Here is a 136617-nt window from a genome sequence, read left to right as displayed (position 1 = left end):
GATTAGTTCTGCCTGTTCTAGAATCTCCTCTACTTGGATTCATACAGTAGGTGCTCTTTGGGGTCTGGCTTCTCTCAGTGCCCCGTGTTATGACTCATATCGTGGCTCATTCCCTTTTTATTGCTGAGTAGTATTCCATTGTGTGAATACACTGCCCCCTTTCCTATCCGTTCACCTGTTGAAGGATATTTGGGTTGTTTCCAGTTTGAAGCTATTATTAATAACCCTGCTCTGAACATCTCTTTGTGTGGACCAGGTTCATTCCTCTTGGATAACTTCCTAAGAAACTGCCAAACTGGTTTCCCAGCAATGTATTAGTACAGGATTACGGTCGTTCACCAACATCTATCATGGTCTTTTAGCCATTCTGGTGAGTGTGCAGTAGTATCTCATAGTGGTTTTAATTTGCATTTCCTTGATCACTTATGATGTTGTGTATCTTTTTATGTGTTTACTGGCCATATGTATACTTTCTTGCGAAGTGTCTATTAAACCCCCCCCCTTTTGGGGGGCTGTCTTCTTATTATTGAGTTGTAAAAGTTCTTTATATATTCTGGATACGGGTCCTTTCTCAGATTTTTGCTTGGCAAATATTCTGGGCTTTCCAAGAATTTCGATAAAGTTCAACTTATCTTTTTCTTTTATGGTTAGTGCTTTTTGTATTCTCTCAAAAGGACTTTTCTTTCTCCATTGGATCACCTTCGTGGTGTCTGTTTTGGCGATCCCACTGATCTGTGTGTATACCCTTAGGAACAGCACGCTGTCCTGAGCTCTGCTCTTGTCTCCTCGCCAGAACGAGACCACTGCAGTCTGCTGGGGCTCCCCTCCCCACGCCACAGACAGGGACCTGGGTGAGGCAGACACTGAGGCGGCCATGTGGTCACCATCCTGTGTGGTGCCTGCTATCAAGTGTCGGTTGCTTATATTCTGCCATGTTTTCTAGCTCTTTGTGGCAGGAAGTCTTGCTTCATTTCTGCACCCACGAGGCCCAGCATACAGGTGCTCCATCCACGCTTGCTGAGGGGGCGAGTCATTGTCAGCACCTCCAAACACGGTCCATCGTAGCCTGTTCTGACTGGGAGAATCTGGAAGTGGTCCATCCCCTTCATTTTACCAGACGGTTCTTCTGAGGGTAGTCAGGGGTCCCTCCCATCCTCAGCACCAGACCACTTGGGTTCCACACTGCCTGTTAAATGGGGAGACTGAGGTCCAGAGAAGGAAAGCTCATGTGACCAGACAGAGGCCAAGCCAGCACACCTGGGCTTCCTCAGCCAGGTTCTTCCTGTTGTCCCCCCTGGCAGGTCGGGCACCGTCCCTTTCGTCACGGTCTGACTCCAGCACCTACCACAGGGTGTGTATGTCGCAGGCTCCCGATACACGCTTCTTAAGTAAATGACCAAGAAGAAATGAAATCATTTCTTTGAATGCTCCGTTCACTTGGCCTCTGCAAATGGTATTAAACCTGTGTGTGCCCGCGGGCACGTGCTTTTGCACGGACACGGGACCGGCCATTCCCATCCAGGCTCAGAGGCCATAATCTATCAGAAAATCTTTTTTTTTTTTTTTCTGGTTTTAATTTTCTCAGCCACCCTCTCAGCTTAATCCCCGCTAGGGGGCATGTGTATCCCACAGAGAGGGTCCGTAATCCCTAGGTATAAGGGCTGGTTTCCAGCTGAAGTCAGCGGGTCCCTCTTGAAGCCACCTCCTTGAAACCGCACACCCTCCCCTGCAAAACAAGCAACAGAGCCTTCCTCCTCAAGCTCCCCCATCTCAGGCTGGGCTGCTGGCTACCATCCTCTCCTACCCCCAGGGCTCTGCAACAGAGCCGTAGTGGCAATGAGTGACAAGCTTGATGATGTCTGTCGTCCTGGCTAGGGGCCACTGCTTTCTCCCTGAGGGCCGTGACAGGTCCTGGAAAGGCAGCTCTCCTCACTCCCCTCAGTCGGCAGGCCAGGACTGGCCTTATGGGGCCCAGAGTCTGGCCCAGCCTCGAATGATGAGTTTCTGCAGAGTGAGCAGTGGGAATATCACTGGACGGGGTCCACAGCTCTCTTTCCCTGTGCCCTGGGGGACAGGTCACACCCAGGACGTCCTCGAGCCCCAGCTCAAGACTTGAGTCAGTGCTCTGTGCCCCAACACCTTCCCAGGCTTTGGCATCACGTTGCCCGGGCACACATCCTGGCTTCACTACTCGCTGTGAGTGACCTTGAGCAAGCTCTGTGAACTTCACTTCCCTTATTGGGTAAATGAGGATGACAACAGTTCCTGCCCCATAAATGAGACAATGCATATAAATAAAGCACTTGGCACAGCGCCTAGCACAGAAGAAGTGTTTGAGACACATTAACCATTATTAATAATATTATTAGTGTCATTATATTACTATAAACCTTGGCCATTTCCCTTCTTTCGGGGCTCACAGAGAAGCATTACTTCCCTCTAGCTCAAGGTCTTGGGCTTCTTCCTAACTGAGGTCCTGTAAAGGGTCCCTGGGAACCCGTGGGACCAGTCCTTATGCCACCGTGCCCGCCTCAGATCAAGTGCCACGCCCACCTTGTCTTGGACCAGGGCCTCTGCTGGATGCCCTTGCCCAGAACCATCCTGCCCGCATCCACACAACCACATGTTTGGGACGGGCGGGGTACTCCCGGTGGCGGCATCTGCCCCCTAGGGTGACACCGGACAGCAGCAACTGATGCAGCTGCTACGTCTGCTTCCCACCCCCGCCGCCTCATTAGCTCTCCGGTCATGTCCCAGTCTCCAGGAGCGACAGGCAGCAGCCCCGAGTCTCAGCCACAAAGGTAGCCGACAACAAACAGCACCTCCCTGCTCCCGCCCTGCCTCGCAGAGCAGCCTTTTCCCTGCCACTCAGGTTCCAACCAGCAGAGAGATTAGAGATTAGCATTCAGATGGAGGGTGGAAAAGCATCAGGGCCATCACCTCCTGTCTTCTCTAGGAGCTGAGATCCATGCGGGGAAGCAGAGCCCGTTGCAGGGAAGGTGTCCGGGTCAGACCTCCCACTGGAGGTTGGGACAGGGTTCCAGGCACCCAGCGGTGCTCCCTGGTCCAGTCTGCCTGGCTGCCAGGTCCCACCGGGTGCCCCTGTGCTGGGCCGGGCTCGAGCTTGTTTCCAGAACTGCCCATGGCCCCGCTGTTGAGTATGGGCAAAGACAGGGCAGGAAGGGCCATGGGGTGAGGAGGCGAAGGACTAGCTGTTCTGAACCTACCACTGTTGCAAAGTGACCTGTTGTTCAGTAGTTAACACCGTTCCCCGGGCTCAGATATATTGAACACTTACTAAGTGCGCTAAGCACTTTAGACACGTCATCTAATTTAACCCTTACAAGAACTCTGAGACAAGTTTACCGTTACCCTCCTCTTAGGAGAAACCCCAGGCAGGGGCGTTCAGCAACCCACCCCAGGCCACAGAACTGAGAAGAGACGGTGGAGTCAGGATTCAAATCTGGTGCTCTGAGTCCGGACTCCTCGCTCTTAGATTCTACATTGATATTTCACGAGAGCCAGCACCCCCCTGGCCAGGGGGGCACCAGCTCTCAGCCTCAGCGCTGTCTCTCCGGTTGCCCTTAATCCCTTCCCTCCTATTGTGGTCAGTCTGCCAAGCCCCTGGGCTTTCCTGCTCCCATTCCCAAGCAGCAGCTCTTTCCAAGGAAATGGGATGGGGGGGGGGAAGGAGGCAGCCTCTTGGGGACACTGGGTCCGCCCCCTGCAACGGGAGATAGTGGGCTGAGGAAGGAGCGCCCCGGGGCCGGGCAGCCTTCTCTAGAGGAGCGCTCGGCTGAGGGTGGCCCCTTCCTGCAGCAGGAAAGGGGCAGCAAATGTGCAAGTTGTGCAGAGAGCCCAGGGGTGGGAGAGCCCTGGGGAATAAGAGGGAGCGTGGGCTGGGCGTGTGGGGAAGGTGTAAACACAATCTGCTCCCACCGAAGCCAGCCTGCTCCTGGGGGAGAGGGCCCCTCCCTCCCAGCCCACATGGCACCCCAGCTGCCAGGGCCCGGGCAGGCGCCAAGGCCAGCCAACACACTCCCCCCATCCCCTCGCCTTCCCTCCCTTCATCTGGGACCCATGCCTGGAGGAGCCACCATCCCCTGAGCAGGCTCCTAGAACAGTGCTGCGAAGGGGTGTCACTTTGTGGAGGTGTGTCTGGGCCGCCAGCCAGCCCCTGTCCAGCCAGGTGACCTTGGCCTGACAATTCCTCAGACTAGTGCAAGGAGACAGGCCACCTGGAAACGGTAGAGAGCAGAGCCGAGGCTGAAGTGACAGGAACATGGCAAATAAGATTAGACAATGAATACACAGGTAGGGCTCAGGGACGCAGACTGGGGCCCCAGGAACGGTGCCCTCTGGCCCTCAACCTGACAGCCCTGTCACCAGGAAGACCGCTGCCTGGAGGAGAAAGACAAGCTGACAGGAGCTGAGACAGGTGGTCACGAACTCCTGGCCCGGGTCAACTGCGCAGTGGGGCTCTGTGGTGGTTCCAGCCCAGAGCTCCTTCCCCTGGTGGGACCCTTCCCCTGCCTCTGCCCCACCCTACTTCTAGAAGCTTCCACAGCACTGCCAGGCTCCCTGCAGGATCAGCAGCCCCTCCCCCATGGCTTCAGCGTGGGTCCCCTCTGTCTGCAGCATCTCACCCTTTCCTTCCCTCCTTCAGATGTGGAGTCACGGCGACAGAGGGGCTTCTGTCTAGAGAACTCCCCATCTCCTGCCTCCTGATGGCAGGGGCCAGCCAGACGGAGACTTCTCTGCCCGCCCACCCGCCTGCCTGCCCGCCCGCCATGGGGGCTGGATGGCAAGGAAGGGGGGTGCACGTGCAGGAGGGGGTGGGGGGGTGCTTTGCAGGATGAATGGCTTCCAGACAGTCGGGAGCAGCTCCCTGCAGGTCTGTGCCTGGATCCCAGGGAGCAGAAGCGGAAATCTGCTTTGATCTCTGCTCTGGATCGGGCAGGATTGTGAAGAGAGAAATGGCAGAGCAGCTGGGGGCAAAGGAGGCCGCTGCGGTGCTGAGCAGTCAGTGGATTGACAAAAACAAGTGTCATGCTTCTTCCCTTCCCACAAGCTACTGGCCCTTTGGAACACACGCACGCATGCACACACGCGTGCCTGGAAGACACATTCGGAGCACAGCTGAGAGATGCCTCGCTCCAGCTGCAGGCAGACATGTCACAGATCCAACTGGCAGTTCTTGCAGATAATTTCAGCAGAGCGGCCGGCGACAGGGTGCGTCCTGGGGACCGGGGAAGGGAAGTGCCACAGGAAGTGCGTGCCAGCCAAGCAAAGTGATGCCATGCAGCCTTGGACCACAAGCGTTGGGGCTGCCAGGCCAGGGGAACCCCTTTTCACAGAACAGTTGCAAACTTCCAGGTGGTTTCAGAGACGACTGGGCCCTGGTGGCTAAGAGCGCGGGTGGCTCTGCAGCCTCCGTATGAGGCTGGGGGGGGTCCCCCATTAACTAGCTAGACGACACTGGACAAGTTCGTTAGCCTCTCTGTGTTTCCTCATTTCCAAAATGTGGACAATAACATGCCCAGGCTCCTTGGGTTATTGCAAGGATTAAGTTAGGGAATGAATGAGAAGCCCTATCAGCGATCCTTTGGCTCTGGAGCTCCCTGCTCCCCATCTGCTCCTCCTCTAGCCGCCCCAGAGTAGACCCCGCCGAGTCCCGCTCTGGGCCGGCCTCAGACGGTCCTCAGGACCTCAGAGGAAGGGAGCCCAACCCAGAGCAATGAGCGTCTCTGCCCCCGCTGCCGGCCCCAGCCAGGCCTTGCCTCAGGAGTCCCACCACCAGCACAGGGGGCAAAGTGAGGACAGGTCCAGGGGCTCAAAGGGAGGGGTCTACCTTCTTGATGGCTGCTTTTTCCCATTCTCCTGCTTCCTGTTGCTGCTTCTACCACAGCGTCCTTTGTGGGTGGGGAGCAAGCCAGGACTTGAACTAATACAGAAAACCAAACCAGATTAGCACTTCTTCCCATGCCAAGGCAGAGGCCTGCATTGCAGAATGGATATTCCAGAGCACCTCCTCTCCCTTAGAAGTCCGCTGGCACTTCTTCACCTCATCCCCAGCCCTAGAAAATGCTGTTGAGATCACACGTCGTTCCCTTAAAGCCCTTGCCTCGTGGTCTGGACCATAACAGGCTCAAGGTAGCAGCTGATGAGAGTCCACCCGCCTTATGCTCACCCTCCGCCGATGACCACAGAGCTGGAGGTGGCCTGCTCTGCTCCCACACGGCCAGACTTGCAGAGTCTTCCTTCCTGGTCCCCAGCCCAGCCCTCTCCCCTCCAAGGCTCGCAGGCCTGCCCTACCTGCTTCTGCCCCTGATCTCAGTCCCTGGGGCCGAGCTCCGCCTGAAGAGGTGACGACTTACTTCAGAGACTCTTTCTCCCTAAACAGAAAAGCATGGGAGTCAGAGGATTGAGGGGGATGTCCTTCCCGTGTTTCCAGACTTCCTCTCCCTTCCGCCCCAGGCCTAGCAAGTCACCCCACTATGGAGGGTTAGGAGCAGCTGGGAAATCAGCTGGAATTTGTGACTGTGGAATTGGAGAGCAGAAATTTCCCTCAGGCCAGCCCTTGAAGGCAGGAGGTGTTAGGTGTTAGGCCGATTTTTCCAGTTAACTGGGTCCCCAGGAGTTAACAGGAAATTGCTTCCTTCTGGCTAGACCACAAGAGGCCAGGCCAGATAGTCCAGATTCAGCTCTCTCCTCCTGACAGGGGGTCTGGGCCTATTTCGTGTGGAAGAGACAGACTGCCTGAAGTCAGGGACCCGTCTGTCCCCATCGGCCACAAATCAGATGGATGACCTTAAGCAAGTAACTTACACCTCCCTGTCCCTCAGTTTCTTCCACTATTAATGAGAGATAGAAACGCTTGTCTTGCCAACCCTCTGGGACTGTTACAACCTCCAAGTGAGTTAATATATGAGAGACCTCAGGGGAAGACTAAAACCCTGATCAAGAGCCAGGTAACAGCAGGAGAATAACCAGCTACTTCATGCCAAGTGCTTTACCATGATCTCAGTTTGAACCTCACAAACACCCCACACCATTCTGTTATTAATCCCAGTTTGTATATAAATAAAAAGGTCACGTAACTTTCCCTGAGTCTCTCAGTCAGTAAGCAGGGAGTCAGGATGTGGACTCTGGCTATACACCTCCAGACCCAAACTCAACTTGGAGGACCAGTCATTTGAGGGCCTGCTCTGTGTGAGGCCCGGGGCTCACCATTTCACCTAGGTCAGCCCATTTCACCAGTAGGGCTACTTGGGCACTTTCGTGACCATCTCAGCTAGCCTAGATGCCAAGGAAGGGCATCACAGAAATGCCTGTTTCCGGCACGTCCCCAGGGCTGCCCAGGGGGCCTTCTGACAGAGCCTGGAGGGATCCCAGCACCGAGGAGGAATTAGGGGCCACACACAGACAGAGACTCCCATTCTTGTGGCTTGCCAGTCTCTGTGTGACTGAGGGGCACTGCAGGTGGGTCCCACACCCCAAAAGAAGGAGACACTGGGGTGCCCCGGCAGGCAGGCATGCTGACTGCTCAGCCATCTGAGCCCTGTGGGGAGACTCCCTCCAGCCAGGGGCCCTGGAGCCCAAGGGCATCCTGTTCTTTGTTTCACTAGGAGTGGGAGAAGGCTCGTAGATCTTTTGCGGAGAGAATGTCACTCCACACAGGACTCCCACACTAGGTGGGCCCACAGGCACGAAAGAACATGCAAAACACTATATTCTTAATAAATATTTGTCGATTTTTCCGGATTTTGTTGGGCACAGGAGCCCCTATCATCTAAGGACCCTGGTCACCCAGGGAAGGAAAAATCCGTAAGTTCTCAAAACTTCACCCCTCGTAAAGGCCACATGGTTTCAGCCTAGGGAAGAGTTAACTTTCTGGCCACTGGAGACAGCGTCCAGCCCGCAGGAGCTGCCCAGCCAATGGCACTCCGTGCTGATGATGTCATGCTCCTCCTGCGCCTCCTATTGGGGACTGGACAGCCAATCCAGCTCGCGGCTTGGGCAGAGGAGCCGCTGAGGCTGAGCGGGGGCAGCCGGGGAGGGGGAGGGGAAGGCGAGCCAAGCCGCCAGAGCTGCTTCTGCCCCATCCCTCTCTCCAGTCCCCCTGCGCCTTCCGATAGGACCCTGGGGACCACCCCACACTCGGACAAACAAGGCAGAGCAGCTTTGGTCCAGAGGAGAGGCTGGGGGCTCCCACTGCCACCTAGAGAAAACATTCAGCCTGCCCACCGGGCACACAGGGAACAGGGTGGCTGGGGCGAGGGGCCAGCCTCCAGCGTGCACGCACACACTCCTACACCTCCCCAAGCACGGACAGGGATAGGGAAAGCGGCAGCTTTCTTGGACGCACCCTCCCTCCTCCACCCCCGACTCTCTTCTGCCTTACCTGCCTGCGGACGGGAGGTCTGTTTCCAATCTGCTGCCCATAACGGCCCCGTCTACTCCTCTGGGCTCTCTGTGGGCAGGAGGAACAGGCAGGAAGAGCTGTGGGCAGCGCCCGGGCCCAGACCCCCACTCTCCTGCAGGACCTAGCCATGGCCAGATTTGTGGCCAGAGCCAAGTTGAAGGTGGGCCCGAGCTACCTGGACCTCCTGGGAGGCTTTGGGGTTGGGGGGTGGATTTGCAGGGAGTCCCTGAGAGGCTTCCCCTCAGAGCAGGGAGAGTTTGCACCTCTTCAAAGACTCTGGCTGAAGCTCCCAGCCCCGCACAGTAGTTCCCCGCCCCCTCCCCACCCAAGCCCGCGGCCCAGTCAGTTTCTCACGGTTGGACCCGGTTGGCGAATCGGCGGCGCCAGAGCATGGCCAAGGTGCTGAGCAGGAAGAGGGTGGTGCACATGGCTCAGCAGCCCCATCCCCTCCCAGACAAGGTCTGTAGAAGAAGGCCAAAATGGCCCTGCCCGCTCTTACAAGCCACTGCTGTCCGTCCTGAGGTTCCTGCCTGCACTGGATTAGGAAGCTCAAGCTGATTATTGGAGTCAGCAGATCCGACCTTGTGCAGACTGATTAACCTCGCTCGGCCCAGGTTGTCTGCCGCAGTGGCAGGGTAAATCAAGCTGTCCGTTCTGGATGTCGATGTGACTGAGACCTGGGCCCAACCCTCAAGGGGCTTCTAGTCTAGACACATGCCCTGGCCAGTTACATAAATGACCACAATAGAGAGACGTAGGTGATGGAAGGCCCCTGCAGAGCTTCAGGGAATGCCCAATTGGAAGAGGAGCTGGGGGCATCAGAATTTGCAGGCTCTCAAGGAAGGTTGGGCCCCCGGCTGGAAGATTCTGCTGGGGGCTGCAGACATGAAAGCACAGGGCATGTTCCAGCAACTGGAAGTTGAGTGTCAGCAGAACAATGATGTCATGGGGAGGCATCGGGAGGGGAGGAAGGGAGAAGAATATTAGATGATGAAGCCAGAAAGACAAGGGAGGCCAGGGAGTGAAGGGCTGGCTAAGCGGTTCAGTTCCCCTCTGGACAATCCTCTCCAAATGTTACTGATGACATACCCCCTTCCTTAAAAGACAGAATTTAAGTATGCATTGTGAAATAGGTATATGTATCCACTTAGACATTATATACTATACTACTGGGCAAATACAGTCCTGCACCACGAACACACATAAGACTTGTAAAGGATGAGATGAAACTAAATAGAAATAAGATTTCTCCTGCTCGCTTTCCCAGTGGAAACCTCCTGGGCAGCTGCCTGGAAGGGCACCACACTGTCATTGGGTGTCCTATCAGAGGGCTTCAGGGAGGTGGCCAGGTGCAGAGTGCTCTGTCCTGGCCTAGGCAGCCTGTGGAGCAGACATGGGTCTGAGCATCCACCCTCTTCCATCCCTTTCCAAAATCCCCAGAAGAAGGCACTAGATTTTCCTTCCCTCAAATGAGATGGAGGCAGCGTCAAAGAGGCTCCTGCCCAGGATTCCAGGGAGGTACCTGAACCCTGAGCTCCAAGGAGGGCCAGAGCTGGGGCTCCAGCTGGGCTCTCTACTTTGAAATATGATTTTCAACATATCTAAACCAAAGCTGAAGAGGAGAGCCAACCTCTTCTAATACTCACAGTGGGACCCAAAGTCTTGAGAAGGGTGGGGTCACCAGGGAGCACGCTTTAGGGGGAACTGGACATTGGCCTCGGGCTGGGGCTGGGAGTCAGAGGTGGGACCCGGCCTTCCCAGTTCTGAACAGTTACTTGCAGGGTGGGGATCCTCTGGCTCTGAGGTCCAGCCCCCACCTCCGGTCCTGTGGCGCTTACACCTCGCAGAGCAGGACCACCAGGACAAGGATTTGTCTCCTCCATTCGCAGAACCGCTGCCTAGTCTCAGCCTTGGCAGCTGAGATGTCTCCAGGGCCTGGGCCTCCCCAAGATTTCTTGAACCTTCCCCCCAGTACCTCCTTGCCCGGCCGGCTGCCTTTCTTGTGGACTTTCCTCCACCAGAGCCGGAATTCGGGGTAGCGCCTGTTTTTTGCTTGCGTGTGTCATTAATAAGCCACCCAGGGACTTTTTTTTCCGACGCCATGTGCACGTACAGGGTGGGCGGGGGGGTGGGGGTAGCTGGCCGGAAGGAAGGGGGACCGCAGGCCTCCCGCGCTGAAGTTCGACAGCCGTCCCCCATCCCCGCAGCGGGGGATTCCAATACGGAATTGGAGCAGGGAAGCGACCCCAGTCCTAAACCCTCCGGAGCCTGGGGTCGGGAGCTCTGGGAGTGGCGCTGCGGCCCCCAGTGGCTGGCTAGGGAGAAGCCCGGAGTGAGCGTGAGCTCAGCTGGGACCCTCGCGCCGCCGGAGGGGCTGCGTCCGCCCCCTCGGGCGGGCGGCCACGCCGCACACGCCTGGGAGTGTTTGACTTTGACTCAGTTCCCCGCCGCGTGAAGGGTGCACACACGCGCACGGCCCGACACCGCCCGCAGCGTGAGCCGGGACACCGTGCCCCCCGACCCGCGCCCGCCCGGGGCGCACTCCTGCGCGGCCGGCACAGCCCGGCGCCGCGTGACCGTCCTCTCCCCCAGAGGCCCCCCCAGCACTCCCACCGCACCTACGCCCCAGCCCCGCCCGGCGGTCAAGGTCCGTGGTGGCCTCGCGGGCGCCAGCCGCGTCGCCCCCCCCCCCCCCCCCCCCCCCCCCCCCGCCCAGCCTTCACCTTGCCGGAATTGGCTCACCGACGCGGGGTTGGGGGTTTGGAGCGGCTTTATTTTTTTAAACATTTTTCCAGCAGACCACATCCCCGCCCCCCGCTCGCGGTCCCCCGCCCCCCGCACATATACCCTGCACACACACACACACACACACACACACACACCCGGCGCGCACAGACACGCTCCCTCCCTCCGGCGCGCTCTACCCCTCACTCGCCAGCCCGCCCGCCGCGCACGCAGCCGGCCCCGGCTCCCCGCGCCCGGCGCCCCGCGCCCCGCCGCCGCCGAGCGAAGCCGGGCTGGGCTTGGAGCTGCTCATGGAGAAAGTGCCGGGCGAGATGGAGATTGAGCGCAGGGAGCGGAGCGAGGAGCTGTCCGAGGCGGAGAGGAAGGCGGTGCAGGCTACGTGGGCCCGGCTCTATGCCAACTGCGAGGACGTGGGGGTGGCCATCCTGGTGAGGTAGGTGTCACTCCGGCCCGGCCGAGGCCGGGGGAGGGAGGGCGGCAGCGGCTCCGGGCAGGGGCGGGTTCGGCCCGGGTCCGAGCTCCGGCGCCACCTCTCCAGCTGAAATTGGGGCCGGGCCTGCCCGGGTGCAGGCAGTGTGGGGCGCCTTGGGGTGGGCGAAGCCCTGGCTGAGCCGGTCCTGGCTCTGGGCGTGGGGCTAGGAACTAAGAGCCAGACGCAGAAGGAGGACACCTCGGTCCCTCTCCTCTACCGGGCCTCAGAACTCCTGGCTGGGCCAGGCATGCCTTCTTCACCAGCGACCCCAACCACCCAACCCAGCTCCCACAGACACACATTTCGATTTGTGTGCTTCAGCTGGGGACTCCCCATTTTAGAGGCAGGAAGACTGAGGCTCAGCCAAGAAGAGGGACAAAGAGGAGCAGACCCCTCTCCAGCTCAGCCCCTTTCTGTGTTCAAAGCCTCTTGGAAGGACAGAGCAAAGAGCCAGAGGATAGAGGTCAGAAGGAGTAGGACACTAGGGTCCGGCTTTCCCAGCTGGCCCCTTCCTGCCCCTAGGGGGTGGGCGGACAGGGAGCTCCCAGGTGAGGCACAGGTGAGTGGAGAAGTGAAGGGTCCCTAGGGTACCGTGCCTGCTGAGCTGAGGAGGGAAAGGAAGAAGTGTCAGGAGTCAGGACCCCACCCTGGAATGACCACTTGAGGAGGAAAGGCCGTGTGTCTTGGGCTCAGGGGTTACTCAGGTACCACAAGCCCCCAAAGTAACACTTATTTGCACACCACACACTGGTGGACACATACCGTTGCTCTATAGTTAATGTCCCCACCCCACACAAGCTAGTAACAGACTATAGCCACGGAATGATGCTCTCTTCCCACACATGCTGGTCCCTGGGGCCCCAGACCCACATTCACCCTCAACCCTCTGTCCGAGGCAGAGGGAAACGGCCAGATCTGGGACAGAGCAGGGCAGCCTTATTCTTTGGAGATGGGGTAAGCCCTTGTTTGTGGAAGGGAGAGTTGAAATGCATGCCTGTCTCCCAGTCCTGGCCCCTGGCTCTGGGTTCTCTGTCTCCCTGACTCTCTCTGCCTTCTGCCTCCCCTAAGCCTGGGACCTACCCAGCTCCATATTGATATGCCCTGATTCCAACTTGGAAACAAATTTTGGAGGAAGAAGAGCAAGAGGCACTCTTGAGTTGGAGGAGAATTCCTGAGGAAGGCAGCTCTTTGGGCAGCCCTGAGACCCAGAAACATGGGGGGGGGGCGATGGTGGGGAGGCTACAAGGGGGTTTCAGATCCCAAAGCCATCAGACATTCTGAGACACAGACCTACACGTGGGAGCACCCACACAAGCACACGGTGGGTAGTGGAGTCACAGATGTGCCAGACTGCTGCCCCGGAGGGCGGCTCTTCGCTGTGTGTGTCGGCACACGCGAGCCCACCAGGCCTTAGGATGCACCCCGGTGTGCACATGGGTCACCAAGAGGAAAGGAGGTGGAGTCCTTAGGGCCTTGGAGATTTGCTGTCCCGACACCCTGCCATTTGCCAGGGAGGACGTGGAGGGGACGTGTCCAAGGTGCAGCTCCTGGGGTACCACCCAGCCTCCCCGGGGAATGGGGTGCAGAGGAAGGAACTGAACACTACGGCCAGGGCTCTTTCTTGAGAGTCTAATATTCTGATAAGATCTTTCTCTCTGTGCCCCTGCAGTTCCCCATTCCTGAATCTTAGGGAGGCTGGGTTTGGGTGGGTGGGGCGGGGTGGGGGGGCATTTACCAATGTGCTTAGTGCTCAGTGAAGGTCCACAATTAATCTGAGAAGGCCTGAGATAGCAGTTAGATCTAGCCTGCTGGTCAGCCCAGGCCAACTCCACCTGACCCTCCTCTGTGTTGATGGGAGCCCAGCGCTGGCTCAGCAACTCCCTGCCAGACCCAGGCCCCACCAGCCTGCCCCTCCTGGGTCTCTTCCTGCTCCCTGCCCCCTGACCTGCCAGGTGGAGGAGGCTTGGTTAAAGGGAGGAAAGGGCAAGATCAATAAGCTTCTCGGGTGTCCCAAAGGCCCCTCCCCAGATCCCGTGCACCTCAGTTCTGTCACACCCCCCTCCCCAATTTCACACATATCCACAGGGACAGACCCCAGTGAGAGCCTGAGACACTAGTCCTCCGGCCCATTGCTCTCGGGTCCTCCCTCCCTGCTGGGCTAAAGCCAGCCGCACCCCCGTGCTCTACTCCCCGCCCCGCCACCCAGGAGTTCGCAGCCAGGAAGGTGGTGGCGGTGGTGGAGAAGCTGTCTTTGGGTCTGAGCCAGACCCCACACCTGCACTCCAACTGAGAGGGAACACCCATGCTCTGGGAAGCCTCCCCTCCCGGTTGTAACTCTGCCGCCTTCCCCTCCTCGCACTCAGACGAGCCTATTTCAGGCTCTGCTGGAAGCCCAGATGCCTCTGGGAGCTGAGAAACTCCCCAAGGCTGGCTGCTGAGGTTTCTCCCCGGCAGACAGCACAGGCCTGGACTGGGAGGGTCGAGAGAGTGCCTGCGGAGGGGCCGGGGATAGAGGCCAGGATGAAGGAGCAGAGCATGCGGCCCCAGACTCCCCTGGTGCAGCAGTGGGGCTCCCTGGGACCGTCACTCCTCAGGGCCTGGCCCCGGGGTGTTGGGGCAGGAGGCTCACTGGGTCCCAGGCCCCTGTCTCCCTGGCATAGCAGTCTCTCCGAGGCAGGATGGGGTGGGTAGAGTCTCTCCTTCCTGGCCCTGCCACCCACTTTGCTGGGCAACCTGGGGCATCGATTCCTACAGCAGAACATGGGGATAAAAACAGTGCCAGCATCAGGAGGCTATTGCAGGATTAATGAAACAATCTAGTAAGTGCTCAGTAAGTCTTCCCTGTTAGCTCCTCATCAGTAAAATGAATATAATGCCTGCTTGGTGGTGGCAATTAAATTAAAGAACAGGTGGAGATGTTTTGCACGTGGCAACGCACCAGGGAAACAGCGATCATTATTTTTATGGCAATGTGAAATGCCCAAAGCCTAAGATACTCATTTAAGTCCAGATTGGGTTCTTCACATTTGTCCTTCATGCAGTGCCTCTCCAGAAAAATCCACTGTCTTTTCAGACTCATTGCCTCGTTTGTCCTCACCAGTGTATCTGTGAAGCATCGGGCAGGAGGAACTCCTCTCACACTTGTGCAGAAAAGAGGTTGTGAAGTGGTTTGCCCAAGGTCACCCTTGGTCTCCACATGGACCGTGTCCTGGTCACTCCCCCTGCCAGCAAGCAGCTTTGTCCCCTGAAGGGATGGCCCCAGCCAGATGCTCTTTCTGCATCTGTTCCAGCTCTCTGGCCAAAGGGCTGATTTGGCAGATTATCAGCTTTCTCTGATCACAAAAGGGGACACTTCAGAGTTGTGACACCACCGGACAAAACAGGTTGTCCCAAGACATTCCGTACACGTTCAGAAGTTCCGATCGAGTCTCCGGGGGTACCTCCCCCAAAGTCCAGCTCTGGCTGGGAGAGGGGATGCAGAGGTCGTCAGCGTCATCCTGCAGACCACAGGGCCCTGGGCTGAGGTGATGGGTCAGAGGGTGTGTGAGAGCCACAGGCCCTGTCCTTGGGTTGTGGGACCCAGTCCAACAGGCAGAAAGGGAAGAAGCCGTAGAAGGTGTCGGGAGAACCCCTAATGGCCTTAAGGGGAAAACGGTCACCCCGGGCAAGCCTGGGCACTTGGGGGAGGCCAGTCCAATGTGAGAAAGAGTGAGGAAGACATCCCACCTACGGTGTGGAAAGGCTGGCCGGCCCAAGGAGTGCTTTACCAGCAGCTGGGGGGGCTGGAGGAAGGTGGCTGAGCTGGGACAGTTTGTCGGAAGCCTGAAATCCCAGGTTAAGGATTTTGACTTTGTCCGGTAGGCAATGGGGAGCCACTGAGTGTTTTTTTTTTTTTTCACTGAATGTTTTTGAGCACAAGAGTGACCTAACAAAAGTGATATTTGGGGCGGGGGGGAATTAGACAATCTCAGGTAAACTGGAGAGGCAGGGAGAGAGCTAAAAAGACGTGGGATCTGCCACAGGATGTGCCAAGGCTTCTTGGAGAAGCATGATGTGCAGATGTAAAGTAATGACGGAACCACACTAGGAGGGTAAGACTAGTCCGTAGCTCTAATTAAATTAGCCAATCAATATGTGCTACAGGCTGAGGAGGAAAGCAGGTCGTGAGGAGGGAACAGACGAGCTGGCAGGAGGACTGAGTCGCATTTCTTCCCTCCGTGGACTGGGTGACCTGAGCTAGGTCACTCGGGCTTTACTTTGTCTGCAAAGAGAGCTCTAACTTGATCGCAATAAAGGCTGGCATTTACTGAGCACCCCGCGTTCACACTGTGCTGAGGACTCCACCCGTGGTTTCTCAGTTCATCCTCATAGCAAGCCAGGAACAACGATGCCCATTGCATGGATGAGGACACTGAGCCTCGGAAAAGTAAAGTCACTTGCCCAAGGTCAGGCTGGCCCGAGATTCCAGAACTAGAGCTCTTACCCTCTCTGCTGGGACTGGAGCCAGCCTTGAAGGGTGTGTCGGGTTTGGAAAGGAGGCCAGAGCAAGAAAGACAGAGGCTTGGGGGACAGAGCTGACAGTATGCAAGTCCGGCGGATGGAAATGGCCAGGACCTGGGGGAGGGGGGTTGGGGGAGGTGCACGTACAGCAGCTCAGCCAGAGGGAGGGTCTGCATCTGAGGGACAGCTGCACAAGGTGGTGAAAACACTTTCGGGTCCTGCCCCTCCTACCCCGCACGCCCATCATCCTGGCCACCTCGGGGTGGGGCCATGGCAGCCCCTACTTCAGCGCTCACCCCCCCTCCTGCCAGGTTCTTTGTGAACTTCCCGTCAGCCAAGCAGTACTTCAGCCAGTTCAAGCACATGACCGAGCCCCTGGAGATGGAGAAGAGCCCCCAGCTGCGGAAACACGCCTGCCGGGTCATGGGGGCCCTCAACACCGTGGTGGAAAACCTGCACGACCCCGAGAAGGTATCCTCTGTGCTCGCCCTTGTGGGCAAAGCCCACGCCCTCAAGCACAAGGTGGAGCCCATGTACTTCAAGGTACGTGGCTAGGTGGGCGTGGCCAGTGCACCACCCAAACTGCTCTGCTCTGGGAGCTCCTGGGGCAACAGCCGGTGACCACTGGACAGCCCAGCCTCTTCCCCCAGCGTGGCTGTGACAGGGAGGGGCGGCAGGATGGGGTCTCAAAGGTGCCTGGCTCCCACGCTGCCAGGCTGTCATGTCGTCAATGATCCCCTTGGCCAAACTCTGGATAGAAGGGGTGCTGGGGTTCCTGGGGGCTTGGGGGGGTGCAGGGCACCCAGGCATTTACTTTCCCCTCCTCCCTTTGCTCCCAGATCCTCTCTGGGGTGATTCTGGAGGTGATCGCCGAGGAATTTGCCAATGACTTCCCACCGGAGACGCAGAGAGCCTGGGCCAAGCTGCGTGGCCTCATCTACAGCCACGTGACCGCTGCCTACAAGGAAGTGGGCTGGGTACAGCAGGTCCCCAACGCCACCACGTGAGGAGGGTTGAGGGTGGGCCGGGCAGCCTCCCTGCCGTGTCCTCCCCTGCCCCCTGATCTCCCATCTCTCCTGGGCACAGGAGCTGACTGCTGGGGCAGGAACACTTCCGGGACGCTGGGTCTGGGGTCTGACACATTTAAGAACAGGCACGATGGGAAAGGGCTCGGCCCCTACTACGGGCTGGTCGGAGCAGTGAGCCCTGAACAAATTCTCCTTCTCTAGGACAAGAGAGCACTCAGAGACCCCCAAGACCAAGGCCGCCCAGGGCAGCTCTAAAAGGTTCCTGGCGGGAAGGCTAGCTCATCGGGCCCAGAGGCAGGCCAGGCTAAGTCCGACCACTTCCTCCCTGGGTACCAATCACATGGGGCTGTTTTTCAGCTCATGCTGACCAGTGCTCCGTCCTGCCTCTGCCTCGATAGGGCTGGAGCCAGGAGAATCACGAGGATGTGTGCACACAGATGCACGTGCCCAAGCCCACAAGGGGCCTGCGTGGGTATCACCACCACGCACACCGTCAGCGGTGTCTACTTCTAGGCTGACCCTGGAGGCCAGGTTCCCAGTTCTGGGGTGAGGGCCGGGGAGATGGGCTTGAGGAGGGTGGCCAGCCTCAGTGACTCCAGCTGACTCGGGGCAGGAGGGGAGGGCTGGCCCCCAGACATGGTGGCTGGGAACACTCCGGCCTGCCTGGGCCCCCAAGGGGCAGGCAGCTCTGGGAGCTCAATGGAGGGGCGGAGGCAGAGCTGGAGTAGGAAGGAGGGAGAGGAGCGTAGGCGGGAATGGGAAGCAGGGGTCAGCCAGCGGCCCAGGACACGCGTTGTAGAGAAACATTCCCAGCAGTTTCCCATGGAAAAGGCGCGTCTCCTCCCTGGGCTCCAAGCTGGCCCACGGAGCCTGCCGGGACCTCCTGCTTGCAAGGCCTCCAGGCCCAGCTCTGGAGGAGGTCCCCTGAGGGCGACCTTGGGAGGCCAGGCCTCCTGACCTTCCTGCTGCTGACCACACCGGCCCCAGCTTGCTCCGGCTCCCTTCCCCCATGGCGGCACCACCCCAGGAGAGTAGAAACCTCAGGAACTTCTGGCTACAGCCAGGCAGCAACTCCAGATGTGCACAGCTGGGCCCTGGCCTGCCCCAGATCCCCGGGGGTGGGGGGGGGGTGGACGGGAAGCCGGCAGAAGATCTTTACCTGCCAGAGGAGGGGCTGGTAGAGCCCGGAGAGCGGCCGGAAGCAGACAGAGGGACCAGGGAGGGTCTGTGGGGGGAAGGGGCTTGCCCTCCCACGCCTCTCCCCAGGCCGGCTCAGCTCCGGCTGCCAGAGATGAGTTTGTTTACAGCCAGGAGACAAGACTTCCTGCTTCTAGAGCAAAGGGCTTTTTTACAGGGGCCTAGAGGGACTGGAGAGGGAGAAGGAGAGAGCTGGCCAGTGTGAGTCCCAGTGAATCAGAAACACATGGACGGCGTTTCCCGACACGAAGCCCTGTCCCCTCCCCTGTCTTGCCCCAGCTAGACCCGTGGGACTTACATCTCACCAAATCCCAAACATTAAGAAACCGCCAGAATCTCAGTCTGCCCATTTCTGCTCCTCATGGAGTGAATGGATGGGCTATTGTGGGGACTGGCTGGAGCCCTGCATCCATCTGGGCCTGGGCACCTCAAATTTGGGTCTCCCCCCACACCCACTAGCCGTGAAGTCGTGGGGATTGTCCCCTCGTCCCTTTGCACTTTCACCCCCCCCACCCTGGTCTCCTGAGGGCACGGGTATGGGCCCCGAGAAGGCGTGTCTCCTTGGGCGTGGGGCCTACAGACCCAACCTACTGCTGAGGTCCAAATGGGTTCGGATGGTGGGAGGGAGTTACAGAGCAGAGTTCTAGAAGGCCTCGGTCCAGCTTCTCTTATCAGGGAAGCAGTGGTGGGCCAGATGCCACTGTTTATTGAACTGTCTCTGCTTAAGGGTGTGTGTGCATTTTTTGTGGTGGGTGGGGGAGTCAGGAGGTTGGGGGGCATGGTGGTGAGTGCAAAGGGGCTGCGTGTGCAGAGAATGCCTATGGGTCGCAAGAAGGGTACCCAGACAGGCCAACCAGAGAGGACACGGGTCTCAGAATTAACAGGAGAAGAGCTGATGTTTGAAAGGTTCTTTGTGGTTTGTGAAATGTGTTCACACAGTTGATGTTACTCCGTTCTCATAGAGGTAAGCACGGCAGACGTTATTCACATGTTGGAGAGAAAGATCTGGGGTTCAGGTGGGCCACCTGATTTGTCTGAGGTCACGCAGCAAGTTTCTGGCCAAAGGGGGCTAGAACTTGGGTCTGGTGGGTTGCTTCCGGCTGCAGCAGGCTGGCTGTCCCGGCAGATCGTGTCCTGCCTTGCCGTCGTCCCCTGACCCCTCTCCCCTGACCCCCTTGTTCCCTGGCCCCACTCCGTGCCCCTTGTAACCTCTTATCTCCATCTCCTATCTCGTCCACAGCCCACCGGCCACGCTGCCCTCTTCGGGGCCATAGGACCCCCTCTTTCCTCCCCCTCCCAGGCAGCACCTTGAGCAGAAGGCCGAGTTCTGAAGACCCTCCTTGACCCTCCACTCCTGGGTGCCAAGGAAGCTGGAGGAATCCCTGACTCATCTTCCCGGAAAGAGGCAGCCTCTGTTGTGGCCACAGTCCCCACTGGAGCCGCCGGGGGGGTGGCGCTGGCTGTGGGGATGCGGACCCCAGCTCAGCGGCCTGTGGGGGTGGGGGAACACTTCCTCCTTGAAGAGCTGGGCCCACTCTTCTTAGCTTTTCTACTTTCTGTCAGAGACCTAGCTGAGCAGCTGACAGGGGTCCGGGGCAGGTCTGAGCCTCTCCGGGAATAAGGCAGCCCCGTTTCTATCTGCCCGACCAGCATGCAGGTCCCCACATCACCTATCTAGAGCATCATGCACACTCATCTACCATATATACAGATATATTCTATATACAATCTCTATATAAAATATATATATATACATACATATCTATACTGTGTATCTACGGGGCCCAGAGGCACATGTGAAGCCTTGGTTTTGCCCATCTGCGTGTGGGGCAGGGAGGGGTCCTGGTCATGCTTCTGGGCAGAGGACAGAATGTTCTGGCAGAGATGGGGGTCCCATCTCAGCACAGAGAGAATCTACGCCTGTGGGCAGCGTGGGAGTGACTCAAGGGCCTGGGTGGGCAGGGCGGGGGTGACCCAGCTGGCCAGCAGAGTCCAGCCCTTTCTCCAACCAGCTCCACACATTCCTGCTTTCCACTTCTAGGTAAAAAGGATTTGGCTTTCCCCCTCTCCCCCCGCCCCAGAAAGGATGTGGCTCCCTGACTTGCTCCAGCATGGGCAAGGGCAGACCGAGGGGCCAGCAGTATGGGACAGGAGGACCCCCCCCACCGGGGGAGGGGCCCTGGTGCAGAAACCTCGAATGCCAGCCCCATCTGCCTTTGCTGCTAGGAGCCCAGTGGGAGTGGGGCTCCACGCTGCTGTCAGTGATGACAGGCCAGATGCCTCCGTCCCATCCTGCAGCTCTGCGGGCCGAGGGCCTTCCCTCCCTGCCCCCTGGCTGCTGGCTGCCCGTCGGTCCTGTCCACCCATCGGGGTCAGAGTTGCTGGGGAACCCCCCCGTGTGTGCCCCTTGGTCACGTGTGCCATCCGCAAGGATGTCTGGTTACTGTGGCTTCTGTGCCGTGTCCCCTCCTGTCCCATCCTCATGCAGCCATGCGTGTAACTGCCTGTCCTTTTGTAGTTTCTGATGTTTGTAACCAGACCCAGCCGTGTCATTAAACAGACTCCCTCTTCCCGCGTCTGCGCCGCTCATTCTGTCTTTTCCTGCCCACTGCCACTCGCCTCTGCCTCCGCTCCTTAGCTCGGGGCTCGGGCCTTTTCTTGAGAGCCACCCAAGCGCCCCCTCCCCTGTGCCTCAGCCGTGGGTCTGCGGAGTTGGGGCTCACGCCCGGGGTGGACGCCCCGAACCGTGTAATCAGAAGCACGGGCTGGAGACTGGAAGCGGGGCTGTGGAGGGCCAGGAAGGGTGTCTGTGCTTGCTTTTAAAAAGTCGAGGGGCTTTTAATCTTTTGTTCTGGAAATCTCCTCCCTGGGAGAGAGCCAAGGATTGGGCCCCCACCTGCCCAAGGTGAGCACTGCGCATCCCACACGGGGGGGGGGGGGGGTGCAGGGAACGAAGTTCCCAGAAGTGCCGGCCGAGGGTGTTTGAGAAAGGAAGTCTGCTTATACCATTGGAAACCTCTAGCACCTTCCCTGAGCTCTCAGCTCCCAGACCCCCTTCCCAAGCCCTGGATCCCACACCCCACAGCCTCAGGCCGGCCTGTCCCGCCCCACGCATGATGGAGGCAACCGCCAGAGCAGCAACTCCCCAAGGAGGGACCAAGAGGTCACCGCCCCTGGGTGGGCTGCAGGAGAAGCAGGAAGCAGCCTCCAGCCGCCCTTGGGAGGGCTCCTGGCTGCCTGGGAAGATTCAGCTGACGTTCAGGAAGTCTTGTCTCCCAGACCGTGAACTCCTCGAATGCAGGCTACGCCTTCATCTTCTGGGCCTGGCACAGCAGAGGTGCTCAATAGAAGTCCAAAGAATAAATGAATACCACTCATAGAAAGCAAGACCAGTGCATGGGGCCAAGAGTGAGCTGTGTGAATGAGGCAGAAGTGTGGGGTGGAGAGGGCAGCAATGGGCAAGGCCTTTCCAGGGAGGCGGTGCTGCCGGGCGGGGTGCTGCACTCTGGAGCCAGACTGCCTCCTAATGCTGTGTGACTTTGGGCAAGTCACTTAGCCTTTCTGAGCTGCGTGGTCACCTCTGATTTAAAATAGGAGTGAAAAATAAAATAAAATAAAATAGGAGTGCACAAGGCAGGTACCTGGAGGAGGAGGATGTAAACCAGCCACAGTACTGGGGACGTGGGCATGCTCAGGACAGGGTGACTTGACTATCAGACCATCGGAAGCAGCAAATGGAAGGAGGAGAGAGGGTGGGCTGGCCAAGACCAGTCTTGAGAGGAAAGGGGAAGGCAGTGAATAAAAGAGGGAAATCGCAGGAAGCAGGGCAAAGGACAGGGAGATCCTGGGCTTGATGGCCCCTGGTGAGCTCAGGCTGAACTGGAGCCAGAGGGCTGGGGACTGCGGGAGCTGTGAGAGGAAAGGGGGCCTCTGTGCACAGGGTGGGGAAGGGCCTCTGGGAAGAAAGACTCCCCTCGTTCACTTCAGTTGGCGTAAGTGGGAAGGAGCCTCTGAACCAGGCAAAACTGGAATCATTCAGGAATGTGGCCCTTGAGAAAGTTTATCTCCTCTCCCCACCCCCTTGACATGGGACACGGGCAATTAGCGACTCACCCTAGACCTGGGCTAGAGATGCTGCTGCGTAGGGGTGGGGTGGGGGAGGGACAAGTCCAACCATGGCCAGCTGGGCAGGGCCCAGGTGTCCCCAGTAGGCTGTCCCCTGGGTAGGGGAGCCAGGTCTGGGCTTTTGTGCTCTACACTCAGGGATAGCTTTGTTGCTTAAGAGCTAAGCAACTGGGCCAGCTCCCCCTGGCTTGCTCGGGCTGTGAGTGATGGGGTGACAGGAAGGGGGGTTGCCCAGGCTGCAGCTCCTTCCCCACCAAGCGGTCCTGGCCACGCAGCCCCACAGCGCCCCCTGCTGGCCGCTGGGCGGGACCCTCACTGGGAGGCCGCGACCTTCCCTTCCTCCTTCCCTTACCTGTGGGCCCACCTTCCTCCCTCGCTTTAAAAGACGTATCCTGAGGCACAAAGGAAAAATGTGAACCCCCATACCTATTTATGCAGATATCCTCCCATATTCTGAGCCAGGTGGAAAAGGTTAATAAATGCTCTATTAAAAAACAGACGAGAGATAAAGCACCCCGGGTGCCCAGATTGTTGGCTCTTCTTTGTCAACACCTACAAACTCACTCATTTCTGGTGGCTCCGGGTGTCCCTCAGCTTGTGGCCACACGGCCTTCTGTGTGTCGGCCTAAACCCAAGATGATCTCATCTCGAGATCTTTAACATCTGCAAAGGCCGTTTCTCCAATAAGGCAGGTTCCCGGGCTCCATGAATCTGGAGGCCTCCACTTAGCCCGCTACACCCGTAAGGGGAGGAAAGAGCAAGGGAACAAGCAGGGACCCACCTGCTCCTCCTCCTATAAGCCAGACAGGTCTGGCCGGGCCCTGCTCCAGGAATTGTCCATCCTGGCGGGGAGGAAGAACTTGGTAATGAATGTGTGAACAGTGGGGTAATTTCAGACCAGTGAGAACAGAGTCTTGGGGGCAGGAGGGAGCTCCTCTAGAAAGGCCTCACCTATTTTCCTCCAACACCCTCAGAAATGCACCTCATAACCCCATTTTATGACCCATTTTATAACTGGATGCAGTTAACAACTTGCCCACAGTCACAGGGCAAAGCAGGAACCCCAGGCTGACCCCAAAGTCTGAGCACCGCCCCCCCCCCCCCACCCCCCACATTAGCAGAGAGATGCAGAGTGAAGCACCCAGAGCAGAAAAAAAAAAAACATCACCCCTGTCCTGGCCTCCTAGCCACTCTCCTGCTTTCATAGTCTGTCTCCACCCAGCACCAGGCAATGCTTTCTCCAGTCTTGTCGGCCCCAGTGCAGACCTTCCAACGGCTGCCAGGTCCCAGATAGCCCTCTGGGGTCTAGAAGGCCCTATGAAAGGAGTAGCTAATAACAGGGGAGGTTAATGAAGTCAAGAAGGGATCTGGGATCTGAGACTGTTGGGAGAGGTGGGACGGCCCCACAGAGCTTCAGAGAGACAATGTGTCCACAGACCTAATGTTCTGTTTCTCACTCCTGAACCAAGATCTGGGCTGATGGTGGGGGCCCAGGTGTTCCAAGCTCGGGAAGAGCGGCGGGATCCAGACTGTGCATTTACTTCTACACCCCCTTGGGTCATGGAAAAGACTTTGGGAGCCTGAGGGAGCAAAGCTCCTCCGAAGAGCTTTTGTGGGGCGCCTGGGTGTCTCAGTCGGTTAAGCGTCTGCCTTTGGTTCAGGCCACGATCCCAGGGTCCTGGGACTGAGCCCCAAGTCAGGCTCCCTGCTAGGTGGGAAGCCTGCTTCTCCTTCTCCTTCTGCCCCTCGCTCGTGCTCTCTCCCATATAAATAAACAAAATCTTAAAAAGAAAAGAAAAGAAAAACAACAGCTTTTGCATTTCTCAAAACAGAGGGAGGGGCCACCATTTCAGACTGGCATCAGGAGACTCTTGCTGGGGGCGCCTGGGTGGCTCAGTCGTTAAGCGTCTGCCTTCAGCTCAGGTCATGATCCCAGGGTCCTGGGATCGAGCCCCACATCGGGCTCCCTGCTCAGCAGGGGAGTCTGCTTCTCCCTCTCCCTCCCTCCCCGCTTCTTCTCTCTCTCTCTCTGTCTCTCAAATAAATAAATAAAATCTTAAAAAAAAAAAAAAAAGAAAGAAATTCAGACATATACAGAAAGCATTTGGAGAATGCCTGGTGTTCATGGGGCATCTTGAAACAATTTGTGCAAATGGAGTCCTAAGAAATAACAGCGGACACATATATGGCATATCTCCTCTGCTCACATACACACTCCATTGTCCCATTGGTTCACTTACAAAATACAAGCTCAAAGATAAGAGTATTAGACAAATAGACAGCAGAGCGTTAAATCTGGTACAGACCCCTTCTGGGGCACCTGGCTGGCTCTGTTGGTTGAACACACAACTCTTGGTCTCAGGGTTGTAAGTTCAAGTCCCACGCCGGGTGTAGAGATGACTTAAAAATTTAAAAATAAAATAAACAAAATAAAAAGAGCCCTTCTGAGCACAGGGCTCTGTGCTGCTGTCCAGGTCACGTGCCCATGAAGCTGGCCCTGCCTCTGGACAACAGCCTCTGGACAATAGCCACTGGGGGACCGAACCCACCAATGAGCTTGGAAGTGGATCATCCCCTAGCCAGGCTTGAGATGCCCACAAGCCCCGCTAACACCTGGATGATAGCCTCACAAGATACCCTGAGCCAAAGAACCCAGCTGAGCCACACCTGGGCTCCTGAGCCACAGCAACTGTGAGATAATAGTGTGTGTTGTTTTAAGCAGCTAAGGTTGGGGGGACTTGCTAGGGCAGCTGATACCTTTCTGTAAAGCAGAGCTTTCCTTCCCCCAAAGTGGGGCTATTTGGTTACTTTGAAACACTGTTCCTACTGAAAAGATAGATGGATAGATGCTTGAGATTTTCCCTTGATTCACTTTTTTTTAAAAGTCATCTCTCCACCCAGCGTGGTGCTTGAACTCACAACCCCGAGACCAAGAGTCACACGTTCTACAGACTGAGCCAGTCAGGCGCCCCAACACCAGTTTTCAAAGTAAGATATTGGTTTAATAAATGCCCCACTGGGGGGTCCCAAGAGTTTCTCTGATTTCTTCTGCTGAAGTTTCTTAGGAACACACAACTTTTCACGATTCCCGTGTATTTCAATCATCTACGATCGTTTTTCTTTTCTTTTTAAAGATCTATTTTTTTAGTTGAGAGAGAGAGAGAGCATGAGCAGAGGAAGGGGCAGAGGGAGAGGGAGAGAGAATTTCCAGCAGACTCCCCACTAAGCTTGGAGTCAGACTCGGGGCTCAATCCCACAACCCCAAGATCATGACCTTAGCCAAAATCAAGAGTCGGATGCCCAACCACCCAGGCACCCCTACAATCATTTTTCTTTTTGATGCTCAGATTGTTTCAGTTTGGCCAGTGGGAGTCCCTTCCAGCTGGTTCCTGGGTCCTTCTTGCATGATGCCATTAATCTTTGAAGGCTTCCTTGCTCTCTGCCACAAACCAGATATCTCAGGCTCCCCAGGCACTTTCTCCTGCCCCAGACCCTCAGCCCGCCGTTTCTCAGGGGAGCCCTGATTCCTTTGGTGGTGCCTTCTATTTAGACACTGAGATCTGGTCGCTAGGGGTCATCATACTTATAATTTGCCTTTCCCCCCAATTATTAGTGGGCTTGGGCATCGGGTATATTCACTGACAATTTTCACTTATTCTTTGAATTACCTGTTCTTATTCTTTATCTAATATTCCTCTTATGTTGTAATTTTTAAAAAGATTTTATTTTTAGGGGCCGCCTCGTGGCTCAGTCCGTTAAGCATCTGCCTTTGGCTCAGGTCATGATCCCAGGGTCCTCGGATCTTAAAAAAAAAAAAAAAAAAATTTTCAAGTAATCTCTACACCAAATATGGGGCTCGAACTCATAACCTGAGATCAAGAGTCGCTCGCTCCCCTGACTGAGCCAGCCAGGTGCCCCTCTTATTTTGTAATTTTAAAATTGATGTGTAGGACCTCTTTTTTAGTTTCTAGATATTGATCCTTTATCAGTTACAACCATCGGAAGTACTTTCTCCCATTGCGTGGCTTCTCACTTTATCAAGGGCGTCTGTTATGGCACAGAAGTCTACAGCTTTTATGTCATCAGATCCATCAATCTTTTTGTTTATGGCTTCTGGGTGGGGCTCCTAAGGGGGGGGAGTCTTCCTAGGGAGGCCTCAGCTCCTCAAGGTTAGCTAAATTGCCTAGTGTAAGTCATCAAACAGCTAGTTAGTGGGTATACTGGAGTATCTGTCACCAAAGCCAGTGTCCCCCCACCCCACGGCCCTCCCAGGGTGACTGCAGCCTCCAAGGTGAGGGAGGGAAGATGCAGCAGCGACCTGGGGTCTGCAGGATGAGCCCAGCCAGGATATGGAAGGTAATGTGGGCTCTGGAATAACATTCAAAGTCCGTTCCCAAAGGCCAGTCAAAATGACCAAGTCTGGGATGAGACTAGGATGCCTCAGAGGAGGGCTGATAAAGGATTGAGAACAGCACGTGCAAGGACCAGACTGCTGGGAGAGAGGCAGAGATTTCAAGGACCAGGGGGGAGGAGACAGCACCCCGAAGAGACAGAGCTGAAAAGCATCTCGGGGCCCCAGGAGTCTGACCACATCAGCCTCTGGACACTGGACGCCCCAGCGTTTCACCTGGGTGGCAGGCAGCTCTTAAAGTACCTGGTGCACCCGAATAGAAAGAGGGTCACTGGTGCCCCTTCCTGGGCATGACCTTCTGAAAGGAGGGCAGGATGGCAGAGAGAAGTTACATAGGCTTTTGCAGCTTACTAACGCCGATAAGCCCTCTGAAGAGCGAGCCTGTGGCCTTAATGCCTGTCGTATTTAGGTGGGGCTGCCAGGTTTTCTGGTGAGAAAGCTGGTGGAGGGAGTAAAGATGAATCATGCCTTCTCCAGGTTCCCTAGACCACGTGGGGCGCCTTGGTGCAGCACCCCTCATCGCCACTAGGTGGCGACTTTGCACCATCAATACTAACGGCCAGGGCCCAGCGAGATACTGGCTCCCTTCTCCGAAAAATCCCTCACCTTCACCCCGCCCAAGCTCTCTTTCTTGACTTTGCCCCCCTAGAGCCCGTGGGTGGGGAGATAAGCCCAGAACATAAATGGAGAGGACATCTGAGGTCCTGGGTCAGCCAAATTCTGGGTAGAGGGGATGCCTTTCTGATCCTCTTCTCCGCTCAGGTCCCCCAGCCTCTTTCCCCATCCCTTTGACCTGGACCTTTTTTTTTTTTTTTTTAAGATTTTATTTATTTATTTGACACAGAGAGAGATAGCGAGAGCAGGAACACAAGCAGGGGGAGTGGGAGAGCGAGAAGCAGGCTTCCTGCCGAGCAGGGAGCCCGATGTGGGACTCGATCCCAGGATCCTGGGATCATGACCTGAACCGAAGGCAGATGCTTAATGACTGAGCCACCCAGGCGCCCTGACCTGGACCTTTGCAGTAGCCTCTTCACTAGCCTTGCTACCTTTGCCAAACCTGTCTGTCCTAAGCACAGCCAGAATGACCCTTCTGAAATACAGGTATGGTCCAGGGTGGCTGGAAACAACATGGGCCTTGGCACCGTACACAGCTCGGCTCTCTACCGGCTGTGTGGCCCTGGGCACAGCCCTAAACCTCTCTGAACCTTGACAAGAAAGTCAGCAGCTCGTCATTCAATAGAGCTTCATTACGTGTTCTACATTTCTTTGAATCTCAGCTAACAAAGAGACCCCTAGTATTTTACTCCCCTGGACAAACACAGGGACTTCCTTCAAAGGTGTATCATCAGAACCTTTCCGAGTTCGCCAACTTATGACTTCAGGTCCCCTTGCCCTTTTCTTCTGGGGGTCACAATGTCTCACCTCCTTGATCTGAATGTCACGAGGGGGTCTCAGGATTGCTCAGACACGAAAGAAAGCCTATATTATTCTCATGTGTCGGGGAGCTGGTGGCTGTTTGCTCCCTTCCCCAGCCTTCCCGCAAATCAGTGCTTACAAGGGACAAAGTGTTCTCATTTTAAAACTCTTGAGTGTGTGGTCTTTATTCCACAAAGCCTGTTTCCTCATCTGTAACGCTTGGTTTGCCTACCCTGCAGGATTGCTGTCAAGATTAAAAATGTAACCATGTCTATGAAAGCAATTTTCAAAGAGTAAAATATTAGATGCAATGTTCCAATTTAAAAACTCCCCACTGCTTACAGAAAAATAAAAGCACCTCTCCTGACCTAGCAGAGCTTCCAGCGTACACCTCCTGCCTCCCCACACTTGTTGCCTGTCAGCCTCCCGGCACGTCCTGGGATGCCAGAACCCCCCCAGCTATAACCAGGGGCCCCTCGCTCCTGTGTCTTTGTTCTTGTTCTTCCCACCAGCAATTCCTTTCCTCATCCTTCCCTGTCAAGATCCTCCTGTCACCTTTAGGCTAATTTTGTTTAAAGATTTTATTTATTTATTTGAGAGAGAGAGGAAGAGAGAGCACAAGGCGGGAGGGTGCAGAGGGAGAAGCAGACTCCTCACTGAGCAGGGAGCCCGATGTGGGACTCGATCCCAGGACCCTGGGATCACGACCTGAGCTGAAGGCAGATGCTTCACCCGACTGAGCCACCCAGGCACCCCCCTTTAGGCTAATTTTAGAAAAAGTTTAGACTGTGTTTTCTGTAAGCAATAAAAGTAATACACGCACATGGTATGCGATGAAAAGCAAGTGTCTGTCCCGCTTCTCTCCACTACCCTCCCACGCAGGGTCACCCCACACATGCACTTCCAGAATGTGTTTGTGGATCTACTGGCAAATACATGGGTGTTCTCTTTAAACGTAGGTAAATGGAGTTACGTTAAACATGCACCTTGCTCTTTTTCGCTTCATGTATCCTGGATGTATTCCTCATCAGCACACAGAGTTGCCTAACTGCTTTTAACAGCTGTGTAACATGACCGCAAACTATACCCTTGGTCTATTTGACGCCCTTCTGCCCTCCGGCTGCACAGGTGTCTGGAGTTGCAGCCAAGGCCCCGCTCAGCGTCCCTGCACCTACATCGCTGGGCGGGGTGCTCTGTTTCTAGGGGACAAATCCCTGACAGCTATCAGCACCATGAGTCCCTCTCCCCCTGGGGGCTCCTACAGTTTTCCTGGCGTTCCTGGGCTGACCCCATGGCTCAGGTATCTGGAGCATTTGCTAGAGTCTGAAGTCAGATTGTGAGACTTGGCTCAAACCCCAGCTTCTCCACTTCATCTCCCTCTGCCTCAGTCTTCTCATCCCTAAAATGGAGAGGATCACAGTGGTACTACTTCTGACTTGTCACAAGAGTTGAGATAACACATTACAGCCCTTCGATCAGGCTGCCCTCATCCTTCCTCTTATAGCCCCTGTTATTTCCACCTCTGTGCTACTGAGCCCCAGCTCTTCGCACACAGGCCCTGGTCTTGTTCCTCTCTGTGCCCACGGCCCCCAGGCATGTGGTGGGTGCACAATAATCTGCCCATGCATTTGCTACTGGGGATCAACCCTCCAGCTTTGGCCCTTTCCCCACCCCCAAGGCTTGGCGGATGGGGACGAGGAAGGATGCCTTCCTCTGGATAATCCCCAGCAGTCAGGAGCCCCTCCTCCTCTTTTCACTTCTTAACCTCCCACCCCCATCCCACTTAGGAGCTCTGTAAGGGGCCAGGCTGTCCCCTGAGACCAACAGGACCACCCGATTCTGGTCCCACAGGTCCAGACCCCTTCCCCCCCAGCAGAGTCTCCCTTCAAACTCTGCTCCTCCAGGCAAAGCTGGTAGGGCAAGATAAGCGCCTCCAGGGCTGAGAAAGGGGCCTGCAGACCTTGGAGTTCCTCCCAGCTCCCCCGGCCACAGTTTTGTCTAGGCCGAAGGAGGAGGCTAGGCCAAGTCCTCTTCCTGCTGAGGAGGAAGAAGCGTCCACGGGGGAAGCCAGACTCGGGCCAAGGGGCCAGGAGGGTAGAAGGACAGAGCGGCCCAGTGCTCGCAGGGTTTAGCGAGCACCACACCCAGCACCCACCCAGCCCGCACCCCACCCTGGAGGGAGTTGGGCGGGTCCTGTCAATGCCTTTAGGAGGGGGGAGGCCAGGAAGGCTTTGCAACTTCGCAAATTAAGAACAGGGTCAGAGGGGCTAGGGCCTGGGCCGAAGCCACCCTGTCCTCGAGGCTGGGCCCACCTAATCTCCAGATCCTGAGCGCTTTCCTCCCCTGCTGCAGGTGCCCGTGTGAGCCAAGGTTCTGCCCCATCAGGAACGTTGTGTGTCGCCGGGCCAGAGACAACGTGAGTTTTCACTGGGTGGCCCTAAAGGAGATTGCTGTGACTCCTCCAGAGACCCCGGCCACCCACGCAGGCACCCAGGGCGGGCTTCTCCCAGGGACCAGCACTCCTGCCCCTGGCGGCGGGCGGATGGGAGCGGGGGGAAATGGAGCAAGACCCGGCCTAGGAGGGCGCCTCCGCCCCCAGGAGAATGAGGAGGGCCGAGATCAGAGGCTTCCCCGAGGCGGGAGCTGCAGCGGGATTTGGAGTAACTGAGATGCTCCAAATGCTTTACAACGAAAAGGTAAAGGGCTAAAGGCTCGAGGAACAGGCCCACTTGGCCTTAGAACGAGGGAGCTGGCGGGAGCGGGTGGGAGGTGGTCGTCGTTGGAGTGACTTTTCTCGCGGGGTGGGGGGGTGACGTGATGGCAGTGCAGACCTAGATCATGCGCTTTGTCCGGGAAGGAGAGGACGGCGCCCGGAAGAGACCAGCTCAGGCGGAAAAGAGGGTTCTGCCCAGACGGGGACCCCCCCCTCCCCAGGGGCGGAGCACCCAGCAACCCGCGCAACTCCAGGGCGCTGCGGGGCTGGCCGCCGCGTCCCGCACCAACCTGAGCCCTGGCCCCGCCCCTCGCCCCGGGCCCGCCCCCGCCCCGGCCGGCCGGCCCCGCTCCGCCCCCTCGGCCCGCGCGCAGGTAGGGAAGAGGCGGAGCGCCGGGACCCCGCCCCCAGGAGCCACCGCCCAGTCGCTGGCCCGCGCCGCTCGGAGCTGCGTCCAGGGGACGTGGGGCCGCAGGGAGGTGAGCGCGGGGCAAAGGGCGGAGCCCGGCACGCGGCGGCCGGGCCGCAGGCGCTATAGGGGTCCGCGGGGTCGGGCTCGAGCCTCGCCCGGGGCGGCGGTGCGCGGCCCGTGAGGGTGCCCGCCCTCCCGGAGCGCTCGGGCCCCACGTGGGGCGCGCCGGAGGCCAGAGGTCGGGGCTGCACCGGGTCTGCCGGTCCCTGGGGCGCGGCTGGGACAAGACGCCGAAGGGGTCCCCTGGCCACGGGTCACCAGATGTGGTTAGGGCACGACGATTGGGCAGAAGTTTAAGGCCCCGGGAGGAAGAGAGGGGACTGGCAGGGGACAGGACCGCGCGGTCCCGCCTTCCTCCCAGAAGCGCCTGGAACGCAGACCCTTCCCTCCCCTTTCAACTCCGAAGCGAAGTTTGTGCTTTCAGCCTCGCCAGGGTGGAAACCGGTGCGAGGGAGTGGAGTCACAGCAAGGCTAGATCGAAGCTCAGAGATTGGACCCAGAAGTCCTGACTTCTGGACTGTGAGGGGCTTGGGAAGGTTGGCCCCCTCTGATGTTCCTCCAGGGCCTTGGGTTAGGTTAGGGTTAGAAAGGGTTGTGTCTGCTAGACGCACCCTCCCATCCCAGGGCAGAGGGGAAGCCGAGGTCTCAGCCCCTGCCTAACCGGGTGAGTCTAAGCGGAGAGAGCCGAAGGGTTGGAGCTCCTGAGAGGGTGTGTCTGAGTGGGGGAAGGCTTGCCCAAGACCCCACATGTGCACTGGCTGCTGGCTCCCAAGTGGCTAGATTTAGGGCCCCGTTGTTGGTGACATTGGCTGTTAAAAAGGCTGAGCCCAGCATCTGTGTTCCTGTTCACTCTTTAGGTAGGGCGGAGGGAAGAGTGGAGAGTGAAGCTTGTTTTAGAGCAGTAGGAGGTTCTCAGGCAGGGCACTGATTTTTGGTGCCAGGAGATATTTGACAATGGAGACATTTTGGTTGTCACAACTCAGGAGAAGGAGGGGAGTGCTGTTGTTATTGGCATCTAGTGGGTCCAGGCCAGGGATGCTGCTAAAACATCTTACAGCGCACAGGACAGCTTCCCACCAGAAAGAATTACGCGGCTCAAAATGTTGGTGCTGTGCTGAGGTTCAAAGACCCTGGAGCCGCATCTGCTCCATCAAGTTACTTCTCATTGACTTCCCCTGCTTGCCTCAGTTTCCCCAGCAGTTAGGGGAGGAACAAAATAAGCTTAAATGAGATAAGAGGTGTGAGGACAGTTATTCCCCTAGCAACAGGCTTCCTTTGGTGCCATAAACCTGCCTCTTCCCTGCTCAAACCACAGTCTCTGCAGAAAGCGGGTCTGGGTGCTGTGGGGGAGGAGCTGAGTCCCAGGGGCTGGGAACAGGGCCCTCTCACAGCTCAGTCCTGGAGTGCCTCACCCCTAAGGCAGCCTCCCATGCAGGGTGAGCCAGGGCAGCCCTGGAGCTCAAATATCCCCCTGGGCGGGGGAGGAAGGGGGGAGCTCTGTTCTCATAGATTTTCCCAAAGCTGGATTGCTGAGACAGGCATGGACGCCTGGCGCCATGTGACCTGCTGGAATTTTCCCTTCTAAACTGACACCTAACTCTTCCAGTTATGTACACCAGGAAAATAACATCCAGGGACTAACAGGCTTCTAATTCCCTGTGGCTCCCCCAATCTGCTTCCCTCCTGCAAAAAAAAAAAAAGAAAGAAAGAAAGAAAGAAAAGAAAAGAAAAGAAAGAAGAAAGAAAGAAAGGTCCTCTGTGGCTGTGGGAACCTGGGTTAGACAAGAGGCCCCAGGGTGGGCCCCGCTGCTGGCAGTGCGAGGCACCCCATGCTCCTGGTGTTAGCCAAGTGCCAGGCCAGGGGGACCCCGGTAGGGACGACTCCGGTTTGAGTTGGGCTCAGGAACGTTGGCCCAGCTCTCGGGGGATGGGGGTGAGGGGGCTGTTCTAGAAAGGTGGGATGGAGTGAAGCAGCTGTCCGTCCCCAGGAGCCCAGGCCACCCGCTGCCCTCCCTTCCTGTTTTCTGACAGTGTCCGATGCTCCCATCCTGTTCATTTCTGGACCCCGGCTTCCTGGCCTGGGAACGATAGCAGGACAGAAGGAGAGCAGGTGGTAGTTTCTGGTTGGTTTTTCTGGTTTTGTTTTTGTTTGCTTTTAACTTTAAAGGGCTGGAGTGACACTCCCGTCTTTTTGTCGAACAGAAAACTGTAATAGTGGCCCGTCTTCAGTGTGTCTGTCATAGCACAGAACAGCAGAGGCTGATACTGAACCTGGGCTGTCACTCCCGGGCCCGTCCCCAAAGCCTCGTGCCTACCTGCTGCTGAGCCACCGGCTGACTCCTATCTGGCTCACTCATGTGCGAGCTACAGCTGTACGTGGTGTAAGATACACACACACACACACAGCCCAGGAGGGGACTTCTGTTCCTCTCGCAGGAGGGATTAGTCACACCACAAATACATCATGGAGGCCCCTGGGGTCTGGGTCTGGCTCTTCCTCAGTGGTAGTGTTTTTACTGGTGGCCAGACTCTTCACAGCGTTCCTGTCAACTTGCAATAAACCATGCTAGATGAGAGAGCAGATAAGGGCAGGAAGACGTCAAGGGGGTGTGTCCGTGCATGCACGTACCTGTTCGAGTCCAGGTGACTTGAACGAGGGTGCCTGGCTGGATCAGGAGGGCATGTGACTCGATCTTGGGGTCATAAGTTTGAGCCCCATATTGGGTATACAGATTACTTAAATAAGACTTAAAAAAAAAAAAAAATCCTGAAACAAAAACAGGTGACTTGAATGAGCCACCTGGCACTTCTGTTTGGTTCGGAATGAGTGGTGGCAGGATTGGGGTGGCCCCAGCCTCCTGCCTGCCCCGTGGTGCAGCATCTGGGGAGATGAACTCTCTGGGCTGCCTCCCCCAGCTCCACACGTCCCCTCGGGTCTGAGCCACCCACTGTGGAGCAGTCTTCAGTGTTGTCCTGGCCACCCCTGGGGATTTCCAGAGTGAGCTCACACAATTGCTCCCAGTTTCCTATGCAGCTGAGCCAGGCTGGGGGAAGACCGGCAGGGTCATCAGCGCCCACTGGGAGTGTGCAGGCTCGCCTCGCGCATGGTGGCTAGGTTGGGGAGGTGCCCAGGCCAGGCCAGCTCTCAGGATAGAGGCCAGGGGGAGTTGCCCCACCTGCCCCATCACTGGGGGAAAACAAGGGCTTCTCCCCCACAGCCCATAAAGTTACTGTTGCTTCTCTATGGGAGTGAGATCTGAGTGTAAAGAAAAATGCATCCTCTCATCTTCGGGGAAGCACGAGAGCCACAGTGTTCACATTCCGTCATTGTGTAAACTTATCCAGGGACCCAGACACAAGTCATTTGTTTGCAGTTCAAAAGCTGCCAGAGGCATGTTGTGGGGGTGGGGTGCCAGGAGAGTGGTTGGAGCTAAGTGGGCAGTGCCAGGCAGGGATGCTGGCCAGGAGGGTGGGAGGGCGGTAGGAGGCTGATGCCCAGCGTGGGGAGCCAAGGAGCGAGGCCCAGAAGCTGGCAGCCACGGTGGCCCGTGAGGTAGTGGTCAGTGGGATGAGGGTCACCTGTGGTCCGGGCTTCAGTCTCCTCAGCTATACTGTGGGGTAGTGCAGTCCACCAGGACTGGCTGCTGTGAGGATTCCAGGGGTGATGCATGGGATGTCTTGGGCCGGGAGTCTGAGGTAGGAGCCATCGGGCCTGGTGTTAGGAGCGTGTCTGTGTGCCCTGGGCGCAGGCTTGTGACGATGACAGGAGCCTTGCCTCGTGGCTGTTGGGAGGGCTAGCTAAGAGCATGTCGGAGAATAACAGTGCTATAACTACTCCACAGAAGTGGCCCAGTCTGGGGTGGGGAGCGCCACTCCGCGGAGGCTGGGGGGACGGAGGGTGGGCTTGGACATGGGAGGGGAGCCTCAGGCCAGGACGTGCTGGCTCCTCCCAGCCAGGGCTTCTCCCTGTCTGCCTGCATGTGGGTCATGATGAGGGGATGAGGGGGTCATGGAGGCGGTGACCCTCAGCTCTGCTCCCTCTGGCCGGGCTCGCAGGGCCAAAAACAGGGTAAGCCTTTCAGAGCGTTGGTCATCATCAGGTGGTCCTGCCCCTGATCCAGCCAGAAGCCTCTCTTCCCTCTCCAGATGGCCCTCCCCAGGTCAGGCCTGCAGGGTGGCCTGCAGAAGGCCCGGAACAGGAGGTGGGGGCCCCACTGTGGGATGGGGCAGGAGCAGGACTTGGCATTGAAATATGGCCTGAGCCCTTGCTCGCGCCTTGTCAGCCACTGGTGATAGATCTGGACAGACAGCGTGAGAGAATGTTTGAGAAAGCCCTTTGATAAGCTGAGAAGGACTACCTAAGTGCCGGGTGATGTCATTTCTGCCTAGGGGACTGGGAGGAGCTCACGAGTCTCAGAGGCCCACACCTAAACTCACCCCCAGCACCTCGGTCACCATCCCAGGCCCATATTTTGGCCACTTTGCCTCTCCAGTTACGGGTTGGCAGAAGGCACCCCCCCCCAACAATGAGACCTGGGACAGGTGACTTTTGACGTGTCTGAGCCTCAATTTTCCCACCTGTCAAATAGAGATCTGTATCTCTGGGGCTCTTGGCTCAGATAGACTAAGTGCACAGTGGTCAACCAGGAATAAAAGAAGCCACCAATTAGTAGCCGTTGATTATGCGCCAGGCCCTGTACATTCATAATCTCATGTCATCTCTGCTGGATCGGCAGGTTTGGGGGGACATCACCCCATTTCACAGCAGAGGAGACCGAGGCTCCGAAGTGGTAACTTGCCCAAAGTCTCCCAGCAGGTAAGTGGCCAAGCCAGGGTTTGAGTCCTCGCAGCCCTCCTTATTCCTCAACGAGAGAATCCGTGCTGCCCCAAAATGAGGCAGGGGGCTGTGGTGAGTAGGGATTTACAAAGCCCTACACCCCCAGTCTTAATGGCCTGGATGGGCCCATGTCCAAATGCCCTGAAGCCCAGTCGTCATTGGCGCCGGGGCCAGCCTCTTCTGGGGAAGCAGCAAGCTCCGGGGCAAGGTTCTGGGAAGTCAGGTTTATTAGCTCCTTAATGACTGTTTACAAGCTGAAAATTGTTTGCCTGGCATGATCCCTCCTAGCTGTGGGGCCAGCCTGGGCCTCCAGAAGTGAGGGGCACCCAGAGCCCCAGCCTGAGTGGATCAAGATGAGGGACTCAGGGCAGCCCAGGGCCTGACTTCTGGCTGAGTGACCCTGACCAGGTGCTTACCTCTCCATAAGCTATGGTAAGGCTTTGTCCCTCAGCTGTGTGTACACCCAGGGTGAGCCCCAGCTAATGGTGACAAAGCCACCCAGATTTTAGACTCCTGGGGGGCTACTTAGCATCCTTTAGCATAAACAGACTAGGGTCAGAGATGTTAAGTGGCTTGCCTAAGAGTTCACAGCTTTTAGGGTTGGGCCCAAGACCCGGTTCCCTCAGCTGGACAGTGTTTTCACTGTCTGGAGCCAGGCCACAAGGAGCCGGGTGGATATTAGGTGGACCCCATCCTTGCAAGCCCGAGACAGAGCCCTGCTCTGTGTACTGAGAGTGGTCATGTCTGGAAACAGCCTGTCACCCCTCGGTGTCAGGGAGCTTCCAGCAGGAGTGAAGTGGGCCTCCCCTGCTCCCCAACCCATGTTGTACCCCATCATTTCCCTAACCACTGAGCATGTGCTAGGCCTCTGCCAGCGCCAAGGACCAGTGAAAAAACCCAGTTCCCAGGGGCTGGCTCAGTTGGAAGAGCATGTGGCTCTTAATCTCAGGGTTGTGAGTTCCAGCCCCACGTTGGGTGCAGAGATTACCAAAAAAAATAAATAAACTTGGGGAAAAAAACCAACAAACAATTCCCAGTACCTCAAGATCTTGAAAGGCAAATCCTCTTGCATGTTTGGAGCAAAGCCCCTGGCGTCAAGCTCAGGTTGACATGGTGTCCAATGGCGCATTCTCCCTCTCCAGGAGCCCTCCTGTGCCCTGGTATCAGACCCAGAAAGGACCAGGGCCTTCTGGACCCCCAGTGCCGCCCCTGACTCCTCCCCTTCACAGCAATGCTCAGGGAGCAGCAGAACTGGGACAGAACATGTCTCCTTCCCAGAGGAGGCTGGGCTGTTGGGCAGGGCCCCCTGGGACCAGCCCCTGTGCTCCATTCCCTCTCTTGTCCCCAAGCTGCAGTTGGCCCCCAGGCTCTGGGAGCTGCTGCTTTCCTGGGGTGTGGGAGGGCACCTGCATCCCTGCTCAGCCTCTATCCCCTTGTGTGCTTCTACGGGCAGTTTCTGGAGTCCAGAAAGTTCCAGAGAGCCCTTGGGGAGGGCACCTAGGAGGGCAGGATCCAGCACTGTGCCCAGCTGGAAACACCTGGTGGCATTTAGTGCTGCCTGCCCCTGCATCCCAGCTCAGCCAGCTTCCCGGACCAAGGGCCCCCTCAGAGGATGGGGCATTCACGTCTCTGCCTGCCCCACTGGCGTGTGGCCCCAAGAAAGCCTGATGGGTGGGACAAAGTGGTGTTGGGGTCTGCACCACTCTAAGAACTTGGCACCCCCCCACCCCCACTCCCACAAGCTCCTACCCTGGGCCTGGAGCCCAGCACCCACTTCCCGTGTCTGTGGTCAGCGTGCCACCCAAGCCACCGTAACTGGGTCACAGGGAGTCCAGAACCTGGGGTCTGGTGGGGAAAAGCCAGTGGGTCATCAAGCCCCTGAACCTGCTCCCCTCTCCCCGTTCTTTATCTTCTGAACTGAGTTTGCGCAAAGCCTTTTAAGGTGTCGGGGGTGGAGAAATAGGGGCTCCCCCCGTGGGAGGGCCGCAAACCCACAGGTGCTTTCAGCTTTTCTCTCCGTTGGGGCCAGCTGGGCTGAAGCGCAGCCTCCCAGCACAGCAGTGCAGGCGTGTCCGTGGACTGGCATCTTTGGGGAAGTGGGCACTCACTGGGAGGGAAGGAGAGGGACGGGGCGACCCGCTGGCTTCTCTAACCCTGACCAGCAAGCGAGTTAGAGTTCGTAGCCTCCGAGGGGGACACCGTGTCCCCTTCCCCTTCTGTCTCTGCATTCTCTCTTCCTAAGTCCTGTCCCCACACCCTCGGTGTCTGCTGGGCACTTCCCAGCCCTTTGCTCTGGCCCCGCTCTTGGCAGAGCAGGGAGGTGTTGGGGTGAGTCACGGGCCATCGGGAGACCAGGTTAGATGACAGCCTTTGCATAAGCTGCCCCTTCCAGGTCTCGAGGGGAGCTGGAGCAACTTCCGCGAGGTCAGCAGAACTCGGGGCTTTGCTGGGGTTCGCACAGTGGGCGAGGGCCAGCTTCCTCTCTGCAGCTTTCTAAAAACGCCCCAGTTCCCAGAAGGCTGTGGGGAGGGACCAGCCAGTTTCAGTTTCTGTGGCAGGGAAGCAGGGGAGAGAGGCCACTTCCTTGTGCCTGGCTGTCACCCCGTCATCCTGTGATTCATCAGGGGACAGACAGGTTCCCAGCAGCCCCGGGCCATCTTCCTTCCCTCTGCACTGCCCACTCACCCACAGCTCCAAGCCCAGGCCAGGGGGCGGTTTATTTCCTCGGTCCAGGGGACCTGTGCGCTCCCCCACCCCCCACCCCGGGAGGTCCCGTTAACTTCCCGAGGGAATCTAGTGGTTGGGAGTGGTCTGCCTCTTTCCTCTGCTGGAGGGGATGCTTGTTACCCCTTGTCCAAGGGTCCCTTCCTTCCTTTTGTCCCCAGTTCTGGCCCCGATGTCCGTAGCCTCCTGTTTCCGTCTGGAGCTGCACCTGCTGCTCACTCCCTGCCCTGGTTCATGAGAGTCCTCAGAGCCTGGGGATTGCGGAGACCCCATCACCACTAGCAAGACCAGGGAAGCCTTCAGAAGCCTGCTGGTGTGCACTGGTGGCCTGCAGGTGGGGAGGGAGAGAAGGGACTGGAGCCAGACCCCTGGGGGCAGGTGGGGAGGGGATAGCCGGCCCATTCAGGCTTGAGGGGAGGGGTGCTCCCCCAGCACCCTGCCTGGCACGCCCAGGTAGAGCTCCGTCAGGGGACCTCTCTGGCCGAGGCCTTGCTTGCCGTGGCTTTGTCTGTCGGGATAGGGCTTAGCTGGCAGTGCCCGGCCCCACCCTTTGTGGGGAAACCAGATTCTCTGGCGGCATCAGTGAGTGCTTTCCGAGTCTGCCTTTCTGTCATGTGTGCCTGATCCAGGCTGCTGTCAGCCAGATTACACCACTGGGGGTGGGGGTACAGAAATGTCAACCCGTAGGATGATTTGAATTCTGCACTTCACGTTTTCTTTGAATCTGCCCCACCCACACCCCATGATGGACCTCACCCTAAGTCCCCTTCCTTTACCCAGGCCCAGCTCCTCTGGGCTGGGCCGGAAGGCCCCACTGAGGCCTTGGGCAGGTGGCATTGGCCTTGCTGGGTGGGGCAGCCTCTCAGACCTTCCACACAAGCCCCCCACCCCTCCCCAGCCCAAAGGGTGGGTGCTGCGGCAGCCCTGGGGTCTTAGAGAGAGCAGCGGATGTGACTGTGGGCAAGGAGGAAGCCTTGTCCCAGGATGTCACAATTTCCTCTGCAATGAGCAAGCATTTCTGGGGCGTGGGAGATATGTGTTGGGCGGGGTGCTCCCAAAGCTCCAGTACTTTTTTCCAACTGGGTTCCTCCATGCCCTAGACTTGGGTTCAGTGCCCCCCCGTACTGCCAACCCTACCCTCTGCCCCCCACCACCCCAAGGAAGGAACTGGGCTTCTGGTACACCTGTCCACCATTTCTGTACAGTTGGGGGCAGTCTCAGGAGCAGGCTGTCCCCTCCTTGGTGGAGAGGGGCTGTGGGAAAGTGGTGTTTTGTGCTGAACTGTGGGCCTCGTGGGTGTCAGAGCTGGGCCATCACCTTGTCCAACTCAATTGCTTAACAGAGAAGGAAACTGAGGCCAGGGGGTAAAGCTAGCTACAGGCCAGCATTGCCCACGAAGATGGTGAAAATAGCTCTCTTGGATACCACGCTCCTCCCCAGGAAGGTGTGCCCCCAGCCCTGCCTCTGCTCTCCAGGGCCCAGCCACTTCTCCCTGTGGCCCCCAGAAGTGCCCTGGGGCCGGTCCAGTCTCCCCAGTGTCAGGATGTTGGCACAGATGGCAGCAACACAGTGGGGGGCTCTGGGCCGGGGGGCCCAGCCCGGGTGCTATGGCTTTGGGATGGAAGGGCAGGCCGGGGGTCTGGGCTGTGCTGTGGGGAGAGGGGAACAGGAGGTCCAGTGGGGGCTCATCCTCGGGATTGCATCTGCCATCCTCGGGCCACAGCAGGGCAGAGGGCACTTCGTGGAGCCTTCCAGAGTGGGCCACTCCCTTCCTGGGCTGAATGTAGGATTGGGGGGATAGTTTTAGTCCAGGGTCCATGTGGACTGACCGTCTGCAACCATGCATATGCCCCCCCCCACCTGCCTCCCATCCTGTTAGCCATTAGTGGGAGCTATCTGTGCCAGACTGGGTGCTCCTCGGGTAGGGGACCCCTACACACAGGCAGGTGTCTGCACTATGCTAGAGGAGGCAGGTGAGAAAGTGGTTGATTCTGTCTGGTGGTGACAGGGCAGACTTCCTGGAGGAGGTGACATTTCACCTGCCGTTGCCCAGGCAGATGAGGTGGAGGCTAGTGTGCCAGGTGCAAGGCCTCCAATGAGGAAGTGGGGGCCAGGGGACCTGCAGGGCATGTATGTCTGCTGGGGGTGGAGTCAGGTTCTGAAGGGCACTGGGTGCTTCCTGTGGGAAAGTGTGATCAGCGCGGAGTTCCAGAAGGAGCCTACGTGCTTGGTGACCTCACCCAAGCTCGGACTCGGCAGCTCTACCCTCCCAGCCTTCCTCCACCGCCTGCCTCCTTCCCTTCTTGGTGCAGGACAGCACCTGCCTGGTGCCCTCTCACTGCACCCTGGCCCCAAAGGAGACCAAACTGGAGAACTTTCCATCCAGGGGCCCCAGGGGAGGCTGTTGTCTTGGAGCTGTCCCCAGAGTAGAGGCAGGCCCATCTGCCCGTGATCTCTGAGGGGCCTTGTCACCCACTGCCGGTCTGCCCTGAGGTGTGAGGTCAGGACTCCCAGCACTTTGGGATAGAAGGAAGGATGCCCGAGTCTGTTGGGCAAACCCTGAAGCAGAAAGCGTCCTGGGCCCCAGCTCTGCCTCAGATCCCCCCTCGGGCGCCCCCTCCCCAGCCAGAGTTCCTCTCTCCTGTGGCTGGAAGACTTTGCCGCCCCTGTGAAATCAGAGGGAGGGCACAGACCTGCCCCACGGCAGCCCCCCAGACCCCTCTGGGTAACCCCAGGCCTCTGAGGAACAGAGTTTGCAAAGTGCTCTTGAGTAAAACTAAGTTTCCCTCCGGACTGGACTCTACTGTGTCACCCTGATAGGGGGCTGTCCAGCCCCCAGTGTGCCCCCTAGCTTTGGTGGGGGGGGGAGGGGTGGCTCCCGTTTCCTGACGAGATCCATCTGCTCCCCTTCCGAGCTGTGTGAGCGTGGGCAAGTTCCTTAACCCCCTGAGCCTCCCTCCATTCCCATCCACAAAATGAAAGCAATGGTAGATGTCTACTGTGAAAGGTGTTTTGAGGACAAAGTAGGATAATGCACGTGAAGGGCCAGGCCTGGCGCACCTGGAGATGTGACCTGCCCTGCCCCGGGTTCTGTTCGAGGAGGGTCTGCTGCAGGGTTCCTCTGTGCAGGACTTCCTAACGAGGAATGCCACAGTTATTCACTCTTAAATGCTTACCTTTATGTTGTGTGGATTTGACCTCAATAAATTATTTAAAGAGCTAATACAACAACAAAGAAACACTTCTAAATCATTTGAATGTTGCCTTAAATATCCGCCTGACTATTCGAAAGGAAATCTTAATCAGAAGACAGCCAACACTTTGTTTTTAAGTTAAATGTTTCTCATGAAGTTAGGTTAACACAGAAAAAAAAAAAGTAGAGACCGTCCTGATTTGGAGTTCCCAGCCCAGGGTGGGGATCTGCAGGTGGTTTTTTAGGTAAATGCTCTGAGGCTAGAGCCCCTGGCTGCCTGGCAGTCTGAGTGCCCAGCCCGTCAACAAGGGGTCCTTACTCCGGGTGGGGAGAACAGATCTCTTAATCCCTCACCCATGGAGCCGGTGGAATTATCCCCATTTTGTAGATGCAGAGACTGAGGTCAGGAAGATTGAAAGGTTCAGCCACGCTGGACCCCACGTCAGAGTTTCAGTCCTGTTTGTGGCTGCCTCGTAATCCCATCATGTGGATGGAACACATTTTGTTTCTCCGTTGGTCTGTCGATGGGCCTTTGGGTTGTTGCCACCTTTTGGTTCTCATGAACATGCTACTGTGAACATTCTAGAACAAGTTTCTGTGTGCACACACTGCCCGAGTGTGCATCACGCATGCTCTCATTTAATGCTCAGGGCACCTCTCTTGGGGGAGGTCTTTCCCCCATTACAAGGTGAGGATGTGGGTGACTTGTCAAGTGCAGGTCAAGGCCAGACCACCCAGCTGCAGTGTGCTTTTGACCATGATCCCTCAGCACCTCCTAGCAGAGCTTAGCAGGTGCTAGACAATGAGGGGCCTAGAGTGGCCGAGTCAGGGGCAAGGAGGACACAAAGCCACTCGGGGCCCAGAGGCCCCAGTGAGAAGCGTGGACATTAAGTGAGAATGGGAAATCCTGGGACAGTGTTGAGCAGAGAGTGACGTGGTGCGATTGGTGCTTTTAAAAGGTGATGTCTTTGTTGCGTGGCAGATGGTCACGAGGCTGGGGGCTCGAGGCGCAGCAGGTGGAGTGGTCAGGAGGCCGCTATGATCCTTCAGTTGAGAGAGGTGGCTCCCGGGGGCCGGGGTGGAGGGGACCGATGGCCTCGGGCCGCAGGCGCCTCCTGTGTCACCCTTCCATCCCACGTTGGTCCCACGCGCCCTTACCTGGAGGGCTCCCGTGTGACTCGCCACAGGTCTATGCATACCCGGGGTCAGCACTGTGTCAGCAGACAGATGCGGAGTCCCTGGCCTTATGCTAGGGGAAGAGAAACCGAACTCACTCCAGCAGCTTTGGGAAGTAGGGAGAGGATTTTAGGCAGAGAAAGAGCAGAGTGAGTGAGGAAGGGAGGAGAATAGAACAGGCAGAGTGTTGATTCTGGTGGAATCAGAGGGGAAGTGGGAGTCGGGGGGGGCGCCGAGCAAGTGTGGACAAGCCCCAGATTTGGGCAGGGGCGGGGAGGGGGGGTAAATTGCCACTTCCTCTTGGCAGGGCCATTTCACAGGATCCATTGAAATCCAAGATGTACTTACTCTTTTTTTTTTTTATTCTTATGTTAATCCTCATACATTACATCATTAGTTTTAGATGAAGTGTTCCATGATTCATTGTTTGTGCATAACACCCAGTGCTCCATGCAGAACGTGCCCTCCTCAATACCCACCACCAGGCTAACCCATCCTCCTACCCCCCCTCCCCTCTAGAACCCTGTTTGTTTTTCAGAGTCCATTGTCTCTCATGGTTCATCTACCCCTCCGATTTCCCCCGCTTCATTCTTCCCCTCCCGCTACCTTCTTCTTCTTTTTTTTTTCCTTAACATATATTGCATTATTTGTTTCAGAGGTACAGATCTGAGATTCAACAGTCTTGCACAATTCACAGCGCTTACCAGAGCACATACCCTCCCCAGTATCTATCACCCAGTCACCCCATCCCTCCCACCCCACCCCCCACTCCAGCAACCCTCAGTTTGTTTCCTGAGATTAAGAATTCCTCATATCAGTGAGGTCATATGATACATGTCTTTCTCTGTTTGACTTATTTCACTCAACATAATACCCTCCAGTTCCATCCACGTCGTTGCAAATGGCAAGATCTCATTCCTTTTGATGGCTGCCTAATATTCCATTGTATATATATACCACATCTTCTTTATCCATTCATCTGTTGATGGACATCTTGGCTCTTTCCACAGTTTGGCTATTGTGGACATTGCTGCTATAAACATCGGGGTGCACGTACCCCTTCGGATCCCTACTTTTGTATCTTTGGGGTAAATACCCAGTAGTGCAATTGCTGGATCATATGGTAGCTCTATTTTCAACTTTGTGAGGAACCTCCATACAGTTTTCCAGAGTGGCTGCACCAGCTTGCATTCCCACCAACAGTGTAGGAGGGTTCCCCTTTCTCCGCATCCCCGCCAACAAGATGTACTTACTCTTCAACCCAGCAGTTCCACTTCTAGAAGTTTGTCTTGGGATAGCGCTGGGACATGCACATGGTCTAGGCAAGGGTGTCAGTTAACACTGGACAGGAGTCCCTGAAAACACCCTAAACAGCCATCAGTCTGGCATTAATTAAATCTTGGTGCATTCCACTCAAGGAAATCTTTGCAGTCATCAAGAAAGATAAGGTAGGGGCGCCTGGGCGGCTCAGTCGGTTGGGCATCCGCCTCTTGATCTCGGCTCAGGTCTTGATCTCAGTCAGGGTCGTGAGTTCAGGCCCCACGTTGGGCTCCACGCTGGATGTGGAGCCTACTTAAAATAAAAAAAGATAAGGTAGATCTGTCTGTAAGCATTGATGTGCACCCTACAGATGAAAAGGTATGGTGTGAGCGTGTAACATTTTAAGTACGTGTATCCTTTTCCAGGTGCAAAGAGGCTCTTACCTGGAAGACAGGGTGACAGGCAGACTTTGAGTTCACTCTCTGCTTTATAATCACTGGAGTCTTTTTGTGTTTTTACAATGAGTATATGCCACTTTTATCATTGGGGTTAACATTTTTCGTCCATGAAAAGAAAAAAGTACCAAACAGGTGGCCGTTTCAGTTACCTTTGAAAAAGGAACCAGGCAGCCCAGGGGACAGGAACCAGCATGGTGGCTTTCCCATCTGTCTGGTAATGAGGCTGAGCTACCAACCGCTTCCTCCCTAGAAACCCAGGGACGGCTACTAGGAGCACCACCTGCTGCCTGCACAACTGTGGACCTCTTGTTTGCGGCTAGGGCACTGGGTTACCCTGGAGCCGCCTTGTCCTCCCCCAAGCCCTGCCCCAAGGTCAAAGAAGCTGCCCTCTGACCCCTGGCCTACCTTGACCAGGCTGACAAGGCGGCCAAGGTCACTGCAGCTCTGTCCTTTGCCCTCCGGCTCCTCTCTGGGTGTGGTCCTTGCCTGAAGCTGAGAGACCACCAATGGAAGGAGGTGGAAAGGTGGGTATTCCCCAGGCCCCTGTGGGCCTGGATTGCAAACAAAGGACAGAACTAGACCTACTTGCCTTACCCCACCCAGTTCAGATTCAGTCTCTGCCGAGTGGTTTGGAACCCAGCGTTAGGCTTGACTGACTTCCTGCAGGTTGTTCTCAGCCCGGGCCGCCCGCCCTGGCACCAGGGCCCCCAGGTCCCTTCCTGTCTTGCCACCTGTCGACACACTCATGCCCCCTCTCCCCGTTCCCATTCCAGCCGCCCTGCCCCTGGCCCACCATGGCCTCCGCTGACAAGAATGGCGAGAGCGTCTCCTCTGTGTCCAGCAGCCGCTTGCAGAGCCGGAAGCCGCCCAACCTGTCCATCACCATCCCGCCACCCGAGACCCTGGCCCCTGGCGAGCAGACCAGCATGCTGCCCCAGGTAAGGGGGCAGCCTGGAGGCTCGCTGGGGAGTGACAGCTGTGCACACAACACCGTTTGGGCGGGGGAGGCCCCCACTGCCTGTGTCACCCCTCACTTGGGCCTGCACCCCCTCTTCCCCGGCCCCAGATGTCACAGGGAGTGGGCCCTGAGCGCAGGAGCCGCGTCTCCCGGTGGTCGGTGGACGGGGAGACCAGAAGCACAGTCCTCGAGAGAGGCTCCCTGGTTCCACCAGGACCGGCTGTTTGCATTTCCCGCCCGGGGCCCCCCGAGGGGCTGTCAGACTTGGGGGAGGGACCCCACGTGCTGGGCATCAGCAGCCTGACCCCTTGATCTGAGTGAAGCGACAGCATTGGAGAATGGGAATGAAGACAGGCTGGACCAGCGCTCCATAAAGAGCTCATTGAGAGTGTCCTGGGGCATAAAAGGGGTCCTGTGTTGGTGCTACCCACTCACCCCGGGGGCTGTTTTGCGTACGGGGGGGGGGGGGGGAGCACTGTGTAGGGAGCTGGGAAATCATGCTAGGGTTCATTGAAGAGTGTGACGGATGGTGACTTTACAGTCGGAAGGAGAGCAGCTCAGGCGTGTACATTAGGGGTGAGGTGTATTCTCAGGGTTCTGGCGCAGGGAGCCAAAGAAGAGCGAGGCCGGGATCTGGGCTCCACCAAGTCCCAGCCCATCCTCCCGCCCTGCCTCCCGCAGAGGCCCAGGAACCCAGCCTATGTGAAGAGCGTCAGCCTCCAGGAGCCACGGGGACGGTGGCAGGAGGGCAGCTCGGAGAAGCGCCTTGGCTTCCGCCGCCAGGCCTCCCTGTCCCAGAGCATTCGCAAGTGAGCACCCTTCCCACCCCCACCCCCCCAGCAGCCCTGGGGACTTCCGCTGGGCCTGGCCCTGTGTCCCCTTCCTAGGAGTAGGCAGGCCTTCGTGAGCAGCACTCCCTGCAGGGCTGGAACATGCATGTTCCGGGGGGTGGGATTTGAGGCCCAAGGGGGACGTGTGCCTTGTAGAAAGTCACAGTGTGGAGGCTGGGGGGTTCAAGGTCAAGGAGCGGGGGCTGCGGAGGAGGCACTGGCCAGCCCAGCTTCAGCCCCAGACTCTGTTCCTCCCCTCTGGTCTGGTCACTGGGTACCGACCCGGGGGCAAAAGGGGGAGCCGATCTGCCCCTTGCTGTGGGTGCACGCATGCGCTGTAACCTCCTGTCCCCTCCCCTGCACACACCTCCCGTCACCCCCACGTGCCCTCCCCTGCACACACCTCCCGTCACCCCCGCGTGCCCTCCCCTGCACACACCTCCCGTCCCCCCCGCCCGAGCGCGCTCCCTGTCCCGCCGCCCCCGCCACCATGGCGGTGGGCGCGTGGCCACGGCTCTGTGTGCGCTCCGCAGGGGCACGGCCCAGTGGTTTGGGGTCAGCGGCGACTGGGAGCTGAAGAGACAGCACTGGCAGCGCAGGACTTTGCATCACTGCAGCGTGCGCTACGGCCGCCTCAAGGCCCCATGCCAGCGCGACCTGGAGCTCCCCAGCCAGGAGGCGCCTTCCTTCCAGGGCACTGAGTCTCCGAAACCCTGCAAGATGCCCAAGGTGGGCTCCCCCGGGGCAGGGGGCGGCAGGTGACTCAGCCCGGCCGGTCGGCTCTGCTCACCCCGCCTTCCCTCCCTCCAGATTGTGGATCCCCTGGCCCGCGGACGGGCGTTCCGCCACCCGGATGAGGTGGACAGGCCCCACGCCCCGCACCCACCCCTGACCCCAGGGGTCCTGTCCCTCACCTCCTTCACCAGCGTCCGCTCCGGCTATTCCCACCTGCCCCGCCGCAAGAGGATGTCTGTGGCCCACATGAGCTTTCAGGCTGCCGCTGCCCTCCTCAAGGTAAAGATGCCTCCCCTCCTCTGCCCGGCCCCCGCCGCCCCTCCCTCCCTCTCTCCAGAGCACCCCTCGAGAGCTCACCCAGGTACGTCCTTCTGTGCCAAGGGCGGTGGATGCACCGGGTTCCCTGGCAGAGAGGGGGGGCCCTGCAGCTCAGGAGCCCGGCCCACGTCCTTCCAGCCCCAGTTCTCCATAGTTTGGGAAGCCGGTTTCTGCACTGACACGAGCTGGGAAAGTAGGACACGTGCAGGCACCACCCTTCACCCGAGTTCACTCAGCCCCTGTGTTGTGTGGGGCCCGGGGACTGCAGAGTGAAACGAACCAGTGTCACTGCTCTGGAAGGGCTCCCAGCCCTGGGCGGGCCGATGTCACTACTCAGCATGATGAGTGCTGGGGCCCACGCAGGAGAGGGGCTGATGTCAGGACAGGCACTTGGGCTGAGCCCAGAAAAATAAGGAAAAGCTTCCCAGGAAAGGAAGGCAAGGAACAGTATTCTTAGCAGAGGGAAGGGCCTATGCAAAGGCCTGGAGGTAGAGGGGGCATGGCACATCAGGGGAAGAGCGCATGGTTTGATGTGGTTTTAGTGAGGGGTGCTTACAGGAGGAGTAGCCGCAGATTGGGGTCAAAGAGGCAGACAGGGGCCTGCTGTGCTGTGCCAGGAAGCTGCGGCTGGGGGACATGGCCCGAGTTTGGGGAGTAAGGGTGCAGAACGAGTGGTGGGAGCTAGCTGCCCCAGCCAGAGGGCAGGAGGTCAGCAGGGTGAGGATAACCGAAAATCTTGAGAAGAGCCATGGGTTCGGGGCTACGGAAGCTTTCTGGCCTTTTTCCGCAGACGCTCCGTGCTCTGGGCAGGGTCCCATCTCCCGAGGTGCTGCCCCGGGAGGAGGGGCTTGACAGTTCCTTTGGAGGGGGCGGGGGGTAGAGGCACCTGACCTGGGCCTGACGCCCGGGCCCTGCCCTGCCCTCTCCAGGGGCGCTCAGTGCTGGATGCCACGGGACAGCGGTGCCGTGTGGTCAAACGTAGCTTCGCCTACCCCAGCTTCCTGGACGAGGATGTGGTGGACGGAGCAGACACATTTGACTCCTCGTTTTTTAGTAAGGCAAGCATGGGGTGTGGGCCTCAGGGACTGGGTACGGGGTGGCCTGGGAATTAGGAGAGGAGACCCGGCCCTGATCATGCTCTGCCAGGAGCCCCTGAGGGATCCAAAGGCCCACTGGTGGGCTGGGATGTGGCACCTCGTGGAACTCCTGGGCTCCTGTCTTCCTGCTGGGGACCTGGCAGGGCAGGGTGCCAGCCGGGAAAGCCACCGTCAGGGCTGACAGACACGTGCCTTCCATTTCCCTCCCGGAGAGCCTGTCTAGCTTTGTTCTGTCCTTGAGTTGAGGTGCTGGGAGCAGTATGGACAGTGACTCCTCACACTGTCTTTTTCTGTGTCCCCCACTCCACCCCACCCCAGGAAGAAATGAGCTCCATGCCCGACGACGTGTTTGAATCTCCCCCACTCTCGGCCAGCTACTTCCGGGGGATCCCGCGCTCAGCCTCCCCGGTCTCCCCCGACGGGACGCAGATCCCTCTGTGAGTTCTGGGCCCCCTTCCTCTGGGTGCGGGGAGGCGCCACGGCGGGGGAGGGCCCCCGGGCCGCCAAGTCCGTCCCGAGCCCCGTCCTGGGGCGCGTGGGGGCGCGGGCAGCGGGCTGAGGGCCGTCCCCCACCAGGAAGGAGCACGGCCGCGCCCCGGTCACGGCGGCCCGGCGCGGCAAGCGCATCGCCGCCAAGGTGAAGCGCTTCGCGTTCGGCCGGCAGAGGCGGCACTACGGCCTGGGCGTGGTGGGCACCTGGCTGAACCGCAGTTACCGCCGCAGCATCAGCAGCACCGTGCAGCGCCAGCTGGAGAGCTTCGACGGCCACCGGTGAGGCTGCCGCGCCTCTCGGGCGCCCCTCGGCTGGAGGCAGAGGGGAGAAGGGCCGGGAACCAGGCCCCAGGCCCCTCTCCTGCGGCACCCCCTTTATTGTGCGGGCGTTTGGTGAGCAGCTCGTGTGGGAGAGGAGAGCGGGGACAAGTCCTCAGGGTGGCCCCACGAGCATGCGTGGCGCCTGGGAAGGGTCCTCGGCGCTTGCTGCCCCTTCACCCTCCCGGCTCTCTCGACCAGCTCCCAACCGCGGTCAACAAGCATTCCTTGAGCGCCAGCACACAGGCCCTGGAACAGCTCCAACAGGAGGGACGGGGCGGGCGGGGTGGGCCCGAGGGACAGTTCGAAGCTCTGTGAGTGACGGGACCGTGGGGGGAACCAGAGGACTGGGGAGGGGCGCTTCTCACAGTGTGCCCCAGGCGGCGACCCGATCGACATCAAACCCAAAATCAAAAAACGAGTAACAAGCGTAGCAAGTGTCCCAGGAGGACAGAGAGTGAGTGGATGGCTGGTGGGGAGGGCTGCGGTCAGCACGAGCAGGAGTTAGCCGGGCAGAGAGAGACGTGAAGAGCGTCTCTGGCAGAGGAAATGCCGTGTGCAAAGGCCCTGGGGCTGCAGGGATCATGGTTTTGTTCTAGGAGCTGTAAGGAGAGAAGGTGGGTGGGCGCATTAAGGCCCCCAGGAGGGGGTGACATTAGACTTGATTGCAAGGGGAGCAGGAAGCTGTCTCAGGGCGTAAGCTGCGAGAGCGATCTGTGAGGGTGCATTTACAAAGTCACTGTGGTGAAGGACGAGTTGGAGGGGAATAGAAGGGGAGGGGAGAGAGCAAGTGAGAGCTGATGGGGGCTGGGCTCAGCAGGTGAGGGTTGGGATGTGGGTTCAGCTGGGCTGACCCAGGGCCTCTGTCCCCAGGCCCTACTTCACCTACTGGCTGACCTTCGTCCACATCATCATCACACTGCTGGTGATTTGCACGTATGGTATCGCACCCGCGGGCTTTGCCCAGCACGTCACCACCCAGCTGGTGAGTCAGGCTAAGGAAGGGGTGCTCCCCTCTGGGGGCCCCAGCCTCTCCTGAGAGGCATCAGCATCGTCGGCCACGGAGTCCCTCCCTTGGCCACAACCTGGCCCATGCGGGAGGTGCTCCGGGCTCACCATAGCTTTACCTCTCAGCCCCACTCTGGGGGCCATACCCTGGGATGGGAAACCCCTGAAACCCCTACCCTCTGCCCCTGCACCAGGTGCTGAGGAACAAAGGTGTGTATGAGAGTGTGAAGTACATCCAGCAAGAGAACTTCTGGATAGGCCCTAGCTCGGTGAGGGGCCCAGGGGGATGGGACAGCATCTCAGCAGGGAACCCTGGGGCCCTGTCGCCCCCAGCTGGGCAGGGGTCAGCTGGCCCGGGAGCCCCTCTTATCAGGGGACCTTCAGGGGAAACTCAACAGAGTGGCCAGCTCTGGACCCAGGCTCGCTCTTTCCCCTCCCCCAGATTGATTTGATCCACCTAGGAGCCAAGTTCTCCCCCTGTATCCGGAAGGACCAGCAGATCGAGCAGCTGGTGCTTCGGGAGCGAGACCTAGAGCGGGACTCGGGCTGCTGTGTCCAAAACGACCACTCGGGCTGCATCCAGACCCAGCGGAAGGACTGCTCGGTGGGGCCAGGCCCCCTAGCCCCTGCCAGCCCCACTCTGGTCCTGTGCACCATCTTCACTTGCCCCAGCACAGGGGAGGGGCCCTCAAGGACAGTGACCGCATCCCCTCCCTCCTTCCTGGCCCCATACAGGGAGAGTGCGAATCTCCGCAGCCCCTGAGAAGGAAGCAAGTGATGTTCCCAGGTGTTGGGAACGTCAGCCAGGGGTGGAGGTCTGGGAGATGAGCCTGAGCCCTGGAGACCAGGGGAAGAGCCCCAGTCCAGAGGGTCCCTTGCCGACTCTAAAGGGGATGGTGTTATCCTAGTCGCAACCAACCCTCCTCTATCCTCCAGGAGACTTTGGCCACTTTTGTCAAGTGGCAGGATGATTCGGGGCCCCCCATGGACAAGTCTGATCTGGGCCAGAAGCGGACATCAGGGGCAGTGTGCCACCAAGACCCCAGGTCCAGTCTCAGGGTGGCCCAGCTGGGCTGTGAGAAGATGGGATTGAGTGTCCTGTCTGTGCTTCCCCCTGGGGATGTCAGCAGGTGGGTGTGGCAGGCTGGGGGGGGCGCACAGCTCCTCATTTTGCCCCCTCTGACCTCTGCCTCCAGAACCTGTGAGGAGCCAGCCTCGAGTGGCGCCCACATCTGGCCTGATGACATCACCAAGTGGCCAGTGAGTGTCTGGGGTGGAGAATGGTCTAGGAAGGGCAGGGAGAGGGTGAGGGTGCCTGCCGCTGCAGGGGCCCAACCCAGTGTGGGCGTGTCGTCCCCCCCGCAGATCTGCACCGAGCAGGCCAAGAGTAACCGAACTGGCTTCCTACACATGGATTGCCAGATCAAGGGCCGCCCCTGCTGCATTGGTACCAAGGGCAGGTAAGCCAGCTCCTTGTTGCCACCTGCCACGCGGGCTAGTGTCCTCCCTCCCCCACTCTGGGGTCGCCCGTGGTGTGAGCAGGATGAAGGGGAGCCTGCCCCAGAGCTCGGTCCCCACAGAGAGGCGCCCCTCCTGCCAGTGGGCAGGGGTACTCGGGGCTCTGATGTATCCCCGTGCCTCCCTGTCCCCCTAGCTGTGAGATCACCACCCGGGAGTACTGTGAATTCATGCATGGCTATTTCCATGAAGAGGCAACACTCTGCTCCCAGGTGAGGCAGGGCCTGCGGGGGCCCTGAGGGTGAGCAGGTGAGCACGGCAGCGTGCTGGAGCCGGCCTCATGCCTCCCCTCCTGCAGCAGGTGTCTGGCTCTGCACACCCCCCCGCCCCGCCACATCGGGGCCAGCTGGGTCACAGGCACTGACTGCCCCGTGCTTGCCCTCAGGTGCACTGCTTGGACAAGGTGTGTGGGCTGCTGCCCTTCCTCAACCCCGAGGTCCCAGATCAGTTCTACAGGCTCTGGCTGTCTCTGTTCCTCCACGCAGGGTAAAAGGCCCCTCGCTGCCCGCCCCTCCCCCCCACGCCGCTGTGCTGCCTGCCCCCCACCCCCCGGGCCCGTGGAGGAGGACTCCTGGCTGGCAGCCGGGGGCAGATATGGGACGGCTGACGCCTGCTGTGCCCCCCTCCCCAGCGTGGTGCACTGCCTCGTGTCCGTGGTCTTCCAGATGACCATCCTTCGGGACCTGGAGAAGCTGGCCGGCTGGCACCGCATCTCCATCATTTTCATCCTCAGTGGCATCACCGGCAACCTCGCCAGCGCCATCTTCCTCCCGTACCGGGCGGAGGTAGGGACTCGGGGGACGGGGCAGGGAGGAGGGCCAGCTCTGCTGCTTCCCGCCCCTTCCCCCCCGGAGCCGCCAGAGGGACACACGGCCCCACCCGGGCCAGGCTCGACAGCAGATGGACAGCTAAGCTGTGGGCTTATTAGCTGATCCCCTAATCCCTGGGAGCAAGGAAACAGCGATGCTTCTGCGTCATGCTCAGGCATCACCTCCAGAAAGACTTCCCCAGACCCTGTCCCTCCCTTTGTTCCCCTTCTCTGCTTCATTTCTCTTCGTGACCGTGACCCTTGCCTGCCTACCTGCAAGTCACATAGCTGTGGGTTGAGCTGCATGAAATCTCCAGGGTGCAAACATTCATGACCCACAGAAACAGTGACAGTTTTTCCATTGATTCGACCCCATGCCCTTGGCTTGTTCGGTGTCTGTCCATCCTGCCGTATGCTGCCTGGCGTAGGCCTGTCTGTCCTGCTTACTGCACAGACTAAACACTGGGCACGTAGTTGGTCCTCAGTGTTTGCAGAAAGGGTGGGTGCCACAGGCCCCACTTTGGTCCAGGAGCCTCAGCTGCCGGCTCCCCACCCCTGGGAGAGCCCGCCCGTAGGAGGACCCGGCTGCGCCCCGGCTTCGCACCTGGCACCCCGGGCTGACGCCGCTCCCCTCCCCGCCCCAGGTGGGCCCGGCAGGTTCACAGTTTGGCCTCCTCGCCTGCCTCTTCGTGGAGCTCTTCCAGAGCTGGCAGCTGCTGGAGCGGCCCTGGAAGGCCTTCCTGAACCTGTCGGCCATCGTGCTGTTCCTGTTCATCTGCGGCCTCCTGCCCTGGATCGACAACATCGCCCACATCTTCGGCTTCCTCAGCGGCCTGCTGCTGGCCTTCGCCTTCCTGCCCTACATCACCTTCGGCACCAGCGACAAGTACCGCAAGCGGGCCCTCATCCTGGTGTCGCTGCTGGTCTTCGCCGGCCTCTTCGCCTCTCTGGTCATCTGGCTGTACGTCTACCCCATCAACTGGCCCTGGATCGAGTACCTCACCTGCTTCCCCTTCACCAGCCGCTTCTGCGAGAAGTACGAGCTGGACCAGGTGCTGCACTGACCCCCGCCAGGCAGGCCTGGACGGGCTGCCTGTCTGCAGAGCACCCCAGCCCGCGCTCCAGAGACCCGCCTCCGGGGGCCCCGGCCCTCCCCCCACCAGCCACACTGACCCCGCGGTGACAGTCACAAAGGCGAGGTCCTTGGGGGAGTGAGGCCCCCCTTCCTCAGTCTGGGGGGCCCTCCGAGCATGTGCTTCTCCCCAGCGCCGGGACTCGGACCCTGCCTTCCTGCTGCTCCCCTGCCGGCAGGACCCCTGCCGAGGGGTGGGCTTCTCTCCTTCCCAAGGTCCCCAGCTTTGCCGATCTCCCCACTCAGCCCCAGCTGGGGCCTGCCCCCCCCCACCCCATTACTGTGGCCATGCCCTTACTGGGACGTGGCCAGGGTTCCCACCAGGTTCCCACCCCTGCCTCACCGAGGCCTCCCCTCCCTGCCCTATGAGCCCGTGCCCCTTATCCAGCAGTGGCCTGGTGAGCATGCCCTTAATGCTCCTGGACCAGACGTGTGGGAAAGGCTTTGCCGTGGCCTGGGGCAGAGAAAGAGCATGGAGACACAGCGAGGCCGGGAAGCTGAGAGCCTCCACTTGATGGTCGCAAACAGAGGCTGTCCCCTCTCTGTCTGTCCTGGCCCTCCCTCTGAGTCAATGTTCTGCCTTGTGGGGCTGGCTCTGAGAAGGCCGGCCCTACCCCACTCTGCCTCGCTCCTGCCCAAGTGGGGGTGGGGGCTGGGCCACCTCAAGGACCTGCTCCCAGGGGTTGCCCAAGGCTCAGCCAGGCCCATTTTTTACTGGCTTATATTATGGTTCTAATTTTTAAAAGTAACGCTAACTTTATATGGATGATGTCTCGAATGTATTAAATGATATTCTCTAAAAGTATCATTTTTTGACCTGAGGGGCTCTGGCAGAGGGAAAGCTGGGACTTTTTTTTTGTTGGTGGGGGGTCAGCCGTGAGCTCAAGGGCAGGGCCTTGGCCCAAAGGGACAGTGGAAAACTTGTGGGGCATTTGGTTGGACCGGAAGCCAGGTTTGGGGTCCCATGGAAAGCCTCAGGGGGTCCCTTGAGAGGGCCGGGTCAAATCCTTGGACCCCAGGGGCAGTGAGGGGCTGGCTTTCCCGGCAGAGACGGCGGCGGGGGGAAGGCACAGACCTCATCCCTTCACTGTGCCTCACCCACAACCCTCACCCCACACAAGAAGCCACAGGAGGTTATGAAGCACAACTATTTTATTAGAGGGAAGAGGACCCAGGGTGTCCGAGGCGAGCGGTGGGGGGCACATGGGGGGAGCTGGGAGGTAGCCCCTGCACTTCCCTGCTCCCAGCTACCCCCCATTCTGGGGCTGAGGACGAGAAGGGAAATCCCTGAGGCTGGGGAGAATAAGGGCCTGAGCACCAGGCACCTCACATGAGGCGAGGAGGCTGCCTGCCCAGAGGGTCCACCATCGGTTCCTGAGAACGACGGGATCACTGAGGCGGGTCGCAGGACACCTCCTGCCGTCCCCAGTTACCAACCCAGCCCCACCTCTGGCACGGTTGGGCATCCAGCCTGGGCTGGGGAGAGAAGGGGACACCGGGGCCGGGGGGCTGTGGGCACCGTGGGGATGGCAGGCATCAGCAGCCGCTGTTCCGGCGCAGGGAGCCGTGGCCTCGCGTGGAGCACTGGAGCTCCATGAAGGTGAGCGAGCCCAGGGTGATGGCGCACGGGCCCGTAAGGCGGAAGCCGAGCCTCTGGTAGAAGGGCACCAGCCCGTCCTCACACATGAGCACGGCCCGGCGCGCCGCTCGCTGACCGCCCACGTGCTGCAGATAACGCCGCATCAGCGTGGAGCCCTTGCCCTGCCTCCGGCAAGCGCGGTGCACGGCCAGCACGTGCAGGTGGACAGTGTGGCCCCCGGGCCGGTGCAGCGTCAGTGACTCCTGGAAACAAGCAGGGCTGTGAGTCCAGGTCCAGCTCGGCCCGTACCTGCCTCCCAAACTGCCCCCACCCGGCCAAGAGCAAGTGTCTCCTGAGTGCCTGCAGGCGGGGCTCCCTTCCCAGCCGTGGAGGGCCCCAGATTGGGAACTCTACCCTCCACCCCATGGAGGACCCTTCATGAAGGCCTTTGAGCCCCGAAGAGGTGAGTCCTTTTGACCCGGGAGAGGACCAGAGGAAGAAACTCCAGCCCCTGGCCTCCTTTGCCTCCATCTGAGCAGGAGAAGCCAGGGCCTGGGGGAGACAGCCCCCCTTCCAGAGGCTTTCCAGCGGCCGAGCGTCCCAGCCCCATCCTGCCCTCACCTGAGTGAGTCTCTCCTGGTCCCAAAGTGAGCCGATGATGAAGGCCACGAGGCAGCCCTCCTGGAACCAGCCCAGGGACAGCTCTGGACACAGGGTCAGGAAGTGCTTGACCTCATCCAGATACAAGGGGCAGATGCCCAAGACGGAGATGAAGGCTGCAGGAGGAGGCACGGCAGGTGACTCAGTGGTCACCACGCCACATGCCGCTGGCCACTGCACACCAAGCATCTGCTCAGAAGCCCAGGTGGGGTCTCCCACCCCGCCCCCCCACACCCGCCCTCGCCCACAAGAAAACGGGATTCAGGGCTGTTCCCATCCCCGCTTTCCTGAACATGCATGCATGCGCACACACAGAAATACACCTCCAATCTGATCCTCTGGGGACCCAGCCACCAAGGACAGGGGCTCCTCCCCACAGGGCAGCTGCGGGGGCCCGCTCACCTTCGCGCTCGATCTCAAACACGCTGGCAGCGTCCTCCGGAGTGAGGCAGCGGAACTCACTGGCGGGAAGCGTGTGGCGCCGCCGCTGCCGGTGGTTTGGGGCCTCTGGGATCCCAGGCTGCAGGTCCAAGGCCTTGGGCTCCAGGTCGTCAGTGCTCTGTGTGGACATCTTGGCTGCTGGTGCTTCCTTGGGATGCCCCAACTTCAGAAGCGGCCTTCGTCGCCTAAAAGGGCCCTCCCAGCACCTATTGGAGAGGAGTGAGGGTCAGGGGTATGGTCCTCAACTCCAATAGGGGCAGGCCGGGGTGACGTGCACCTTGCCTCTTTTGTAAGCGAGTCCCAGTGCGGATTCTGGGGGCTGTAAATGTTGGTGCCGTCTCCCCATCTCTCCCTCTCAGCCAGAAGTACCCGCAGAGCAGCCCTTCCAAACCTCCAGATCCTGGCCTCACTGCCCTCCAGGTACATCTAGGTCCCAGGAGGCAGTGGGAGGGGTGGGCAGGGCCCCATGGAGCCCAAGGCACCCCAACACGGCTTGCCGCCCGAGGTGGGAGGGGTGACCACCGACCACGTCTAGCACAACGATGAGCGGGGTGGGTCGGTCTGACTCACCTGCCCAGAAGGGGACTTGCCAGTTCTTTGGGTGTAGGATGCTAAGGCTCCAGCTTTTTAGGCAGCGTCAGCTGTAGGCCCTGGAGAAAAAGACCCTTAATCAAAGTGGGTCCTCAAGGAGCCTTCACGTTTACTCAGATGGCCTCAGACTGGACCACGCACACATGAGGGCATCGGGAGGATCGGGGGAGTCTGAGGAGGTAGGGAGGAGCGGGCCAGGAGGGCATCTGACTATGTCCCATGGCACTTTGTATCTCCCATGATGCTCTTGCAGATTCTTCCATATTTGCCTTGCCCTCCCTCCTCCACTTTTTCTCCCTATGCCCAGAAGCCCCAAGCAGAGTAGCTCCTGTTCCTAAAGGCCGGGAACCAGGGGTGGGAGGGTGGGATGGGGGGGCCCACGTACCGGGACTCTGAGCAGGGGCCCAACGTTCCCACCGCAGAGCCACTCACGCTGGAGGTAGTCTGCAGGCGCGGGAGCCAGGGAAGCCTGGGACTCAGGGCTGCGTGGCTGTTGCAGTGGGTGTCGCTGGGGGACATGTGATGTGCTCCCAGATTTATAACCCCCGCCCCGCCTCCATGTTACGCCAGCAGGACAAAACCAGCAGGCTGTGACCCTGCCTGCGGAGGGTCAAACATCGGTGTGACACACTGGATGCGCAGGGGATTAAGTGATTGATTGAGGGCCCAGAATCCGGGGGAAGAGCACAGGGCTAAACCTCAGGGGTCCAGCTCTAATCCCTGTTCCGGCTTTGCCTGGCTGGGCTGGGCATTCACCCTTTGTGCTCCGGACGCTTGGACACGCTCAGCTCGGAGTGTCCTTCCAGCCCCTGTAGCCCAAGAGCGCTACCATTTGCAGCACTTGCTATGGGCTGAGCCTCAGGAAAGAATATCCTTTAACCCACATGAGAGCCCAGTGAATATTAACCCCATTTTACAGAGGACACCGAGGCTCAGAGAGGCTGAATTACCTGCCTAGAGCCTCCCAGCAAGTCGTAGGGGGGGCAGGAGAGGCAACCGCATGTATGTCTCCAAGCATCACGCTGTTCCCACCAGGGCTGTTAGGCCCCGTGGATTTTCCAAATGGCCGGGACACGTCTTCACAGTTCTACCAATCATCAGACTGTATCCTCAAGTCAGGGTCTACCAAAGCAGGGGGCAGCCAGTGAGTGACCCATCGGCCTTGGGAGGGGATGCCCAAATCTGGCTCTTAGGATGTGTCGTCTACTGGAGCCAGAGAGACTGGAGAGGCAGGCAGTATTCGGACCTTGCTGTGTAGACGGAGGCAAGCCCCTGATCACCAGACAAACCCCTCTACATCCTGCCCTCATAAATTACCTCCTCCATGGATGCAACCAAGCATACCTCTTTCCAGAGTGCTCTGGAGAAAATCCCCAGATCCAGAAGTGAGAGTCAAATCCTCCTGCGTACCAGCTGGTCCCCTGTAGCAAAAACCAACCCAAACAAGCAAGAGGTCCTTAGCAACTCACACCTTCCTCCCATCCCCCCGGTACCCTGCCTAGTCTCCCACACCTGCCATTACACTGAGGTACTTAAATAACCCCAAGGGGGTGCGGCTGCCCCTTTGGAAGACTTCGAAGCACCCGCTAAAGCTGGACTCATGCCCTGGGACCAGCAATCCCCACTCAAACACCAATAGAGCTAGAAGGTTCCCCAGCTGGAAACAGCCCAAATGACCATCGGCGGTAAGGGATTATGGAATAGACACAAAATGGAGGATCATCCAGCTGTGAGAGCAAACGACCATGAGGACACATGGCACAGGGAATGAAAGAAGCCCCCAGACAAGAGCAGTTCTGAGTCCGTGGATTCTGTTCTATGTGTTGGAGGCAGTGGCTGTCCAAGGGGGGCTTCTGGGGTGCCGGTAATATAACATTCCGTTCTTTTTTTTTTTTTTTAAAGATTTTATTTATTTATTTGACAGAGGGAGACACAGCGAGAGAGGGAACATAAGCAGGGGGAGTGGGGGAGGGAGAAGCAGGCTTCCCGCCGAGCAGGGAGCCCGATGCGGGACTCGATCCCAGGATCCTGGGATCATGACCTGAGCCGAAGGCAGACGCTTAACGACTGAGCCTCCCAGGCGCCCCCGTTCTTTTTTTTTTTTTTAAGGATTTTATTTATTTACTTGAGAGACAGAGAGAGCTTGAGCAGGGGGAGAGGCAGAGGGAGAGGGAGAGGCAGACTCCCCGATGAGCAGGGAGCCCAATGTGGGGCTCGATCCCACGACCCTGAGATCATAACCTGAGCCAAAACCAAGAGTCAGATGTTTAACCAATTGAGCCACCCAGGCACCCCAAAAATACAATCTTAAAAAAAAAAAGTCAAACACCAACAACGAGAGTGACTGCATGTGTTTCTAGTCCCAGCCTTGCTGAGTGATAATCTGCTAAGGCATTTCAGAACACTAACTGGGTCCTGACACCAGGGCATCCTCCCCCAGGGGCTGTCATCAAATTCATCTGACCAACAGGGTGGCCTCAGGAGATGTACCTTGTGAATGAGGTTGCCAGATTTAGCAAATAAAAATGCAGGAAGCCCCGTGAAATTCAAATTTCAGGTAAACAATTTTTTTTTTAAGATTTTATTTTTAAGTAATCCCTACACCCAATGTGGGGCTCAAACTCACCACCCCGAGATCAAGAGTTGCATGCTCCACAGACTGAGACAGCCAGGCAACCCACAAATAATTTTTTAGGTATAAGTCTGTCCCATGTGATATTTGGGGCATACTTTTACTAAAAAATTGTTTATCCAAAATTCTGTTTTCTACCTCAGACTAATGCAACATTATATGTCAACTTTATTTAAATTAAAAGAGAAATTTTTAGGGGCATCTGGCTGGCTCAGTCACTAGAGCATGTGATTCTTGATCTCTGGGTCATGAGTTCGAGTTCCACATTGGTGTGGAGTTTATTTAAAAAAAAAAAGAAGTGCACATTCTCTGAGCTGTAATTTGGTATCCTATTTGTCTTTCTTGTGGGGAAAGAGTGTGCACAGCTAGCCATGTGCATAGAGCAGGGGTTCAAACCTTTGTACCCCTTTGCAAGTGGAGTCTTTGGCGGAACTCTAGCATGTAAAACAGACCAAGAGCCCCCCTCCCCCCACCCCCTCCTACCTCCCACCCCCCGGGCTGGAACTACCTGCCAATGACATGACGACTCTGCCAAGATGAGGTTGGAACAATATCGGTCCCACCAGGGGCCCCTGGAGAGAAATGGACTTCCCTCAGAGGCACAGACTCATCTTAGAGCACCAGTGCCCCGTGTGGCCCTTGGAACACCATCCCCATGGGCAGGTTCTGAGGCTCTGCCAGGCTCAGGGGGGCAGAGAAGAGTACCATCTATCTGAGAGGCATCACAGGGGACATTGCAGACGCTCCCACAGCAGAACCAGAGGTGAGCTGTGTATCTGATAGAGAGTCAGTGTAACCCATTGTCCCTCGTGGGGACCATTGGCTCGGGGTGCTTTTTGTCAGGCCCCCTATTGATACAGTTTTGCTCTTTATGCCAGTCTTCTCCTTCCAGCACCAGCTCCCTGGAAAGGGTCCTGTAATAACCACTGCTCCCCAGCTCTGATTCTGCCCATTGGCCTCCATACCACACTTCTTCTCCCAGCACCGCTCCCCTTAGGGGTGCTACCCTCACTCCCTCCATCCTGGCCTCCCAGTCCACCAGACAGGTCCACGCACGACTGAATGACAGCTGTGGGCTGGGCTCCAGTTCTCTCCCACAAGGCTCTTTGGTCCCAAGCAAACCACAGGCTGTGGCTTGGCTCCTGCTTCAGGGCTCCAGAACATTCTATGATAGTTTGGAGCCAGGTTGTGCAAGGCACACAGAGATCCCCTCCCGAGGGCCGTGTTACCTAACTCCCCACCTGTCCCGGCACAGCCTCACCTCTGAGCCGGCCGAGCCCCTATCCCACTAACGATCTGAAGCAGCAAGGATGACGGGCACAGAGGTGGCTGTCCTCATGATCGAGTAGACAACGGAGGTCTCGGTATAGGAAGAGTGTTCTGAGGGGCTGCATGTCGCCACAGGGAAGCTAAGGGATGTCTATTCTTCGGAGGGGGAGCAGCCTCATGGTGACAGAGCAGAGGTCATCTGTTAAAGATACACTGACCCTTTGGCATGGCTGGGGCAGCCCCCATGTTCTCCCTCCCTCCCCCACTCCCCCACCACCACCACTGGCCCCCAGCCTGCAGCAACTCTGACAAACTGCAGAGCCTGGCCCCGCGTGGCGGTGAGCATCCACCAGGGCCCAGGACCTCCGGGAGCCCCTGCTTCTCTCTCCTCCTTCCCTCAGCGTGACAACTGCCCGGTTCCCACTGCAGGGCCCAGGGGAGTCCACCTGGAGGAGACTGAGAGGTGGGCGCCCTGAGAGACGGGGCCCAGAGACACTCTGATGATGTTTCTGAGACCCCAACTTTCCACACAGAGCCACTGGAAGGCCGTAACGGGCAGGGAAGGCAGCTCTCTGTTACGGCGTCTGCATGACCAGTTGCATTTTGTGGTGGTTTTGAGGGTGGTTTCCTTCTCTCAACTCCTTCCCTGGACCTAAGGTGTGCCCTGTACACCTGGCACTGAGCACATTTTGCCTAATTGTATTTACCTTTTCAACCTTCCTCTCTTACAGGCAGGTTCCCCAGGAAACAGAAAGCGAGATGGAGGACTGCGTGCAGGAGGTTCACCAGGGAGCAGGGGAAGCAGCCTTGGGCAGAGGGAGAAGGCAGTCACGTGGATGTGGTTGCCACAGAGGCCTCAGCCCATCTTGTGAGAGCTCAGGAGCCAAGAAGCCCTTCAGAGACACCCAGCCTGAGGCAGGGGGCAGCCCCTTCCGCCCTGCGTTGACCTTGGTGAGGCAGCTTCCTGAGCAGAGGGCAATCCTGCCAGCCAAGGGGTGGGTGCTCTGGATCACTCTCGCCAAGCTGCAAAGAGCTGCCCTAGCAGAATGCTAGCACCAACTTCCGGGGGCCTTGCCAGGGTGATAAATCCTGTGGCGGGGAAGAGTGTTCCCAGAACAACACTCTTGTCCAACTTAATGTTCTGCCTCTCTCGACCCAGTATCCTTGACTCCAGTCCCACATTCTCCCAGCTCCTGTCGGCACCATTGGCCAGGACCTGCAGTCCCTTCCCGATACAGCCTTTTCCTCCCTTTCGGTGGCCCAGCATGCACTACCAGCCGAGTTAGGTTGTGATTTAGACCCAGCTATTGATCTGGGGCAAAGAGGGGAGATGGCATAGATCATTGGGGTGGGGGCAGGGGGAGGGTTGGCACTTGTCTCACAAGGAAGAGTTTTGTCTTCCAGCAAGGAGAAAGCACTAACCTGTCACAGGCACGAGAGGGCCACATAGGAGGGGGCCACAGCTGTGAGGGTCCAGAAGGCTCAAGGAGAACCTGGCGCTTTGAGATTTTTGAGTCCAGTGACCCAGATCTCCCCGGATATCTCAGAGTTCCCCCTCTTCCCAATTAGGGTCCTCCTTGACATAGCTGACTCACTAAGGTTGGGGATTCAACCTCTTTTAGGGCCCTGCTTCCCCTATTAAGTCCAGAACCTGACTCTATTTTTCTCTGGTCCCTGACTTCAGGAGGTAAGTTTCATTACATGCTGCCAAGGAGACCCTCTGGCTTTTATACTGAGCCTTCGAGTGGTGACCCATCGCCCGCAGCTTTTCGCTGTCTTTCTCCAGTGTGACCGCCCCCAACAATAGTCATGAGGTCCCATGGTCCTTATAATGATTGCTCTCCCATACACCTGAGATTATCCACCACTACCGCAGTTCCTTCCACTGGTTCACTGCCCACAAAAGTTGTAATGATTGCACCACGGTAGTGTGCTAGGGCCCAGAATATTACACCTCCCACTACTGGTGGGGATCCTCATTAACAGGCAGGTGATCCAGCTCTAGAATCCCATTTAGAGTCGGTTCCCTAACACCACACTTAGCACCAATGGTGATGGGTCAGATTCCCCAGGAAATAGACTTAAAGACTCAGATCTGCATGAAGACATTTACTGGAAGTGCCATCAGGGAGCAAGGTCAGCAGAGGTGGGCAGAGGACGTTAAACTGTAAAGAGCCAGTTCCAGTGGAGACCTCAGCTCATCCCAGAAGCTCTGAAGCTGGGGCGCCCCTTCCCAGGTATCCTGAATGGAGGTGAGAGGGCCAGGCTTTGTTCCTCCTTAAGGACAGTCATTGGAGAGGTGAGGCACCTTCTTTCAGCCAAGGGCAATCCCTGGAAAGGTACCAAAGCTGTGAGGCTCAGCAGCCAGTGCCGGGCAGCTGGGGGAAGGGTCCCTGGGATTGGGACGTGGACTCGGGCTGTGCACACAGTATCCACTGATGCCCATCTCCCAAACAGGCTTTATAAACGCCTGGAAAACAGAGACCATATTGAAAGTGGGGCATGTGCCCCCCCTCCCCCCCAGAGTAGCTATCAACTAGGTCTTGATTCTTCTGTTGAGAAGGATGGCATTTAGCTTCTTGACTTCCTGTGGATTTATTTTGAAGCCTCATTTGCGTAAATAGGCTGGCTTCACTGCATGGCTGAGTGGAGCCCTGTCCTTATTTGGGGTTCAATATCTGACATATGACACAGGCTGTTTCCTCAGGAACCTTCCAGACCTTTCTGGAACGAAGGTGTCAAAGGCAGGGAGGGATCGCCACCTCCTGGAGAAAGAAGGGACCTACGGCTCCCGGAGCATCGGGAGCCCTGCGGTCCGAAAGGTCATGTGAGCCTATAATGTGATTTTCGTTTTATAGTAACCACATTAAAAAGAGCCAAAAGAAACAGGTGAACTTGATTTTAATAATATATTTTATTTAACCTAATACATATAAAGTACTGACATTTCAACAAGTAATCAATATAAAATTATTAAGAAGATATTTTAGATTCTTTTTTTTGCAAGCAAGTCTTCAGAATTCAGGGTATATCTTACACTTACAACACATGTCAGTTCAGAGGAGCCACATTTTAAGTGCTCAAGAGCTACGTGTGGTTAGGGGTTAGCCCAACAGGTAGCACAGATCTAGAGGCTAAAGGCCAGAGAGAGAACTAGAGTGTGTGTGTGCGCACGCACACATGTGGCCTATGTGTATACTCCTCTCCATATCTGGGAAACATGGACAGCAGGGGACTTGAGGAAAGACAGAGGCGTCCCGGAGTCTTGCTGGCACATTTCGAACCATTGGGAGAAGTCGGCTGGTTTTGTTCACTCAACAAAAATCTCTGGAGCACGCACTATGGGTCAGACCTGTGCTGGATGCTGGGGTACAAAGATGAAGAAGGGTATCACAGAGGGGAAAAAATACAACCCACAGGTATTACCAGGTAAGTGGGGGAAATAATCAGGGGAACGGGGTGCTTGGAGGACATCATAGATAAGAAGGCCCGATCTGGGTTTTGTGAGATGAAAAGGAGTTCTTTTGGTAAAAACAGGAGTTGAAGTCGAGGCATAAAAACTTAGAGGCAGATGGTGAACAAGGGAAAAGACACCAGGCACCAAAAATTGGGGTCCTGAAGGAAGCGGCCAAGGCTGGAGCATGGAGCATGTGTGCAGGGCGTAGAGTTGGAACACAGGGTTAGAGGTAGGTAGAGAAGATCAATTCCGGAAGGGCTACCGTGTCATTCTCTGCTGGACCAGGAGAGCCCCAGAGACATGGTAAGCCAAGAAGCTGGATGATCCTGTTTGCATTTTCAATGTCCCCGGGAACAAGGTGGTGGATGGATTAGGTGGCGGTGGGGGTAGGGGAAGGAGGCTACGGCCCCGGTGTGCGCGAGAGATGGGGATGAACTCATACCAGCAGGTAATGTTTATCAGGCCCCACTACCTGAAGAGGCCCTACACAAAGCACCATATCTTGACCATGCCAGTTACATTGTCAACAGCCCTAGGAAGTAGGTACTGTTATTACTCCTATTTCACAGAAAGGAAACTGAGTCTCAGGGAAGTGAAATAGCTTACCCAAGGTCACATAGTGAGTCAATGGTATCTATCACAGTCCTCAAACCCAGGTCCATTGATTCTGGAACCCCACTCCTAGCCACAGCACCACGGCACCACGGCACCCCCCTATCTCCCCATGGAGCGGCCCCCAGGGGAGCCGCTCTGGACCTGAGGGGGCTGGAAAGAGGGCAGAGGGGCCATGACCTGGGCTTTGATTGCATGTGGCACTTCAGATCAAGGATTAACCCTCAGGTGGCCAGCTTGGTACCCAGGTAAGTGATGCTGCCATCAACCTGGATGAGGAGTCTGGGAGAAGACACGGGTTTGGGGGAAATGGGTTTGTGACATCTGGGTGGCCATCTAGGAAGCATCCATGAGTTGGTGCTGAGGGGAAGGCCCTGGCGATCTGGGACTTGGTGGTGAAGAGTGGGAATGGTGGAGTGACTGCAGCCCCACTGTTCTTCAAGCTGGCCCCGGGGGATGTGCTGTCCCTGGCCCCTGTATCCGAAGGAAGGAGGGAAACAGAGTACACCTGCCAAACCTGGGCTCTCACTTACTGTTCAACCTTTTCACTGGTGCCCCCAGCACAAACTAGTTTGCCCCGTGGATTGCAACCATTCCTGAGTCAGGAGTGAGAATGGCTCAGGGCCGGCCCATCTGGGTCCTAATCCTGACCGTACTGCAGGGTGATCTTGGGCAAATCCCACGGTTCTCCCAGGGCATCAACACAAAAAGGGGTAAGGCTCCAGGGGCAAGAAGGACCCGTTTATTTCCAAAAGCCCATGATTCTTGAGCAGCCACCAGCTGGAGTCTCAGGCAGGGGCATTTCTCCAAGTAGGCTAGCGACGGCCCCCCAGGGTAGCTCCCCTCCCACTCCACCTTCCTAGCTGAAGACCCCGGTGCTGAAGGCACCCTAGAGCCTGCAAGCAGGCACTTCAGGGTAGAAGGAGTTCTCTGGGCCCATCTGGATTCTCTCGCACAGGGAAGTTTGGAGAAGCCAAGCGGGCTGGGGCTCCCCCATGAGGCAGTGTGAGGCCCTGAGGCCCAAGCACACTTCTTAAACCAGTGGCCGTTTAAGATAGGGATAAGACAGGGCCTGCTTCCCAGCGATCAGCAGCCAGCCCTGCTGCCTCCTGTACCCTGCCAGCCCCTTAGCAAGGGGAGTGGCCACACTGGCTCAGTTTCCGGCAGGCATATCTGTAAATAAGCAAAATTCCCCGGAGAAGAATCTCTATTCTCCAAGGAGGGCTGGGTGTTGGGGCCACGAGAGGAGAGGTTTCTCCACTGGGGAATGAAGGTTTTTTTTTTTCATTCAGCAATTATGAAACTATAAACTGAGCCAATGCTCCCATCCCAGCTCACCCCACTCACCAGCTTGGGTGTGCAGACTGTGGTTGGGGGCTCGGGGACTGGGAAGGGGTCAAACCTTGACTGGAGCATCTCAGGTCTGAGTGAGGTGGGGAGGAACGTACTGAGCCTTCTTCTAAAAGGACTCTGATACAGCTCAAACTGGGGGCGACAAAAAAGGCTGAGAGATAGCAGGGGCAGCTCCTTGGGTGTATAGGGGGAGGACGGGAAACTGACCAAATGGAGGGACAGGAATCTCAGGCCTTTGACCCCCCCCCGCCCCCGGTATGGTACATCACTGAGCAGCCAGTCTGTACCAGGAACTGTACTAGGCACTGGGGCAACACGCATACCTAAGACATGACCCACACGCTCAAAAGGGGTTTCGTTAGTAAGGGAGAGATCAGCATTCGAAACCGAGGGCTCTTACCTACAACCTAGCAGCTTCCTGGGGGAGGGGGGCAGCCCAGCGTGGGCATGAACCTTCACAAAAGGGGGGCTCATACTTGCTCTCTCACAGAGGACTAATCTATGTAAAGGTGGATAATCTATGTAAAGCACTTAGTATAGTACCTGGTATTAAGTTACAGCTCAATAACTGGTAGCTATTATTAGCCATTATTACAAGAAGCCACAGAATAAACATGGCACGTCTTCCTGGAGTGTGCCAATTTTACTCAACGATCAGGGAGGAAGGATATTCCTTTTGTATTAAAACGAACACACGCATAAGCTGGAGTACAGTGCAAAACCCACTTGGATTTTTGACATCAATGATTTGGGGCCCGCATTGCCCTGCCCCTTCACCCTACTTGCTCGCCCCTTCCCCCATCCCCTGATAGACCCAGGGACTAGAAAAGCCCCTGCAGTTGGACTCAGGAAAACTGGATTCCAACTTGCTCTGCAGATTACTATGTTGTGAGCTTAGGCTCTGAATTCCTGGACCCTGTTTCCTCATTGATAAAATGGGGTTACGTACTCCTATATCCAGGGGAGCCTGGCTGGCTCAGGCTCAGTCGGTGTAGCCTGTGACTCCTGATCTCGGGGTCATGAGTTCAAGCCCCAGGCTGGGCCTAGAGCTTACTTCAAAAACAAAAACAAACAAAAAAACGTACACCTATATCCACAATTGGGATAACAAGATAATATATGTGAATGTGTCTGGCACAGCACCTGGTCAGTAATAGGTGCTCAAGAAATGTTAGGTTATCAGGGGACTAAGGAGACAGGGCTAAGGCAACCGAAGCGACTACATTATTGCTGTTAAGCCTGCCAGGTCTTTATGGGGGAGGGAGTGAGGAACGGACTCCTCCCAGCAGTGATTCCAGATGGCCACTCTTCACAGTGGTCTGGGATGGAAAGGCCGAGGTTCGTGAGCCCAGCTTTGCCCCTAAATTGTATCCTAATTCCCCTTCAGGTCATTTAGCCACCGTTTTTTCCTATACCTTAGTATGTGAGTTGTCTAAGATCTGGGTCCATTGACAACCACCCCAACCCCAATATTACATCAGTATTCTCGAAGTGCTTGGCTCAGGACACATTATATACTCGGGCTGCCATCAGTGCTTCATGCATGTTCTTAGGATTTTTCCAGGAGTATAGTTCTATAGCCTTGGCAGTCTGTAAACTACTCAAAGAACAGGGATCCTGCCTTTTAAAAAGAACCCAAATACTGTAATATTGAACCATCCTACCAATCTATCTTTGATGGTCTTGCAGGAAAATGTGGAAAAAAATGATTTGACTGAGAAAGGTTAGGACCATAGCCTAAGTATTCTTAATTGCCTTCTAACAACCCATTACGAATTTGAGGGGTGCCTGGGTGGCTCAGTCGTTGAGCATCTGCCTTTGGCTCTGGTCATGATCCTAGGATCCTGGGATTGAGCCCCGCTTAGGCAGGCTCCCTGCTCAGCGGGAAGCCTGCTTCTCCCTCTCCCACTCCCCGTGCTTGTGTTCCCTTTCTCCCATGTCTCTCTGTGTCAAATAAATCAATAAAATCTTTTTTTAAAAAAACAAACCCATTGGGCGCCTGGGTGGCTCAGATGGTTAAGCGTCTGCCTTTGGCTCAGGTCATGATCCCAGGGTCCTGGGATCGAGTCCCACATCGGGTTCCCTGCTCCTTGGGAGCCTGCTTCTCCCTCTGCCTCTCTCTCTCTCTGTCTCTCATGAATAAATAAATAAAATATTAAAAAAAAAAACCCATTGCGAATCTGTCCTCTGAGAATGTTATCTAAACCTTTTGGAACTTACTTAAGGGATACATTAGTATAATTACTTTGTATATTTTAAAATAGCAATATGGAGCAAACCGTAAGTATAACAGTTCTGTCTGTCTAGAATTTTAGTCTAGGAAGGGAGGGTTGAAATATTACAGTAATGGTTAAGCTTTTTGGAGGGAAATGTATGTCAGGCACTGTTCTGTTTCCTTCAATCCTCCCAGTTGCCATTTGAGATGCCAACGGTATTATCACCCCAATTTTACCGATGAGAAAATTAAGGTGAAAAGAAGTTTATCAGCTTACCTGCCTTTATAAGATTAGTAAGTGGCAGCAACAACCATGGCTCCCACTGCTAACTACCTCACCATCCCACCTCTTGCCATGTATACTAAGCCTCATGGAGCTTTGAGCCCCTCTAGATGGTTTTAAAGCCAAACCATAGAGGCCACTAATGCTTATCTTTCTGATCTTTCTCTGGACCTCCTTCACCAACCCCATGACCCATCCCTGAGGGGTCATGACCTTCCAAGCTTTGCATGTGATTTCCTAATACAATACACTCTAGATACGCTCTTTCTCTGTATCTTTTATAGCCTTGCTGACAAGCTGCCTTGGAGTTGCTTTTTAACTATTTAATATGTATATGTTGGGGCGCCTGGGTGGCTCAGTCGTTAAGCGTCTGCCTTCGGCTCAGGTCATGATCCCAGGGTCCTGGGATCGAGCCCCGCATCAGGCTCCCTGCTCGGCAGGAAACCTGCTTCTCCCTCTCCCACTCCCCCTGCTTGTGTTCCCTCTCTCGCTATGTATCTATCTGTCAAATAAATAAATAAAATCTTAAAAAAAAAATATGTATATGTTTTGTCTCTCCAACTAGGCTGTAAACACCTAGAGGACAGGGACGGTATCTTGCTCTTTCTTACCCCTCCCAGTGCGTAAGACTAGGCTGGAGACGCCAAGGAGGCTCATTAAATGTTGTTGACAGTCTCCGGACCATCCTTCGCCCCACCTCGGCCACTCCTCCTTTCCTCGGTGCCCATTGCACTTCCTCCTCCCGGGTCCCCACCCAGTCCCGCTCCCCTAACTTTTACCCCCTCTGGCCCCGCCCCTCCCTCGCGAAGTCCACCCTCCCCCCCACCCCACCCCCCTGTCCCCGGCAGCATCTCCAGCGTCCCCCAGCGACGAGGCCAGAGCTCCTAGCAACCGCATCTCGGTTCCTTGACGACGGCGGCACGCAGGGCCACGTCAGCGCGCCGTGGCCCCGCCCCCGCGCCGGCTGGCCCCGCCTCCCCGTGCCGCGTTCGCCGCCGCCGCCACCGCCGCCACCGCCAGCACCGCCGCCGCCGCCGCCCGAGACTCGCGCAGAGCAGTTATGGCGGATCCCGCAGCGCCCGCGCCCGCAGCTCCGGCTCCTGCCCAGGCCCCGGACGCGGCCCCGACCCCGGACGCGGCCCCCGCCCTGGCGCCCGCCCCGGACTCGGCCTCCGGGCGGTCCTCGGACTCCGGCCCCGAAGCCGGCTCGCAGCGGCTGCTGTTCTCTCACGACCTGGTGTCGGGCCGTTACCGCGGCTCGGTGCACTTCGGGCTGGTGCGCCTCATCCACGGCGAGGACTCGGACTCGGAGGGCGAGGAGGAGGGCCGCGGGAGCTCGGGCTGCTCCGAGGCGGGGGGCGCGGGCCACGAGGAGGGCCGGGCCAGCCCCCTGCGCCGCGGCTACGTGCGCGTCCAGTGGTACCCGGAGGGAGTCAAGCAGCACGTGAAGGAGACCAAGGTGCGGCGGGCCGGGGCCGGGGCGGGGGCCGGGGCGGGGGCCGGGGCGGGGGCCGACGCAGGGACGGAGTTGCTGCAGGAGCCCTAGGCCGGGGAGGGGAGGCGCGCGAGGCGCTGGCCGGAATGGTGCAACTGCGGTGGGCCGAGGCGAGAGGACGAGCCTCCGCCGAGGGGACGCTCCGGTGCAAAGTCATTGCACCAGCCCCGGGCCACCGGGCCCCGGGCTTCCCCACGCGAAGGGACTTCCAAGCCTTGCGGTGCTGTGGTGTCGGCCTCAAGATTCTGTACGTGGACCCACTACAGTGGGCAACTCCTCAGGCTCCGGGGCACGCTCGGCATTACACCAGTGCGGCGTTTTGCTGACCCCCGAGGAGCTACATACTGCATTGTGCATCCAGGAAGGAAGGCCGTGCCGGGTCCGTGCGGGGAAGGGTTGTGGCCGTTCCAAAACAAAGATAGAGGTGAAAATCTCAGACGGCATAAAAACCCAAGAAGTTCCCTAGATGACAGAATGCGTTATAATGGGTAAAGGAACCCAACCCCCTCCCCCCGCCCTTTTTTTTTTTTTTTTTTTTTTTTTTTTTTACCTTGTTGCCTTGTTTTAATTGCTGCGGGGAACTTTGTGAGTAAAATCATTAACAATCAGAGCCGTGATATTAATAGTACGGGGTGGGGGGGATGTGACAGCTGCGACTGGGATTGATGACTCCCAAGTGCAGTTGGACTTCTTGAAGAAAAAAAAAATACTATGGAACCATGGATGGACAAGAGCCACCCATTTGGAAACCCAAGGTTTTTTCCTGACCTGAGGCTGTCAGGCAAACATCAAACTCCCTTACGCTGTTGGGGTGAGGCTGGTGAATATTGCAGTTTTACAGACAAAGGGGTTTATCATCTTAAACCTGAAACCCTGAACCAAGGTTGGTTTGGTGGCTTCTTCTGTCTTGTTTTCCTGAGTGTGAATTCCTATCAGTGATTCACACACGCTCGCACACACCCCTGTATCTTTCACACCTTCTTCGTCTCCTCCTCCTCCTCCCCTTGAAGAAAACATTTCTAAGCAGGAATCGGGCCTGGGCTGTTGACAGGTCTGATTTCAGGGGAGGGCACTTGAGAAGTTAATCTGGGTTTCTCACACACTGGGAGAAAAGGCCACAGAGGAATAGGGCTTGCCACGCTACAAAGGGGGTTTGTGATAACAGCTCTTGGCAGGGGAAAAGGCCCCACTCCCAGGAAGAGCCTGTGATCCACTTCCTAGTGGCACGAGTGACTTGATACCAGCAGGGTCTTTCTCCTTCCAGTGTGCACACATCCACAGACACAGAAATCCGCATACAGGACCCCTGGCTTCCCCTCAGAGAAATGCAAATCAGGCATTAGCTGCTCTTGACTCGGGAAGAAATTATAAGTTCGTGTGCAAAAGTATGTGGAAAATTGTACTTTTTATAGTGGAATGCTTGTTAAAAATTACCACTGGTGTTGTTACGTCAGAAAGAGAAGATTTTTGCTCTTTATACAGTGTTTCTACATTGTCCTAACTAACGAATGGCTGCTGATGTCTTCCTGTGGGTTTTTGAAAAATGTTTTTCCCTAACCATCTTCTCTAGAGGTTGGTGACTCTTGAAATGCAACTCATTTCAGTGTGTCATGGCCTCCTGCCCTGGGGACTCGGCGGGCAGGCCAAGCTCCACTACCGGGAGCTGCCATGTTTATCAGTTGTTGTTTCTGTTCATCTTGACTTTGGTGGTTAACTTTATTTACAGTTATGTTCTGTCTGCCTCCTCCCGCCGTGTGTAATTATACCAAGTTTGACTTAAAATACCTATCTAGGAATTAAATAGAAAAGAAGTTTAAGGCACCAGCTTGGATACATTTTGAAGCTGCCCTCTTGTGATTTGCTTTGAAGTTGTTGAAATCCATTGTGGCTCCAGTGGTGGTGTTTTCTTTGCCACTGGAGTGTCTGAGCTTCTGAGCTTAGCAAAAGCTAAAGGGCGTAGGAACTCTAGGAAGCGGTGGCGTGTAGTGTCCATTTGTGGATGGCAAGACCTGGTTCTTGTAGGAATTAAGAGTAGGTTTGTTTGGGGGCTTGGGGGGTTGTATACCTGATAGGTAGCTGTAGGTCACCATGAACCCTAGGCACAGATGACCCCAACTAGGGTGCTGGGTGGGACCTTGCAGTCTAGGAAGTGGTAGGAAGATTTTTTTTCTTCTCATCTCTCACCCCTTATAAATCCGTGGAGGTGACAGTGTGCTGTAAAGGAGAGACCGTTAGACTAAGGCTGAGCATTTAGGTTCTGATTCCTACTCCATCACTAATTTGGTTATGAGATTTGAGAACCCAGTTACTGATAGAATAAGGTGGTGACAGTATTGAGAAACGTACTTCTTTTTAAAGCTGCCACCTATTGGAATTTTTTTTAATAGTACCCTTTTAATGTGGAGTGTTTAGTAGGCTGTGGAGTATTTTTGTAGTTTTCAGGTTAATTTGTTGGGCAATGAGTAAAGGCTTAATACTAGTCTCTTAAGTTTTAATGAACAAGTTCATAAAGAGATGAAGAGGCTGGCCAACAAGGTCTACCCCCTCCTGGCCACTTCAATGAAAATTATCAACAGAAACAAAATAAGTAGGGGCGCCTGGGTGGCTCAGTAGGTTAAGCGTCTGCCTTCAGCTCAGGTAATGATCCCAGGTTCGGGATCGAGCCTCGAATCTGGCTCTCTGCTTAGTGGGGAACCTGCTTCTCCCTCTGCCGCTCCCCCCTGCTTGTGCTCTCTCCATGTCTCTCTCTCTCAAATAAATAAATAAAATCTTAAAAAAAAAAAAAAGAAATGAATAGCTCTTCCTTGAAACTGCAGAATTTATGGTCCAGTTCCTGAAGCTTCCAGCAGCCAAAGCCAAGCTTCTTTAGGACTTAAAACAAGCACGTACTTGTGCTCCTTCTTTTCCTCAATCTCCTGTCCCCTTCATCTGACTTACCCACTTGTAACTTTTCCCATTTGCCCAGAGATCTTCTATGTGACTTACCCCTTCCCTCTCAGTGGCCATCCTTGAGTAACATTTTGGAATATAGCCAAATGCCGCCAGTCTCTTTGCCTTCTTGAGCGCTGGCTAGACATGGTGGGTCCTTCCGGTCTCCACCTGTCATGGTTGGACAGAATGGCCCCTGTTAGGAAGAGAACAGACTGCTGTTTGTCAGTCCAAGTTTGGGGGCTTCCTGTTTATGCTTTAGTTTTCCCATCTCTTGTGTGCTGTCTTTTGCTTAAAGTTGCCACAACATCCAGAGTCTCTCCTGATTTGAGATTTAATGTCTTTAAGTTAAAGCTGTGTCTGTGATCACTCTCCTTTTCTAAGGCTCTGTGTGTGTGTGTGTGTGTAGCATCCTTCATGACAGGTCCCTTAGGAATTGGCTTTTCAGTTTATTTTTGGCTTCTACTCAGGCCAACATTTCCCTGGGGAAAACTATTTAGATGTAGCATCATAGCATGTGAAGGTTGCTTGCTTCACTTGTCCAGGTGCTGGACTCATTAAAAGCAATTGTTCTTAGTGATGTAATAGGAAGAAATTATGTAAGGTTAACCAAGATGCAGGACTGAGTGCATCTAATTGCATTTTATTCAGATAGGATCACAGCACTTGCAGACTGGCACAGCTGTTCTGTGACTTTATTCTTTGTCCTTTGGTTCCCCCTTTCTAACTCCTGGGACTCAGTGCCTTGATTATGTCTCTGTCTGACTTGCCGCTTCACTCAAGGGCACTTTCACCAGATGAGGGATGTGTGTTTGTGTCCTGTGATTGGAAGTCAAAACCCCTGGGTGCTCTTCCCAGCCGTCACCTACTCTGAATGACCTTGGCCTAGTCACTGCCTCATTTTTCTCACTGCAATAAAAGACAAGATCTGTCTTTCTAGCCCCTGAAACGAGCCTGAACCAGAAGCGTAGCTGGGTGGTATGGCCACTTGGCTATTAGCAGCCACCATCCTGAGGTCCATCAGACAGAGCCAGCCCCACCCCTTCAGGAGATCACTTCTGTGCATCACTGAGAGCCACACCAGCCCCACCCCTTCGGGAGATCACTTCTGTACATCACAGAGAGCCACGCCAGTCCCACCCCTTCAGGAGATCACTTCTGTGCGTCACAGAGAGCCACGCCTCCAGAGGCAAAAGATGCCCCAGCGGGGTGTGTTTCAGTGGTGGTGGAATTCCTACTAATCAATCACATTGTTGCTCATGACCTGGTGGATATATTAAGCTACTTCTATAAATACTCATGAACTTCCCTCCTCTGAAACTTTATGCACGTTTAAAGTAATACCTGCCAAAGTCCACTAACCTCCTGGCGGGGGGGGGGGGGGGGGGGGGGGGGGGGGGATGTCAGATGACTATATATGTATATGTGTGTATATTTTCTAGAATTTGGAAGACATCTTTTGGAAATTTCCAAAAGAATGAATTACAAGGATGGTAGAGTGTTGCTTTTGTATTTTAAAATAATAATGAGGACAGACATTATGTAGTGTGTGCCAGGCACAGTGCTTTACTGTGTTACTCAGTGCTCCCCACAACCCTGTGAATTAGGTACTATTATTACCCGTGTATTTCAGAGGAGACTGAGGGGGCAAGGTTAAATAACTTGTCTGATGTCACACTGCTAATAAGTGGAGGAACCTGACTACAAATTGAAGTAAATGTAGTTTGCTCTCACCTGAGAATGTTTAAGTTCAGGATTCATAGATCATTACTGTATCAAGCACCCTGATTAAACATGAGTCACAGACCCTGTGGTTGGCATTAATCATCCAGTCTGTAAACACTTGGAAATCTTAGTGGAGAGGATGTAACCACAGGTAAGGAGAGAGAAAGGAACAGGGTGCTGGGATGGGTGGAAAGACAGAGGGAGATCACGCTGGGGAGCAGAATGGGAGAGACACTAGATTGGCACTTGCGGTGTGCTTCTGTTCTGCATCCTTCCTCCCCTGACCCCGAAGTCATTCTCAAAATAATTGTCAGAAAGCACATTTTATTTCTAGAGAACCTGTGAGTACCCCTAGATGTTGAATGAAAGCAGTCTCTATAAGTGTGATTCATTCCAACACTGGTTTATTCCCCCGACCAAAAGTCTGAGGAACTGGCATTTCTGTGTTGTCTTAGAAATGGTGTTAGGAAATCCAGCTGCCCCCCAGAGACCTGTCCCCAGAGACCTGTCCCCTCTCTTGCTGCTGTTGTCACCCTCCCGCTGGGAATGCTGAGTCATGAGACAGGTTCAGAAGGACTCCTTGGAGAGAGGCTGAGTGCCACTCAGTTCCTTCCCATTTAGTTGCCCCGAATTTGTGCTCTCCACCTTGTTTTTGTTCTAGGACATTAAAGGTCCTTTTGCACCCCCTCCATCCCCACTTCATTGTTATTCCTGCTTTTCTTTTCTTTCTTTCTTTTTTTTTTTTAATTTTCCCATTCCATCTAGAGAAATTTTGCTTTTTAACTGTTTTACCCAAGGGCCTCATGGAGTCCAGTGGAACCTCTGTGGGGCCAGTACTTTCAAAAGGGGTGCGGTTGTAGTGGTGTGACCTGAATTACCATCACAACAGTGCTGGGCCCAGGATCGGTTTCAGCTGCCCCTGGTGGTCCCCTCAGAGTTGGATTTGGGGTGATCTCTTTTAAGAGCCATCCTGTAGTTCTAACCGGGAGGACATGATCTGTGCTCTTATTCGACTGACGGAAGTTTTCAGAGTTTCCCTGCCCAGAGCTTAGCCTGCTTCTGCATGGGGGTGGGAGGGTGCTTATTTAAATGGATAATCAAAAGAGGGAAATGTGCCTTTTCATTTACAAGATGCTCTCACTTATATTTACTAGGATTTTGGTGTTTTTAACTATAGCTCCTTCTGAGGCTCCACCTGCCCAGTGGCTGGGCGCCAAGGCTGAGAAGGTTGTGCTTTCAAGGCTGTTGCCTATCCAACATCTTTACCAAAAAAAAAAAAAAAAAAAAAGGTACAAAAAAGTGCTAAAAAAAAAAAAAATAGAAAAAGAAAGAAAGAAAGAAAAAGTCGTCAATCCTATCCAATAATAAAACGAAAACCCCCAGCTAGCAGGAGAGATTTCCTGCAGTCTTAAAAAGAGTGTTCTTGGGGCACCTGGGTGGCTCAGTCGGTTAAACGACTGCCTTCGGCTCGGGTCATGCTCCCAGGGTCCTGGGATCGAGCCCCGCATCGGGCTCCCTGCTCGGTGGAGAGCCTGCTTCTCCCTCTCCCTCTGTCTGCCGCTCTGCCTACTTACGCTCTCTATCTCTGTTAAATAAATAAATTAAAAAAAAAAAAATCTTTAAAAAAAAAAAAAAAAAGAGTGTTCTTCACTTGCATCCTGCAAGTGAGAGCTGGTCTTTCACACTCAGCAGCTCTGATGAGGTTTTTCCACCTTGTTTTAATTTTGATCTTTTTTGCGGGAGCTGCTGCTGTGGTGGCGGTTGGTGACACTGTTGTGACCGGCGTGTTCCACAGGACGACTTGCTGGCCCTCCTAGGTGCAGGTGGGAAGGAGCACACACACGTTTCCAGGAGCATCAGGAGCAGACATACTCCATGCTGAAAGCATCCCCTTATTTGTCTGCTCTGTTTAATTACTTAAGGGAGTTTGAGGGCCCTGAAGGTTGATGATATCATCTTCAAATAGAAGAAAGAGCGTCTCTCCCTAAGCTCAGCATGCTTTGGGGGCACCCCAGCACTCTGCCGCTCGCGAGGGCTGTCGGCTCCATTTCCTCACGACCCACGAGCCCCTTAGCCTCTCCCTGGCCTCTCACCACTGGATGCCAGCGGCTCTCCTGAAGGTCACAGAGGACTAGTGGATTCCCAATTACTGCATTTACCAACAATTCCCTAGTTCTTGTCCTTTGGGTCCGTCAGCCTTGTTGGTTGTGGTCAGTCCTGCCCTCGCACTGGAAACTTTCTTCCGTTGGGTTCCGTATACCAGACTGTACTGAATTTTTCTCTTTAGCCTTTTTCCTCTTCTCTCTGTGAGACTTCTTCCCACATCATGTTCTTACTCCCCTCGCCGCCTTCCTATCTTTTCTTTGGGGCTCTTGTTCCCCACAGGGCTGCAGCCGTCCCTGCGTTCATGTGGCTTCCGCACCCCTTCCCTAACAGCTCCTGTCATCTAGAACTGCAGACATTGTGGCTGTAAAGTCTCATGAGTGTAACTGCCCTTCCCACCCCCAGGTCTGTGGCATTTAAAAAAATTCCTTTTTCCAACTTTTGATGATGAAAAATCTTCAAACATACAGAGAAGTTGAAAGACTAGGCCAGTGAATACTGATTACCAACCATCATGAGTCAGCAGTTAACATTCTGTCATCTGTGCTTTACCTGTATGTGTGAATGTGTGTAAATACATTTTCGCCTGAGCCATTTGGTAAGTTAGAAGCAGACCTGATGGCAGACACCTCTAAATACTTCAGCTTATGTCTTCTAAAATTCCAGAATATTTGGGATCATTTTAAATGTACCTTCTTGGGCCCCCATTCTTTTTTTTTTTTTTAAAGATTTTATTTATTTATTCATGAGAGACAGAGAGAGAGAGAGGCAGAGGGAGAAGCAGGCTCCCAAGGAGCAGGGAGCCCGATGCGGGACTCGATCCCAGGACCCTGAGATCATGACCTGAGCCGAAGGCAGACGCTTAACCATCTGAGCCACCCAGGCGCCCGGGACCCCATTCTAATGTAAGTGTGCGGTTCAGTGGTAGTAATACGTTCATAATGTGCAGCCATTACCATCCTGTTTCCAGACCTCTAGTCGTCTTGTAAAACTGAACCTTGATGCCTGCTAAACAACGCCCTGTTACCCCCCACGGCAGCCCCTGGCCACCACCATTCTACTTTCTGACGTGAAATATTATTTCATTTAGTATAATAGCCTTAAGGTTCATCCATGCTGTAATATAGGTCAGAATTCCCTTCGTTTTAAAGACTGATAGAAAGTCCATTGTATCTGCAGCTTTAGGCTTATCCATCCCGCCGTCAGCGGACACTCAGGTGCTCTCCGGGCTTGGCTGTCGTGAATAGCGCAGCTTATGAACATGGACGTACAAGCGTCTCTTCGAGATCCAACTTTCAGTTCTCTTGGGTATATCCCCAGAAGTGGAATTGCTGGATCATATGGTAATTTTATTTTTACTTTTATTTGAAGAACTGCCATACTGTTTTCCACAGCAGCTGCACCATGTGCCATTCCCACCAGCAGTGTGCAAGGATCCCGGTTTCTCCACATTCTAGCCGACATTTGTTATTTTCTGATTTTTTTATAGTAGTCATCCTAATGGGTGTGAGGTCGTATCTCACCGTGGTTTTGATTTGCGTTTACTTAATGACTAGTAAGGTTGGGCATCTTTTCATGTGCTTCTTGGTCATTTAAGTACCTTCCTTGGAGAAATGTTTAAGTCCTTTTCCCATTTTTAAATGGGGTTGTTCGGGGCTTTTTTTGTTGTTGAGTTGCAGGAGCTCTCTCTAATTCTGGATATTTAATCCCTTATCAGATATATGATTTGCAGATATTTTCTCCCATTCTGTGGTTGCCTTTTTACTAGGTTGATAGTGTCTTTTAGTGCATTATAATGTTGTTTTAATTGTCATGAGTCCAGTTTGTCTGTTTCTTTGTTGCCTGTGCCTTTGGGTCAGGCTTCCATTCTAATTGGTCATCAAATCTTTGTTCGAAATGCCTCTTGCATCCTCTGCATTTCCGTGCTGCAACTCGGGCTCGCTCTCTGATGGTCCCGTGCCTGGACTGATCTCGTCTGGTCTCCCTGTTGCTAGGCCCTCCTTCAGCCCAGCCCGCAGCACCACAGGCTGACCTTCCAGAAGACTGCTTGGATTGTGTCAGGACCCAGCCTCCTGACGTGCCTTAGCTTGTCACTCAAGGCTCCTCACCCATGGCTCACACTTAATCTCCTGCCCCTTCAGCAGACTGCGTCTCATCTGCTTCCCCCATTCACATGTGCTCTTCTCTGCCTCTGATGCTCCACGGCGCTTAAATGACACACTTGAGCTCCCTCTCCCTGGCTTGGAAGCTTCTTGAGAAACCAAGACAGTGACTCTTTATATGCAGTGAAAGCTTGTATTCTGAATGGCTCACATGCATTTTCATGGGAAGCGTTTGAGTTAATGACCAGATCCTTCCCATTCACCTACAAGGAGTATTCATAGCCTTTTCCCAGACACTTTGTGGTCTGTGTTGGAACTGTGTGGGCACCTGGCAGCTGACACTCCCCTTAGGGTAGTAGGTAAGTTGACCATGTAATTTATTGTCCAGCCTGGGCTCTTTTGAGAGAGAATAATTGCTACAGGACTGAGACACGTGGGTGTCCCAACAGTAGGAAGAGCAGATTAATCAAAGTACGCCATGTGGTAGTGGACTGTTTCAGCACCTTCCATCACGAAGCTCCCCAGGCAGAGTAGGAGCCCAGCAGGCGAGGATAAAGCTAGCCAGAGCCGGCGTCAGCTGTGGCTGAAATGCAGTTGTGTCTGGGCTTAAAACCTAGCAGAAATTTAAACACTCTGCTGGCCACAGGCTCCCTAGGAGCCTGGGCTGGGATGAGAACTGAGGCCGTGTCTCGTGAAGCCAGTGAAAAGTCTCCCTGGTTGGTGCCATTCTGGGTTTCCTCCAAGTCCTCGGTGCAAGCTCTGAATAATCTGGAAAAAGCACCCGTTTAACATTTAGAAGCCGTCCGAGTTCTAGCGTCTGTCGTAACTTCAAGACCTTGGTGGAAGCACCCATCCTCTCTGAGCCTCAGTTTCTCAGCTTATAAAGTGGTATAACGCCCATCTCTCGAGGTTGTCACAAGGAGCAGCTCTAACAACCCCGCTGAAAACACTTGCCAGACCTACATTCACACGTGTGAGTTCGTGAATGGAGATGGTTGAGTCTTCAGTGTGAGGCTCCTCTGCCAGAGATGGAATGCCGCCCCAGCTGCACAGTAGCTGGGCACGCAGTTTAGGCTTTGTGCTCTGCCTGCCTCAGCGCTCTGGGGGGGGCGTCCTGCCGACGGGCATAAGCATGCCCGGCCTGTTACTCCGAAGGAATCGGGCACCGTCGACTTGACACTGCTCACCAGGGGTGGCAGGAGGGTGGGGAGAGCACGGATACATGGCGTCTAGACCAGCACTTTGAAAGGCTAATGTGTGTGGCATCACCTGGGGTTCTTGCTAATGCAGGCTTCTGAAACCGGCTGGGGCGGGCCTGAGAACGTGCATGTCTCACATGCTCCCTGGGAGGCTGATTCTGCCGGCTGGGACTGACCTATAGGTCCTTAAAAACCCGTTGATGTCAGTAGGTTCTGTTTGTGTGTGTGTCCCGTTCCCCCCAAATGTTACTGGGTGTAACTGGTTTGAGGTTTTTGTCTCCCCTCTGCCTTAGTCTTCTGGTGGCAGTGTTAATGCCAGAAATTATCAAAAGGGGCACAACAGGAGGGAAGGGACATTAAGTGCCCCTAATAACCAGGTAGTGCTTTCAGATCATAGGGTTCCTGTTAAAAAGACCTGCTTCTCCCTCCCCGCCCCATTGCCTACTGACCAATATTAATACACTGTTGCTGCTGAGAGTTTCATTGGATTTCATTTCTTCTTAGGACGAAAAGTCAGAGTTGTTATGAATATAGTTCCACCGGTCCAAGAGGAAAATGATTGAAATTTGCTATTTTTTATCCATCCAGTATCAGTGGATTCGTGCTGTGTGCCAGGCGGTGTAACACATGCTTTACATTATCTTCTTCTTCCCTAGAGTGGCCAGTGTCCCCATTTTAGAGAGGGAGAGCCTACAACCTGGAGAATGCATGTAACTCTCCCAAAGCCACACGGCTGGCGAGGGGCAGAGCCTAATGTCTGTTCTGCTGGAGCGCAGGCTCTCTCCTCGGGCTGCACAGCCACCCCCTGCCCCCGGTGGGGTGCTGTGGGCCTCCAGAGAGCACCCCCACACAGGCCCTGCACTCTAGATCGGGGCCAGCATTCTTTCTGTAAAGGGCTAGATAGTAAATATTTTAGGCTTAGCAGGCCGTACTGTCTCCTTCACAACCAGTCAACTCGGCCATTGTAGCATGAAAACATTCGGGGACAATAAGTGAATGAACGGGCATGGCTGTGTTCCAGTAAAATCTTATTTAAAACAGGCAGCAGGCTGGATTTGACCTGCAGGCCATAATTTGCCGATCTCTGCTCTGGAAGAGTCCTGCCCAATGGAAATAGGATGTGAGCCACATCTGTAATTTTAAACTTGATAGGAGCCACATTTGAAAAAGTAAATAGAAGCAGGTGAGGTTACATCCAGTAAGTTGTATTCGACCCGTTACATCCAAGGTACCATATCTACATGTGATCAGTATAAAAGTTATTGTTATGTGTAAAGATTTTATTTATTTAATTTATTTTTTAAGTAGGGCTCCATGCCCAATATGGGACTTGAACTTACAACCCCGAGATCAAGAGTCTCATGTTTTACCGACTGAGCCAGCCAGGAGCCCCTAAAAATTATTAATGAAATATTTTACAGTCTTCTTTCTGCAATGGCTCACGTATTCGCTAGCACTGCTTTAGAAACTTAGTCTGGTGGGAGAGAAAACCCTCCCTCCAATCCCTTCCTCACCTTTATTTTCTTCAGAGTATCAGGCATTATTTGAGATCTGATTGCTTCCTTGTTTACTGTCTTCCTGACCAGAAGGTAAGAGGGCAGAACAAGCTGTTCACTGCTGTCCATGCCTGAACAGAGCCTGGCCCAGAGCTGGTGCCCGGGGATCCCTGTTCAGCTGAGCAAATGGGGTACTCATAAGGTAGAAAGTGCTGAGTCCCATCTGGAGGGAACGGACAGCATTTCTGAGTGGGGGGTGGGGGGGGTGGGAGAGCATTAGGAAAAGCTTTCATGCAGGTAGCTTTTGAGCTAGGCCTTGAAAGGTGAGAAGAATTTGGATCAACAGTGGTGGGACGGAAGGGTATCCTGAGAGGGAAGATCAACATGAGCAAAGCCAGATGCGGGAAGTTTGCATGACATTTGGGAGAAATGGTTCACTTAGGCCTTAGAACTCCTTTACCCTTACAAATTATTGACTATCCCGATGAGCTTTTATTTATATGTATCAATATTTACAGGTAAGAAATTGAAACAGAACTTAAAACCCAAGAATAAGCAAGCACTCACTCTGGCCCTCAGAGCATTACACCAGGTAGCCTCTGGAAGTTCCAGTGGAGACTCTGGAGACGATGAGAGCGGGAAAGGCAAATACCGTCCAGTAGGACTGTGGAAAAGCTTGACTTTGGACCTCCTGAAAGCTCTCAGCTTCCTGGACCACACGTCGAGGGCTGCTGAGCTGGCGGGAGGGTGCGAGGAGAAGGCGGGCGACGGCGGGGCCAGCTAGCCGGCCCGGATCTGATCGCGGTGGCAGCGACCGCGGTGCTCGTGCCCTGCTGTGCTCTCGGCGTGTCGTAAGCACGTCACGTGGGTGGGCTCTCGAGGCCTCTCTGGGAGAACCCTGTGCACTAGGTGTTACTATTTCATGTGTCTTACAGATGAGGCTGCCCAAGGTCACGTCCTAAGTGAAGAGTTTGGGTGAAACCCAGGTAGCCGACCCCACAGCCATGTGGTCTGTGGCCCCTCAGACTTCGCATCACGCTGGTTCTGTGGTGGAAAGGAGTTTGGGTTCGTGCTGTTGTTGTTTTTCCACATCATGAGGAGCCATCTCAAAGTTTGCAGTGAATAATCTGGCAGCAGTCCATACGATGGAGGAGGTGGGGTAGCTGGAAGCTTGGGGCCAGTTAGGATGCTTTTTCAGTGCAGGCGAGTTAATGTGCATCTACTTTGTGTGACCACACACACACACACCCACACACACACGGCGCAAGAGTGTTGAAAGTGCTGTGTTTTCATACAAAATGTCCCCTACGTAGGGCGCCTGGGTGGCTCAGTTAGGTGACTACCTTCGGCTCAGGTCATGGTCCCAGGGTCCTGGGATCGAGCCCCGCATCGGGCTCCCTGCTCAGCGGCGAGTCTGCTTCTCCCTCTCCCTCTGTGATCTCTCTCACTCTTACTCTCTCTCAAATAAGTAAATAAATAATCTTTTTAAGGAAAAAAAAAAATGGCTCTTATGTGTGAACCAACAATTCCATCCAGTATTCAGTGGACAGAGCGGCGACCTGTTCCCGTGCCAGAGGGAGAACTGGTGTGTTGGACTTAGTGATAGCTTTAAGGGCCTTTTTAAGGATAATTCTGATGATGCTCGGTTTGACCCTGGGACCAAACTCCCAAGTACAGTTAGGACTATTGAATCAGAGCAGTAATGGCACTTTGAGTTAGAGCAGGAATGGAGGGGTGGTTGTGGAAGGTTTCTCAGACGGGGTGGCATGCCCAAGCCGTGAGGGGCATTTGGTGAGTGGCCGGGAAAGCAGATGTAACACCTACGGGGATGGAGCAGTGGGTGTGAGCACGCCCAGGGCTCTCGATGATCAGGAGGGAGTTAGGGAGCCACTATGTTTGGTTTTTATTGTGGTAAAATATACATAATAAAATTTACCCTTTTGAAGTGTGCAGTTCAGTGGCACGAAGCACCTTCACACTTGTGCAACCATCCCCACCATCCATCTCCAGAACTTTTTCATCTTTCCAAACTGAAGCTCTGTCCCCCTTAAACAATAACCTTTTAGGAAAGTAACCGAGGTTCACTGTAGACATGTGGTCTCCTGACATCCAGGGAGTGGGGTTGGGAAGCTGGGCAGAGACTCAGGCTTCTGGAGTACACGCCCAGGTAATAGTCTGCCAGTAGCTGCATGGACAGAGAAGTGTGAGGGAGGTTCAGGTTTGGAAGCACAGTGTCTTAGATACTTGGAATCTTCCATGGGAAGAGAGATGCCTACCTCGGAAATGTGTGTTCAGTCTGTCCCCCACCTTTTATTCTTATTGTTGTCCTGTTTCATGCCCTCATAATTACATTTTTAAAATAAACACTTTTTAGGGGCGCCTGGGTGGCTCAGTCTGTTAAGCGTCTGCCTTCAGCTCAGGCCATGATCCCAGGGTCCTGGGATCGGGCCCCGCATTGGGCTCCCTGCTCAGCGGGAAGCCTGCTTCTCCCTCTCCCTATGCCTGCTGCTCTGCCTACTTGTGCTCTCTCTCTCTCTGTCAAATAAATAAATAAAATCTTTTAAAAATAAAAAAAAAATAAAATAAACACTTTTTAGATTTACAGAAAAGTTGCAGAAATCCTAGTATACCCTTCACCAGCTTCCTCTAATGTTTTTTTTAATAAAGATTTTATTTATTTATTTGAGAGAGAGCCAGAGCACGAGCAGAAGAGAGGGGGAGAGGGAGAAGCCGACTCCCCACTAAGCAGGGAGCCCAACATGGGGCTCAATGCCAGGACCCTGAGATTATGACCTGAGCCGAAGGCAGATGCTTAACTGAGCCCCCCGGCGCCTCAGCTTCCTAATGTTAGCATCTTATGTAACACAGTATGTTTGTCAAAAGTAAGAAATTAACATTGGTTTTACTCTATAAACTATACTGCACACTTTAATTTGGATTAGTTTTCCACTAAAGTCCTTTTTCTGTTTCAGCATCCAATTCACGATACTACATTGCATTTCGCATAATTGTCTTTTGAATGTTGGAAAAAACCCTTCTGATTGATCTCTCACTTTATCTAGTCCTCAGTTCATCCTCTTCCCTAAGAGTTATCTTCTGGAGAATTTTGTTAACTGCTTTTTTTTTTTTTTTTTAAGATTTTATTTATTTATTAGCACAAGTGGGAGAATCAGGCAGGGGGAGAGGGAGCAGCAGGCTCCCTGCTGAGCAAGGAGCCCGATGGAGGGCTCGATCCCAGGACGCTGGGATCATGACCTGAGCCGAAGGCAGATGCTTAACGACTGAGCCACCCAGGTGCCCTTTTTAGCAGCTTTTAATGCCAGAGAGTAGAGGTCAAGCAAGATGCTCTCTAAAATAAGGCAGCTTGGGGCGCCTGGGTGGCTCAGCTGGTTAAGCAACTGCCTTCGGCTCAGGTCATGATCCTGGAGCCCCGGGATCGAGTCCCGCATCGGGCTCCCTGCTCGGCAGGGAGTCTGCTTCTCCCTCTGACCCTCCCCCCTCTCATGTGCTCTCTCTCATTCTCACTCTCTCAAATAAATAAATAAATCTTTAAAAAAAAAAAAATAAAATAAAATAAGGCAGCTTGGAAGTGACCTGTAACCATGGATAGTACTCAGACTAGAGGGATGGCGGCTGGCAACGAGAACAGCAGGTGGACAGGTGAATGCAGAGCGTGGGAGTGTAGGGCCCTGCGGTCAGGGAAGTAGGGAAAGTCTACAGGCTCAGGGGCCTGTTCAGTCCCTGATGATCTAACACTGAAGAAAAATTCATGGATTATTCTCTTATTTATCTTAGATTTATAGGTTTTTTTTTTTTTTCCCTGATTGCAGGTTATCCAGTCTGTTGCTGTGCAGGTGACCCTCCCCTGACACTTTGCAGGTGTTCCAGGAAGCTCTTCAGGAGCTACTTGACATTTACCCTCACTTTGATGTTACCCTGATTCTCAAGGGCTCAAACCTAAAGAATCATTCCTGGATTGTATTTTAAAAAACAGGTAACACCAGGGGCGCCTGGGTGGCTCAGTCGGTTGAGCGTCCAACTTTTGGTTTCACCTCAGGTTGTGAGATGGAGCCCCAAGTCGGGCCCCACGCTCAGCAGGGAGCGAGCTTGAGATTCTCCCTCTCTCCCTCTCTTTCTTCCTCTCCCCCCTGCTCATGCACGTGCGCACTCTCTTTCAAATAAGTGAATAAGTTGTTAAAAAGAGAGAGAGCACACCGGTAACAAAGACTCACTTGCCCCTCTCCCCTGCTTCGGCGTCAGGATCTTCCTTCTGAGCCTTCTGCCGGTGCAGCAGTCGACTCGGGGTTCAGGCCGCGCCCAGGCCCTTGCAGCCCGGCCAGGGCGCAGCACCTGCTGGCATCTCGCAGAGACTGGCTCAGCCCTTAGGGTCCTTTCTGCCGTCGATCAGCTCATCCCGTGCCCTGTTGACGTGTTCTTCGTGTTCTCCTATCTCTTGATTGTGCTTGTCGTCTGTACCTTGGGGGCCTCCATAATCAGATGGCTTCCCTTAATAGTTTCGATTTGGAGCCACTGCCTTTGCTCCTCTCAGGTGTAACATTTGTGAAACACGCACAGACTGAGTGTGTTAGAAAGGCCAGGTAGGACTGCCCTTTTTCTGGAACGTGGCTTTGGTCCTGTCTGCAGTGTTCTTGAGTCAGATGTTCACAGGTGGAGATGTTTCCGTGTCGTAGCGTTGTCATCCCACTTCAAATTTTGGTAGCATGCTTTTTTTTTTTTTTTAGATTTATTTAATTATTTGAGAGAGAGAGCAGGGGGAGGGTGCAGAGGGCAAGGGAACAGATTCCCTGCAGAGCACGGAGCAAGGTGCAGGGCTCGATCCCAGGACCCTAAGACTATGACCTGAGCCGAAATCAAGAGTCCCCCATCTGAGCCGCCCTGGCTCCCCAAGGGAGAGAGAGTCTTAAGCAGACTGTGCTGAGCACAGAGCTGACGCAGGGCTCAATCTCAAAACGCTGAGATCACCACCTGACCCGAAACCAAGAGTCGGACACTTAACCGACTGCACCACTCAGGTGCCCCTTTGGTAGCATGCTTTTTAATGAATGCCCGTAATTCCAACAGATGAACCCAAGGTTCTTCAATCAGTCTCCTCTTTTGACTAACTAAAATGTTTCCAGATTTTCATAGCTTTAAATAGTGGAACTACCATCTTATACTGGATACTTTTTTATACCTTTGTCTACATTGTTTAAGTTTCTCAGGATAAATTCCTAAAACAGAATTATTGGTCAGGGGATAGGAATATACTCTTAAGACTTTGGATTCATTTTACCAAACTGTCATCCCCAAAAGTAGTACCTATTTACACTTCCATCTTAGAATGCCTGTTTTCCCAGCATGATGGTGAGATTTTTTGGTGACTGAGGCAGGAATCCCAGCTAGTAGGCAGCATCTGGAGGACTAGAACTCAGGTCAGTTGACTAGGCGTTTTTCTGACTGTACTCTGCTCTTGCCAAGAAACAGGCCCTTCTTGTGACCAGAGGTGTCCCTGAGCTCCGCAGGACTGCAGGCCAGTCTCTTGTGCCTTAGCTCAGGCCTGCGTTCCCCGAACAGAGGGCTGGGCTGGGGCATGGTAAGTAAGCCAGGGCGGCGGGGGGCGGGGGGGCGGGGGGGGCAGGGCTGGCTCAGACGCGGGCTGGCAGTTGTAGAGGTCAGACTCTAAGAGGGCCCTCTTCAGGACTCAGAATCCCCGTCTCTTTCACGTGGCTCCACTGAGGCATTTCTCAGATGACGCAACTCATAGTGGGACGATGACTGTGTCCTGTATAGCAATGCCCAAGGTATGTTGGGGTCTCCATCCTCTCCATCTCTCCTGTAGACCCTGACACCTCAAGCTCTCCTCTCCTGTGCTGGTGACATCAGAGGACACGGGCGTTTCTAGTTATCAGGTGCCCAGTGAAGGCAGGGTCTTCAGGAGCCCCGAGATGATTGACATTGGCTGTATGCTCGGTTTGAGGGTGTGTCTGGGCCCTCAGTGGTGGTACTAGAAGGGAGGGTTTGATTTGACTATTTTATAGTCTGGGAACTGAGGCCCCAGTAAACTGAACGGTTCAGGTTAAGGTTGATGGAAGCCACAAATGGACAAAGACACTCCGTCTTAAGGAAAGAAAAGTTCATAGGAGGACAACCATCTGACTTCTAGGAGTAGAAGTAGAGGGTGTTAGCAGTGCTGATTTTAGTTTTCTGGTGATTTAGTTACAGTTGAGATAGGTTCTGGTATTTGACTTAAAAAATAAAATCTGTAATATAGAGGATTTAGAGGATTTACACTGTGAGTCAGGAGACATGCTCAAGAACTTCCTGCTCAAGAGAGGAACCAGGCAGTCACTAATTTCAGCTTAACCTTGGGCTTGCCTTTAAAAAAAAAAAAACACAAAACACACCACCAGCACTTTTGGGATATAATTTACATACCATAAAATTCACCCTTCTAAGTTAAACAATGCAAATGGCTTTTAGTATATTCAGAGGTTTGTGCACCCACTGTGCAAAACTAGAACATTTTCAGTGTCTTCACCCATGAAGCCTCTACCCCTTGGCTGTTGCACTGAATTTCCCCCCACTTCCCAGCCCCTGGTAACCACGTTGTATGCTGGTGTGTTTGGGTTTTTGTCTTTGTGGGTTTGCTGATTCTGTGTATGTTGTATGAAAATGTGGAATGTGCGGCCCTTTGGGTCTGGCTCCTCTCGTAGAGCATGTTTTCAGGTTTCCTTCGGGCTGTGGTGCGGATCTGTACTCCTTTTTGTGGCAACTGCTGTGTGGATCGGCCACTTACCCGCTCATCAGTTGATGGGCACTTGGGTTGTTTCCACTTTGGGGCTATTTTGAATAATGTTGCTGCGAGCATTTCTGTACAAGTTTGTGTGGGGGGTGTATTTTCGGTTCTCCTGGGTATTATGCCCGGGAGTGGAATTGCTGGGTGGTGCAGTGACTCGCTGTTGAACCTTGTGTGCGACTGCAGCGTGTGCGGCTTCCGGTTGCTGCTCATCGTCAGCAACACTCGCTGCGGTCGGTCCCTCCGCATTACAGCCATCCTGGTGGGTGTGGAGTGGGATTTGCACTGTGGTGTGGTGGGCGTTTCCCTAACGACTGATGACCTTGAGAGTCTTTTCACGTGCTTAGTAGCCCTTTGTAAATCTGCTCTGGAGAAATGTCTGTTCCAGAAAAGCATCTACCCACTTGTTAATTGTCTTCTTTGTTGGCTTGCCTAGTAGAGCGTGCCTTTGGGTCTGCTCTCTGTCCTTCAGGGTCGGGCAGGTGGGCCGCTTGCTGTGGTAGGTGCTCTCTGTGTCACTGGGGTCTCTGCCAGGCGTCTAGCCTTATGTTGGGATCTAACTGCCTTTCCTAGTTAAACATACTCTAGAGGATTTGCGATCCTTATAGACTGAAAGGGCTCTTAATTCTAAATCTTTCTAGAACTAAGTTAATTGTTTTACATGTGGGGCTCCACCATCCCCAGGAATAAGAAAGGGGCTGCTAAATAGGGCATCCTCGGCAACGGGGCAGGCCTTCAGACGTTTACCAGTCTCATGAATTATGCACAGACTGCCAGTCACAACCGAAGTCTTTCAGAGGCAGAGCCTGGTCCAGCTAGTCTCCTTTTTGGCCCTCTCGTAGTAAGTATTGTAATATTTCTTGTGCGGCAGGTGATGGAGTGCCCCTTGCTCGACACGGACGTGCCTTGGTAACCGAGTTGTTTCTGTGGCCGTGTGGCAGGTCCGAACACGGTGGGGCCGAGGCGTGCGAGCGGGTGTCCTGCGTGTGACACGCGGCGCCTGGTAACGCAGGTGGCAGCCAGCCCAGCACAGCTTGGCTACTGGCGCTTCAGAGATCCCCCGTCCTCGAGCAGGGCGGCGGTCTGAGGGGCACATGTGCTGCTATTTATGTTTTGTGACTTTCTCAGTGATTGTTTTTAGTTTAGCATTTAAGAATCTAATTTAGTTTTGTAAGTGTGTGAGCTGTCGATTCCCCATGCCTCTCGGGTGACACTGACAATGAGTCTCTTCCACCCAGAGCCCAGCTTTGCCCCGGATTGGGTCTGACTGTCGTGGTTGAATCCCAGCAATCTATGCAGTTTAAAGTTTTTTTGACATTTGCAACAGAAAGCCACATGTCTGCGCAGATAGGTGGCCCCTTGGGGTGACTGGGGGAGTTTCTGATGGAGTTGTGCTTTCTTTTCCCTTCCTACCATTTCGCATTTTAGAATAGCAGTACTGGGAGAGCCCCTCAAAGATGAACTGGTCTCTAAATTAAGTAGGTGGATGTCGGAACTAAGGATTTCTAATTTTTTAAAATTATTTTTTATTTTATTTTTTTGGGAGAGAGCAAGTGCACCCGAGCGGGGGCGGGGGGCAGGGAGAGGGAGAGAGAATCTCAAGCAGGCTCTGCGCTGAACACAGAGCCCGTCGTGGGGCTTGATCTCAGGACCCTGAGATCATGACCCAAGCCGAAATCAAGAGTCAGATGCTTAACTGACTGAGCCACCCAGGCACCCCGGATTTCTAATTTTTGAATTTGTGATTTCTTATTTTTGTTACCTTACCATCTTTCTATCTTCGGTTATGTCCCATGGTTATTTTGAAAAATTAAGGTTAAAGATCTCTGGTTGGGGGCGCCTGGGTGTCTCAGTTGGTTAAGCAACTGCCTTCGGCTCAGGTCATGTTCCCGGGGTCCTGGGATTGAGCCCCGCATCGGGCTCCCTGCTCCTTGGGGAGCCTGCTTCTCCCTCTCCCTCTGCCTGCCACTCCCTCTGCTTGTGCTGTCTTTCTCTCTCTGTGTCAAATAAATAAGATCTTTAAAAAAAAAAAAAAAAATCTTGGTTGGTGAACATGGTAGATTGAACACATTCATTTATTTCCACTTCCTCCAGAATCCCTTCTAAAATGACGTAAATGAATTTTTTAAGTTTCTTTACTTAAGTAATCTCTACACCCAGAGGGGGCCTTGAACTCACAACTCTACCGACTGAGCCAGCCAGGCGCCCCAGTAAATGAATTTTTTAAATGTGTAAACCTGGGGGCGCCTGGGTGGCTCAGTTGGTTAAGCGACTGCCTTCGGCTCAGGTCGTGATCCTGGAGTCCCGGGATCGAGCCCCGCATCGGGCTCCCTGCTGAGCAGGGAGTCTGCTTCTCCCTCTGCCCTCTTCCCTCTCGTGCTCTCTGTCTTTCATTCTCTCTCTCTCAAATAAATAAATAAAATCTTTAAAAAAAAATAAAAATAAAAATAAATGTGTAAACCTGTGAGGACAGAGAATGGGAGGGAAGACAGTAGACAAAGATTTCAAGTTTTAGAAGATGGAAGGGGAACAAAGACTGAGCAGAGCCGAGGAAGCTAAGACGTTAGTGCCCACGGAGACCAAGGAGCAAGCCCCTCAGAATGTCTCAGGAATCGGAGGCACCTGATGTTGCCCCAGGCACAAGTGAGGTTTGGGCCCAAAGACAGAGGGATGGAAGGTACGACTCTGCACCTATACAGACCCCACCCGAGAGAGCAGAGGTGTGTGCTCCGGAGACGTTGAACCAGAGACTCTGGGCTGAGAGAGCTCAGATGTAGCAAAGGGCAGGATAACTCGGAGATGAAACGTGGATTCAGGAAAGTCTGTACACTGGGAGGGGAAGTGTCGGGCTGAGTTCCCTGCCTGCTCCCTGCGTGCTGAAACCAGGCCTGAGGCCTGGGAGTGGAGGATTAGCCCTGTCAGAGACAGACCTGCCATTGGTAGGGTTTGGCCGTCCCTCGGAACAAAAGCGAGATTCTACCCCAGCTCCTGTGATCTGTACGATCCAAAGCCTTGCTTGTGTTTGCAAAGCTCCCATCATCTTATTATTGACGCAGCTTTTTTTATTTTCACTTTTTATCTTGAGATAGTTAGAGATTCACAGGAAGTTGCAAAACAGCACAGAGAGGTCCCATGCACCTTTCATCCAGTTTCCCCACGTGGTTACATCTTACACAGCCACAGACAGTATCAGAACCAGGAAATTGACATTGGCGCACATACGATGTGTGTGCAGTCTCTGCCATTCTGTCACCTGAAGTTTCATGGAGCCGCCATAGCAGTCAGGATACAGGCTGTTGGGGGTGCCTGGGGGGCTCAGTCGGTGAAGCGTCTGCCTTCGGCTCAGGTCATGATCCCAGGGTCCTGGGATCAAGCCCCACATCAGGCTCCCTGCTCAGCGGGGAGCCTGCTTCTCCCTCTCCTCCCTGCTCATTCTGTCTCTCTCTCAAATAAATAAATAAATAAAGATATATTTTTTAAAAAGATACAGAACTGTTCCCACACCATAAAGATCTGTTGACTCATTTCAAATAGGAGTGGACAGCTAAGGGTCACTGAATGGGTTCTAAAAGCTCCCAACATGAAGGGTAGAGGCTAGAACGAGCAAAGAGAAAGGTGTACCCAGAAGAAACCCTCAGAACACGGTTAATATTTGCCAAGAAATAAGAGCCAGTATTTTGTTAATGAAATAAAACAGTGCTATACAACTCAGAACAAGGAAGAGTTCTTGGTATTAAAAACAGGATGTTAGGGAAGAGAAAAGAGTTGACAAAGACTCGCAGGAAATAGAATGGAAACGTCTGACACCTAGGTCTATAAAGAAAGGAAAAATGAAGGACAGAAATGTATCAAAGAAATCAGGAATGTTTCCAGAATTGATGATCACAGGGTTCCAGGATGGTGAATGGAAAAAGGTCTGGTTGGCACATTGTGTAATTCCAGAACACTGGGGATGAAGCTTGCAAAGAGAGAAAACAGGTCACATACAAAAGATTGGGGAATGAAGATACATCCGATTGTTCAACGTCATGGGAGCCAGAAGGCAGTGGACTGGATTTCCAATCTCACATGGTAGATGGAGCTAATGTAGAACCACTCCTACCCACTCACTTAGTAATGCCTTAGCAAATATAATAAAGGTTGTAAATCTGGAACTAAGCTTAGAAGAAAGAAAAGGGATAGCAAGAAACCAAAATCAATGAGGGAATTTAAAACCAGAGCAGAGGAGCCTGCTGAGTTGTGATGTCTCTGGGGGGTGTTTATTGGACCTTAAAACACACCCTCACAATAATAGAGGTTTGGATTTTAATGATCATGTATAGAAATTGAAATAGAAATCCCCCCCAAAGGGCTCTTCCCTGGTAGAAGGAATAAAAGGAATTCAAGAAGATCCCCCCCGTGGGGCTGGAGAAATGGGCAAGGAAATTTGTTTGTATATTTATTTATTTTTAATTTTTTTTAAGTTTTTATTTAAGTAGTCTCTATGCCCAACGTGGGGCTCGAACTCAAGACCCCAAGATCAGGAGTCCTATGCTCTTCCAACCAAGCCAGCCAGGCGCCCCAGCAAGGAAGTTTATCATTGCTTCACACTCTGAGGTATTGGGGGAGGTCTCCTGTGAGCAGTTGAAACATCCAGGTTTCAATTCTATATTTATAATCCCCACGTTTTAGGAATCCCCACGCTAGCACCAGACTGTTGATACCATTGGAGCTCCTTGCAGAAGGAAGAGCAAAACTTGTGTTGAATGACCCCTCCACGATGCAGGCCACTTGAAATCCTACCATCTCCACAAATGATGAGCTCATACCAGGAATTTACTAAATGTGCAGAAATTATAAGCAAGAGGGGCGCCTGGGTGGCTCAGTCGTTAAGCGTCTGCCTTCGGCTCAGGTCGTGATCCCGGGGTTCTGGGATCGAGCCCCGCATTGGGCTCGCTGCTCTGCGGGAAGCCTGCTTTTCCCTCTCCCACTCCCCCTGCTTGTGTTCCCTCTCTCGCTGTCTCTCTCTCTGCCAAATAAATAAAATATTTTAAAGAAAATTATAAGCAAGAGTCAGCTGCTACAACAAACAGGATTTCCAACATTTTAAAACCCCAGGTAGGGCACCTGGGTGGCTCAGTTGGTTAAGCGACTGCCTTCGGCTCAGGTCATGATCCTGGAGTCCCGGGATCGAGTCCCGCATCGGGCTCCCTGCTCAGCGGGGAGTCTGCTTCTCCCTCTGACCCTCCTCCCTCTCAGGCTCTCTGTCTCTCTCTCATTGTCTCTCTCGCAAATAAATAAAATCTTAAAAAAAAAAATTAAAAAATAAAACCCCAGGTAATAGGAGAGATTACAAGATAAATGTTTAAAATGAGTGAAGGGCTGAAGGAAAGCGTAAGACGATACATTTATTTTATTTTTATTTATTTTTTTAAGATTTTATTTATTTGATAGAGAGAGACACAGCGAGAGAGGAAATACAAGCAGGGGGAGTGGGAGAGGGAGAAGCAGGCTTCCCGCCGAGCAGGGAGCCCGATGTGGGGCTCGATCCCAGGACCCTGGGATCATGACCTGAGCCGAAGATAGACACTTAACGACTGAACCACCCAGGCGCCCCAACAATACATTTAAAAGGGCTTTTTTTTTCTTTAAAGAACCTAAAAGACCTCCAGAATGAAAATTCTAATTGAATTTAAAACCCAGTGGAAGTGTTAAAGAGCAAAGTAGACACACCCCAGGAGAGAATTACAGGAACCAGAAAAGAGATCTGCAGAAGTGAAGTAGAATTCAGCTCAGAGAGACAGTATGCAAGGAAGAGAAGTAACCAGCAAGAGCACAGGATGAGAGAGAGCCCAACCTGTGTCTAATGGGAGTTCTCCCAGGGAAAAAGAGCATCTGAAAAGCAGCTTGGGGGGGAAAAATACAGATTACTCCCAGGGCTCAACAGTGAGGCCCAGCAGAGGTCTGAGTAGTAGCTTAGAGGCCAGACCAGAATGGAAAAACCCTTCAGCATGCTAAGGAAAATACGTTGTTAACTTAGTTTTCAGTAACGCCCTTTTATTCAATAGTGAGAACAAAATAAGGCATTTTCACAGAAAGAAAAAACGGAGTTTATTCACTACCAGACCTTCACTGTACTTCAGGAAGAAGGAAACTAAACGCAAGAGAAAGGAGGGGGACAAGAAGGAAAGGTGTGCGAGGACACTGGGGAGTGCAGGGGCGGATCTAAATAAACATTAACTTAGGAAACAGCATTAATGGACACATTCTAAGATCTTTGAACTGTTTGGGAAGAGTAGGAGGGGTATTGATGTGCTTCAGCCTTTCTGAGTCAAGTAGAGGTATTAAAATATTAAGGGTAACCATTTAAAAAGTAGAAATAGGGTGCCTGGGTGGCTCAGTCGGTTAAGCGACTGCCTTCAGCTCAGGTCATGATCCCAGGGTCCTGGGATCGAGTCCCACATCAGGCTCCCTGCTCCGCGGGGAGCCTGCTTCTCCCTCTCCCACTCCCCCTGCTTGTGTTCCCTCTCTCGCTGTGTCTCTCTCTGTCAAATAAATAAAATCTTTAAAAAATAAAATAAAAATAAATAAAAAGTAGAAATAGGCCTGCAAGCTTTCAAACCAATAGAGGCAAAATACTCAGAATTATAAAAACGAGGTCATTCCCCTAGAAAAAAAGAGAGCAAAGAAAAAATATGGTAGGTAGAAGGCCCTAAAGGTAACAGAAATAAATCCACATGATCACAGTGAATATAAACAGAGTAAACATGCCACTTAGGATAGGTCGGAGGACAGTAGAGCAAAGCCCTCAACATTCTGAGGGAATTCCGAATCTAGGCAGATTACCCAGCAGGGAATTTTTTTTTCAGGTGTATGAGGACTGGAAAAAAAAAAATGTGCTTCCCGTGGACCCTTTCTCCGGAAGCTGGTGGGAGGTGTGCTTCACCAAAACAAGGGGGTTTTCTGGGATCTGGGAAACAAGAGATCCCTTGTTTCCTTGCTGCAAAGGGAAGTCCGTGTTGGAGAGGCAGCGTGGAACTCCACAGGAGGACGGTCTCTAAGAAAGGCGCAGCCCAGAAAACCCCTGACGGATTACTTGAGCACGTTTGGAAAAGTTAGGGATAGGTTCTTGGCAGAATCACCGGTAGCCATGCGGGTTGTATGTGTTGGCAGAGTGCCCCTTGGGTCAGCTCCCCGCTCTGGTTCACTCCGATGGCATGTCTGTATTGTCTCAGAGCTGCAGAACTGTTGAAGGGCGGGCCCGAGGTCCGGGGCTGTTGGAGGGAGGGGGAGAGAGAGTGTGCGGGTAATGTCTGCCGTTAACAGGGTAGGAGTTAGAGATGCAAGCATACCATTTATAGATGCGGCTGAATATTCTACCCACCAAAACATAGAAAGTGCTTGCCTCGGGCGCACCACTGAGACAGTGAGACGGGGCTGCTCGCTCTTTTGTGTTGTTATGCCTTTGGTACTCTGTTGTTGCTGCTGCTGCTGTTGTTTTTAAGAATTTACTGGTTTAAACCAACACTGTTCAATAACAATAGAGTAGAAGCCAGGGCACCTGGGGGGCTCTGTGGGTTAAGCATCTGACTCTCAATTTCGGCTCAGGTCATGATCTCAGGGTCATGAGATCAAGCCCCACGTCAGGCTCTGGGTTGGGCGTGGAGCCGGCTTGGGATTCTCTCTCCCTCTCCCTCTGCTCCTTCCCCACTTCTCTAAAAAAAAGAAGAAGAAGAAATACAGTATAAGCCTACATATGTAATTTTAGATTGTTTTTAGTGGCCATGTTAGAATAATCCAAAAAGGAACAGGTGAAATTAATTTTAATGTTTTATTCAAGCTAGTATAGATCCAGGATATCATTTCAGCATGTAAGGGATGTAACCTGTTCATGAGGTGATCTGCGTTCTTCATACTCCGTCTGCGACTCCTGTCTGTGCTCCAGCACATCTTCTCTCAGACTTGGTCACGTTTCAGGTGCTCCGTATCCAAGGGTGGCCAGTGGCTGGCCTGTGGGACAGTGCAGGTCTGACCCAGGAACGATGGAGAAGCCCATTCTGGCGGGTAGCTCCTGACCCTGGTTTCTTTCTTTGACCCAACCATCCCTCCTTCAACTTCTCCACAGACATTTGGAGTCGTTGCGCGTTCTCATGGAAGTTCTAGACTCGAAGACAGAAATAATCCTGGGCTTCCCTTTTCTGTCCTGGAATTTGTTTCCCGCTTTCCTCATAGATCCTGTTCCTAGTGCTGCTCTGAATCTTTTCAAAATTCTCTACGTTCTGTGAGTGTAATAATCAAAACTGGGGTTAAAATACTGTTGACAGGCTGACGGACTCGGCGCAGTGAAGCTGCCTCACCCTTCCAGGTTGTGCGTCTTTTCATGTGGCTCTTGCCTGTTCAGCACGAGTGCTCCTTCTCAGATTGCGGTTACCCATGTAGTGGTTCTTTCTGTGTGGACACCCATCAGAGCTGTCACATTAGACCAGAAGGCTGCTGGTATTGGGGGTTGGGAGCTGAGCCGCTGGGCAGCAGAGGTCCCAGGAAACGGATTCTGGGCTTGCTGTTTGGAAAGCCCAACCTCCCAGAGGCAGCGGGGTTTCTTACTGAGAGCCTCTGGAGTGCAGGTGGCTGGGCTCTCGTTCCTTCGTAGATGCTGTGCTGCTGTAGGCTGCCCCGGTGGGTTCCCTCTCGGGCCTGAATCTTCAGATTCGTCCTCCACCATCTCTCCGGCGGCTCCTCAGGTGCACCTGTCATCCACCATGTGGGTTCCTGGCACCGTGCCGGGGATGCGGTGGTGAGCCGTGCCTGCCCTCGTGGGGTTCACAGTCTAATGAAGCAAACAGGTAGTAACAGATGCAGGGAATGGAGAGTGGCGTGGAGAAGAAGTGGGGGTGTGTAGAGATTGTGTAGAGAATGAGGAGAAATAGGTCCAGATGGGTGGTCAAAGAAGGCCTTTCTGGGTAGGTGACATCTGAGCAAAGACTTGAGTGTAGCCATCTGGATAAATATAAAAGCCATGCTTGTCCTCTGTGGCAACTCCTACTGCCCCCAGCCTGGCACTCCCCAGTATGTAGCTGCTTGTGGAACTACCCGTCCTCCCCGCCCTTCTCTTGGCTCTGCCGGGGCTGAGTCTCTCTAGCTTTCGTGTTTCACTGGCATCAGACGCAGCGTCTGGCTTCCTCGTAGATGTTTCATTGGTCACCCGAGTGGCTGGCTGGCTGGTCTGTAGTCAATCAAGTGAGCAGCATATCCTAACTCTCAAAGGAAGCACTCCCGATGCCAGAGCCCAGACTTCTCTACAGGGCAGGCTCTGTCCCAGCCCGGCCCCTGTGAGAGGAGAGGACTGGAGCTGCAGCCTGAGGAAAGTGGGTTAACGTTAGACGCCCCATCACACCCCTCCCTGCGTAGCTCATCAACAGTTCCTGTATGCCGTCGACTGTTTGGGGATGGTTCAGACTCCTCAGAAATGGTTGGGAAAGCACGGGCAGGCGGCACGAGAGGGAAATCGATTTTGATTACTTACTAGTTGCCCCCCGTGTCCTGGCTCCTCCCGTGGCTTACTCCACGTAGGGATCTCAAGGCCGCCGCCGCCGGCCTGCCTCCACCCTTCTGTGGCTTCTGTGGCCCTATAGCAGGGCCCTTGAGACGTCTTCATCTATCTGTCCCTGTCTTCCTCCACTTAGAATTGGTGGTCCTTGAGAAGGCCTGGGTACAACCTGCTAGAGAGGGAAGGGTTCTTCGGATGCCAGTCTGGTGTTGCCTCTGGTTCTTCTTCAGACTCTCAGTCCCGCAGCCTGTTGGCCAGCTCCCAGGACCCAGGGATTAAGGGAAAACAGCCAGCCCAGATAGGGGAGATAGGAGAGCTGAGATGTTTATTCCACAGAAGCTGTAAGCCGTGCCCCAGAAAGTCTCTAGCCCGTCTAGACCCTTGGCTTCAGCTGTGGGGCACTTGTTGTAGCTGTGATGTTCTCGTTCCCTGGTAGAGGGCCGAAGGGCATGTAGAAGTCTACAGTACCAGTAGGTATTTCATCCTTGCCTCTTTTTCCAGTGCGTGCTGGTGAGTCCTTCCCACTTTCCCAGCCATGCCAATTACAATGAATTCTGCCCAGAACCCAGCTGCTAAGTATTTGTGCTCAATTTTGTTAGAACTCCTTGCTCAGAGGCAGGCTACCTGCTTTTGTCCTGACCTAATTCTGGTAACATGGGGAGCTGAGGAAAGGAAGGCTCAGTTGTCGTGGTTGGCCCTGCAGTGGTGAGGCTGTGTCTGCTGACTCCCGGCAGCCGGGTCTGCCTATCTCTGGGGCCGTCTGTGGCCCTGGCATGGACGGTGTGGATCAGGCCAGTTTGGAAGGCGGGCCGCAGTTTGGGATCATCCGGCTGTCAGGACCATCGCTGACTGATGCAAGCCCCAGCTTGCTTTCCATCCCAGGGTCTTGTGTGTCTTCCTCCTTGGCTTGCTGTGCCTTTACCAAGCTCCTGCTTCCCTGGGGGCGGGGGATGTTTGCATCCCTGTTCGTCTTGGAAAGATGTCGTTTTAGAATTGAGGAAAGCGGAGAACCATTAGTGTTTGGCATAGTCATTCTGGGGAGGACCGAGAAGCCTGCCCGCCCCTCAGGGATGGATTCAGCTTACCTGCTGTGGGATGGCTCAGCTGTGTGTCTGGGGAGAGATGGCCGGGTGGGGGTGGGGGGAGTCTGTACGGTCTTCTTGGCTCTGCGCTCACAGGTATGATAAAAAACAAAAACTCAGTGGGAAGATCGGCCACCCTGAGCCCCACACACTCCACCCCTACTTCAATGAGAACCTGGCCCCTCAGCAAAGAATCGGCCTTGGATCAGGGCCCTGGTGTGTTATTTTTACTGCCTTTTCCTACCATATTTGCATTTTTAAAAATAGCAGTGCTGAGTGGATCCCTTTCAGTCTGAGTCTGCTTCAGAAGGTAGGGTGCATTTTGCAGAGTGTGGCTATTGATTAGCAGCCGATTCTCAGTGTTTGGGAGCGTGGCCCGAAGGAGATGCAGGTGTTGTGGGGGGAGGTAAAGCTGGATGTCACAAGCCACTGTGGAAATGAGGTGTCAGCTCTTTGTTGACTGAAGATTACGTCATCTTCAAGATCACGTCCTATTTCTGTGGGCTCACGGTAGGAAGGTGAAGAAAGAGAGCAGGAGCATCTGTAAGCTGAGGTCCTGGTAGCTGTCTTGGAGCATTTGGACCAGACGGTGATGCACCCTTCACGCCACGGCTCTTCTTTCTCAGATTTGGAGCCACCTTTTATGTACCAGCTCATGCCCATCCAGAAACGTGTCCTAAAAATCAAGTTCTTATGGCTGCCTTCCTTCCTGGAAGTCTTTAAGGTGGCAAAACCGTGTCCTCCAGGTGTCCGAGGATGCATGCTGGCAGAATCTGTTCTTTTTTGCCACCTTGGTAGCAGCTGGCCTGGGTCAGGTCCCTTGTCTCTGGTCAGTGGGGGTTTCGTGCTAAACGCTGTTATAGAGCCTAGGCCTCTCTTCCTGGCGTCTGTGTGGTATCTGGCCTGGACTAGGGTCTGGACCACCTGAGCAGAGGTCGGTCAAAGTGGGGGCTGCGTTGCTTTGATAACCTGGTGCCTGTGTGTCTGTTCAAGGGCTGAACCACAAGTGTGTCAGGGAAAACTGAGGCGAGGAGCGGTAATCAGGCAGAACTCACTTTGTTAATTATTTTAATCACCTTGTTTATGAATCTTGGTCCTCAGACTTATATGTTTAAAATATTGTTTTAAGTAAAAACAGATGTCCCTAAGTCATTGGGGTTCTATTTTGTTGTAGAAGAAAGGGAAACTTACTGGTTGGAGCAGCACTGTTTCAACCATGCTGATTATCAGACTTACCCAGGCAATGTTAAGGAGTACATTCCTGGCTCCACCCAGAGATTTATTCATTAGGTTTTGGGTTAAAAAAAAAAGAGTCTGGGGTGTGTGTGTGTGTTTTATTTAGAGGGGGGCAGAGGCAGATGGAGAGAGAATCCCAAGCAGGCTCCATACCCAGCACAGCCCGACACAGGGCTCGATCTCACAACCTCAAGATCATGACCTGAGCCAAAATCAAGAGTTGGACGCTTAACTGTCTGAACCACCCAGGCGCCCCAGAGTCTATTTTAAAAAAGTGCTGAGGAGGGGCGCCTGGGCGGCTCAGTCATTAAGCGTCTGCCTTCGGCTCAGGTCATGATCCCGGGGTCCTGGGATCGAGCCCCACATCTGGCTCCCTGCTCAGCAGGAAGCCTGCTTCTCCCTCTCCCACTCCCCCTGCTTGTGTTCCCTCTCTCACTGTGTCTCTCTGTCAAAATAAATAAAATCTAAAAAAAAATAATAAAAAGCGCTGAGGATTCTGATGAATACCTGCCTTAGAACTTTAGTTCTCCTCCTGAGAGACCTGCTGAGGCCGCCTCTCTTTCCTCATAATCTTTTGCTGTTTCAACACTGCTAACTTAAATATCTAGACTTCCTCCACTCTATTTTTATGGGGCCATTTGTTGGTTTCCACCAGTTGCCCTTCAAAGACCAGCACGGTAGTGTGTGGTCAGCCCAAACACCACCTTGCAGCTGCTGATTGTAAGGCCTGGCGTCTAAAAGTGGGTGTCCTGTAGTGCAAATAAATTGTGATCTTTTGCTCTCAGGAAACGTGTCCTCCTTCAGGTCTGTGATAATATGAATTCTGACTGAGAGGTCCTTCCTACGTGGAACCTAGAGGGGCCCAGACGAGGGAAAGAAGTTTCATGCCTGACTGTACAGAAAGGGTCACTGGGAGACCTAGGTTCTGTGTGCTGGTGTCTCTCCGCTAGTTACCCTTTCCTGACCCCGCAGGGGCACCCTGGAGCAGCATGGGGTGGGGAGGCTCTTCTGTCCAGGAGGTGGGACAGCTCTGTGACTATCCCTGCACATTTCCTGTCTGAAATGGGGAGAAGCCCTTCCCCCTGAAGCGGCAGTGGGGGGTGAATGAGGTGTGTGACACGCCTAGACATGCCTTCCTCCTCCTCCTCCTCCCCCCCACCCCTCCCCCAGGCCTGAGATGACCTGCCTGCTGGACCCCCTTGGTCCAAGCAGGGCTGTTCCCCCCTGCACGCCAGAGCCTGGGTAGCACTATCTGCCAGTGTTAGGGCGGTCCCCGCAGACCCAGCCGAGAGCACTCTATCCTACTCTGTCTGATTCACGCTCCGTCGGATCTCTTCATCACTGTGGGTGGGTGTGTCCGCACTCATTAAAAGGAGGGGAGAATTTTCACCGTATGAACAAGAACACAGTTATTTGCATACTATACGATTTCCTGTGGGTTTTCTTGAAATCGCTCCCCTGATGTACCTAAAATCCTTCAATTTATAAAAGACATTTTAGTAATGGCATCTAAATCAAAATGCACCTTTACGTTAATTTTTGCATCTTGTTTCAGTCTTGGTAAACACCATTTCGTGTATTTGCTTTTTCCAGCTGAACTGTAAGTTCCTCGGAGGAGAAACTGTCAGGAGCCTGATTTAGGCTGTGCCCTGGCGTGCCTGGCATGGGGCTTCCCCAGACTGGGTGGACGAGGGACATCTTTCCGTTCAGCCTGATTACTTGGGGGTCTGTGGGGATGCACACTCCAGACAGGGCACCCGTGTGGCCCCTCAGCAGTGACAGCTGTGGGCAGGTGGTGGCAGCTGGGCTCCTGGAGATGTTGCAGGAAACAAGCTCAAGCCGGAAGAGGCTGGAGCTTGTCCAGCCCAGGGCTGTCATTCCGGATGCGGCATCTCACGCCCAGGGAGGTAAGAGGACGTCCTCAGTGCACGGGCTGGGGGCATGCTCTCTCGCTGTGACAGTAGGGTGGAGGGATTCTTCCCCCAGTCTCGGCGATTTTCCTGTTCCGTTCGCAAGTATTTTCAGTCCCAGCTCAGTGAAGCATCCTATCCTGACATGAATTGCTGTGGGTGAGCTTTGGGTAATTGGCATCGGAGGGATGGGCAGTCAGGATTCTTCAGACTTAACAACCAAACCGAGAGGTAGCATCAGCCCCCAGGAGCCATTCCATCTGTGCCAGAGTTACCAGGCCGTCTGGTGCCCGGGTGATGTGCAGTAAGTACCCCAGGATAGGTGTTCATTTTGTCTGCCTTGAAATGGTAACTGCAGGTGTTGGAGAAACAAGCAGAGGTTGGTGTGGGTTCAGGGAGGTTATGTTTCTTCTGTGCGGGGTCCCTCGTAGTTGAGTGCCTGCCCCACTGGACTCAGAGACTGTCCCTTTGAGCTACTTCTCCTCCCTTGTTGCCTTTAAGATGCCAGTTAGAATAGCCAGGGTTGGGGTCGTCTTTTTGGAATGCCCTCCTGGGGACAGGGCCCTCCCTCCCTCTATCCTGATATCCTCTCTGTTAAGATCCTCTGTTAAGTGAAGAGAAGGTACGGTGCACACAGGTCCCCCAGAGACCGGAGACTTTGTTCCCCTGTGGATTCCGAGGCAGCAGGGCTGGGGTGGGGCCTGAGAGTCTGCATTCCAGGGAGCTCTGGGAAGATGGTGGGGCTGCCGGCAGGAGCCCCTGTGAGTGTCAGCTGTCATCGCTCCAGGGCTGTGCCCGAGGGCCACGCCGTAGGCCGTGCGCGCCCCATGAGGAAGGACCAGCTAGCAAGAACTGGAGTCCCGGGGCGCCTGGGTGGCTCAGTCGTTAAGCGTCTGCCTTCGGCTCAGGTCATGATCCCGGGGTCCTGGGATCGAGCCCCACATCGGGCTCCCTGCTCAGCGGGAAGCCTGCTTCTCCCTCTCCCACTCCCCCTGCTTGTGTTCCCTCTCTCGCTGTGTCTCTCTCTGTCAAATAAATAAATAAAATCTTTAAAAAAAGAACTGGAGTCCCGTAGCTGGGGTCGCCTTGGGCAGCTCCCTACGTCTGCGAGCCTTTGGGCTCCTCTGTGGGGCGAGAGCCTGGGGAATGGTGGTGCCCCTCGGAGGTTGAGAGGTGTGGCAGAGGGAGTGCACGTCGGCTCCTCCCTATTCCGCGCAAGCTCAGTAAAGGTCTGTCATCGTCCCCTGAGCTGAGCTGACGCCCGGGGGTGTAAGTGGGGTGGAGGTCTGGAAGGCAGTGTTGAGGCCCTGAGCCCTCTCTGCGCCTGGGCAGTCGGCCTGCCGCCTGCTTACTCCCAGGGGTGCCGGGCAGCCGCAGGACAGCAGCCTGGCCTCGGGAGCCGCTCGCAGTCGTGTTTACTGTCTGGTTTTCTGCCTTCTGGTCGTACTTCCTGAGGAGGGAGGTCTCCTACTAAAGCTTCCCATTTGTACCCTCCCCTCCAATCCAGGAGGCCCCGGGCTGTTTTGTCTTTTTGAAAGGTCAACAAGCCTGGGGCCAAGACGAGGGGACAGTGCGGGGTTCTTTCTCCATGAGGCCGTGGAATGCAAGAACCATCCCCCCCAAACACCACGGCATCTGCAGAGACCCAGCTCTGCTGCCCAGGCTCCCGCTGACCTGCCATCAGCCGCAGCTCCGCAGTCCTGCCCCCTCACTTAGCGGCCGTTGGACTCCGTCCCCTGGCTCTGTCCCCTGGGGCAGGCTGTGCCTCCAGGCCATTCCAGCAAGCCGGGAGGCTGCAGCTGCATTTTCCGGGCAATGGTGCAGTCATGCTGCATTGCCCAGCCCCAACTGCAGCTTCTGGTCTGGGGTGTGTGATCAGAGAGGGGGGTCCCCCTGGGGGCGGAGAGTACAGAGGCCTGGAAATTTTCATCTGAAGCCGAGGACGTGGTGGACATCCCTTGCCCTTAGTTCCTGTGTAGCCTGGCCCTTCCCGCCCTCCCCCTACACCATCCAGGGGCAGGAACTTTCGTCTCCCCACCCAGCTAAGCAGTACACGTACTTGTGTATAAATGTTTTCACCTATTTTCATTTTGTCCCCCCATCTAAATGTATGTTCTTTAAATACAAGGCACATTCCTACAGATTTTTATTCTTGTCTCATTCTGAATCCGTAGGAAACACTAAAAAATTATGAAATTAACTGACCTAAGTCTATGGTTTTAGCAGAACTTCTGATGAATGGTTTCTGTAGCACATGATTGACAGAATTTTCTAGTTAGGGGCACTGACCTTTGTCTTTTCTTCCATACTGCCCAGCCAGTTCCAGCTGTCCTCTCTCCGCCCCAGGCATGTGAGGCCCTCTGGCCATTTGTGTTTTGCTGGTAAAACCTTCTGTCCTCAGGTGGGCAGCTTGCTGATTGTTGCCAGAAGTTGTCAGGGGCTAGCCGCATGACGGTCAACTGCTCTGAGAAGGTCCTTACTCCGGCATACGCTAGAATCCCTGACCAGTCATATCCCCAGACCTAGCGTGAACTGGGACCTCGGACTTAGAAAGAAGCCAGGAGAGGAGCCTAGCTTCACCCACAGTGCCACTTCCTGCCCCCTCCAGTTTTCCTGTTCTGAAAGCCACTACACTGACGTCTTTAAGTGATGCCGGAAAGAGTTCAGGGTGCCCCACCCCCACGGTGTCTATATGTGAACATATAGATCCTGGATTTTTTGTTTATTTGCTTATTTTTGGCTCCAGACCAACTTCTGTTGAGAAGAGAAGTCTCTTTCCCCTTGATGTAACTGGCTGGAACCCTAGCCAGAGAGAGAACCAGCAGAGCCGGGCATGGGGACTGGGCAGATAGGTAGGTAGGGTGGGGGCTCTCAGACTTCTTGAAAGTGACCCGCCGTACAATATACATTTTACATCGTGACCAAGGACACGTGTGTGTTTATATATTGCAGCTGGAAAGGTTTTCTCTGAACGGTACCTGGCCTTCTATGTGTCATGCGTGTAGATACTTTCCTTTTTCCCCCCCTACTGCTGGCTGTGACCCCCTAAATTGATTCCCTAACCCACTAATGGGTCACAGCCCACAGTTTGAAAAACACTGCTCTAGGGAGCATCCCATTCTGGGATTTCCAAAGCTTTTCCAGAATTCCTCACTGCCAGCGTATTCCAGTCTGGCATAAGTGGCTTCTCTGCCCACCCAGGTGCATTTGCCCTGGAGGGGAAAGGGTTAAGGTCTCTGTACCAGGTCCGTGTAAATTCTTTAAAGATGATGTGCACTCCTTATATTTGTATGTTCTTCGCTAGCCCTGAATCTACAGGAAGCACAAGAAAAACTAATTGACTTCCATTTTAGGTCTCAGCAAAGTTCCTATAGAATGGTTTTCTCTGTTCTCACCCCTGCCAAAACGGAGTCGGGCTGAGGGGCTTCTCAGCTGAAGGAGCATCTGTATGTGCGCTCACAAGCACACCTGCCCCCCCCCACCTCCCCGCCTTCTGCCGATGGGCTGCCCCTCCTTGTGCGGTGTGGTGCTCGCGGCAGACCGGACCCACGGGCAGCGTGGTTAGGCGCTCAAGCTCAGGGATGGACGCCATCAGAAGTGTCTGTGATCTCAGCTGAAGGGGCGGGGGTCTGGTTAGGAGGCCCTGGGGTCCCCAACACAAGTGGAAAGCCCGTTGACCCGTTTTCACCTTTCTCTAGTATGCCGCCGTATGGCGGGCAGGAGGGATGGTGTTTTTCAGGTTGTTCCTACCCCTTGGGAAGTAGTAAGCCTTTAGAAATTTCCAGTGCTGGTCTGACCTCATATTCCTTTCAGGACTCTGTTCTTTGAGTCCTGGCCTAGGTAAACAGCCTCCTTCCTACGTGTGTCTGCTGGGCCACTTACCCCCTCTCCCCGCCTTCCCCTCCCCAGGCAAAGCAGCAAGGCAGCTTGTTTTTCTTTTCCAAAGAAAGATTCTGGTTTCCTTGCTGAGCACCGTGAGGCTTCTGAGAGGTCTCCCCGAGGCCTCAGGCCTGGCTCAGTCCAGCGAAGTTTAGTAAAACCTCACTCTGAACACAGACCCAAATCGGGACCGCTGTAGGCTGTCCCCAGTTTTCCGTTTGCTTACTAGGGGCACAGTGTGGGGCTGGCCGTCAGCTGGTCCTTGTGAGCTGAGACTTTATGAAGCCCTCCTGGGTGCTTGGCACGATGCTGAGCATTTTGAGTTTGAAGCTGTTTCCAGTTGTAAGTTGAAGGTCTGGTATTGAGAACATCACTAACTCCCAGGAAAGACTAGCTTGGTTTTCCTCCAGTGGGACTGAAGGAGAATACTCACATCTCCTCTGTTTGGCGTCTCCGGAGTCCGACAGGAGAGGACAGTGGTCGGGTGTATGGATTCTGGCCTTGACACAGAGGCTTAGGCACCGTTAAGCTCCCCCTTGCCTTTTGTTGGGGACTTCCTGCCACTTCCCCCCTCACACTGGGAGCCCAGTGCTGGTGCTACCGACCAGGAATGAGGCCACCTTTTCTCCCTACCCCTCTTTACAGCAGGTTCTCCACCCAACAGCCAGAGGATCCTTTCAACATTATTGTCATGCCTGCTCTCTGCTCTGAGCCCTGCAGGGGCTTGCATCTCCATGAGGATGGAACCTCAAGTCCTTCCTGCGGTTCTTTCTCTAAGGCCTGAGTGAACCAGCCTCATCTCCCACTGCTCTCCTTGCTGGTCTTCGAACACACGGGGCGCACGGGTCTTTATGGCAGCCCTCTCTGCTTGGAAAGCGCACTCCCATATTATACTTTGATCTCTGGGCAGATGTCACCTTGGAGTGGCCTTTCCTGACCAGCTATTTAAAATAACTCACTCGTGCTTCCTCCCATTCCGTCTCTCACCCCTGCCCTTGCACTGCCTTGTTTTTCTGAATGGCACTTAGCACCCCCTGACGCGCTCGCGTGTTTGTGCGCAGGCGTGTGTGCGCGTGTGTGTTTGCGTGCGTGTTTGTGTGTCTGCGCGCGTGTGCATCTCCTCCACTGCGCTAGAATGTAAGCTTCTTGAGAGCCGCAGGCACTGTGTCCCCAGCGCCTGGCAGTGGGAGGTGCTCAGTCATCGTTGTTCAGATGAGTCACCTCCTCCAGAGCAGTGCCAGCATCCCTGCCCCGGAGGGCAGCGGTGGTGTCAGATGCTTGTTTCCAGAACAGGCAGGGGCCCCTCAAAGGATGCCCCACAATCACGTCCCAGAATTGTCGGAAGTAACGCATGCCCCCTCTAAAAGCCAGCCATAGTTCCTTCTCAGTGAGGGACACGTTAACATTTTGGTATGGTATCTTGTTTTTTCCTGCTCAGAAGCCTCTGACAGCCACACTGTCCCTCAAGAATTGTTGATCGTCACCACCGCATTCTAGAGCCAGTAATGACAGTTGAAATCTGCCTGTCCCCACCTCAGATCCCACCCTGGAAACTGTTTTGTTTTGTTTTGTTTTTTCACTACGGTCAGGGTGCACCTAACAGAAAAACATGGCTTTGTGTGGGAACTAGGTGAGCTCCCGAATCCCGCGTTTTCATAGAGCAGGCACAGCGCCCCCTCGTGCTGGCTCCGGCCCCTGCCGTCTGGGTGCCTGACCTCTTCCGTCCCAGACATGAATAGAGCGTGGAGTGCCTAAGAATCACTGTCTTTTACAACATGTGGACCCGCCAGGAATATGTTTTACCCCGCTCTTATCTGCAGCTCCGGGAAGGGATGAGCTTGTTATATAGTTAAGAGAATGGCCTCTGGAGCCAGACCGCCTGAGTTCCAGTCAAGGTCCACCTGTGTGGAGCTGTGTGACTGTGAACAAGTTTCTCGTCTTCTCTCCGTGTCCATTCACCTGTCTGTAAGATGGGGACGGCAGTAATAGTATACTTCATAGCACTGTGGCTGAAACACCCAAAGTGCCGAGAAAACTGCTTGACACATAATAAGCACCAGTTGCTGTAGCCAGAGGACCCCCGAGCTCCCGAGCCCCCCGGGAGCACAGCGGTGCCCTCCAGAGGGGGGATATGGGGAGCCTTCGTGAGGCAGGTAGCACATGATGGGAACAGGGAGAGGAAGGGGGCGTTTGGAAGGAACTGTGCAGTGGAGAGGCACACAGATGGGAGAGGACTGGCTTGTGTGGATGGAAGTAGTGCCCCGTGTGCATGGGACATAGGGATTTGGGCAGGAAAGTGGTGAAAGATAAGGGAGAGCCTTGCAAGTTGTTCAAAGCCCTTCTAGACACTCTCTTCTCATTTTCTGAAATTCCCGAGGGAGGGCAATATAGTCAGAAGAGTGGCCACCACACCCCTTTCTTCTCCTTGTTGCTTAACTCTGCTCCGCTCCCAGCATTGTCAGGGTTTTGGAGAAATGTCTCTCCTTGTCGTGGAAGGTTGTTAGAAGAGCCTGAAGACCAAACCTCATGGTGGAGTGGACTCTGGCAAAAGGCCAGGCACAGGTCCGGAGAGCCACGTCCAGAGGAGTGTTTGCTAACCAGGCCCCCTCTCCTGAGAACACTGAACTGCTACCCTGCTTCTGGCCTTCCGGTGATGCCAGCCTTCACTAGTGCGTTGTTCCTGCTTCGGCCTCACAGCGGGAGCCTCAGTTTCCCCTGTGCACTCAGGAGCAGTGTCCCACGGCCAGGGTGCTGTGAGTCTGGGCAGTGTGCCATCGGTTCAGGATCTGTGCCTGGGCTGCTCCCCTGCAGCTCTGTCAGGGACCGACACAGACCCCCGGGTGGGGCCACGATCTGCAGACTCAACTCGGGGCTTTTCTCAGAGATCCCTGAGCAGGCAAGGCAGCCTGTGCCTGAGATCTCAGCTCACACCAAGGATGGCATCCCCCCTGCCCCTCACATCACGGTCCCTCTCCCATTGGGTTCCCTGGCACTGCAACTTTGGTTTCTATGGCAACTTGGAAAGACCTGCAGTTGTGGCTTTCTGAAGTCTAAACTGAGAGCAGAGGTTTGAGATAGGGTGGGACAGCACTGAAAATACCGTGTCCCAGACCAGAGCTTTGGGCACAGAGGGTCATGGGATAGGAAGTTCTTTTGAGTTAGAAAAGTGCCACCACCATCCCAGCAGGCCCTTAGCAGAGCTCCCTGTGGGTCCTCCCAGACTCCTGGGATCTCTGAGCAGAGCAAAGAAGAGCCTGAACTCAGAGGGTCTCCAGCCTGTGGCCTGGGGGACAGTGGAGTCAGGTGGAGTGATCACATCTGGCATTTGCTGAGCACTAACTGTGTGCCAGGCGCCCTGGGATCATCTTTGCTTTCATTGCCTTCTTAATCCCCTCACCCACTGCAAGATGGCTGTTCCCACCCCATTTTGTGCATGTGGATGTAAGCGATTTGCCTGAGGTTCAGAGCTGACATGTCTAAGTGTCTGGCTCAAGGACCCCTGAGTTTAACACCTGGGCTCACTCTTGTCTGGATCATGGGCTTATATTCCCACGTAGGAAAATTTCTGTTGCTTGTCATTGGTGGAGGAGCCCATGGCTTCCCCCTTTACTTGCTGGGGTTTTTTTAAGGTTTTATTTATTTAAGTCACCTCTACACCCAGCATGGGGCTTGAACTCAGGACCCAAGATCAAGAGTCACATGCTCTTGACTGAGCCCACCAGGCGCCCCTCCCCTTTAGTTTTTTGTAAGTCATATCCTCCTGATAGCAGGGTTGTCTTAGCCATCATTGCCACAGTTTCAGAGACCTTGAGCCAGTGTCTTCCTTTTTAGTGTCTCCGTTCTCTTTTCATGGTGGCCACCTTTCCATGGCCCAGGCCTTGGAGTGGGGGCAGTGATCTTGAGGAGTCTCAGGTTGGCTTTTGCGAGAACAGCTCTCGCATCCCTGTGGTTTGGAATGGTGGGGGTGCCCGTCCAGAGGAGGTGGGCAGTCACAGAGCCTCACCCGGCACTGCGGCCCCCGGTTTACGGAGACAGCAAGGAAGACACGCTGGCCTGGTGGAGAACCATCTTCCGCCTGGGCCGTTGGAGGGGGCCCCGGTGCCTGGCAGAGGGAGGGGACAGCTCTCGAGAAGCCCGGCTGTCCTCAGAGGCCGCTGCTGCGGGCGGTTTGCGGAGGGATGGGTCAGGTGCTCGCCGTGCGTTTGGCTGGGCTCCAGAGCCGGCCATCCTGAGAGTCAGCGCCCGCCCGCAGTCCTCTGCGGCACAGCAGATAAGGAGCAGGCTGCGGCTGGCCAGAAAGGGTAGCCCAGATTAGAAGGTCGCGTCGGGTGATAGCGGGCCTCAGGGTGACCTGCACAGCCCCATGGCACGCTCCTCCTCCGGCCCTCTACTCCGCGCTCAGCAGCAGGGGCCAGGCAGGCCCTTGGAGAAAGTAGAAAAAGGATTTCACTCCTAGCAAAGTGCTTTGCTGTGTGAGGGGCTACTGACCCCTTAATTTAACTGCGGCCTTCTGCGATCTGCCACTTAGCCGCACTTCTCCATATGGTCGCAGTTGAAGGTAACTTTGCGGGGGGGGGGGGTGCCTGCAGTTCGGCCTCTCAGTCTGGGCACAGTCAGAGCTGCATGTGGCGCTTGCCGAAGCCGCACTTGGGGTTTGTGCGTTCAGCTCTATGCATGTTACTACTTGGGTAAGAAGTTGGGAGAAAAATGCGGCTTATATTGACGTCAGAGGCCATTGTGTCACACTGTGTTCTCTTTCTCAGCTGAAACTAGAGGACCGCTCCGTGGTGCCCCGGGACGTGGTCCGGCACATGCGATCCACTGTGAGTCTTGGTGCGGGGGTGGCCTGGGGGTTGTCTGGGCCGGGTCTCCCTGGCGGCTGGGGCTGTGCGCCTGCTCGGACCTGGATGCCTTCTCCTCCCCAGGACAGTCAGTGTGGCACCGTGATCGACGTCAGCATCGACTGTGCCGTCAAGCTCATCGGCACCAACTGCATCATCTACCCCGTCAACAGCAAGGACCTCCAGCACATCTGGGTGAGCAGCCCCACCTGCCCGCCCTCCTCGGACGTCCCCCAGCTCTCCGGTGGTCTCTGGCCGCACACCAGTGCTGCACCTTCTCAGCTCGCGGGCAGGCCCCCGTGGCAGGTCCGCTTGTGTGTACCCGAGTGGCACCTCTTGCGAGGAGGCCATCGGGACTGGAGGTTGGGACACATCCCTGTGCCTCCAGCGTAGTTGGCTGGTATGGTTTTCATTACCTCGTTTCTTTTCTTCTCTAACGCTCTCATTTTAAAAACAAATTTCTTCCTTCATTTCTTTTTTAAGTGATTTCAAACTTGGGAAAAGCTGTGAGTTCCTGTGCTCCCTGCGTCATCATGCTCCTTGGCTGTGAGCCTTTCCCTCCATTTGCCCCATCACCTTCCTCCTCCCTTCCCCACATTTCCTTCTCGCTCCCTGCTCTTCTCTCTGAAACCTTGGGAAGCAGGCTACAGATAGATGGCCCCGTGGCCCTGTGGACTTCGTGCAAACAGGAGCGCTCGGCCCCCAGTTTAGGAAGTCAGCACTGGTGTACTGCTGTCCCATCCACAGACCCCGTTCAGCTGTCCCAGCAATATCCTTTCTCCCCCTCTGATCCAGGATTCCATTCAGGAACACACTTTGCATTTAGTTGTCAGCTCTTTGATTCCTCATCTGGAACTGCTCCCCAGTCTTGCTTTGTCGTCCACACCCTGGTACATTCCACTGGCTGACCCTGAGCGTGGAGCTCTGTGATGTCGCCTCCTGACCAGACTCAGGCACCTGCGTCCTCAGCAGGACCGCCCAGCGACACCCTGAGCTCTTCCTGGCCCCGCATGCCCGGTGGCCACACCGGGAGGGGGTGGGTGTTCACTCTGATCCTTATCGTGTTGGTGTCGGCCACACCTCCCCACGAAGTCACCTCTCAGGCCTTTGCAAGTGATTCTGCTTTGTGAGGAGGTGCTCCGGGATTGTGCCAGTAACCTGTCACTTGTGAAACCCCGATCCGCTGGCCCTGGCCTCTGTTAGCCGCCCCCCACCCCCACCCCCCGCCCCGCCCCGGCAGCCAGCGCTCTGCAGTCCCTGAGGGGGGCTGTACGAAGCCGGTGTTCCTCCTCATTTTTAGGAATCGGCATTCTGTGGAAAAGCTGCTCTTTCAGCCTCATTTATGTATTTATTCATTTGTTTTTTACATCCGTGTGGACTCAGATTCCTGTATTGTCCAATCAGTTGTAATCCATGAATACCATTATTTGTTTTGTTGCTTAAATTATCCCAGATTTGGCCAGTAAGAGCCCCTTCGAGCTTATATCTTTGTCCTTATGACATACCCCCATCTTTTTTTTTTCTTTTCTTTTTTTCCCTTTTTAAGCGCTTTCTTACTTTCTACCTTTCCTGATCCAGCCCTGGAATCAGTTGTCCAAAGAGCCTTGGTTCCTCTCAGAGGAGAATGGTATTTTAAAAGCCAAGATCTGGATGTATGCTAGGTGTACTCATTGCTACTAGGGCCTTTCAGGACAACACTGGGAAACGCATGCGTGTACGCACATGTGGGCACATCTGCGTTTGTCAGTACCTTTTCTACATACACAGGAGAATATGTGAGTTCGTCTCCTTCCCCCTTTCTGTATCAGTGAGTACCTTCCCCAACAGTGAGGAACTTGGTTCTTGATATCCTCAGTTTATTAATTACCGCTTTACTTATTTGTCCATTAACCACCATCCACCTGCCGCCTCCACAGCCCACTCCCACCCAAGGGTCCTGTGTCCTTGGAGGCCCTGAGGCCTCCACACGACTCTCTGGTTGCCGCGAGGCAGTCCCCCGCTGCTGCCGCCTCCACCCTGGGAAGGGGAGCTCGGCTGCAGCACAGAGCTCTCCGGGGGGAAGCCAGTTCTTTAGGCCGGTGGCCGACTGGCCCAGGCAGTAAGCCATCTGGATCCCACCTCCTGTGTCTCGGGGGGCAGAGAGGAATGGGTGCGCTGCGCACTGGTGTCGCCTGCCGTCTCTCACACCCCGGTTCCCTCGGTCTGCAGCCCTTCATGTATGGGGACTACATTGCCTATGACTGCTGGCTGGGGAAGGTCTACGACTTAAAGAACCAGATCATCCTGAAGCTGTCCAACGGTGCCAGGTACACAGCTCACTGTACGGGGCCGTGCTGGGCAGGGGCCGCCCGGGGAGGAGGGGCCAACGGTGTTTTCTCCCAGGGCCTGGATGACACGTGCTGCAGGCACGCCAGGCCGGACGCTGGGCTGGTCTCCTGTCGCCCTGGCCTCATTTAGAGTATCTGTTAGGGCCTGATGCTTTATTTTAGACACTTTTTAATGGTAGTGAGCACTCCCATATGGGTTAGGGTCTTGTTTGTTTTGAGGGAGTTACTTGTATGAATTCGGAGGCTGAGCTTTGGGTGGGGGATGAATCACACCATTTTAGGGCCTGCCAGCATATCGATGCCTCTGGATAACTCCTTTTGATACTGGTCAGCACCACAGTGTGTCCAGTGGCCATGTCCCCCCCTGAGACTCTGTCATTGTGCCCAGTGAACCGAACCCCTGCTCACTGTTGCAGGTGCTCCATGAACACAGAAGATGGCGCCAAGCTCTACGATGTCTGCCCCCATGTCAGCGACTCTGTACGTGTGCCCCACCCAGGCAGGCTTCTTGGGGGACAGGCTTGGGGGGACAGGGACAGGGGGGACAGGCGGCACCACCACGGTTCCTTTGCCCCCTGGGCTGCACAGGAAGGAAGACTGCTTAGCAAAGAGCTTGGAGCTAGCCCAGGCTAAGCAAGCGCTGCTTCTAGGCAGAGTGGTTTCCTACAAAAGGGTAGGTACACACCAGAAGGTCTAAAAGTCTGAGTGTGGGCAGAAGGTATTGGAACTTTTCTTTGCATTTTGTTAATTTGATCTCATCCTTTAAAAAATATCCATTCTTTGGTATTAGAGTCTGTACACTATGTTGTTACACTGTGGTATTTAGAACAGTCACGTATGACCATAATTTATAAATAAGTATGGGGTGGAGGTTACATGATCAAACAGGTTTGGGGACTACTGCCCTCTAGACGCCTCGAAGTGTCACCCTTGACCAACAACATTGACATGGCCTGAGAGCGTGTTAGAATGAGGCAAATGTACATTCTCAGAAGCTCTGTGGGTGATTTATATGCACTTCAGGTTTGAGAGGTGCTGCTCTGGAGCCCTAGGGTCTGTTTCAGCTTGGGGAGGTGGGGGAGCGTGCAGGTGTGAGGTGAGGGAGGGGTGGATGCAGAGAGCACTGGCCCTCAAGGAGGCGCCACTCACAAGGACTTTTCCTCTGGCCCCAAACCCTGCAGGGTCTCTTCTTTGATGACTCCTATGGCTTCTACCCGGGCCAGGTGCTCATTGGTCCCGCCAAGATCTTCTCTAGCGTCCAGTGGCTGTCAGGGGTCAAGCCTGTGCTCAGCACCAAGAGCAAATTCCGAGTGGTGGTGGAAGAGGTAGGGGCTGGGGTGGGGCTGCGTCCTCAGCCTCCATGCCCTGGAGCTGAGCTTCTGCCCACTCCTTCGTTGTCTGCTCCGAGGGCTAAGCCCTGCTCCTTAGCCCTGTTGATCTGAAAGGGCTCTAAATAAAGGGAAGCCAGGGTGTGGTCATGGGGTGACTGCTAGGCAGATGACCCCCAGCCTGACCAACTCAGACAGAGCAAGGTGGGATGGTGGCGAGTGGCAGATCGGCTGGGCCCTGACGTGGTGGTAGTCCCTGGGGTGAGGCTGTAGTTGTTACAAGTGGGGCCTCCTCTGGGGGTGTCATGCTTGGGGCTATGCTGTGATGACCCGCTTCCTGCTCTGGAGGTCAGGTGGGCTCTGGGCAGCTGCTTAACTAGGAGCAGTTAAGCTGCTGGCTCAGGCCCTGTCCCACCCACCGTCCGCAGGTGCAGGTTGTGGAGCTGAAAGTCACATGGATTACCAAGAGTTTCTGTCCAGGGGGCACGGACAGCGTCAGCCCCCCGCCCTCTGTCATTACCCAGGAAAACCTAGGCAGGTGAGTGGCTCCAGCGCGCCCACTCCAGCAACCCCAGCAGCATGCCCTGAGCAAGTCTCTGGGCCAGAGTCAGAGATGCAGGGGGGTGGGGGGTGGGGGGGCGCTGAGACCATCCTTGGCCCAGTCCCCACTTCTCTCCCTCCCAGGGTGAAGCGTCTCGGATGCTTTGACCATGCTCAGCGGCAGCTTGGGGAGCGCTGTCTGTATGTCTTCCCAGCCAAGGTAGAGCCGGCCAAGATTGCCTGTGAATGTCCAGAAAAACACTGCGCCCAGGGGGAGGGCTCTATGGCCAAGAAGGTATGTCCTTGGGGTTGGGATCGGTGGGCATTTGAGGAACTGGCCTTGAGCTATTTCCACAGCCAGGAAGGACAGTCTTTGCTTTAGGCCTTGGGGGGCAGCCCTGATCACCCTTGCAGGCCACCTAGGTGTGTATAGCTGCCCCTCTCCCCCCAAGCTCCCTGGGTGTTCCACATGCCCGGGGTGGGGCCGTGGTGGCCCTGCGGCTCCACAGCCGCTGTCCTTGCTCTGCCTGCACAGGTGAAGCGCCTGTTGAAGAAGCAGGTTGTGAGGATCATGTCCTGCTCCCCGGACACCCAGTGCTCCAGAGACCATTCCATGGAGGACCCAGGAAAGAAAGGAGGGGCCAAAGCCAAGAGCGAAACAGGGTCCGTCAGCCCCGAGGAGACACCTGATGGGTCCACCAGCCCGGTGGAATTGCAGGACGAGGGCTCAGAGGAGGCCCAGGACGCGGGTGAGCAGCTGCCCCCCTTCCTGCTGAAGGAAGGTGGAGACGACAGGCTGCACTCGGCAGAGCAGGACGCAGATGACGAGGCTGCTGATGACACGGATGATACCAGCTCAGTGACCTCCTCTGCCAGCTCCACCACCTCCTCCCAGAGTGGCAGCGGCACAAGTAGAAAAAAGAGCATCCCCTTGTCTATCAAGAACTTGAAGCGAAAACACAAGCGGAAGAAGAATAAGATCACTCGTGACTTTAAGCCAGGAGACAGGTAAGCCCAGAGGGCGCCCTCTCCCTCCTGGCCGAGTGTCCAGCCCGAGGCTGTCCCTTTGGCGCCTGCACGTGCGCACGCACACACACACACACACACACACACACACACTCACACACACTCACTCTCACACACTCTCACACACTCACTCACACACACACGCTCTCACACACACTCACACTCTCACACTCACACACTCACACTCTCACTCTCACACACACACACAGTCTGCAAGCCCTCTGCAGGCTCAGCGATGTCCAGCCGAGACGATGTAGGTGCCCGGGGTTGGCCTGGGTGGAAAGGAGAGATCTGAGAGTGGGGTGGTGGGTGGCATGGGGGCACCAGCCCCGAGTCTGGCCTCTGGGACCACATTCACTGAGCTCTCCCCAATGCAACCTTTCTCAGAGGAGGCCGCAGGGCACGGGAGGTGCAGGTGAGCACGTGTGGATCTGTTTGTCTTCCTTCCCGCCTGTTTTGCACGGCCTGGCTGGCTGGTTGCTCCGCACCTGCAGGGTGGCCGTGGAGGTGGTGACCACCATGACCTCGGCAGATGTCATGTGGCAGGACGGCTCCGTGGAGTGCAACATTCGCTCCAACGACCTCTTTCCCGTGCACCACCTGGACAACAACGAATTCTGCCCCGGAGACTTCGTGGTGGACAAGCGAGGTAGTGCCGCCTGCAGAAGGCCGCCCGGCTCAGGGCCTGGGCGGGGCTTGGAAAGGATGAGCCAGAGGTCTTAGGGGCAGGGAGGAGATTCCCCCTTGAAAGATGACTCGCTTTTTCAAGGCCTGGGGCAGCCTTTCCCGGCCTCCCTCAGCCTAGCCGGAGAGCATCGGGGTTCTGTGCCCTGCTGTGGTTGAGATGTCTGGGGGGTTGCAGGCGGCACCACCACGGTTCCTTAGACGTTCCCTCCTCTGGTTCCCCAGTCCAGAGCTGTCCGGACCCCGCTGTCTACGGCGTGGTGCAGTCTGGGGACCACTTGGGCCGAACCTGCATGGTGAAGTGGTTCAAGCTGCGGCCAAGTGGGGATGACGTGGAGGTGAGTGTGTGTGGCCCCCTGCTTCTTCGGGGTGGGCTGGCTGTAAGGCCCCGGGGCTCATGACAGCCCATCCTATTCTCCAGCTGATCGGAGAAGAGGAAGACGTGAGCGTCTATGACATTGCTGACCACCCTGACTTCCGGTTCCGCACAACCGACATCGTCATCCGCATTGGCAATACTGAGGATGGAGCTCCTCACAAGGAGGATGAGGTATGTCTCCCCACCAGTCCGGGGGCCGGGGGGGCAGGTGGGGGATGTCTCCCTGCTCCAGCTCCCCTGCTCTGCATCCCATGCAGCGTCTGCAGTCCCTGGAGGTGCCACCAGGTGGCTCCAGGAGAGCAGACCTGTAAGTCCTCGGCTCCACGGCTGCCTCAAGTGCCTCCCCAGGGATTTGCCTGCGGGTCAGGATCAGACTTCATATAGCTGCTCCCTGAGCCCTGGTGGCTCCATTTAGTCCAGCTCCTCGTCCTGAGTGCTGTAGGGGCACAGGAGAGGCTTGGGGACGTGGCGTCTGAGCTGGGCCTTGGTGAGGATGGGAACATGGCATGGGGTCAAGCAGAAGAAGAGTAGGAACAAGAACCCCAGGGCAGGAACCCCATCCTGAGAGTGTCAGGAAGTCCGGCGGGAGCAGAACGCTAGGATAGGAAGGGAGTTAGGAGGGGCTTGTGTCCTTGACTGCCCGTGTTGGAACCAGAGGGGGGTCCCACACTTGAGCTGCTCACCACGTGTGGCCTCTGGCTGGCACCCACGTGCCTTCCCTTCTCATGGCCTCGCCCTTGTCACCCATTGCCGGAGCTCCCCTTTGGAAGCGTTCTGGCCCTCGCCTCAGAGCGCGCTCCCTTGACCCTGTCTGTTTGCCCCGCAGCCGTCAGTCGGCCAGGTGGCCCGTGTGGACGTCAGCAGCAAGGTGGAGGTGGTGTGGGCTGACAACTCAAAGACCATCATTCTGCCCCAGGTGAGCCCCTGCGCAGACCCAGACCAGTTGGCTCGCAACTGTGGCAGCTGGGCTGGGAGCCATGGCCTGTCTCCCATCCCTGCTCAAGGAATAGGACAGGCTCTCAGATCTTCCTGGTGAGGGTCTCTTCTTTTGGGTGTTTGGGCCTCAGGGAGAGCCTGAGAGTAAGGGAGTATTACATGCCATGCTCTGGGGGTGGTGGGGGGGTGTGAGTGGGAGGCCAGAGAGCAGAGGGGCAGCCCGTAGTTGGCCTGTAGTCTTGCCCCACCTGGAAGGCTCCCCAGGTTGCCAGATGTGTGCAGGTTGTCCCAAGCCTTCCGGGTTTGCTGCATCCCCGTCTCACTATGCTAAGAAACGCAGGTTACTTCCTCTAGGAACATTTCTAGGAAAACTTCCCCAGATCAGGAAGAGAAAGGAAAAGAGCTGGCCCCAGTCCCAGTCCCAGCTAAGCTGTTCTCGGTACCGTTTCTTTGCCCCCTTGTTTAAGCTGATCCTTACTCCCAGCTCCCCTGTCCTGGCCCCTCACGGGGTGGGGGAGGGAGTGGCCCACCCCTTCGTCCGGGCGGCCATTCCAGGAACACGGGAACAGGATGTGACACGGGCCAGCTCTGCCAAACTTCCCCCTCCTATTGCACGTTCTCAGCTTCCAGTGAGGCCCCACAGAGGTGGCTGCCCTGAATCCCTGCGGTGGGGTTGGATTTGCCACCAAGGGCTAACAGTAGCCAGGACACACAGGGGCAAAGGAGGCCAGAACAGCCCTGGGCTGCTGGCTGGGGCTGGCGGGTGTGGGGCAGGCAGAGGCACCTCCCAGAGACCCAGGGACCACCTCGAGGGAGAGGCCCAACTGCAGAGTCCAGAGCAGGAAGGGGGAAAAGGGTGGAGGGGGCCCGCTGAGGCCTCAGCACACCCCGTCACCATCAGCTCTGAGGGTTGGGGTCCACCCCGGAGCCCGGCAGAGCCTCTCTCAACTGCCTGTGCCCATCTGCCCCCAGCACTTGTACAACATTGAGTCTGAGATTGAGGAGTCAGACTATGACTCGGTGGAAGGCAGCACCAGCGGGGCATCCTCGGATGAGTGGGAAGACGACAGTGACAGCTGGGAGACCGACAACGGGCTGGTGGAGGATGAGCACCCCAAGATCGAGGAGCCCCCCATCCCACCTGCTGAGCAGCCGGCAGCCCCAGAGGAAGACAAGGGGGTGGTGATCAGCGAAGAGGCTGCCACGGCCGCCATTCAGGGGGCTGTGGCCATGGCTGCCCCCGTGGCTGGGCTGATGGAGAAGGCTGGCAAGGACGGGCCCCCAAAGAGCTTCCGCGAGTTGAAAGAGGCCATCAAGATCCTGGAGAGCCTCAAGAACATGACCGTGGAGCAGCTGCTGACGGGCTCCCCCACCTCCCCCACAGTGGAGCCTGAAAAACCCACTCGGGAGAAGAAGTTTCTAGATGACATTAAGAAACTGCAGGAAAATCTCAAGAAGACCCTGGACAATGTGGCCATTGCAGAGGAGGAGAAGATGGAGGCAATGCCGGACACAGAGCGAAGGGAGGACAAGCCCGAGGGACAGTCGCCGGTGAAGGCCGAGTGGCCCAGCGAGACCCCAGTACTCTGTCAGCAGTGTGGCGGCAAGCCTGGAGTCACCTTCACCAGTGCTAAGGGCGAGGTCTTCTCAGTGCTGGAGTTTGCGCCCTGTGAGTTCACCTTGTGGGGCCGGTCCCCTCCCAGCACCCAGCTGCTGCCTGAGGGGAGGAAACCATTTCCCCGGTGTGGCCACTGGTGTGGATGCCAAGCTAGTGGGTGCAAGGCATGTGGGGTTACTCACCTGTCCGGGGACGCACCCAGCAGCTGCTCCCTCCAGGCCCACGCTTCCCAAGGGCGGCAGCTGTCGTTCCAGATAGAGCTGTCAGGTCTTGCCATTAGGGATTGACCCTTCTTTTTTCCCCTTCTAGCAAATCACTCTTTTAAGAAAATTGAGTTCCAGCCTCCAGAAGCCAAGAAGTTCTTCAGCACAGTACGGAAGGAGATGGCACTGCTGGCTACTTCGCTGCCCGACGGCATCATGGTCAAGACTTTCGAGGATAGAATGGCAAGTAGCCGGGCGTGGGCTTGGTGCGGGCAGGGGCAGCTGTGCTCGTGTGGGTGCTTGGTGCCCCGGAGGCGGCTGGCTTTGGGCTCCTGGAGCCCCAGGACTGAGCAGCACCTGAGAGGCCACCCCTACTGCTTACAGGGCAGGAGACAGGCTCAGTCGGGGGAGGGGGTAGAGTCCCACACGCGTGTCTAGACCACACGGGGCGTTCTCTTCCCCCTCTTCTTAAAAGTACACAAGTTGTTACCGGAGTACTGTTCTTTTGAAACATTAGAGCATTACTGAAAAAGCTGAAGTTGCCTTTGACCAGTCCTCACCCAGCCTCTAGGCGTCATGACTTTAGGAGTTTTGTGGGTCTCCCTACAGAAGACCTTTTTTTATATTTTCACGTTCTCCTGCATCACCAGAAACATGATTTTGTGTGACTCGTCTTATGTGAACAGCCCATCGTTGTACACGTCACCTGTAGTTTGCTTTTTTTTGCTCAGTGGGGTCATTTTTGAGACCTGTTGATGTTGGCGCCTCGTGATCTAGTTCATTCTCTTTTGGCTACGGACTAGTATCCCCCCACGTGGCCTTGTCCCGCTGCATTCTCCACTCCTCTCCCTGCAGCCCGGGCCCAGGGTTGAGTCATGACGCCGGAGGTGGTGTGAGCCGTTCCTTGTTCCAGGCACAGGCAAGCCTGGTCCATCTGTCACCTCATGCAGCCCACACCTCCACCCGGCCCCTGATGGGAGCCACGCATGTGCAAGACACTGAACCTGAGTCTGACCCGGGCCCCAGCTGCAGCCCAGCCCTGGTCAGAGGGGCCACAGAACGGGAGAGAGGCACTGCTTGGCCCTGCCTATGGCAGGCCGGAAGCCACGGGGTGGGGCAGCTCGGGGTTCTTTTTTCTTTTTTTCTTCCTTTATTTTAATTATTTATTTACTTATTTTTAAGATTTTATTTATTTGACAGAGAGAGACACAGCGAGAGAGGGAACGCAAGCAGGGGGAGTGGGAGAGGGAGAAGCAGGCTTCCCGCTGAGCAGGGAGCCCGATGCGGGGCTCAATCCCAGGACCCTGGGATCATGACCCGAGCCGAAGGCAGACGCTCAACGGCTGAGCCACCCGGGTGCCCCTCTTTATTTTATTTATTTAAATTCAATTAGTAGAGCGTAGTATTCGTTTCAGAGGCAGAGGTCAGGGATTCATCAGTTGTATGTAACACCCAGTGCTCATCCATCACGTGCCCTCCGTAGTGCCCCTCATCCAGTTACCCACCCCTCCACCCCCCTGCTCGGGGTTCTTAGGGACACTTGCTTTTTCTTGAGTTTTAATAAAACTTGAAAATTCCAGCCTGTCGCAGCTCTGCTGAGAGAAGGGAATGGCATTTTTCCCAAGTCTGACACGGAGGGACAGGGAAGTAGTGCGTTATCTTGAGGCCAGCAGGGTGGCGCCAGTAAAAACATGCATAAGAGGACTCTGTCCTTCCAGTCGGCCCTCTGTCCTCGCTGCTTTCCCATGACGCGACATCACATGCATGGCTCTTAGCGGTTGACGCCACCCCCATGCCCGATACACAGATTTCTAACAGCTCTGGGGAGTCTCCCTGGTGACTTAATGACCTGAGTTTCTTTGGTGGTTTGCCACATTTCCACCGGAGTTCCAGGTCCCCTTGTCCCTCTGCTTCCCTAAAAGAAAGTATAGCTTTGCCACCTTGGAATGTTCTTTCATCTTCTACTTCTAAGTAATGACTTAAAAACAATGAAAAACACCTGGTAAAATAAAAACAAGTTTAGATAATTCCGTTTATACCAGGAGTTAAAAGATGCCTTGTAGGCCCACACAGAGATATTTGCGTTTAGCTTCTCCATAGCTGGTGGTGTCTGGAGTCCCCGGGTGTTGTTCTCTCCTCCCCCGCACCCCCCCCCCCGGATCCACGCAGAAGCCCCCACCAACCTCAGCCTTCCCTCCCTATAGGACCTCTTCTCAGCCCTAATCAAGGGCCCCACTCGCACCCCCTACGAGGATGGCCTCTACTTGTTTGACATCCAGCTCCCCAACATCTACCCAGCCGTGCCCCCCCACTTTTGCTACCTCTCCCAGTGCAGTGGCCGCCTGAACCCCAACCTGTATGACAATGGGAAGGTGTGTGTCAGCCTCCTGGGCACCTGGATTGGAAAGGTGAGTATAGTGCCGACCAGCCCGGGTGGAAGGACAGCTGGTCGGGGGCGGGTGTCTGGGGCAGAGGTGATCGTGCTGGCTGTGTGTGTTTCAGGGGACGGAGAGGTGGACGAGCAAATCCAGCCTTCTCCAGGTGCTCATCTCCATCCAAGGTACGGTGGGCAGGGTGAGGGGGGGTGGTGGGGATGGCTGCTGGAGGGTACCGTGACGCTGGCCTTTCCGTTCTCCACCTCCAGCCTGTAGCTCTGGCTGTCCTTGGGGGGTCCTCAGCCCGGCCCTAATGGGCTCCCCGCCACCCCCGCCCCCACAGGTCTAATCCTGGTGAATGAACCGTACTACAACGAAGCGGGCTTCGACAGTGACCGGGGCCTGCAGGAGGGGTACGAGAACAGTCGTTGCTACAATGAAATGGCGCTCATCCGTGTGGTGCAGTCCATGACCCAGCTGGTGCGGCGGCCCCCCGAGGTCTTCGAGCAGGAGATCCGGCAGCACTTCCGTACTGGTGGCTGGCGGCTGGTGAACCGCATCGAGTCCTGGCTGGAAACCCACGCCCTGCTGGAGAGGGCCCAGGCGCTGCCCAACGGGATCCCCAGGGACAGCAGCTCCCCGGAGCCGCCGGCCGTGGCCGAGCTCTCCGACTACGGCCGAGAAGAACCTGAGGACGGAGGGCTGGCCCCTGGAGAGGCCTCCCAGGGCTCAGACTCGGAGGGCGGCGCCCAGGGCCTGGCCTCGGCTAGCAGGGACCGCACAGACCAGCCTTCGGAGGCAGCGCCTGACGCCCCGGTGCCACCCAGCGTCAAACCAAAGAAGCGGAGAAAGAGCTACCGGAGCTTCTTGCCCGAGAAGAGCGGCTACCCTGATATCGGCTTCCCTCTCTTCCCACTTTCTAAGGGTTTCATCAAGAGCATCCGGGGTGTCCTGACGCAGTTCCGGTCCGCTCTGCTAGAGGCGGGCATGCCCGAGAGCACAGAGGACAAGTAGCCGCCCGCCCTCGAGGAAGCAACGTCCGTGGGGGGAGGCCAGCTGCTGCCCGCTCGCTCCCTCCCCTGGAATCGCCCGTCTTCCCGTTTTCTCCTTTGTCCCCAATGCAAAAGCCCCTCATTGCCCTCTCCCCAAGGTGAGTTTGATGCTGAAGTGCAAGAAGTTTCTTGAGATGCTGCCGTTTCTTTCCCGAAGCAGTCTTTCAGCAGGCCGGTCCCCTGTGGCAAAGAGAATCTGAAACCTGTTGCTGATTTTCCACTTGTCATCCAGGCAGAGTGTCCTGGCACCTACTCCCTTGCCGTCCCCATCTCGGGTCGGAGGTGGGTCTTCCTGGGGCCTGACACGAGGGCCCTCTTTGGGCCCAGCAGCAGGACGAGTGGATGTGCCTTGCATGAAGTGTGGGTTGCTCCAGCAGTTTCCCCAGTCCCTGTCAACCCCCCCAGTGCCCCCGTAGCTTCCCCGATCCCAGGCCCTCCTGCTGCCACCGCCACCACCCCTCCCCTGTCCCCCCCCAGCTGCTGTCACCGACTCCTGGCTCTGCTCTGGACCATTTACCACAGGATAACCCTCAGGCCTGTTGAACTTGCTCTCTAAGAGAGGTTGGGACCAGGCTGGGTCCAGGGGGACACCCAGGAGAGGTGGCGGCCCTCACATGTGACGCGGAATGAGGACCGGGGAGCTGCTGGGAAAACGGCGGTAGGTGCCTTGCTCTGGCGCTCCGGCCTCCCCCCGCTGGCCTGGGCCCGCCACCGCAGCTCCGCTCCCCGCTCGCCTCCCGGCTCGGCTCCGGCTCCACCCCACCCGCGCCCCAGGGCCCCGGGCAGTGGGGACAAGGCCAGGGCCAGGGCCTCTCTCGCACACTCTGCCCCTCCCACCATCAAATGCTAACGCCGGGAGGTGGCCCGTCGCTCACTGAACACGGAAGGAGCCAACCGCACTCGCCCTCCCGTCGCTGACAAACTCTGCAGGCTCGCCCCCCCGGGGGGGGGGGGGAGAGGGGGCTCCCAGGGGTTCTCCTCCCTCTCAGAGACAGGCCCAGAGGTTTACAAGTTTTCTAAGCTTTTGATAATGTGAAGCTCCAGGTTAAGAGAATGCTGTTGAGCACATTGCAGCTATGTAATTTTTGGTGTATGTATGTAATATTTAAGGTTGGAAGAAAATAAATCTCAAAAGCAAAGATATTAACTCTTATTAGAAAAAAAGACAAAAAACAAAAAAAAGAAGCCAAAGCATGATGCGTCTTGTCCGCCTTAAGCTGGCTCCACCCCTGGGCTGTGCCGTAGCCCCCCGGCAGGCGGCGGCCATGGGGAAGGACGGAGCCGCGCCTCGGGCCGCGGCATCTGGAGCCCTGAGTCGGTATCTTGTTGGAGAAACATCCAGAGTGACTGGTGGGGCTGTGCGCTGTTCATGTGGAGATGTGAATGCCTACTGCTTAAGATCTCTGTATAAAGTGCTGTGTGATTAAACTTTTTTTTTTACTTGCATTTTTTTTGTTTGGCTCATTACAATGTACAAAACAGACTAGATGGCACCATTAAACCTGCCTCTGCCATTCATCTGGGCTCTGTCGCCTTTCTTCCCCTCCGGGCCACCTCACACGTCCCTCCCCAGGGGAAGGCAAGACCCGTGGCCAGAAAGGTTCACGGCACCAGCTCCTTCCACCCTAGCCGGTCTGCGTCTGTGCCTTCCCCGTTTGCAGCCGCGGGCGTCCCAGGGGCTGGAAGACGGGGGCCTCGTTCACTGGGGCAGCGCTCTTGTTTGTGGGGACAGCTTGTGTCCCATTCCTCCAGAGCCGGTTTTTAGCACTTACCTGCCAGCAGCGGCTGTGGTCCCCGGGGGGGGGCGGGGGGCCTTCCAGATGCTCGGGGAGAGTTGAAGCACCTGGCCTGGCCTTTAAGCCAAAGTGGTTACAACCAGTTTGGGGGCCTCGTATCGGCCCCTCCCTGCTGCTTCCTCTTCACTCCTGCCCCTTGAGGACCGGGCAGGGTAGGATAGAGGAGGCTGGGGGAGCCCCAGAGCCCTCGCTGGAGGGATAACAGACTCCTTTCAGGAGAGAACAACTGCCTCCATTGTGACCTTGCCACTCCTTGCTAATTTCTGTAATGCCCCCGGAAATGAGAGAACTCATCCCTCCTTCACTGAGACCAGCTGGCCGTGTGTCCCTGGGTAAGACATACTGGCTCTGAGTTTGTCCTCCACATGGGGCCAGGGAGTTGGCTGAGCTCCCTGGCTTCTCCCAGGCCAAAGGTGGTATAGTCATTGGGGCAGGACCCTAACCCCTGCAAAAAAAAAAAAAGCCTGGGCTAGTCTTGGTCCTGTGCCCACCACCAAAATGATGCTTACGAGTTAGTACCACGCATTGGCCCATCCAGTGCCCACTACTGGGCATCGCTAATGTGAAGTTCTAGTGCCCCAGCAGGAGTGAGATCCCACTCCCTCCCCAACACCTAGGATAAAACCAGTAGGCTGGGAATGTCACTTTATTTGTATTTGATTCATGGGGTTGGGCTCCCAGAAACAAAATGGGAGTGGCTTCCACAGGCAGGGACACCCAACCAGCTGGGCTCCTGGCCCAGAGCCTTATTCTGGCCTTTGGTAGGCAGAGACTGTCCTTCTAAAGCACAGCGTCCACCTTCCCACCGTCTTCAGGGGTCCTCCTCCCCACCACATGAGCTGTGGACGGGCCCTCCAGGCCCGGGGGGAGGTTGTGGAGGGTCCTGAGCTCCGAGGTGACCAAGTAGGCTAAGGCACGGCAAGGCCCACGGAGTCATAAGGGCTCTCCTGGAGGTGCTCCCTGCTGAGGCTGCGGGCCAGGTGGGGGCTCCATGCAGCCACCGGCCATCCAGACGTAGTCTGGGTGCACCTGGCCCTGCACAGCCTCGCTGACCATCAGCTCGCCATCCACAGCAAACACACCCTTCCCGTCCTTGGGCTCCAGGCGGAAGGCAAGCACAGGCACATACACCAAGTAGGGACAGTCATAGTCCATGTGCCTCCCCTTCTCCATGGCCAGGAAGAGGCGCAGCAGCATGGCCCGGGACACGCCGGCCCGCACGTAGAACAGGTGCATGGTGCCGGCTGCACGCCGGCCCATGGGGGCCGCAAACATCTCACTGCCCAGGTGGGAGTGCAGCAGCACCAGCACCAGCACGAAGTCCTGCTCCGGGACCACGGTCCAGTGCGGGGGCACCGGCTCCTCCAGGGGTACGAGGTGGGCGTCCGCAGGCCCCTGCTGGTCCTGCTGCTCCCCAGCGGGGGGCGCGGGCACCTGGGAGGCCACCCTTTCTGCGGGGAGGTAGGCCAGCGTGCCCTGGTAGACACGCAGGGCCGCCAGGCGCAGGAAGGTGCCCAGAGTGAAGCGCATCTGCCCGAGACGCCGGAACTTCTCACTCTCCAGATCCACGTCGGCAATGAAGCCCCAAGCCAGGCTCAGCACGGAGAAGAGGCGCAGCCCCGAGGCCGTCTGCAGTGACAGCAGGTTCACGGGCGCCAGCAGCCGGCGGCACAGCAGCAAGGTGCAGTTGGTCAAGAGGTCCTCATTAGTCACCTGCTCATAGCTGCAGGGGAGAGAGGTCAGATGGGGCCCGGCAGGAGGCCTCACGCGTCCTCGCCTTCCTCGGCCTGGGGACTCGAGGTGGGCGGGGGGACACTGGGTCCCTAGGGCACTGGGAGGAATGACAGATGGGGCAGGCGGAGGCAGCCAGCTGGAGTCACCCAGAGAGGGCCCCAGAACTGGGGGGGGGGGGGAGTCTCCAGGGAAGAAGGAATAGAAGTGACGTCCGTATATGGGAACTTAGACAAGAAAACCTGGCAGGAGAGCGGCACCGAGGGGAAACCGAGGCCCACTCTGACCCTGGGCTCTCACCCGGCATAATGGTTCAAAGAGGCTGCCAGTGCGTTGCCAGAGCCAGCTGGAAGGCTACACAGGGGCTTCCGGATGGCGGTCTCCCAGTCTGGCCGCTCCATGAGCCCGTTCACCACCTGTTAGAGCACGGGGGAGGGGGGGCGGTCTCAGCCTGGGTAGCACAGCCCCCCCCCCACACACCCAGTCCCTCCAGGCGGGCCTCACCTCATGCATCAGCCCGTCCCCAGACATGACCACCAGCGCATCCCAGCGCCCCAGCTCCTCAACCCGCACCAGCTCCCGAGCGTGGTTCCGTCGCTCTATGGAGAGACAGGGTGGCCACGGGGGTCTGGAGAGCCCTGGCAAGGGATGCTCCCCGCAACCCCTCAGGGAGGCACTCACCAGTGAGCATCAGCGTGAAGGAGATCTCGGCCTGAGCCAGCAGGGGCTGCACGTGGCTGCGGAAGAGCTGCAGCGCCTTGCCCTTGCCTCCGCGCGGGTTTAGCAGGACCAGCACGCGGCAGGGCCGGGGCAGCTGGCTCCTGGCGCCGCCCGCTGGAAAAACAAGCCCCCAAAGGCCGCGTCCCCAACCGGCCACTAGGGGGCCGCGGATCACAACAGGGGTACTGGGGTGGAAACGTGGGGACTGAAATCTCCTGGAAATTGATCCAACAGAGCCTGGCAGGAGGCAGCGGCCTCCAGTGGGGAGCTCCAGGAGGGAGCACCTCGCCCTTGACACCCCGGTCCCTGGCTCGAGCCGGGCCAGATTCTGGCCTCGTGTCGGGAAAAGTGGTTCGATTGTCCCCAGCCCCTCTCTTTTGCCCAGCTGACTCTGGCCATTCTTCCTGGCAAGGGAGGAAGAAAACACCCCACCCCACCCCCGCCACAGCCCTTCCCCACCGGGACCCCACAAACCTGGATCCATAACCTCGACCCGCGGCTCCCGCTGCCAGGGCGTCCCCAGCGCTGTCGGGGAGCTGCCCGCGGCGGCGGCTCCTGCCTTCAGCTCCTTATCGGTGCTGCCCAGGCGGGCGTCGCGGTGCGGGCTGAGGGGTTCGCCCTCCCCGCCCGGAGCCGGGGCCCTGGAGGCACCCGCGTCATCCCCTGCGGCTGCCGGATCTGAGGGAGAGGAGACAGCGCTGGCGGAGTCCGGAACGGCCCCCTGAGGTGGGGAGCGTCCTGCTAGATCCTCGGACCACTCGCGGGGAGCCGCGCCCTCCGGCATCGCCTAGTCCTCCGAGAGGTCCAGAGAGCCGAGCTCTGGTGCCACCAAGGGCGCTCCGGTCCTAGAACTAAGCCCCCACCCACAGAGGCGAAGGGTGTCTTCCTGGGGGCTCTCCTCTCAGGGGCGTCGGGTTCCGGCCCGACAATGAGTCAGTGCCCCGTGGCTCTCTCGGTCGCACCAGCTCCTCACCCGCCCCCCCCGGGACTGCCAGGGGGAGGGGGGTCCAGTTGCGTAAAAATGCCAGAACTTGAGCGGACATCGCGGGGCACGAAGTTCGGCGCGAGCGATCGCCGCCCCGAGCCGGCCGGGTGGCCGAGTCCACTACCCCGAGCTCCAGAGCGGCGGGGGTCGCCGCACGCGCCTCCCAAGGCCGGGCAGCGCTGCAGGGACGCGCGCCTCGCTCGTGGGAGCAGCGCCGGGGTCGCGCGAGGGCTGAGCCCGAGCCCCGCCGCCGGCCGCCGCCTCCCTCAGCGGAGCGCCGAGTGGGCGCCCATGAGCCACGAGCGGCGAGAAGGCAGGGCGGGAGGCCCTACCCAGTCGGTCCGGTTTGCGGGGGAGGCGCCACCTCCGTTCCCTACAGTAGCCTAGGGCGGAACTCAGCTCGTCCCGGGCTCGGCCCCACGTCTGAGCGACAACCGGAGCGCCGGACTAATGCTGACTGCACGGCCTCTCCGCCTCTGGCCTCAAACTTTTTGCTCAACTTCGCCGCCAGGCGCCGCGGTGCGGGGAGTGCGCTGTGCCTCTGCGCCCGGCCTGGCCACACCCCGCGCTCCCCGCGCTCGCGGGGGTGGAACCGGCGCCTGGCGGGGCCTGGCCTGGCCTGCCCGCCCCCGGCATCGCCGCGCCGCCTGCCGCACGGTCAGCGCCCGCGGCTCGGCCACGCGCAGACGCTTGGCTGGGTCCCGGAACGCGGTCACGCGCGCCCGCCGCTCAGACTGGCCGACCGGCGAGAAGGCGCAGAGCCTCGGGTCCGGCCACGAGCGGCGCGCCCCGAGCTCAGCGTCCCGGGAGCGCAAGGGTGAACGCGCGGCGCAGGCCCCGCGCGAACTCGCCGCGGCGCCCAGAGTCGGAGCGGCCCCGGTGGGGCGCCTGGCGCGCGCGGCTCGGAGCTGGGGGCAGACCCTAGGCTGCCCCTGGACGCTGCGACCTCCCGCCTCGGGGTCTTCCCCCTCCGCGCGCCCCGCCCCAGCCCCCCATAATTCGAGGCCCAGACCCGTGTGGGTACCCCTCCTCTGTGCCGAGGCGTCTCTCCTGCCGCGCCCGCTCGCCCCCGAAGGATTATTTTTGGCTTCCTGGCGCGGCAGCTCGGCAGCGCAGCCACCGAGCCCGAGGCAGCCAGGCGCCCCCCACCCCCACACCGCGGGAAGGCAGGCGAACCGCCGGGGGGGGGGGGGCGCTGCGGTCCGGAGGAGGGGGCCTTTTCAAGAACCTTAAAAGTCGTATCTTTTCCCCAGAGGAAACCATCGAGGCTCACCTGGGCGAGAGAAGCTGCTCCGCAGCAGGCGATCCCGGCCCACGCCCCTCACCCGCCAGAGGGGAGCCTGGCGGTGTAAACAAGGTCTAGGGGTCCCCGTCGGGATTGGAGAGCCGCACAACGGGGGAGTGGCCCCCGCCGCCTCCCAGCCCCACCGGCTCAGCGGGAGGATGCAAGCGCCCCGGGAGTCTTTACTTCGACGGAGGCAAACGGGGACACGTGTGTCAGTGTGTGTGTGAGTGATATACGTGTCACGGGCAAGGGTCTGACCTGAACGTGTCCGCGACCAACTCGAGTTAAGTCCCTGGGGGGTTGTTTGCGGAGACCCGGAGGAGGACGTTGCCAAAGCCGACTAGGTGACCTGACCAGGTGGGGCCCCAGTTAGAGAAGGCCTAACCCCCTGAAGGGCGCGGAGGTGGTCCGGGCCCAGCCCGCTGCGTGCTCCCGCGCCCACGGGGGCAGCAACCAGCCCCTACACCCCTCGCTCTTCTCCACGCCCCTGAAAACCTAGAAGCCGCAGGGCCCGCGGCGCCCGTAACTCGGGCACGCCTCCGTGGGGGTCTCTTCCGGGGGACGCAGGCCGCCGGCCCCGTTTCCCGGCACCTGGGGGGCGGAGCCCGAGGTCCCCAGCTAGGAGGGAGGCGCGGGCTGGGACGCGCGGGCCCGGGGCCCCGCGGCTCGGCGCGCGTCGCAGTGGTGCGCGCTTCCGCCTGGCGCGGCTCCCGGGAGGCCCTGGCTGGGTCCTGAGCGTCCCGAGCGCGTTCCGGGAAGGTGACTCAGCGACGCGCTCCAGGGTCGAGAAACTCCGTACAACTTAAGAACGAGGGGAAGGAGCTGGGGCGTCGTCACCCTCTCGCGGCGCCGCGGCCGCGGTCTTGAACGTCCGGGCCCCCCACCCCCACTCCCCAGGAATCCGGCAGGGGAGGGGAGGGCAGCGCTGCAGCCGCAGTGCCGTGGTCACGCGATGCGGGGACGCGAGCGGCGGCGGGAGGGGGAGCCTCCGTGCGGGAGCCAGAGGGCCAGATCCAGCCCACCCTCCCGTCTTCCTCCTCCCCTCCCGTCTTCCCCTCCCGTCTTCCCCTCCACTGAAGGCTAGGGTCGAAGGCTGGATTGGGCGCCTGGAAAACGCGGGACGCGGGGCGGTGCTCCCCGAGATCTCAGCCTTGGAGGGAGGTGGCTGCGGAGAAGGCCAGGGCAGCCTCCCCCTCTCCCCCGCGCGGGAGGGCACCTCAATCAGGCATGAAGAGCCGCCGCTTTAAACCTTGGAGTCCGGTGGGAAACTGAGGCACAGGGAAGGGAAGACCTGGCTGTGCAGGAGTCCGTGGTGAGAAAGCTCGCCTGCTCCAGGGTCCCTCTCTTCCTTCCAGCGCCCCAGGCTGGAGCCCCTGGGAGTCGCAGGGCCCGGCGGGGGCGGGATTGACCAGAAAGCCTGCGGGCGAGGGGAGGCGGGGCAGCCTGCTGGCTTCTTTATCCGGCCTCCGGGGGCCCAGTGGGAGGGAGGTGAAGGGCAAAGCCCTCTGGCCCCGGTTCCAGTCCGCACAATGGCTCCTCTGTCCTCCCTGCCGCCTCTTCCCCTGCCCCCCTCACCTCCACGGTCTGTGCTCTGCCCCCCTCATTCTTGTCATTCACCTCCTGGTTCCCAGGCTCCGTCTCTTCAGGCCCGCACTGACCTCCAGCCTCTCTCTAAAGAACCGTATCTATTTCCAGCAATTCACCCATCAGTATCCCAGGCTCAAGAGACAGGATTGGGCAAGACCACGATGCTGTGGCCCTTGGACAGTTGGGGGAACCGAAACCCTGGGAGGTGAAGGGTCTTGCCCAAGCTGCGGAACCAGTTCTCTACGGAGCTGAGAAGCAGGCCCAGGAGTCCTGCCCCCAGCCTGAGACACTGAGCCCACCCCAGACTTCTCGCTGATGGTTGAGTGTCCCTTGACCCGGTAGGCGGCTTGCCACAGAGCTTGCCCCCATGCCCCCGCTGTGCAGGGTCTCCCAGAGCAAGAGGAAACATCTTGAAGCCTTCTCCAGGCTTCCTCCCCCATGTCCTGATCAAGCAACTAGACCCTGTGCCCAACAGGTCCACCGTGGACCTGGCCTCCGGCTTGATCTGACCTGATTCCCAGCTCACCTTGAAGATAATACCTGTCTCACAGGTGAAAGAGACTGCCTTTCTGTCTCTCCCAGCCACCCCCTTCCTCCTCATGGACAGCCCCCTCCCCAGGGAGACACACCTGAGAGCTCCTAAAGCAGGAATTGACTGGGCCTGGCTCCAGCTCTCTGGAAACTTGGAGCCAAGGCCGCCCGATGGCAAACGACTTGCTTTTATTAGGATAGGATTCCCGCCATCCCACTGTTCCCTGAAGCAATCCTCCCTGGGAAGTTTCAGCTCCCAGGCTGAGTTGCAGAGCCTCCGGCCTCCCTTGACCTTGAGTCCTTTCTGCCTGGGAGGCTGCAAGAGCAGGGAAGGGAGGTGTCCGTCCCTGCAAACTCTTCTTCAGACTCGTGTTCTAGAACAGCCCCAGATGTGGCTTTCCATTCTGAGAGTTTCCTAGACGCTGCTGACCGTGCCAGGCGTTGGGGGGTGGTGGGGTGTGCCACACGTGGAGATCCAGGAGGGCAGACTGGTCATGCAGGATTCTTGGTTGCTCCCAGGGAGTGTTCAGAGTTTCTGTTTCTGCTGTAGCTCATCGACTCTGGGCGTGTGGTGCGGTCAGCCTCGCTCTACCTTCTGCGTGGCCTTCTCGTCCTCCTGGGTGTCCTTGCTGGGGCTGGGAGCACAGGTCTCGTCTGGGCTCTGCCTTCCACCCTCACCTGCAGGCCTGCCGATTCTAGCTCGCTGACACGGTCATTAGCCTCCGGAGCCCCCTCAATGTGGCAGCCTGCGGGCCATGCCCACTCTGCTCACTTTCGAAGCCTGCCCAGCAGCTGAAGGCCATTCTGTTAGTTTCTTGGGGTCATTGTAACAAAGTGCCAGGAACCGGGTGGCTTGCCAGAAATCTACCGTCTCACAGACGTGGAGGCCCAAGTCTGAGATCAGTATGTTGGCGGGGTCAGTTCCTTCTGGGGCTCTAGGGGAGGATCTGTCCTAGGCCAGTCTCCTAGCACTGGTGGTTGGCTGGCAAGCTTTGCTGTTCTTGGCTGGGCGATGCATCACCGCATCTCTGCCTTCATCTGCCCTTGGCCTTCTGCCTGTGAAAGATTTGGCTGAATCTGTTCCTTAGGGTCTGCATGATCTTCTGTGGAAGTGTTCTTTTGCAAATGCAAATTGCTCTGGGAGGAAAAACCAAGGAGTCATTAGGATTCTAGTGTGAACTAATTGTTTCACATTTTCAATAAAAAAATGTGCACATACGAGGTGTCCTAAAAAAGGGACACGCTCATGTGGGTGTTGGAGGAAAGGGGTGTCTGGAAGCCGGACCTACCCTCCTCCCTGCGTTGTCAGGGAGCGATCTGTTGGGAGGGGTTGTTTATGTCTGCACAGGCTGCCACACATCCTTGCACGCCCAGGCTTGCACACTGCTCCCTCGACTTTCAGATCTCGCCTCACACCTTGACTTATGGTGTCTTTGGCTCCCTGAGAAGATGCGTTTGTTCCCCAGTCCTTGGAAGAAGAAACTGAGTTGTGTGTTAGCATATTGGGTTCCCATTGATGCCCAGATTTATTATCTTACCGCTCCAGAGGTCAGAATTTCAGATGGATCAGCAGGGCTCCATTGCCCTGCCTGTTCCAGCTTCTAGAGGCCCCCTGCATTGTTCGGCTCAGGACCCTCCCTTCATTCCAAAGCCAGTGGCACAGGACTTCAGATCTGTCCGCATTACTTCCGTTGTCTCATCTCTGACAGACTTTCCTACCTCCCTCTTCCTCCTAGGAACCCTGTGATTGCATTGCCCCCACCCACATAATCCGGGATAATCTCACCCTTCTAGAGCCTTAATGTAGGGCTTCCTAAGCATCCGCAAAGTCTCTTTTGCCATATAAGGTAACATATTCACTGGTGCCAGGATTATGACCTGGACATTTGGGGGGCTGTTATTCTGCCAACCACGGATGAGGAGGGGAAGTCTGGGAACTGTGCCCTTTCTTGGCTACAGAACGTTCTTTTTTTTTTTTTTTTAATTTGATTTTTTTGAAGATTTTATTTATTTGAGACAGAGCACACAAGTGGGAGTGAGGCAGAGAGAGAAGGAGAAGCAGACTCCCCTGCTGAGCCGGGAGCCCGATGTGGGACTCGATCCCAGGACCCCGGGATCATGACCCCAGCTGAAGGCAGATGCTTCACGGATGGAGCCACCCTGGCGCCCTGGCAATAGAACTTTCTGACATTCCCCATGTCCCCCAGCACTGCCAAGTGAACACAAGCCAGAAGCTTGCTTTCCCCTGCTGGCGTCAACGTGTGATTCTGTCGACTTCTGTGGGTAGAGGTCCCTACGAAGAAAACCGGTTCCCAATTCTAAAAATTACCCAAGAGAGAGAAATTGGCATCTTGGCTAAATATAGTCATTCCAGAATTTCAAAACCCCAGCTTTTCACCTGAGGAAGGGTTGGGAAGCAGACCAACCCATCCTCTTTCGGCCTGGCAGAATTCCTCACTCAGCTTTGCAGGAAGGGTTTGCCACAGGGCGCAGGCCCCCTGGGTACCGAAAGGAAGTGTGTGGCCCTCTCAGCTCATATCATGTGATCTGGCAGTCCCTCCTCTGTGGTAAGGCTGAACCAGACCAGCCACACAGAAAATCGTGGCTAGGAACATTCCACAGGCTGTCGCTGACCTCAGCTCCGGTCTGAGCCTAAAGCAGCCCCTGGCCTGGTCTCTATTGCCCAACCCTACATCCTGGATACTTGCGAGGGGAGAGAGTGTCCCTTTCTGAGGCCCCAGCCAGCCCTCCATCCCACCCGACTATGTCCACTTGCTCATTTGCCCTGGTTTGGAGACCCCGGCACCCAAGGGAAGAAGGGCCATGCCAAACTGCCTTAGGCAGTTCCCCAAAGGAAAACTTGTGGGCATCAGGAAGAAGGCCCCGGCACCATCATGGGGGAGCAGGAACGCAGAGCAGGCAGCATCCGGGCCAGGGGGATGGGTGTGTCCACAGCTTTCCGGGGGCTTGTTGTGCAATGTTTTCCACTTTCACATCCCTCAAACGCTGAGGTGTGTCCTTGGGTTGTTCCCAAAGCAAACAGACAGTGGACTGGACACAGCCCCAAGCTGGACATGGCGTTTGCACTGGTGGTCTGGCCCTGTCCCTCCTACCTGAGGGTGGACCCCGTCTGCCAGGGGGAGGTGAAGTGCCTTCTCACCCCAGAAGCACGTGCTGCCTCTGGGAAGGCCCGCTGGAGGCACCCCACTGACCCCTGGTGGCCACCTGGGGGATGCGTCCCTCTCCTCTTCCATTCAAACCGGGCAGCGGCTCAGGCGTCCACCTCCGTAGATGCCGTTTGGGGGGTGGTAGCTTGGGGGCAAAAGAGGGGCACGGATGCCCTACTTCGCCCAGCTACACAAAGACACGGATGCTGGAGCCCGTCTTGCCTACCCCTGCTGCTCATTATCCACATCCTGAAAATAGAAATTTCCCTTCCCTGGAGGCTTGCCTCTTGAAGGTCAAACCCTTCGATTCTTTTCCAGACACAACCCTGGTAATCTAAGCAATGACTATACAGGATGGGCTGGACAGCTGGGGCCGAGGAGGGGAGCTGGGGGCAAGGGACACTGTAACCTAATTGCACACGTGTGCCCCTGAGCCTTTGTGCATCAAGGGGAGTGATTTGCTGATCCGACAGGAGAGCCATTTCCAAAAGCAGAGTTCCGTGTTCTCTCTGCTCACCGCCCCGAAGTCCTGGCCACGGCCACGTGACTAGCATCTTGAGAATGAGTTAAG

General features: G+C 55.8%; 6 protein-coding genes across 11 annotated transcripts in view; 3 read left to right on the top strand and 3 right to left on the bottom strand.

Moving 5' to 3' along the window:
* PRCD (photoreceptor disc component) overlaps positions 1 to 8948 on the bottom strand; it is a 9234-nt gene extending 286 nt beyond the window's left edge. The window contains exons 1-5 of the mRNA XM_021680977.2: positions 8780 to 8948; positions 8405 to 8473; positions 6316 to 6395; positions 5852 to 5944; positions 1 to 1383 (exon numbers count right to left, since the gene is read on the bottom strand). The exon at positions 1 to 1383 is cut by the window's left edge and continues 286 nt beyond it. Coding sequence (XP_021536652.1) covers positions 6374 to 6395; positions 8405 to 8473; positions 8780 to 8853 — 165 coding nt within the window. The 5' untranslated portion in view covers positions 8854 to 8948 and the 3' untranslated portion in view covers positions 1 to 1383; positions 5852 to 5944; positions 6316 to 6373. The remainder of the gene's footprint in view (positions 1384 to 5851; positions 5945 to 6315; positions 6396 to 8404; positions 8474 to 8779) is intronic.
* A 2360-nt stretch (positions 8949 to 11308) lies between these two features.
* Positions 11309 to 20936, top strand: CYGB (cytoglobin). Its single transcript, XM_021680978.2, has 4 exons — positions 11309 to 11603; positions 16454 to 16685; positions 16982 to 17145; positions 19608 to 20936. The coding sequence occupies exons 1-4, from the start codon at positions 11461 to 11463 to the stop codon at positions 19639 to 19641; spliced, it is 573 nt and encodes a 190-aa protein (XP_021536653.1). The 5' UTR covers positions 11309 to 11460; the 3' UTR covers positions 19642 to 20936.
* A 24649-nt stretch (positions 20937 to 45585) lies between these two features.
* RHBDF2 (rhomboid 5 homolog 2) lies at positions 45586 to 55140 on the top strand. Of its 4 annotated transcripts, none has more exons than XM_044921949.1 (18): positions 45586 to 45676; positions 45926 to 46090; positions 46717 to 46919; positions 47474 to 47669; positions 47751 to 47954; positions 48923 to 49051; positions 49409 to 49527; positions 49667 to 49861; positions 50774 to 50885; positions 51103 to 51177; positions 51351 to 51512; positions 51845 to 51954; positions 52105 to 52168; positions 52274 to 52368; positions 52563 to 52638; positions 52812 to 52912; positions 53058 to 53211; positions 53879 to 54387. In XM_044921949.1, exons 1-18 carry the CDS (start codon positions 45659 to 45661, stop codon positions 54296 to 54298), a joined length of 2598 nt encoding a protein of 865 aa, XP_044777884.1. In that variant the 5' UTR covers positions 45586 to 45658; the 3' UTR covers positions 54299 to 54387. The 4 variants fall into 4 exon arrangements, with proteins under 4 accessions (XP_044777884.1, XP_021536655.1, XP_021536656.1 ...); XM_021680981.2 differs by having other exon boundaries at positions 45587 to 45676; positions 46792 to 46919; XM_021680980.2 differs by lacking the exon at positions 52563 to 52638 and having other exon boundaries at positions 46792 to 46919; positions 53092 to 53211; positions 53879 to 55140.
* Positions 55141 to 55902: 762 nt separating this feature from the next.
* On the bottom strand, positions 55903 to 57191 carry AANAT (aralkylamine N-acetyltransferase). Its single transcript, XM_021680828.1, has 3 exons — positions 57008 to 57191; positions 56567 to 56721; positions 55903 to 56208 (listed from the first exon to the last, which is right to left on the bottom strand). Exons 1-3 carry the CDS (start codon positions 57174 to 57176, stop codon positions 55903 to 55905), a joined length of 630 nt encoding a protein of 209 aa, XP_021536503.1. The 5' UTR covers positions 57177 to 57191.
* A 13273-nt stretch (positions 57192 to 70464) lies between these two features.
* UBE2O (ubiquitin conjugating enzyme E2 O) lies at positions 70465 to 125762 on the top strand. Its single transcript, XM_021680983.2, has 18 exons — positions 70465 to 70917; positions 111699 to 111758; positions 111861 to 111971; positions 113985 to 114082; positions 114520 to 114583; positions 115285 to 115428; positions 115860 to 115969; positions 116116 to 116266; positions 116507 to 116979; positions 117492 to 117646; positions 117907 to 118019; positions 118103 to 118231; positions 118887 to 118976; positions 119969 to 120665; positions 120924 to 121060; positions 123022 to 123225; positions 123320 to 123377; positions 123536 to 125762. The coding sequence occupies exons 1-18, from the start codon at positions 70519 to 70521 to the stop codon at positions 124204 to 124206; spliced, it is 3864 nt and encodes a 1287-aa protein (XP_021536658.1). The 5' UTR covers positions 70465 to 70518; the 3' UTR covers positions 124207 to 125762.
* Positions 125763 to 126676: 914 nt separating this feature from the next.
* Positions 126677 to 129792, bottom strand: SPHK1 (sphingosine kinase 1). Of its 3 annotated transcripts, XM_044921568.1 has the most exons (6): positions 129465 to 129792; positions 128966 to 129169; positions 128453 to 128605; positions 128276 to 128370; positions 128072 to 128187; positions 126677 to 127763 (listed from the first exon to the last, which is right to left on the bottom strand). In XM_044921568.1, the coding sequence occupies exons 1-6, from the start codon at positions 129532 to 129534 to the stop codon at positions 126974 to 126976; spliced, it is 1428 nt and encodes a 475-aa protein (XP_044777503.1). In that variant the 5' UTR covers positions 129535 to 129792; the 3' UTR covers positions 126677 to 126973. The 3 variants fall into 3 exon arrangements, with proteins under 3 accessions (XP_044777503.1, XP_044777502.1, XP_021536504.1); XM_044921567.1 differs by lacking the exon at positions 129465 to 129792 and having other exon boundaries at positions 128453 to 128647; positions 128966 to 129445; XM_021680829.1 differs by lacking the exon at positions 129465 to 129792 and having other exon boundaries at positions 128966 to 129445.
* Between the last annotated feature and the right edge of the window lie 6825 nt (positions 129793 to 136617).

Source organism: Neomonachus schauinslandi, chromosome 15 (assembly GCF_002201575.2).
Source record: "Neomonachus schauinslandi chromosome 15, ASM220157v2, whole genome shotgun sequence".
NCBI classification, from domain to species: Eukaryota; Metazoa; Chordata; class Mammalia; order Carnivora; family Phocidae; genus Neomonachus; species Neomonachus schauinslandi.
Note: the sequence above shows the minus strand (reverse complement) of the source record. Positions and strands in the feature narration are given on the sequence as shown.

Coding starts and splice junctions, on each gene's coding strand:
- CYGB (XM_021680978.2), top strand. CDS start 11,461: ATGGAGAAAGTGCCGGGCGAGATGGAGATTGAGCGCAGGGAGCGGAGC. Junction 16,686..16,981: donor TGGAGCCCATGTACTTCAAG/GTACGTGGCTAG, acceptor CTTTGCTCCCAG/ATCCTCTCTGGGGTGATTCT. Junction 17,146..19,607: donor CAGGTCCCCAACGCCACCAC/GTGAGGAGGGTT, acceptor TCTCGTCCACAG/CCCACCGGCCACGCTGCCCT.
- RHBDF2 (XM_044921949.1), top strand. Junction 46,091..46,716: donor AGACCAGCATGCTGCCCCAG/GTAAGGGGGCAG, acceptor GTTCTGGCGCAG/GGAGCCAAAGAAGAGCGAGG. Junction 53,212..53,878: donor TCCTCCCGTACCGGGCGGAG/GTAGGGACTCGG, acceptor TCCCCGCCCCAG/GTGGGCCCGGCAGGTTCACA.
- AANAT (XM_021680828.1), bottom strand. CDS start 57,176: ATGTCCACACAGAGCACTGACGACCTGGAGCCCAAGGCCTTGGACCTG. Junction 56,722..57,007: donor GTTTGAGATCGAGCGCGAAG/GTGAGCGGGCCC, acceptor CTCCTCCTGCAG/CCTTCATCTCCGTCTTGGGC. Junction 56,209..56,566: donor ACCAGGAGAGACTCACTCAG/GTGAGGGCAGGA, acceptor GCTTGTTTCCAG/GAGTCACTGACGCTGCACCG.
- UBE2O (XM_021680983.2), top strand. CDS start 70,519: ATGGCGGATCCCGCAGCGCCCGCGCCCGCAGCTCCGGCTCCTGCCCAG. Junction 118,020..118,102: donor CAAGTGGGGATGACGTGGAG/GTGAGTGTGTGT, acceptor CCTATTCTCCAG/CTGATCGGAGAAGAGGAAGA. Junction 118,232..118,886: donor CTCCTCACAAGGAGGATGAG/GTATGTCTCCCC, acceptor TTTGCCCCGCAG/CCGTCAGTCGGCCAGGTGGC.
- SPHK1 (XM_044921567.1), bottom strand. CDS start 129,275: ATGCCGGAGGGCGCGGCTCCCCGCGAGTGGTCCGAGGATCTAGCAGGA. Junction 128,188..128,275: donor GGGACGGGCTGATGCATGAG/GTGAGGCCCGCC, acceptor GTGCTCTAACAG/GTGGTGAACGGGCTCATGGA. Junction 127,764..128,071: donor TCTTTGAACCATTATGCCGG/GTGAGAGCCCAG, acceptor TCTCCCCTGCAG/CTATGAGCAGGTGACTAATG.